This window comes from Aphidius gifuensis, linkage group LG2 (genome assembly GCF_014905175.1).
Source record: "Aphidius gifuensis isolate YNYX2018 linkage group LG2, ASM1490517v1, whole genome shotgun sequence".
Classification (NCBI taxonomy): Eukaryota; Metazoa; Arthropoda; class Insecta; order Hymenoptera; family Braconidae; genus Aphidius; species Aphidius gifuensis.
In genome coordinates this window covers 16983678-17127856 of record NC_057789.1, presented here as the reverse complement: position 1 = coordinate 17127856, position 144179 = coordinate 16983678, and the positions used below count along the sequence as shown (strand labels likewise).

The 144179-nt window shown below is 29.6% G+C and overlaps 1 protein-coding gene, 3 long non-coding RNA genes and 1 pseudogene across 11 annotated transcripts; 3 read left to right on the top strand and 2 right to left on the bottom strand.

Annotated features, from left to right (window-relative positions):
• The first annotated feature begins 2276 nt into the window (after positions 1-2276).
• LOC122849247 lies at positions 2277-3264 on the top strand. Its single transcript, XR_006373542.1, has 3 exons — positions 2277-2673; positions 2751-2943; positions 3017-3264. It is a non-coding gene; the product is annotated as an uncharacterized LOC122849247 (long non-coding RNA).
• A 5876-nt stretch (positions 3265-9140) lies between these two features.
• On the bottom strand, positions 9141-11069 carry LOC122850440 (annotated as a pseudogene).
• Positions 11070-30624: 19555 nt separating this feature from the next.
• LOC122849246 lies at positions 30625-31843 on the bottom strand. Its single transcript, XR_006373541.1, has 3 exons — positions 31545-31843; positions 31314-31463; positions 30625-31232 (listed from the first exon to the last, which is right to left on the bottom strand). It is a non-coding gene; the product is annotated as an uncharacterized LOC122849246 (long non-coding RNA).
• A 4379-nt stretch (positions 31844-36222) lies between these two features.
• LOC122849222 (RNA binding protein fox-1 homolog 2) lies at positions 36223-103681 on the top strand. 7 transcript variants are annotated; one of them, XR_006373540.1, is made up of 13 exons: positions 36254-36917; positions 50935-51234; positions 56803-57066; positions 57383-57436; positions 75105-75197; positions 82411-82465; positions 86602-86622; positions 101303-101459; positions 101815-101878; positions 101996-102180; positions 102321-102401; positions 102557-102620; positions 102707-102752. XR_006373540.1 is itself a non-coding variant. In XM_044147888.1 (12 exons), exons 1-12 carry the CDS (start codon positions 36906-36908, stop codon positions 102749-102751), a joined length of 1314 nt encoding a protein of 437 aa, XP_044003823.1. In that variant the 5' UTR covers positions 36223-36905; the 3' UTR covers positions 102752-103681. The 7 variants fall into 7 exon arrangements, 6 of the variants coding, with proteins under 6 accessions (XP_044003823.1, XP_044003824.1, XP_044003826.1 ...); XM_044147888.1 differs by lacking the exon at positions 102321-102401 and having other exon boundaries at positions 36223-36917; positions 102707-103681; XM_044147889.1 differs by lacking the exons at positions 101303-101459; positions 102321-102401 and adding an exon at positions 98946-99084 and having other exon boundaries at positions 36242-36917; positions 102707-103681.
• Positions 103682-133498: 29817 nt separating this feature from the next.
• LOC122849252 lies at positions 133499-135175 on the top strand. 2 transcript variants are annotated; one of them, XR_006373548.1, is made up of 4 exons: positions 133499-133675; positions 133746-133832; positions 134922-134972; positions 135075-135175. It is a non-coding gene; the product is annotated as an uncharacterized LOC122849252 (long non-coding RNA). The 2 variants fall into 2 exon arrangements; XR_006373547.1 differs by having other exon boundaries at positions 133660-133832.
• The last annotated feature ends 9004 nt before the right edge of the window (positions 135176-144179 follow it).

The following is a 144179-nucleotide window of genomic DNA, read 5'->3' as shown; positions in this document are numbered from 1 at the left end:
CTAATTCGGTTCTGCGGTTCAAAAAATATTGTAAAAAAACAGTTCGTGACACTACATATCGTTGAACAAAAAAAAAAATGAACAACCGAAAAATTTGAAAAAAATATCGTAGAGTCTACAGATGAAGCGTCGTCGATTAAAACATTGCCGGAATTGATCGGTCAATATTTGAAATTGGGCCATGTCCAAAAATGGGCATATTAAATCTAATAAAGCCCCAAAATTGGAAATAAATATGACGATTGCTTTTGGCCAAAAAAAATAAAGAAAATGAGCATCTCACAAGCCAATTCGATTCAGGACTTCACGTTTTATCTCGAAATAACAAAAAGTCACAGAAAAGCGAAAACATAAGTGTCCTACGGAACACTAAAAATGTAGCAATTAATGTTGCCAAAAAAATAATTTCTTTACCACATACTTTTCCTGCCCTGGTGGAAATATTACTTCGGCAGTACTTTGGCATTTCTCCGTTTTTTGCTTATTTCCGGAGAAATTACTCCGGCATGAAATTAATGTCGGAAAAATTAATTTGCTACCAACCTCATGCCGGAGTATTTTCTCCGAAATGGGCTAAAAAAGGAGTAATGCCGGAGGAAGCCTGAGTAATGGCGGAGTAATGGCGGAGAAATTTTCTTAACCTGTTTCAAAACAGGATGGCTACTGCTTTTCCTTGGACATTTTATTTTTTTAAAAATAAAATTACATATATTTTATTCAATAAATAAAAAAAAATTCCAAAGGAAAGCAGTAGCTAAGGAATTAATGTGTCCAGAAAAATTATGTTTCAAGCAACATTAATTCCTCAGCCACATTCTTTTCTAAGCTACTACATTTCGTTAGACATTTTCATTTTTTAAAAATTCAATAACTTGTATTTTATTTATTAAATAAATGAATATATATATAGGACAAGCATTTTTGTTTTAAAAAAAATAAATTTTCTTAGCTGCATTTATACTTCAGCTGTATGCCGTAAAATATTAATTTATTCAGTAATATAATTACAAGCAAGCGTGTTATTTATTACGGCAAATACTCTAATGCTAAGGCTTTCGGGTTTATCAAAATGATTTGCCAGTAATCTACCAGTAGACTACTGCACCCGTATTCACAGGGCATTACAATTTAGGGCTTTTTTCATCCACCGGTGACGCTCGTGGAGCTTTTATATGTAAAATCTATATAAAAAAAAATTTATAAGCGCCATCAGTGGCAAAAAAAAGCTCTAAATTGTATAAAATTTGCCCTGTGAATACGGGTGCTGGTAGTTCCTACCAGTAATTTTCTACTGGAATTCTACTGGTAAATTACTGGTAGTTCTTACCAGTAATTTGTAACTGGAATTTTACTGGTAGATTACTGGTAGTTCCTACCGGTAGTATAACTGGAATTTTACTGGTAGATTACTGGTAGTTCCTACCGGTAGTATCTACCAGTAGAATTCCAGTTATATACTTGTTTGAAATTACTGGTAGGAGCTACCAGTTACCTACCAGTAGTAGTTACTGGTAAGCTAGCAGTAGATTACCGGTAGCATATCGTCCTACCAGTTGTGGTTATCTGGGCTCTAGGGTTAGCTGGAAACTTTTTGTTGATTTTCAGCTTTACCGGCAACCACCACTTTCTCACTTGGTAGCGCTTGGTGATGTTAATGTTTTGTTAAACTGACCTGCACCCGTATTCAGAGGATGTTCTCATTAGGGCGTTTTTTTTTCCGATGGCGGCGTTTGTGAAGCCTTTCTATATGAAATCTATATAAAAAAAATTTTGTCAAGCGCCATCAGCGGAAAAAAAAGCCCTAATGAGAACAATTTTGCCCCGTGAATACGGGTGCTCAAGAAGACTAGAAATACAGGAGGACGAACAAAACCAAAAAAAATATGGTCGCCGCATAATTGAGGGTAGGTTATGGTAACGTGCGCGACTTGTATCGCTTTTTTTTTACACTGCGCACAATACAAACATACTCTAACAAACACTAATAGAGCATTATACACATGATGTTTGTCAGAGTATGTTTGTATTGTGCGCATTGTAAAAAAAAAGCGATACAAGTCGCGCACGTTACCATGGTACTACTAGCGCCCCTCAATTATGCGGCGACCATATAGCGGAACGGTTTTCACTCACATCGGAGACGCAGACACAGCGACTGCGACACCAGCGCAGCAGCGACTTCTTGACGCAAAGCACCCACTTTTGACGTGTCCAGCTTCTTGACGCGCAGCATGAAACTTCATGACGCGCAGCTTGTTTTGGCCGCCATTGTTGTTTACATTCTGTCAAAAAGGTCACATGTTTTAAATTTGACAGAATGTAAACAACAATGGCGGCCAAAACAAGCTGCGCGTCATGAAGTTTCATGCTGCGCGTCAAGAAGCTGGACACTTTGCGTCAAGAAGTTGGGTGCTTTGCGTCAAGAAGTCGGCTGCTTTGCGTCAAGACGCTTGGTGTCGCGCGTCATGAAGCTGTGAGTGAAAACCGACCCTATGGCTGAATGCACCTGTGACATGTATTTTTACGTATATACATATATATGTATATATAAATGCATATGTAACTTACATTACCACCAAAAACTGGCGAAAAAACTGTTGACATGTCTTCAACAAAAAAAAAAAAGAGTTTTCAGTTATCAAAAAAAATGGGAAAAATATGACTGGGCTAAAGGTTAGGAAAAATATTTATAATCATGTTTATTTGATATATGTTCATATTAATAAATTGTATTTATGTATTTTATATAGGATGGATTACATCAATTGTGAATGCTCCAGAAGAATATCATAAATTATACTATACTCATCAAAATGAAGCATGGTGGAAAGCTTAATGCAAAATATCTTTGCGTGCTCATTGCACTGACTTCAGCATGTCGTGTGCATGGAGAAAATATTTTAGCATGAACATTATCAAAGAAAAACACAATTATGAATTTTGGTACGTATAGGATATTTGTTTTTTTTGTTCAGCGAATTTTAGATAATGTAATATAATGTAATTCATTTTTCAGTTGCTCCAACAGTCACTGATGAGATGAAAAAGCTTGACATAAAGTTGTCAGTATTTACAGCTAACCATATGTCAATGTCTGCAATTGATGATCTCAGTGAAATACTTAAATTACATGGTAAAGATACTGTATTTGAAAGTTTAGGTTTACACCATACAAAATGTTCAAGTATAGTTTGATAATTGGTGAGCAATACATAAGCCAAAAATTATTTCAATAAAAATACATTATATATTTTATTTTTAAGCCAGGAAAGACTATTTAATTTTAAAATATTATTATAAAAAATGTAAAGTTAATATGTTGATTATTGAAATAAATACAATTTATTTAATATTTAATATTATAAAATAAAATATAGGTGTGTTTTGTATTATTATTCGTCCAATTTAAATCCAGTCAATTCATTGTGTATACATTAGAGCTGTGAGTCGGTTATTAACCGGTTAATAACAGGCGGTTAAAAATTTTTCGGTTTTTAACTAAAAAAGGGAGGAGCCTGCGCACAAAATGCTGCGCGTACTTCATACTGCGTATGTACTATGTATTATTTATTAAATTTTTTAATTTTCAACAATAAAAATATTAATTTATTATAAATAATATTAACAATAAATATTATTCATTTAATGTCAAAAAAATATGAATAATTAAATTATGTTGACAAAAATTCAATCGTAGTGTCAACTGAAAAATTTGTGAATAAAAAAAGACAGTGAAAAACGTAAACATCATAACAACTTTAATTTTTATTGTTATTAATATTTTTTTAAACATTTTTTTTTAAAAGAAGAACTATCAGTGATAAATTTCGAATAATTATGGGTATAACAATTAATATTATAATTTGCAGTTGATGGGTATGTCATATTCAGCCCAGAGAGACTTGATTATTGTAAAAAGGAAAAGTGAGGTTAAACCCAGAGTTCACAGTCTACATTTTTGTTGTTGATGTGCATTGATATGTCATATATGTAAGTAAAAAAAGTAATTAAATTGAGTTCAAAGAGATTTAATAACAGTTCATATATTTTATAGATACTAATTTTAACAATGGGTCGTTCTGAATCTGAGCTTTGGAAACATTTTAATGTTGTTGCAAATCCTGAATACAAACACAATTGTGTCTTAAGACAAAAAGTTGTAAATATTGTGGAAAAAAATATGTTTCGAATGCTGGTAGAATGATGAAGCATCTTGCTCAAGAATGTCAAAATTGTGATGATGAAATTTAAACAAATTTTGAGGAAATGATTGTGCCAAAAAAATAAACTTGATGTCAGACAATCATCTAAGCAAGTTGTAGCACTAATTACAAAGAACAAAACAACTCAAAACAAAAGCTCAATTGACAAGTTTATTGATACTAAAATGTCCAAAGAAAATCATGATAAATTGAATGCTTCTTTTGCACGAGCAATATATGCCAGAGCTTGAATTAACATTATTGTACTTAAAAAAAGGGGTTAGAAGTATTATTTTTCTAAGTTCAAAGTACACCAAAAACTAATCATTTAAAATTTAAAAACACATCTAGTTTTTAGTTGAGTTTGTCCTTTTTTTTTTTTCTTTTTTTTCTCATAAGAATTTTGCTTATTTTTTTGTTTTTCATTTATATTTTTTTCTTTTTACTTTTTTTTTTGAGAACAAATTGCTAGTGCAAAATCTTGACTAACTAATGTCACAATGAAAATAAAAAGCTTTATTAGTTTTCAACAAGTTCATGGTATAAAAAAATATAAAAAACGTTAACATATGGTATATTTTAAAGTTTGTATTATTAGCTCCTTGTTACAATATTATTGTATAATTTTAAAAATATTATTAGTCTCAATTTTTCTTCTATTCATTGTTACTAATAAATTCAATATATGGAATCTACAGGTCTTGCTAATATTATTATTCCCAATCATTTTTATTTTTTATATTTATTTTTATTTTCAGTATGTATCATTATAATTTTCTTTTTTTAACCCTAATTTTATATAAATAACTAAAATATTATATTTTTTTTGTTTATAACAATTTATTTATTTATAATAATTTATTGTTTTTATTATTAATAATTAATTATATGAAACGTTGAAATAAGTCTCTGATTTTGGACCTATCGTGAAGCTTTAAATTCAGCGCATGCGCGTCGATGCCCCGCCCCCGTTCTGTTTTAAACCGGTTATTAACCGTCAAAAAAATGAATAACCGGCTAATTAACAGCTCTAGAATACATTCAATTTTAACATATAGGGTGCATTCCCTTAATAAAAATTTTTTTTTCGTTTTGCAATTTCGCCCTGTAATACCGGCCAAAATTTTATAGGAAAAAGCTGTTTCTTGTAGTGGCAGTACTGGCACATGACATTATTTTTTTTGGCTTCCAATTATTAGATGAATAACTGTTCAATGTTCATATTAATGCATATCAAACTGAAATAAATAGAAAATTGACTTGTTGTGATTGTTTGTTATTGTCACATAGCTCGTACCACACATTATCGTAAACTGTAAAGCCTGGAATATTGCATAGAGAAATTTATCACTTTTCTCGTTGTTTCTGTTTCTAGTTTTTAGTCGGTAATACAGGGCGAAATTGCAAAACGAAAAAAAATTTTTTATTAAAGGAATGCACCCTTTTACTATGAATTAAATTGGTCATTTTTACGTTTATAAAGTTGGATGAAAAATGGCGATATGTGGCGTTTTGAAGGTAAGGAGATGGCGATACGATGCTCTGAAAAACTGGTAACCCTGGCGCCGAGCGTTGGCTCCAGCGTTGCCACATGAGGCACAAATGTGCCTTTCGAGGCACATTTCTATGAACGGTGGCACAAAAGCACGCCTTTTTTTTTGGAGGCACATTTTTATCATCACTATTATTATATGCTTTTAAAACATTTTAGATCCAAAACATTTTAGAATTTTTTTTTTTCAATGCGATAAGAACTGCCTTCTTGCTTTGAATAACCTCAGAACTCGAATTTATTATTTTATGATGTTTATGTTTTATTTTTATGATGTTTATGTTATAGATATTATGTTTCGGAATGGAAGTATCCTTTTCTCTGTTCCAAGCATTGAGTACAACTTAAGAAACTCTTTCTAAAATATTCATTGTATAATACAATTTTAATTGGTGTTGATTGCCATTGAAATTAATTATTAGGGTTTGCCTATAGGAATCGATGCAGCCAAAGAAATTATGTGGTAAGCAACATTATTCATTAATTTTTTAGCTTCATCTTTTCCTCAGCTGCTGCTTTTCCTTGATATTTTAATTTATTGAAGAAATATAAAATAAATGCAATTTATTTCAATAAATAAAAATACCAAGGAAAAGCAGTAGCTAAGAAAAAGATGAAGCTACAAAATTAATGTAGCCAAAGAAATTAAATGATAAGCTGCATCAATTCCTTAGCTCCATTCTATATAAGATTTTCTGGGCTAGTGGCTTGCACTTTTAATTTATCCCGCAAATTACAACTTTGCTTACGTCACAACTTTTTTTTATTTTAATTTGTTAAAGTAAAATAAAGGCTTTTATGTAATTTTTTCTTATTTTTTTCTTAAAATAAAACGGTAAAGCTGTAACTCAGGGATAAATGTGTTCTTAGGAAAAGGCTAAGTACAATTTTTATAGCAAATATTCACAATGTAAATAAAATTACTTAGAAATTAAATCATTAATTAATTAAGTTATTAAATGAAATAATATTATATCACATCAAATAATGAATAATTATTTATTATTATATCAAATTAAATTACTTAGCAATTAAATTATTAATTAATTTAATTATCAAATGAAATAATATTATATCGCTTTAAATAATAAATAATTATTTATTATTGTATCAGTAAATTAAATAAACTTTTGAATATAAAGAAAATATGGTATCGCCATCTAGTGTTGAATTTTCAAAACTAAGTCGAAGCGCATCTATCTGCCAAGAGGCACATTTCCCCCTGCCTAGGAGGCACCAAGAAGACTAGAGACTAGGTTCCTAGTCTTCTTGGGAGGCACATTCTCTGAGGGTGCGAACACTGAAATATAATAAAACTGGAAGGTGAACTCCTATGCTTAGCCAATGTACGGAATGTCGCTAGAGATAGCAATACATTGGTTGGCATTCTCTCTCACTCACGCATGCGCACATTGAATCTTGTACAGTCAACGTCAAAACAAACTAGTACTACTCAGTATAAAAGTTACATTATATTTCAGTAGTCTCAACGAATTATAGTTGACGTGACTGTACCGACAAGGACAACATCCCAACCATTGAGTTTCTCTCTCGGCGACACGAAGTTCGGCTTCCAGTTTTATTATATTTCAGTGGGTGCGAACTCATGGGACCGCTAAAGTTAGCGGCAATATGGCCGATTTCAATATGGCGGCCAATAAGGCTGCAGCACCCGTATTCAGAGGATGTTCTCATTAGGGCTTTTTTTTCCGATGGCGGCGCTTGTGAACTTTTTATATAGATTTTACATGGAAAAGCTTCACAAGCGCCACCATCGGAAAAAAAACGCCCTAATGAGAACATCCTCTGAATACGGGTGCTGTTTTCAATATGGCGGTGCATCAGAGCATGCGCAGTTTGTAAATTCCGTGATTTGAGCACTTTTTGTCGAATTCCGTGAATCTAATTTTTACTGTTCAACTCAGTTGAACAGTAGAATTAGAGTCACGGAAGTCAACAAAAAATGCTTTATCCACGGAATTTACCATCGCCATATTGAAAACAGCAGCCATATTGGCCGCCATATTGAAATCAGCCATATTGCCGCTAACTTTAGCGGTCTCATGAGTTCGCACCCTCAGGGGTGCGTTCTTAAATAGAGAGTTACGGGGTAGAGTTAGGCAGAGTTAAGTTAACACCAGACTATAACCCCAGTCGTTCTTAAATGAATAAGGTAGAGTCAGTGGGTTAAGACTTAAACACACGTATATACGTCTTAACTCACTGACTCTACCTCGTTTATTTAAGAATGACCGGGGTTATAATCTGGTGTTAACTTAACTTTGCCTAACTCTACCCCGTAACTCGCTATTTAAGAGGTGTGTTCGTTCACTTTCCACACCGAGCGTATGCACGGGGCGTATGCAAAGAAGCGCTAGCGTTTTGCGGTCATTTGAAGAAACTTTAGTAACTAAAATTTACTATTTATTTATTGCTATTCGTTTTTTCCAGTTCTTTCGCTCTCTTTCATTATTATTAATTGGTAATTTGTTCTTGCGTCTGAGAAAAAATTATTAAATTAACAAAATAAACACAATGACTGAAAATAACGAATTTTTTAGTAAATTTTAGTTACTAAAGTTTCTTCAAACCCTGGTGGAAATATTACTCCGGCATTACTCCGGCATTTCTCCGTTTTTGGCCCATTTCCGGAGAAATTACTCCGGCATGAGATTGATGGCGGAAAAATTACTCCGGCATGGAATTGATGGCGGAGAAATTACTCCGGCATGAGATTCGTGCCGGAGAAATTACTCCGGCATGAAATTGATGGCGGAGAAATTATTCCGGCATGAGGTTGATGGCGGAGAAATTATTCCGGCATGAAGTTGATGGCGGAAAAATTACTCCGGCATGGAATTGATGGCGGAGAAATTATTCCGGCATGAGATTCATGTCGTAGAAATTGTTCCGGCATGGGATTAATGCCAGCAAAATTATTCCGGCATGGGATTGATGGCGGAGGAATTATTTCGGCATGGGATTGATGGCGGAGGAATTATCCCGGCATAGGATTCGTGCCGGAGAAATTATTCTGGCATGGGATCAGTGAAGGAGAAATTATTTCGGCATTAGATCAGTGAAGGAGAAATAACTCCGGCATAAAACTAGTGGCGGATTCATTTTTCCGACATTAACTTCATGCCGACAAAATTATTCCGGCATGAGATTGACGGCGGAAAAATTACTCCGCCATGAGATTGATGGCGGAGTAAATACTCCGGCATGAAAGTAATGTCGGAAAAATTAGTCCACCACTAGTTTTATGCCGAAGCATTTTCTTCAGCATTCATCTTATGCCAGAATAATTACTCCGGCATAACATTAATGCCGGAGTAATTAATTCGGCATGAGATTACTAAAAAACAATGTAGAAATGTTATATGTTCATCAATTTTATCAAATATATTTATTTAAACTAACCATCACATTTAATGACTCAGAAAAACTAAAATTATATTTTCGGAATGTGGTACGTTTATAATGAACTGCTTTTCCAAGATCTATAAATTTATCATCAATCATATAATGTACACGCCATGATAAATCAGCAGCACATTGACGTAATTTTGGCATAACACGTTGTTCAACATCTTCTCGTTGTAATAATGTTGCAATATACTAACACATGCATCAACAGCTAATAAACGAACAGAATCTTGTTCATCTCGTGCAAGTATAACAAACATTAGAATTGAATCAGATTTTAAATACTCAATTTCAACAACTTTCGCAAATTCTCCCAATTTTGATGATGCTGAACGTCGCCCCATTAGTGTATCATCTTGACATAAATTATAAAAATGATTTCTTAATTCAGCTATTGTTGCTGTACTTACACGTGGATAAGATACACTTATTAAACCACATGTCGATGTTCTTGACGTACACCAATCACCAGATGCCAAACGTTGTACCAATGGAACAAAATGTATCAACTCACAACGAGTATGTTCAGCACAAAGTGCCAAGGCAATCGTTGAAAGTTTTTTGATTGAATTTAATCGCAGCTATAAAATAAAAATATATTCATTAATTGTAATAAAATAAAATGTTCATCATATTTACATTTTAAACAAATTTTAAATCAACTGATATGATGAAATTAATATAAAAAAAAACAGTTTAGTTATAACCTCATTGTTACAAACACTTGCTGACTAAGATCGAGTTATTTTTTTTTTTTCAAACATAAAAAACTTTGGTAATATTTGAAAAATAATAATTATTGTACTTACTTGTAAATTTTCATTTTATAAGTCATTGATCAGAACTGCAATTGGATAAAGACTGTCGTCCGTTGGTGAGTCGGCTGCTGCCATTTTGCTGAACCACAAATTTATCCAAGCAGAATTCATTTATTCTGAGTGTTTTAATATTAGCCCTGGGCACAATATGGCTTTTTTTATTATTTTATTTGTTTATTGATATGATTTTCCATTGCCTTATATACTAGGGCACAACACTACAACTTTTTTCTTTTAACAAGATAATGAATAAAAACAATCTACGTTGCTTCCACTGCTATGCTACAGTGGCGCACACATGTATATGAGTAGCGATGGTGAGCAGTAGAGGTGGTATTTCTGGCAGCCGTCCGGCGACTCGGCGAGGATTAGATTATAAATGTGTGAGCGAACTTGACAATTTTTTTTTTTTATAAAGCATGTGTATGTGCGGGGTTGGATGTGGTTCTCCATGAACCAAAAGAACACAAAAGAATAGATTGTCATATTATAAAAATGTTCAACCGATGAAAAATACTTCTAGTTTGTCTGCTCAAAAATAGTATTTATTAATAACAATTGTAATATTTTCTCCGCCATCAATCCCATGCCGGAAAAATTTATCCGCCATCATTCTCATGCCGGAGTAATTTCCCCACCATCGATACCATGCCGGAGTAATTTTCCCACCACCAATCTCATGCCGGAGTAATTTCTCCGCCATCAACCTCATGCCGGTATAATTTCTCCGCCATCAATTTCATGCCGGAGTAATTTCTCCGCCACCAACCTCATGCCGGAGTAGTTTCTCCGGAAATGGGCCAAAAACGGAGTAATGCCGGAGAAAGCCGGAAAAAGCCGGAGTAACGGCGGAGAAATATTTCTACCAGGGAATGACCGCAAAACGCTAGCGCTTCCTTGCATACGCTCCGTGCATACGCTCGGTGTGAATAGTGGACGAACACACCTAAGAACGCACCCCAGTTTAGGCTCTGGCAACACTGGTCGGCTCGCTCCGAGCCAGCGTTGCCAACCATACCATAATTATGGTATGTTTACCATATTTTGATCTTCCATACCATATACCATAACGACTTTACCATATGGCATATACCATAATTTAGTTTTTTCACCAAAAAATCAGAAATTTTTTTTTTTTAATTACAAACATTAACATTTTTTTTTCATATTGGTAGACATACTTCCTCCTTGCTATGTACCAATCAAGAAGACTATAGAGAGATCTCTTGATTGGTCCCCAATATTTGCACCCACTTACACAGGAAGTTGATGAAAAATGTTGTAATGTGTGATGCTTTTTGGGTATATGTATAATGAGCATAAAAAATGATGGTGATGAATATTTGTATAAAAACTTATCTGAGTGTGTGTTAAATATTTTAGCACTCCCACACTCAAATGCTGATAGTGAGAGAACTTTCAGTAAAATTAACTTGGCTAAAACAAAAATAAGAAATAAATTAGCTGTACCAACAATGCGTGGAATATTATTAGCTAGTCAACATGTTCTTTCCAATGGAAATTGCATTAAATTTAAGCTATCCAAAGAAATGCTTCACGTATGACTACAAGTACTTTGTATGATAAACCAAATATTAAAGAAAAAGAAAATTATATTGATGATGATGATGATGATGATGATGAGTTAATGGGAGTTTTGTTTGATACAAACTAAAAATTTTAATTTTAAAAAATTAAACAATATACCTATATTGTTTTTTAATTAAAAATATATTTACATTAAAGAGTACTAAAATTCATATGATAAAAATTAGAAAAAATTAATATGAAAAATGTCATTATTAATAAATAAATATATTAATAAAAATAAGTAAATATGACTAAATAAATAAATAATAATAAAAAAAAATTAATTGCATGGTTTCATTTAATTTATTTCAATAAAAAATTTAAAATTTCCTTCTATACCATAATGGTGTCCATTTTACCATATTTTCCCTTACTTCATACCATATTGCTGTTTTCAGAGTTGGCATTGCTGCTCTGAGCGTTATATGGCCGACACACTATTTTTTTTTTCACTACCCTCCGTAAAGAAGTTTCACTTCAATAACAAATATTGTAGTTTGATTTATTCATGGTAGAAATATACAGGTAGGTCCATGCGCATACGTTTTTTTAAGCCAATAAGAAGTGCTGACCACCGGTTGCCATATTGGCTAAAGTGGCACGACTTTATTTAAATCATAAATTAAAATACATATTAAAGATGATCTTAATAAAAGATTAAAATAACAAAAATACATAAACACATGATTATTAATTATATAAAAAATAAAATACATATTAAGCTTTGTTACATATTTTTTTCAACTTATTTTTCTTTTTTTTTTTTTTTTTATCTTCTATAATTTGCTCATTAAGAACTCTGAGTCAAATGTACGTACAAGTATGTACCAAACATTGTATTGCATCCAGTGCAATATTTATATCGTTCTTTTTATCCAAACTTCTAGTTTGTTAACTAAATATGTAAAAATTTCGTTTATTTTTTCAAATTGTTTTTTTGTGATAAAGTAAAAGTTTAATTTCTAATCGTTTTGCAACATCTATAATTACGTAGAATTATCAAATAATATTTTTAAAGTTTTTATTTATTTTATTTTTTTATGAAAAAAACTTGTTTTTTTTTTTTGTTGAGATAGAGTATAGGGGGCCCGATGAAAAATTTCTATAGCCTAGGCAACCCTTTTTTTATTTTCGTAAAATTATTTTTTTGTAAATTTTGTGGCTTGCCAATTAATTTCTTTAGCGAAATTAATTCTTTGAAAATTAATAGGTAAGCCACATCCTTTCCCTATCCATTTTTCCTATGGCTTTTAATTTGTTTAAATAAATGAAAAGCTATCGACGAATGGCTAAGGAAAGAATGTGGCTCACCAATTAATTTCTTCAGCTAAATTAATTCTTCAAAAATTAATTAGTGAGCAACATCCTTTCCTTAGCCATTTTTTCTATAGCTTTTAATTTGTATAAAATATTATAACTTGAAAGCTATAAGAAAAATGCCTGAAGAAAGAATTTTGCTAACCAATTAATTTTTAATGAATTAATTTAGACAAAGAAATTGACTACTGTAAAAAATTTTTTTATCGTTCGTGTAATTGTGATGAATAGTTACTGAATAATTAAAAAAAACGAATAAATAAATAACATATAATTAAAATAAATGAATTGTTATGATTATTAACTTGAAACATAAATTTATGGGTGGAGGGGGTGAAATTTTGGAGTGAGAGGAAAATGTTTTGATTTGGTTTCCTGGAGATATGGTAACCCTACATGGATTTATTTATTTTTTTTAAATATTATAATGAATTGATAAGATAGTAATTTGATATTTACTTAGTTGTTGATTATTTAAGAAATGTTATTGTTTATCATTGTACACATTTTATTAAGCCTCCTCAACATTGCTCGACACCAACATGACATTTGGTCGCCATCAAGCGCTCCTTGAACGAACACCCCTTCTCCTTTTTTTGACTCAGAGAAAATGACTTTTTCAGAGCTGCGTGAACCTGGCACCCCACTTTATCGTAGAGACTTGTAGTATGGCTCATTTTGAAGGTCTTAATTTGTAGTAATTTGTAGTGAAAAGGGTTTAATTTGTAATTCAAAAATTAAGAGTGAAAAAAGGGTTAAAAGGTACTTTCTTCAAAAATTGACTTAGAGCGATGAGAGTAGGGCCAAAACGTTCGTTGGAATTTGTAGTAATTTGTAGTAAAAAGAGTTTAATTTGTAGTTCAAAAATTAGGTGTGAAAAAAGGGTTAAAATGTACTTTCGCGGAAAATTGAAGAAAAATAGTAATGAAGAGGTCAAATAGCTTTCTTAGAATTTGTGGTAATTTGTAGTGAACAAATTTTAATTTTGAGTTGAAAAATATAATGACACAAAAAAAAAATTTTTTTTTTTTGAGCAATAATCATGATAAAATTGCATAACTTCTTTGTTGACAACCAGAAAAAAATTACGAGGAAAATAAATGGAGAAAAAATCGTGAAAAATATAAATATATTTTTACTAAACCAGTTTCCCAAAAAAAAAAAAGTCAAAAAAGTGGAAAAAAAAATTTTTTTTTTACTCCAAAATATTGAATACTAAATAACTTTTTTATTTATTGACCAAAAAACAAACTAAAATATTGGATAGATAGAAAAACATCCTAGCTAATTTGTAGTGAAGAAATTGGAATTTGTAGTTGAATCATTTGTCCGGAAAAATTATTTCTCTCATATAATACCTTAATAAATTATTGCGTAACTTTCTTATTTATTGACCAAAATTCAAACTAAAATATTAAATAGATAGGAAAACATCCTAGCTAATTTGTAGTGAAGAAATTAGAATTTGTAGTTGAACCATTTGTCCGGAAAAATTATTTCTCTCATATAATACCTTAATAAATTATTGCGTAACTTTTTTATTTATCGACCGAAATTCAAACTAAAATATTAAATAGATAGGCAAACATCCTAGCTTATTTGTAGTGAAGAAATTAGAATTTGTAGTTGAACCATTTGTCCGGAAAAATTAATTCTCTGACATATTCCCTTAATAAAATATTGCGTAACTTTTTTATTTATTGACCAAAATTGAAACTAAAATATTGAATAGATAAGGAAACATCCTAGCTAATTTGTAGTGAAGAAATTGGAATTTGTAGTTGAACCCTTTGTCCGGAAAAATTATTTCTCTCATATAATACCTTAATAAATTATTGCGTAACTTTTTTATTTATCGACCGAAATTCAAACTAAAATATTAAATAGATAGGCAAACATCCTAGCTTATTTGTAGTGAAGAAATTAGAATTTGTAGTTGAACCATTTGTCCGGAAAAATTATTTTTCTGACATATTCCCTTAATAAAATATTGCGTAACTTTTTTCTCAAATGGTTCAACTACAAATTCTAATTTCTTCACTACAAATTAGCTAGGATGTTTCCTTATCTATTCAATATTTTAGTTTCAATTTTGGTCAATAAATAAAAAAGTTACGCAATATTTTATTAAGGGAATATGTCAGAGAATTAATTTTTCCGGACAAATGGTTCAACTACAAATTCTAATTTCTTCACTACAAATAAGCTAGGATGTTTGCCTATCTATTTAATATTTTAGTTTGAATTTCGGTCGATAAATAAAAAAGTTACGCAATAATTTATTAAGGTATTATATGAGAGAAATAATTTTTCCGGACAAATGGTTCAACTACAAATTCTAATTTCTTCACTACAAATTAGCTAGGATGTTTTCCTATCTATTTAATATTTTAGTTTGAATTTTGGTCAATAAATAAGAAAGTTACGCAATAATTTATTAAGGTATTATATGAGAGAAATAATTTTTCCGGACAAATGATTCAACTACAAATTCCAATTTCTTCACTACAAATTAGCTAGGATGTTTTTCTATCTATCCAATATTTTAGTTTGTTTTTTGGTCAATAAATAAAAAAGTTATTTAGTATTCAATATTTTGGAGTAAAAAAAAAATTTTTTTTTCCACTTTTTTGACTTTTTTTTTTTTTGGGAAACTGGTTTAGTAAAAATATATTTATATTTTTCTCGATTTTTTCTCCATTTATTTTACTCGTAACTTTTTTCTGGTTGTCAACAAAAAAGTTATGCAATTTTATCATGATTATTGCTCAAAAAAAAAAAATTTTTTTTTTGTGTCATTATTTTTCAACTCAAAATTAAAATTTGTTCACTACAAATTACTACAAATTCTAAGAAAGCTATTTGACCTCTTCATTACTATTTTTCTTCAATTTTCTGCGAAAGTACATTTTAACCCTTTTTTCACACCTAATTTTTGAACTACAAATTAAACTCTTTTTACTACAAATTACTACAAATTTCAACGAACGTTTTGGCCCTACTCTCATCGCTCTAAGTCAATTTTTGAAGAAAGTATCTTTTAACCCTTTTTTCACCCTTAATTTTTGAACTACAAATTAAACCCTTTTCACTACAAATTACTACAAATTAAGACCTTCAAAATGAGCCATACTACAAGTCTCTACGATAAAGTGGGGTGCCAGGTTCACGCAGCTCTTTTTCAGCGTTGTGTATTAACCGTTTAATAACAAACTCGCAGCCCTATCGACGGGTTGAAGCTATACCGCCATTGTTTCGCTCCCGTCTCAACGCATGAAACGACTTTCATCATTTCTTCCAAGGCATGCTCAATTATTCTTAAAATTTCAAGTCATTGCAAATTTTCTATTTAAATTTTTAATATTTTCACATTACAAAAGAGATGATTACCCCTCAGCAAATAACTTTTTTTTGAGCTTGAAATAAAATAATCGCCTTCTGTCTTTATTTTACAAATAGTTGTCTATGCTGGTGAAGGATTCTTGAAATCATTTTCAATCATGCCGGTATACTGTATAATGATAGTTTTAATTTAAGGCAGTATGTCAAAATATTGAAAAAAAATTCCCTCTCACAGATTTTGATCAAAGTAGGCTTATTTTTTAAGTGAAATAAAGATCTATTTTATCAAATTTTTTTTGTAATTTTCTACCACGATTTGACCGAGATAATTAGGGTCAAAATTGACAACAATTTAACACTTTAACACACAAGCATCGGAAGCATCGGCACGTTTTCACTTCTATTGAAAAAACGCTCTCACAGAAAACCTTTATTTTACTACAGCTTATACTTCTTTTAATAACAAAAATAATTTTTAAAAAATCATCGATTTCTACCACGAATTGTAAAAGTTATTAATTATTTAAGACGAAAATTTAGGGTCAAAAACAGTCAAAAAGTACCAGGCGAAGCATTGAAAATCTGCTGAAGTAGTATTAGTGTGTGTAAATACGAGGCGCCCTCACTCATACTTCTAAAGACGCGTCAGTAAAGTATACAAATTTTAGAAATTAGAGGGCACTTATTATTTTTTTAAGCTATGGTTACAAGGGTGCCTCTTTGAACCCAAAGAATTATCCTACCTTGGGATTTACATACTGCCTTAAATACCAGTTCCGATATATAAATTTATCGTCAATAATTCATTACAGTCTAGAATTTTTTTAACAAAAAAGAAAAATTGTACATAAAAAAATCTGTGGCACAGGCAAATATCAAGAGGCACGGTAGTGCCTCGAGTCAAGTATGAGAAAGAAATATATATGTGTTGATGAGAATATGTTTGAGATGAGATTAACTACTACTACCGTGCCTTATTATACATCAAATATTTTGTCCCCTTCCGTCTCAAATCTTTTAGAAATTTAATTAAAATATGATAGAGTTCAATGAGGATGTTGAGGTTTGGTAATGATCCCATAAATCGATGTCAAGCTTTTTTTTAAAAAAAAAATCAGATTTTTTCATTGCGGAAATATATATTTAAAGCATAATTGATATTTACGGTCTTTGCGTTTTTATCAAATCGACTAGATTTCTTCCGTTCAGTTGGTAAAACTTTACAATTACTTCTCTTCTTTTTTTTAGTGTTTATATTTTGATTGCACTGCAGTATGTTATTATTTGTTTGTATGCATGACATAACCTCTAAACTAATTTGACAGCATAAATATCAATTGTTTACTCTACAAAAAGATGTGATATCTCAACAAAAAAAAAAACAAAACAAAAAAAGTGTCAAGTATTCGAAATTGTCACTAACTGTGTGTATATTAATTAAGATGTGATACCAGAATGACAAGAAAGAAATATATTTTTGACGTTGTAATTAAGTCTGAACTATTGAAAAAAAAAAAATTTTTAACTTGACCCCACCTGGTTTTTCCCAAATAAAGTTTCAGTATTTAATAGACATATATTTTACATCGGGTGGGGTCAAGTTTAAAATTTTTTTTTTTTCAATAGTTCAGACTTAATTACAACGTCAAAAATATATTTCTTTCTTGTCTTTCTGGTATCACATCTTAATTAATATACGCACAATTAGTGACAATTTCGAATACTTGACACTTTTTTTGTAAAAAAAACTTGTTTTTTTTTTTTTGTTGAGATAGAATATATACCAACGATATATACTTCACACGAGCCTAAAAGTCTGGTAATAAAAAATGCAATCAAAGATCAATGTTACTTTACAATGAGTAATTGATTCATTCTTATTTGTAAAATATCAGTAGATTATTTTAGAATTATACCTAAATCAAACTGATGAAACTCCAAAATAGAAAATATAGTTATTATATGTATGTTGTGTATATTGTTCTCAATAATTAGTTTCTTTAATGTATAGCTTCAACTTTTTTTAGCACAAATTTTTTACCACTCAAAAAAAAGCTGATGTCTTACACTTTTTTAAAGTTTCGTGTGTATTTACAATATTTTAAGTAAAGAAAAAATTCGGTCATTTTAATAAAATATACATTCATTCTCTTTCGATTTTAATTATTTCGCAGTCTTTAGATTTTCTGTTTTATTGAACTTTTATAGTTACATTGCATGAAATTTTTAATTAATAATCGAAAATTCTTTCGATATTGTATATTTTTGGGATATTCTTATGTACGATACTATCGTGAATTCCTGTCTGCAAACGATGCATAAAGTTCTATTTATTAATCATATACTATAATTAGGTATTTATGGTTGCTTGTTTCTACATGAAAAGTTTCGTATTATGAAAGTAAAATTAAACAATGGTAATACATTTTTTTTACTTCTAATAAGAATCAGTTTAATTTGATTTTTGTAAAAATTTGAGACAATATATATTGTAAGTAGCAGTATTAAATGGGGGAAGGTATATTCTATATCTCATCATTCGCTGGTACATCCATCGATACCATCAACACAATCAAAATTGCTGTTGGCGCACTACTGATATCAAGGCGTTTAACAGTACTTTGCATCTCAATTTATTGCCCTTAATTTTCTCTTTGATTACAATAACCATTATTTCGAATTACCAAAAACTATGTTATCAACGCGTTATAATATTTCAATATACAGGATACATTGATTTATACATTTTGCCATTCATATGCATTCAAATATTTTTAAAATTATATGCTGAAAACTTAAAAATTTTACAAATCTTTGAGCCTTAAGCACAGATAATACATATTTGCATAATTTTCAACATAATAATTCATTATTATTTATATAATTAATTATATATCGAGTTACCTATATTCAATAGAATAAGTTTTATCAAGAAAAAAATTGATTGATTCTCGGTTCAAGTTCCAGAATTTTATTACTTAGGTGAATATTATTCATTTTCGTTTTCGTATATTTTGTTCGATTTACTAAGATCCGTTTTACTGGATTGTAGTTCAAACAGTCTATCGGTGGCACTACTGAGATTCGCGCTACTTATATCCATACACACTTTATCTGGTTTTTTGCGGAATTCCGGCTGTCGCTAATGTTGGGTTCTTCGCTAATACTATCTGGTTATCGGATTGTATAAATATTCATGCAGTGGGGAAAAAGAAGCAGATTTCAATTTGGCTTAATAAATATACAAATGCTTATTTATATTTGCATATCGTCATATTTTAGCAGTAAATCTTCTTTATTGATAAGCAAGAAATGAGCAAATCATAGATATACGGTTTTTCTATAATTTATTAAAGTGTTTTCTTATAACTAATGAAAGTTTTTATACTCACGCGATTGAAAGAGAGCTACAAGAAAATTCAAAGTATGTATGTCTATTATGCTATAAGAAAAAAAAGCGTATCGGCTATTCTCCAATACCCGTGTATTAGCTGTCAATATTTTCGTTTTTTTTTTTACTAACTGTATTAAAACTGTGAAAACTTTTTCTAATTACATATCAGCTTTTGAACTGTGTTGTTAGTCTTTTACAAAATCCATTTATTTTGTCATATATCTGCAGAGTGGTGTTACTAACTGAGTAGTTAGCAGAAAAATATACATTTGGTAATAAAACCGACAGAGTGCTTGCGGCAATTTAAACTCGCTTTTTTCATCACTTGGTTTATAATCGACTCATTATCCACTGCATTATCAGAAACACGGATTTTACATATAGGTATACTATATTTATCAATGCATCATTTCTTTGAATATTTTTTTATCTTCTGTTTCCTTCAAATTAATATAATTCTATTCTATCTAGTCACAATATGGATACGTTAACATAATATGTTATATTCTTTGTTCATAATAATGCAAAATAGTTATATACACTTTTCTACGATATTCTTTAACATTTGAAAGAAAAATGAAGGCTCACGAGGCCATACAAGAAACTTTTATAGTATTTTTTTTCGTTCGTTTGGATTTGATGCGGATTTGACGCCGATTAAAAAAAAATGGTATTACTTCCGTATATATTTTCATGAACCACATGTGCACCCATAGAAAAAGCCAAAAAACCCCTAAGAATGTGGACATGAAAAACAAATAATATCTTCAGCTACGAGGCTTTTTGTCGAGACTTACTTATAATTGTAGTGGTCGAAAGATGTTTCACACGACTTTGATGGGAATAATAAGTTTACAACTTATGTAAACATAATGTGTATTTAACATGCTATGAAAATAAAGTCGATATAATTAAACAAATATTCACTTTTATTATTTACATAAAATTAAAAAAAAACTACAGTGTTTCACCTAATAGATGTATATATTGTTGTTCTGATAAATTATCCACCGTTCGTTTTTCCTTATTTTTGACATTTTATAATTTTGTATAAAATATCTTATATGATAATATTTGTAAAATGCGCTGCGGGGGAAAGTTGGTAGCTAAGTAGCTAAGTAAAAAATTGGGCTGGTAAAATAAGCTAGATATTAATTGTTTGGCTATTATTAAGGCTAAGTAAAATATCTAGCAGCTAGTAAAAAATCTAGCGGCTCAGTAAAAAATTTAGCTGGTAAAATAAGCTAGATGTTGATTGTTTAGCTATTATTAAGGCTAAGTAGAATATTCAGCAGCTAGCAAAATATCTAAATTGGCCTAAAAGTAAAAAATAAAAAATTTTTTTTTATATTTGGCAAAACTAAGTGCCTTTTTTAATTTTTTTTCCTAAGTCCCTTTTTTCAACCGGCTAATCTAGGCAAAAATCGGACAAGAATACAAATGAGGTAAAGCGGCATAATCCGAGGGTCGGTCACGTCTCTCACCGCCGGGGCTACGGCACTGAATTTGGACATTCCTGAAAGTTATTCATTATCCAACATGTGTGCTACAGCTGTATAATGCATATATCAACTCTACATTCAACTTTCCAGCAAACCTATGCTGGTAAATGTTCTATAAATAATAACATTGCACTTGAAACTATGCGCTCTAAAATATTTCAAGCCTTACTGTTTATATTTTTATTCAATAAAAAATATTAATAATCGTATTCATTAGTGATATTTTTCGTTAGATTCAAGCTTTTAGATAAACTTTCAAAGTCTGTTATGTAGTTAAATATACATTGCAAAAAATGTTATGATTAAATTATGCTGTCGTTCTGCGATGCTCAAAACAATCACGTTATTTCCGTTAGGGTAAAATAATTTCCGATTATTTAAAAAAAACACGAAGTTATAGTTTAATAATTTCAATTCTCAATTTAATCATTGATATTTTTAATTTGATCATTAGTTTTCGATGAAATTAAATCTTTTTTTTTTCGGATGTTTATCGAATGATGTTGTGAGATATATTCGAACCGATAAAAACGTAACAGTTCAATATTTTAAGTGAAAATATCATTTGTACACACAGCATAAAAAAATTTGATTATAACTTTCACAAAAAAATGTCAACTGAAAAAAAAAAGATCTTCGATTTTTTTAATTACATGGCCAAATGAAAAACAAATATTGACAAAAAAAATTTTTGATTATTAAGTTTTTCGTTGGCTTAGTAGCTGCTTTCTTTTGTGCACCTATTTTTTTTCACTTTCATGCGCATGATCATGCACATGCGCCTGTCATGCAAACTTGATGAGAGAGCAGTAGCGTCGAACAAATAATTCTTAAAAAATAAGAATTAAAACGAGGCTGATCCAGCCCCTCATGTCCTACGCTGTTGCAAACTGACTTCTTGCTGACTGCGCATTCAATTGCGCATGCGCGAGAATAAACACGAAAAAAATAAATACACAAAAGAAAGCACCTATTGGCAGCGTTCTTTGACTTTTTTTTTTCGTGCATCATGACCACGCATAAGCGCAGTATCTGAAAAATAACGTGCGTTTTTAGGTTGTTTGTTGGTGTGGGGTTTTCACACATATGTAATTCAAAAATTTTACTTGATTCCATTGACTTCTGCCTAATTGCGCGGTCAGAACGCGCTACAAAAAACTGGCCGAAGAACGCTTTCAGCAGTTCAATTTCCAGCACCCGTATTCAGAGGATGTTCTCATTAGGGCTTTTTTTTCCGATGGCGGCGCGTGTGAACTTTTCATATAGATTTTACATAGAAAAGCTTCACAAGCGCCACCATCGGAAAAAAAGCCCTAATGAGAACATCCACTGAATACGGCAGTCCAATTCACAGGGCATTAAAATTTAGGGCTTTTTTCATCCACCGGTGGCGCTTGTCGAGCTTTTATATGTAAAATCTATATAAAAAAAATTTTACAAGCGCTATCACCGGCGAAAAAAAGCCCTAAATTGTAAAAAATTTGCCGTGTGAATTGGGCTGCGGGTGCAGCACCCGTATTCACGGGGCAAAATTGTTCTCATTAGGGCTTTTTTTTCCGCTGATAACGTTTGACAAAATTTTTTTTATATAGACTTCATATAAAAAAGCTTCACAAACGCCACCATCGGAAAAAAAACGCCCTAATGAGAACATCCTTTGAATTTAGGGCTTTTTACCTCCACTGGTAGCGCTTGTGGAGCTTTTGTATGTGAAATCTATATAAAAAAAATTTTACAAGCGACATCACCGGCAAAAAAAAGCCCTAAATTGTGAAAAATTTGACCTGTGAATTGGACTGCTGCACCAGCACCCGTATTCAGAGGATGTTCTCATTAGGGCGTTTTTTCTCCGATGGTGGCGTTTGTGAAGCTTTTCTATGTGAAATCTATATAAAAAAAATTTTGTCAAGCGCCAACAGCGGAAAAAAAAAGCCCTAACGAGAACAATTTTGCCCCGTGAATACGGGTGCCGTATTCACAGGGCAAATTTTATACAATTTAGAGCTTTTTTTTGCTACTGCTGGCGCTTATAAAATTTTTTTTATATAGATTTTACATGTAAAAGCACCACAAGCGCCACCCGTAGATAAAAAAAGCCCTAAATTGTAATGCCCTGTGAATACGGGTGCCGCAGTCCAATTCACAGCACCCGTATTCAGAGGATGTTCTCATTAGGGCCTTTTTTTCCGATGGTGGCGTTTGTGAAGCTTTGCCAGCTCAATAGCAGATTTCTTCGAAAATGAATTAAAATAATAAACAAAATTATATTTATTAATTTTAAATTCAATTGATGACTGAAAAATAGTTAAGGGATTTGGACGATTTTTTTCGGAATATGAGAAAGAAATGAAATTTATACAGTAGATTTTTGAAATACTAATACATTTTATGTGATTTTTTGGTAATTGTTTGGAAGCTCGTTTTTTTTTTATTAATTTTTAAAGTTGACAACTTTTAACATTGGCTCTTATGGAGAATGCGATTTTCGTCAAAAAAAAATCCATTAAAATACCAATATCTCCAATCGACAATATGACATCATGAAAAAAAAACTATCGGGTTATAAAATGAGACAAAAGAAAACGTATAGAAAAAAAATAAAAGAGGTTTGGAGCATGGTTTTTTTACAATTAATAATTAAAGTATGAAAAAATGGATTTTTATGAGGAATTATTGAAAAATCACTAGAGACCTCTTGCGGATGACTTTTAGAAACACAATATTTCTATGAGTGCGAAAAAGACAAAAAACAGAGAAAAAATGTTGTCTCTCTCTTCGTTTTAAAAAATCGTCCAAATCCCTTAATTGTAATTTAATTTATAAAATAAATGAAGAGCTATAGAAAAAATGTCTAAGAAAAGGAGGTGGCCACATGTAAATTTATAAAGAAATAATTTAGCCAAAGAAATTAACACGTAGGCAACATCCTTTTCTTAGCCGATATTTTTCCTATAGCTTTTTATTAATTTAAATAAACAAAAAGCTATGGGAAAAATATTAGCTAAGGAAAGGAAGTTGCCACATGTTAATTTATACAGAATTAATTTAACCAAAGAAATTAACATGTAGGCAACCTCCTTTCCTTAACTACTATTTTTCCCATAGCTCTTTATTAATTTAAATAAACAAAAAGCTATGGGAAAAATACCATGTAAAATACTGTATCTTACACCATTGGTTTCATACATGGATGTACATATATTACATTACGTTCACTGCGCCTTTACTGAAGAAAAGCGGAATTAAAAATGGCCGACTTTTAGGCACTAAACATCTGAACCATCTTTATAGCTTACATGTAGTCTATATATAACAGAAACAGTATATAACCAGGAGAGCTATTCTTGACATAATTATCCGCCTTATTGCAGTTCGTCTTCCTGGGTTCGGTTCAAAAACTCTCATTTTTTCGGATCTTCAAGATGGCGGTGATTCAGCCCAGCACCCGTATTCAGAGGATGTTCTCATTAGGGCCTTTTTTTTCCGATGGCGGCGTTTGTGAAGCCTTTCTATATGAGATCTATATAAAAAAAATTTTGTCAAGCGCCATCAGCGGAAAAAAAAAGCCCTAATAAGAACAATTTTGCCCCGTGAATACGGGTGCAGCAATTTAGGGATCGAACTCACGACAAGCTAAAATTTCCGCTTGTAAACATGGTGGCTAATGGCGGCCAATGGCGGCTGCAAAAATAACCAAATTATAACGAAATTCACTAAATTATCACTAAATTTACTAAATTTACTGCAAATCCATGGTGTCTCTCCGTGACTGCAGAACAAGCTTGACACCGCCAAGCTTGTTCTAAAATCACGGATTCGCAATAAATTTATTTATAGACCGCCATGTTTAAAAGCGGAAATTTTAGCTTGTCGTGAGTTCGAGCCCTTAGATAGGCACTGATGCCCACCATCTTGAAGATCCGAAAAAATGAGAGTTTCTAAACGGACCCCTGGGTGCATTCCGTGCATTCCTTTAATAAAAAATTTTTTTTCGTTTTGCAATTTTGCTCTGTAATACCGACAAATAGCTAGAAACAAATACAACGACAAAAGTGATTAAATTCTCCATGCAATATCCTAGACTTTACTAATGTCTAGTACGACCTATGTGACAATAACAAGCAAGTACAACAAGTCTATTTTCTATTTATTTCAGTTTGATATAACAATTGAACAGTCTTTCAGGCTATTCTTCCAATAATAATAATAATAATAATAATAATAATAATAATAATAATAATAATAATAATAATAATAATAATAATAATAATAATAATAATAATAATAATAATGATATTAATATAAGCTGTGTTCGATGGTCGTCTCGGCTCAGTTCCGTCTCACTTACGGCTCACTTATGGCGCTAGCGACGTACGGTTGTTTGAAGAACTACAAAGGCACAAAATCTCAATACAGGTGCCTATCTATATCATCACTGTAAATAAACAATATTTATTGGGGCATTAATACAGTGATGATATAATAACACACCATGTGGGGCCTTGTATTCTGCTATGAACCAAACCGTACGTCACTCTTTATATGAAATTTCAATGTCAAAATAACTATTCATGTAAAATATATGACAGAACGGAGGTTTTGGAACGTACCCCTGAGGATGTTCTCATTAGGGCTTTTGTTTTCCGATGGCGGCGCTTCAAAAACTTCTTGTCAGAGTTTTGTATGAATCGTATTCTATGACAAGAGAGCTCATTTTTATGCTGTCGAGCTGCATCCGTATTCAGAGGATGTTCTCATTAGGGCGTTTTTTTTCCGATGGTGGCGTTTGTGAAGCCTTTTTATATGAAATCTATATAAAAAAAATTTTGTCAAGCGCCATCAGCGGAAAAAAAGCCTAATAAACAATTTTTTCCCCATGGGCACCCGTATTCTCAGGGCAATTCAATTTAGGGCTTCTTTTTGCCACTGATGGCGCTTATAAAATTTTTTTTATATAGATTTTACATATAAAAGCTCCACAAGCGCCACCGGTGGATGAAACAAGCCCTAAATTGTAATGCCCTGTGAATACGGGTGCGGGTGCTGGGGTTGATCACTGAAATATAATAAAACTGGAAGGTGAACTCCTATGCTTAGCCAATGCACGGAGTGTCGCTAGAGATAGCAATATATTGGATGATGTTCCCTCTCACTCACGCATGCGCACATTAAATCTTGTACAGTCAACGTCAAAACAAACTAGTACTACACGATATAAAAGTTACATTATATTTCAGCAGTCCAATTCACAGGGCATTACAATTTAGGGCTTTTTTCCTCTACTGGCGGCGCTTGTAGAGCTTTTGTATGTGAAATCTATATAAAAAAAATTTGAAAAGCGCCATCACCGGCAAAAAAAGCCCTAAATTGTAAAAAATTTGCCCTGTGAATTGGACTGCAGTACAGTCTCAAACACTTTTAGTTGACGTGACTGTACCGACAAGGACAAAAGCCCATCCATTGAATCTCTCTCTCGGCGACGCTAAGTTCGGCTTCCAGTTTTAATATATTTCAGTGGGGTTCACATCGATGTATATACGACATGTTTTGATGATTTTGAGCACCATAACCCTATTAAGAATGTAAACAAATAAAGCTGTCAAATTTTCAAGTTGATTGTTGTTACTGTTGCAGACAAAAATAGAAACAGAGAAAGACAAAATGAATATTCCAGGGAGATTAAGACGAATTAATATGAGGTTAAACAATAATATTCGCAATATGTCTGATCCTATTGAATATATGAGTGAGCAACAGTTTTTAGAAAAATTTAGGTTTTGAACAAGATATTTTTTTTATTCTAGGTGTTAAAAAAAAATAAACGTGTATTTTTATCGAATTTATTTTTAAAAAAATTTACTTTCTTCTCATCATTGTCCTAAATAGTATATATATACATCGATGTTAACCCTAGCTTAGCAGTGCTCGGCAGCATGAAAATGAGCTCTCTTGTCATAGAATACGATTCATACAGAACTCTGACAAAAAGTTTTTAAAGCGCCGCCATCGAAAAAAAAAGTTCTAATGAGAACATCCTCTGAATAAGGGTGCAGGGCAAATTTTATACAATTGAGGGCTTTTTTTTGCCACTGATGGCGCTTGTCTAATTTTTTTTATATAGATTTCATATACAAAAGCTTCACAAGCGCCGCCAGTGGAAGAAAAGAGCCTTAAATTGTAATGCCCTGTGAATACGGGTGCCGGCCCTGAGGTTTTGGAACTTACCGATGAAGAATAGAGAACAACAGTTAAATTCGCAGGGCAAAATAAATTTTACACCTTGGGGCTTTTTTTACGATGGCGGCGCTTGAAAAACTTTTTGTCAAACCTCTATGCTGAATGTAATTCATGACTAGAGAGCTCATTTTTTTTGTGTTACCAGGAAGACTAGAAATACAGGAGGACGAACTTGCCTCAAAAAACCGTATCGCTATGTGGTCGCCGCATAATTGAGGGGCGCTAGTAGTACCCCGGTAACGTGCGCGACTTGTATCGCTTTTTTTTTACAATGCGCAGAATACAAACATACTCTGACAAACATCATGTGTATAATGCTCTATTTAGTGTTTGTCAGAGTATGTTTGTATCTGCGATAAAAGCGATACAGTCGCGTTCCGGGGTACTCTAGCGCTTAATTATGCGGCGACCTAATGTCTACATTTTCATACTCCAACACGTATTCAGAGGATGTTCTCATTAGGGCGTTTTTTTTTCCGATGGTGGCGTTTGTGAAGCTTTTCTATATAAAATCTATATAAAAAAAATTTTGTTTAGCGCCATCAGCGGAAAAAAAAAGCCCTAATGAGAACAATTTTGCCCCGTGAATACGTGTGCAGGCGAGATAGGGAGTAAGACGTAAGTCCTCCAGCACCCGTATTCAGAGGATGTTCTCATTAGGGCGTTTTTTTTCCGATGGTGGCGCTTGTGAAGCTTTTCTATGTAAAATCTATATAAAAAGTTCACAAGCGCCGCCATCGGAAAAAAAAGCCCTAATGAGAACATCCTCTGAATACGGGTGCAGCAGTCCAATTCACAGGGCATTACAATTTAGGGCTTTTTTTCACCACTCACGGCGCTTGTAAAGCTTTTGTATGTAAAATCTATATAAAAAAAATTTTTACAAGCGCCATTAGCGGCAAAAAAAAGCCCTAAATTGTAAAAAATTTGCCCTGTGAATTGGACTGCTGTATTTCTAGTCTTCTTGTGTGTTACGTTGGAGTTTACATCGATGTATATAATTATGAGTTATGACATATGTATGTCTTTTGTGAATAATTGGAGCGATTAGAGCCATGCTGACTCAAGCTGGAAAATAAAATTTGCAAAAATGATAATATAGTATAAGAGAAAGCAATATTAATATGAACTTCGAAAAAAACTTGTTTCGGTAACCTATCATTATTAATATATTTATTAATTTTTTTTCTTTTGCAGAAAATTTGTTTTATTGTATTGATTTGAAAATTGTAAGTTCCCTAAAATAATTTAAATAAAGTTCTGTCATCTAACGTATCAAATGGAGTGGATACTTTACTAATCTTATTATTTCTTTTCATATTATAAGTACGTAATATTCTATGTTTATTTTCTTCTTCTTGTTCTTCTACATTATTCAAGGGGGCTTCAACAATAGCAAACACATGATAAACCATGTACAATGACAGATTAAGCACACCTTTGTTGTTTATAAATGGTCGTATATGGTGTATATGATCGATGTGAACTAAGGGTGCGAACTCATGGGACCGCTAAAGTTAGCAGCAATATGGCCGATTTCAATATGGCTGCTGTTTCCAATATGGCGGTGGTAAATTCCGTGGTTTAAGCACTTTTTGTTGACTTCCGTGACTCTAATTGTACTGTTCGACTCAGATGAACAATCAAATTTCACATTCGTATTTTAAAAAAATAAATTTACACGTATTTTATTTATAAAATAAATAGAAAATGTCCAAGGAAAAGCAGTAGCTAAGGAAAAGATGTAGCTGAGGAATTAATGTGACTAAGGAATTATTTCCTTGAAACATAATTTTTTGGCAACATTAATTCCTTAGTCAGCTACTGCTTTTTCTTGGACAAAAATGATTGTGTGTATTTTATTTGAATAATCTCAAAAGTTACAATGAAACAATGAGATAATAGACATGATATGTAGGCAAGGAGGGTTTTGACAGGTTCTAAGGAACATCATGAAATGCCAGGATCACTTAGTATCACAAATATATTTTCCCTGTCATTCTTCATGAGAAACGTATTATGTATATTAATCTCGGAGACCTATTTGCCAAGTTGACCTCTTTCATCATATTAGCATACTTGAATTTATTTCAGGCGAACTCATGAGCCAATTTTTTAAAGAAGTCATAATATTAACTGTTAAATTATTTTCTGGTATAATGTTTTAATTCTAATAAAATTTTTTATACACGTTGATGAATTTATTTATTATTTATCGTGTAATAAAAAAAAACAGTTTGACAGCTGTGTACAGTGGTGTGAGTGAGAGCTTAATAAATCATTTAGTTCATTTTATAAAAAAAGAGGGCACTTTCAACTATCATACACTTTATGTAGTATGATACGTATGATTGTATGATACCCCGAAAATCGTCGAATTATTTATTCACTGCATCTCCGTACCCGATGTTTCATTAGGATGGTGGCGCTTGTGAAGCTTTTCTATGTAAAATCTATATAAAAAGTTCACAAGCGCCGCCATCGGAAAAAAAAGCCCTAATGAGAACATCCTCTGAATACGGGTGCTGCGTACGTGTGATAATATATGAAACATATATTTAATACTACTATATTGCGCATCATATAATGACACTATACTACGCATAGCTAGCTATCGCCATAGTGCCCAACGACGCTGGTTCCTCAAACGGTGCAGACAATCTCTCTGTCGCAGTCCTTGGAAGATTTAGGCAATGACAAGAGTGGGGATTCGGCAGAACTAGACTTACATGCATGCGCAATGAATTTGTGTGCGTATTATTTCTGTTTTTAAATATATGATGCATATAATATTACTATTAACATGTTTCTTTATTTTTAAAATATTCTTTTAAAATATTGATAAATAAACGTAATTAATAAAAATGAATTCGGTCAGACTATTGTTTATTTATACACAGCTAATCTCACGTATGAGGAAACCTGTATATGTGTTGTGCCAAGGTCTGTAGATTAATAGACGGCTGGGATAAGGTCGTCGCACAAGCGTCAAACATGGCCGACTTTTAGGCGCGCATTATTTAAACCATCTTTATAGCTTACATCTGGTCTATTACAGAAACAGTATACAACAAGAAGTTAACACTTAATTTTTTTCAATTAATAATTAATTAAATATTCTGAAAAATTGACAAAGTTATCAGACAGTTTAATATAAATAGTTGTAAAAAAGTGAAACAAAATTTACTCGAATAATACAATTTTTTCTTTTTCAATATAAAAATAAAATAGTCGAATACAATTCTTTATCTGACAACAAAATATATTTTTTTGGCTTTAGTAGGCTTTTGCCTGTCGCATACTATAAATAAGTGAATAAAATAACTCAATTAAAAGGTTTTTTAAAAATGGACAATTTTCCGAATACATTAAGAAGCTTGTTAAACTTGTTTTTAATTTTTTCTCGTTGTCTTTCTGACAGTATCCATTTTTCTTATTCAACTCGTAATTCGCAGTCTAAACTAATATTTATTTTTTTTAAGCTTTCTACTTCCTAGTTTAAACTCGAAATTTCGTGGTGATAAAGACAATGTTGATTTTGAAGCATGAAATTAAATTTGATAACTCCTTCATTATATTTTTTTATTATTTCTGCTTGTAATTCATCAGCAAGAATTGATACTATATGATCCTTATCCAAGTTTACTAGTGGCAATTCAATCTGCTGCTCATCACTTGGTAAACATTTATTGGTATTATTAGACTTTGGTAACTTGAATAAACTCTTTTTGTTGTCAGTGGTATATTTATCTATGATTACATCAAGCAATGGTCTGGAAAAAGATTCACCTAAGTTTGTTGTTGACAACTGCTTTAGTGATTCACATGAACTCTAATTAACATCATGTTCTAAAAAAAAAATAACTATTAATATTTTTTTATCAAGACAACTTTAATATAAGTTAAAATTCAATGTTTATTCTTACTCACGTCACTTGTATTTTGGTGAATTTTACTTAAAAAAACTATCAAAACATCACCAAACAAAGTTGGTACTGCATTTGGTTTTAATTTTTTTTGAGCCATCCTGACGATGTTGTTCATATTGAGATTCATTATGTTGGATCTTTATAAATATATCTGTAAATATCAATATTTTTTAACTAGTAAACTAATAATTTTGATCAGGAAAAAGAAAATCATGTGAAGAAATAATCTTACCTCACATAACGTTGAGCTTGGTTTTATTTGGCTCACACCAGCACCAGTAGATCATTTTCGACGATGATCTGAATCTCTGGGGGAAGCAACCGATCGCACAACGTTGACGTACAATATTTATTCAATAAATAAATGATTAAATTTTGATGTTGAAATTTTTTTGACATGCCATACACTGTTTGTTTACATTGTGTGGTGAACATTAGGAGTGGGGAATAGCATCAAACATGGCTGACCGCGCATGCGCACTGAGTCATGCGACGACCTTATCCCAGCCGTCTATTAATCTACAGACCTTGTGTTGTGCTATTCCGAGTTCTGTCGAATCCCCACTCTTGTCATTGCTTAAATCTTCCAAGGACTGCGACAGAGAGATTGTCTGCACCGTTTGAATAGCATTCAGATTCAGAGGATACCATATTTTTCCGATGGTGGCGCTTGTGAAGCTTTCTATGTAAAATCTATATAAAAAGTTCACAAGCGCCGCCATCGGAAAAAAAAAGCCCTAATGAGAACATCCTCTGAATACGGGTGCAGCAAAATCGAGCCCCATGCGCAATATAGTAGTATTAAATATATGATATGAAACGGTATCTTTACATGTGTAGGTGCAATGTTTATGTTTATTTATCATTGTTGTTCATATCAAATGTGAAGTTAATGTTTTTTTTATTAAACAACATATTTGATAACTTTTAATAATTATATTTTAAATTTCAATTACTATCATATACTTGCACGAACAACATATTTTTCTCACTAGATGTTGTAAGATTTCAATTGAACCTATCATTTTAAAAATCTGTGCATTCAATCAATTTGTGTTGTTGACAATTCATTATTTATTTTTTTATTATAAATCCTATTATTTTTATTTATTATTTTGTAAAAAAATAATAAATAATTAAAATGATCACTTTATTTATTAATTAATAATAATAAACATTGATAAACAACAAGGGTGCGTTCCGTGGCTATTCAGTCCGTACGAACTTCAAAATGGCGACAAAATAATGAAAATCATAATAATGTTAAAAGTTACTATGATACATCACTATAGCCAGAGAGAAGGCCAGAGATTTATATAAATTTAAAATATTAAGTATTACTTTTTTTTTCAGGTTTAAGTTGACAAAGTTTCTATTTAGTTATTTCAAATCTGTCAAATAAATTGGCTAATGTCAAATTTGATCAGATTAATTTTAAAGGAAAAAAATCAGGTCTACCACAACAAATGATCAAAAGATTTCCAAACTCTGTCATTTTGAAGTTCGTACGGACTGGGCCACGGAACGCACCCCAACACACACTTAGCAGCTGTCAGTTGAGTGGTCCAAGAGCCCTATCTTGCCATCTTTCTATAGATTTTAAAACTAATTCACCAGTCGATTTTTATACACATTTTTATCTTACGGCAGTCCAATTCACAGGGCATTACAATTTAGGGCTTTTTACCTCCACTGGCAGCGTTTGTGGAGCTTTTGTATGTGAAATCTATATAAAAAAAATTTTACAAGCGACATCACCGGCAAAAAAAAGCCCTAAATTGTAAAAAATTTGCCCTGTGATTTGGACTGCGGAGTTCGTCCTCCTGTTCCCTATAGGTGCGTTCTTTCGTCAATTTTTTGTTGACGCATCATGATCGCGCATTTGCGCAAATACTGAAAAAGCACGTAAGTATTCAATTGTTTTTAAGTGTGACTAACGCACACATAGGGTACCCTCCAAAAATCAAACGGAAGCCCAGAAGCGGCGCAGTAGACGAAAAAATATAGGGATAAAATAAACTGAAAAGTTACTAGAGGTTACGGTAAATATTGTAAGCAACAAAAACAGCCATATTGCATATGTCATTTGCTTTTGTTACTTATTGCAGCTGTAAATAAGTATTTTCATAATTATGATTAATAATCAAACAATAATTTTTTATTGATATTATTGCCTATAAAAATTCATGAAAAAAAAAACATGTTTACCACAACAAAATAACAAAAATTTTCTATGATCGCAATCTTGAACTTCCGGGCTTCTGAGTGAGTTTTTGAACGGACCCATACATACTTTGAAAAATCACAACAAGTGCTTTTTGTCTATTTATTTTTTTCACTTTAATGCACATGATCATCTAATAATGGAAGCCATGCAAATGAGAACAGTGGCGTCGAACAAATAATTCTTAAAAAATAAGCGGTAAAACATGGCAAAATCCAGCACCCGTTATTAAAGATGTTTCATAGGTGCTTTTTTCCGATGGTGGCTTTTTCAGTTTTCTGCGTGAAATCTATATGCAAAATTTTGAAAGAGCATCAGCGGAAAAAAAAGCCTTAATGAGAACAATTTTTGCCCCGTGAACAGGGTGCAGCTTATGTCCTACGCTGTTGCAAACTGACTTTTAGCTGACTGCGCATTTAACTGCGCATGCGCGAAATAAACACAAAAAATAAAAGGTGCTTCTTTTGCGTTTATTTTTTTCCTGTTTATTTTTCACGCATGCGCACTTAAATGCGCAATGCAAAGTCAGATTGCAACAACGTAGGACAGAAGAGCTTTGGACTCAGCCATGTTTTAATTCTTATTTTAAGAATTATTTAGCGGACGCCACTGTTCTCTTCTTATGTCTACAGTAATATGCGCATGCGTACGATCATTCGCATTAAAATGAAAAAAATGAATACACAAAAGAAAGCATATTGGGTGCATTCCTTTTATAAAAATTTTAAATGATTTTTAATTTCCCTCTAATACCACTCAAAACTAGAAACTGAAACAACGACAAAAGTGATAAAATTTCTAAATAATATTCAGGCTTTACAGTTTATAATAATTATATTAGACCTATTAAAACAAACGAATCAAAATGTCAATTTAATATCTATTTCAGTTTGATATAAACATTGCTCAAGTTATCTAATAATCGGAAGCCAAAAATAAAGTCATGTGCCAATACTGCTCTGCTAAATAAACAGCTTTTTCCTATAAAATTTTGGCCGGTATTACAGGGCAAAATCACAAAACGAAAAAAAAATTTTTATTAAAGGAATGCACCCAATAGGTGCTTTTATATTTATTTTTTTACTTCCCAATGCATGATCATGCACATGCGTATTTCCTGCAAAATTGAGAAAACCTGGCGTCAAACAAATAATTTTAAAAAAATATCATTCAAAAACATGGCTTATCCATTTTTATGTTTGACACTATTCAATCACTTTTTTTTCGTTAGTTGATTTATCAATAAATATTAATAAATTCTTGAGATTACATATCATGTTGGATGTTGACATATTGTTTTTGGGCGCCAAATATGTGTACGATGGCGGATAGGCAAAATGGCGTCAGTAAAATAGTTTAAAAAGTGAAATGTAGAGGCGCTCTTAATGTATGATACATGGCGTATGATAATGGAGGGCTGTGTTCGATGGTCGTCTTGGCTCTGCACCCGTATTCAGAGGATGTTCTCATTAGGGCTTTTTTTTTCCGATGACGGCGCTTGTGAACTTTTTATATAGATTTTACATAGAAAATCTTCACAAGCGCCACCATCGGAAAAAAAACGCCCTAATGAGAACATCCTCTGAATACGGGTGCAGTTCCGTCTCACTTACGGCTCACTTATGGCGCTAGCGACGTACGGTTGTTTGAAGAACTACAAAGGCACAAAATCTTAATAGAGGTGCTTATCTATATCATCATTGTATTAATGCCCCAATAACAAGGTCCCTAGATGAGTTACTGGATTTAGACAGGTCATCCGAAGCTAGAATTTGGGACGCCATATTGGGGATCAGTAGTTGTGTGCATGCGTATATGTACACAAGATAGGTACGTATGTATGCGTGGATAGTCGCACACATTCACACATATTTATCAATGTTTATATTTGACATTGTCTGACGTTGAATTGAATTTAATTTGTTAATTATAGATACTTGATATTTAATTATAAATGCAATTTGTGTGATAATATTAGTACTCCTATATTCAAATAGACAAAGTTAAATTAATATACTATCATAATTATATTTTATTTAAAAGAAAAAGAAAAAAAAAATTTCGTTCAGGTTATTTTATTCAATAATATTTTATAAACATTAATATTCTTATTATTATTTTATTTCATATTAATATATTGATCATTTATGATGATTACAGATGCAAAAAAAAAATTTAATCATTTATTTTGTGACTGCAATTCATATAACTTGACGCCGTAGCAGTTTGAATTTTCGCGGCTCCGCCATATTGGGGATATCAACGATTTTACTTCGGATGACCTGTATATTGGGAATCATTCTAGGGACCTTGCCCAATAAATATTGTTTATTTACAGTGATGATATAGATAGGCACCTGTATTGAGATTTTGTGCCTTTGTAGTTCTTCAAACAACCGTACGTCGCTAGCGCCATAAGTGAGCCGTATAAGTGAGACGGAACTGAGCCGAGACGACCATCGAACACAGCTGAGATGTATCACACTGTATGATACAGTGTATGATACTGCTGTATGATACACCGGTATCATACCTACCCAACACTGATCACCAGCACCCGTATTCAGAGGATGTTCTCATTAGGGCGTTTTTTTTTCCGATGGTGGCGTTTGTGAAGCTTTTCTATATGAAATCTATATAAAAAAAATTTTGTTTAGCGCCATCAGCGGAAAAAAAAAGCCCTAATGAGAACAATTTTGCCCCGTGAATACGGGTGCAGCAGTCAGCATATGCGTCTGCCTGTTATTCTCACCAAGGATTGTATTGAATAAGATGGTCTTCTACAACCAGTCATAAAATTAAATAAAAACTTTTTTTTTTTAATCAAGTTAATATACTTTTTGTTTCGTCAATTTTACTGTTAAATTGATGTGATCACTACTATTTTTTTTATCTTTTTTATGTTATGTTACATTTAATATAAGAGATACATTTTTATTTTGTGTAGTCTGAAAACGTTAAAGAATTATTATAATAATACAATACAAAGTGCTGTGTAGGAGTTGGCGCGAGAAGTAAAAAACCAAAATCAATTGTAATTTTTTGTGTGAAAATTTTTCGCACGTGAGTTTTCCGACATAATATATATTACAACTCATATTTTCGTCTGTTAAATATAAAATATACGAACAGAAAAATACATGTTTGTATCAATAATAATTTAATTAATTAGTGTCTCGAGTTAAGTTCAGAGAAAAAGAAGCAGTTTAAAATACACCAAGTGATCCAAATCTGTGATTTACAATAAATTGTATAGCAAAATCAAAAAAAGGAAGCTATTCTCGTTAAATAAATTTTTCTTGCTCAAGGGTGGAGCAAAACGGCCTCAAACTGTGGGGCTCTGGGGCGTTCTTTCTTCCTCCACAAGGGATGTACTATCCTGTAAGTTTTGACTTGAGTTATGCTTTGTTTCTCATCAATAATTTTACTCGTCACATAATTCGGCTAATTGACACGCTGTTAACATTGTTTTAATTATTATTTTTTAAGGCGTTGAAAACCACGCGAAGCTATTTTGGCCCAATCGAATTTTTTAACACCGCCCCTGTTCTGCTATTGTCCTCGTTGCTCTTGTTGTCGTCCATTCGCCCCTTGCCAGGTGCCTTCCTTATGTCAGCTTTTTAGTTAAATCTCTGTTCTTAGAAGCAGACACAATCCAGTGTATTTCGTCGAAAATTAAAAAAAAAAAATTTTTTTCCATTTACAAAATAGAACGCAGAACAAAAAAACTAAATGAAACATACCCTAGACTGGCCTTCGATTTTTTTAACCACTGCTTTGAATAAAGTTTCAATATTACAAGTTATATTATTTCCAAATGCTTTTCTTATTTATTATAGGTATATTTTAGTTGTATTGCGCTTTTCATAATAGCTAAGTATACAAATTTATACCAAGGGTGATTTAAGGTCAAGTTCATATGCTGTCGATTGGGAGTATACGATAATTGAATATGTACGATAATAATATTAAACAGAGATATTATGACAATGCCGACTCGGCGTTCAACACTTTTCTTGTCCGCCTTCGAGCCGCGTCTTATTTTTTTTTCTTGACTCATTTCACTAGCTATTATTTGCTATTTATCACGAGCGCATTCTGACCTTCCTCAATAATAATAAAAATACGGCAAATAGTGCGAATAGCGTCGTTCAATTAAATGTAGAACCTAAACATTGTTTTTATTGTTGAGTTTGATTTTTTAAATATAGTATGTATATATAAGGCTGCACACGCGTTCATTTAAAAGTTATTTGAATGAACGCATACTACATATTCCCATGTGTACCTGCAGTAACTTCATTTGGAACTGAATTTACCGTTTTCCTAAAATACAGGAAGATTATTCTAAAAATCGATTTAACTGTTTTCTTCACTGTATTTGCAGATTAATACGTACGCTGTATACTTTTATTCGCATATATATATATATATATTTATAAATCAGAGTTTATATCATTCAATATATATATTTATATATATAATCGTATGTATTTTTCGTTAGCGATTTTATCATTATATCTTTCTAGCGTTTTCATTCAAACATACATATATAAATCTTTTTTAAGATTAAAATTACTGAAAAAGATACGACTTATTCATAAAAAAACTAAATACATACTAGATACATAAAAAAAACATAATAATTAAAATTAAGTTTTATTTTTTTAAACATTTTTTATGCCTAAAGTTGCCTAAAAACATGAAACTAAATTTAGTCGTTGGAAAGAATTTATATTTTATCCTCGTTTGGGGTTTAATAAAAAATTTCATAATTCATTCAGTTTTCTCATAGAAAAAAAATTAAATCATCTTAACGTTGTTTATAAGACCCAAGGTAGAATGGCTTTTTGGGTTTGTAAAACAACCATTCTCAGTATGCTTTCAAAAAAAATTGAATACTTCTCAACCTAATATTTTAAATAAATCTTTATACTTTATTGACGCGTCTTTATATTAGTAGTATGTATATATGCCGACTTATCTCTACATATGCAAATATTACTAATGCAGTAAAAATTTAGGCTGTGAAACATTGCTAAGTTAGCGTGAGTTCTTGCAATTTACACGAGATAGTGAATATGTTACCAGATCTAGATTTTCAGTGTCCAGATAACTATATAAATTTTTCTTCAGTCAATAAGTCATTCATTTAGTGAATATCTTTTATACGGCGAACATGGAACGAATAATTAAAAAAAAATTAATTTCGTGATTCAAAGAAGTACAAATTTATAAGAAAAAATCAAATAATCATTAATTATCTTGATTTTAACAATGCCAAAAATTATGCAATTAATTTTTAAATAGCTAGTTCTTTTGTTCAGACATTAGTAGAAAAACAAAAAGTAGAAAATTAAATTATTACGAAATCATGAAGAACCTTAACAAGATAAAAATCAGAAATATTAGAAAGCAATACTTATTTGATTACAGAAAAGATTTGAGGGCTAATTCATTCATAGCAAATTAATACAAATAAAAACATGAAATATGTAAATTTGAATAGTCAGTGCATGTGTAGCTTCAAGGTTATGTATTTCTATGTTTAAAGTTTAACAATATATTTTCTGATCGATTCTATTATTATATGGAACACTGAATATATAAAATTGATGTTTTATGTGTGTATTGAAAGTATTATTATGTTATACATACTACAAGTTCTATTAATTTTGTGATATGTAGAGAGAGGAGGATGTTTGAATAAACGTATTTAAGGCTAATGCTCATCATAAATGATGTACATGTGTTAATGCTGTTAATGTATGACTGGCACGTTGTGCCAAACCGGATATACCAATTTTCGAATGCAGAGATCCCTCAAGTGCTTTGTTTGGCATAATAAACATGTGAATTTTTTTGTATTAAGCTTTTTTTTAATACATACTTTTTTGTTTTTGACTGTTTATTAAACCCAGCAGGGTTGCAATAGAAAGTGTTAATAAACTTTGACCTTACTGAAATCGAACATACAGTACTCAAAAAATCTTTTGTCTGCTTTGACGGAAATCATATGAAATCTTTCACGTCCCAAAAGTTAGCAAACCAATATGAGCACAAACGATTATAAATAGCACTGGAATTTTATGCTCTTTTTGTGTTATTTTTGAGTGCAACTCGCGATTTTTTATATATATATTTTTCAATGTTGGCCGACTTGGTCCGACACAACTTCAATCCAACCGATCGACACGGGCATGGCTCCAGGTGTGGCAAGCATGTTTTTATTCTATGTATATATATATATATTTTATAACCTTTTTTAATTAATTTTTTTATTGATTTAATGTTGTGCCAAAGCTTTAACTCAAGTCAGCACAACTTTTTATCAACCGATTGACACGTAATATGGCTCAAAATATGGCTTTTTATGGTTTTTATTCTATGTATATAAATATATATATTTTTAATTCTTTTTAATTAATTTTTTTATTTTTTATGCAATGTTGTGCCAGCTTCAACTCAGTCAACAAACTTTTTAATAATCAACCGATTGACATGTAATATGGCCCAATATGTGCTTTTATGTGTTTTAGTCTACGTATATAAATAATTTTTTTTTACCCTAATTTTTTATTTTTTGTGCAGTGTTGTGCCAGCTTAAATTTAAGTCAGCACAACTTTTTCAATAATCAACCGATTGACATGAAATGACGCTCATGATATATTATTTTATGTGTTTTAGTCTACGTATATAAATAATTTTTTTTTTTTTCATTAACTCTTTTTTAATTAATTTTTCTTATTTTTTATGCAATGTTGTGCCAGCTTTAACTCAAGTCAGCACAACTTTTTTAATAATCAACATTTATGCAAAGTTGTGCTCACTTAAATTTAAGCTGGCACAACACTGCATAAGAAATAAAAAAAATAATTAAAAAAGGGTTAATAAAAAAAAAAATATTTATATACATTAAAAACAAAACACATAATTTTGATAGTATTTACGTTCAATCGGTTGATATTAAAAGAGTTGTTGACATTTCTGACTTAAAATTAATTAAAAAAAAAAAAAATTAAAATTAATAAAACACCGGCAAAACACGCCTTCCATATCATGTCAATCGGTTAATTAATAAAAAAGTTGTGCTGACTTGAGTTAAAGCTGGCACAACACAAAAACTAAAAAAAACAAAAAAGATTGTTAAAAAAAAAAAAAAAAATTATTGATATAGGTAGAATAAAACACATACTTACATATTGAAACCTGTCAATCGGTTGAATTAAGTTAACCCTTTGTTAAAGCTGGCACAACATTGCATAAAAAATAAAAAAATTAATTAAAAAAGGGTTAATAAAAAAAAATATATATATTTATATACATAGAATAAAAACACATAAAAAGCACATAATTTTGAGCCATATTACGTGTCAATCGGTTGATTATTAAAAGAGTTGTGCTGACTTAAATTTAAGCTGGCACAACACTGCATAAAAAATAAAAAAATTAATTAAAAAAGGGTTAATAAAAAAAAAAAAAATTATTTATATACGTAGACTAAAAACACATAAAAAGCACATAATTCTGAGCGTCATTTCATGTCAATCGGTTAATTATTGAAAAAGTTGTGCTGACTTAAATTTAAGCTGGCACAACACTGCATAAAAAATAAAAAAATTAATTAAAAAAGGGTTAATAAAAAAAAAAAAAATTATTTATATACGTAGACTAAAAACACATAAAAAGCACATAATTTTGGTCCATATTACATGTCAATCGGTTAATTATTAAAAAAGTTGTGCTGACTTGAGTTAAAGCTGGCACAACACTGCATAAAAAATAATAAATTTAATTAAAAAAGGGTTGATAAAAAAAAATATATATATTTATATACATAGAATAAAAACACATAAAAAGCACATAATTTTGAGCCATATTACGTGTCGATCGGTTAATTATTGAAAAAGTTGTGCTGACTTAAATTTAAGCTGGCACAACACTGCACAAAAAATAAAAAAATTAATTAAAAAAGGGTTAATAAAAAAAAAAAAAATTATTTATATACGTAGACTAAAAACACATAAAAAGCACATAATTTTGAGCCATATTACGTGTCAATCGGTTGATTATTAAAAGAGTTGTGCTGACTTGAATTTAAGCTGGCACAACACTGCATAAAAAATAAAAAAATTAATTAAAAAAGGGTTAATAAAAAAAAATATATATATTTATATACATAGAATTAAAACACATAAAAAGCACATAATTCTAAGCTTTATTTCATGTCGATCAATTGATTATTAAAAGAGTTGTGCTGACTTGAATTTAAGCTGGCACAACACTGCATAAAAAATAAAAAAAATAATTAAAAAAGGGTTAATAAAAGAAAAAAAAAATTATTGATATAGGTAGAATGAAAACACATAAAAAGCACATAATTTTGGTCCATATTACATGTCAATCGGTTAATTATTAAAAAAGTTGTGCTGACTTGAGTTAAAGCTGGCACAACATTGCATAGAAAATAAAAAAATTAATTAAAAAAGAGTTAATAAAAAAAAATATATATATTTATATGCATAGAATAAAAACACATAAAAAGCACATAATTCTGAGCGTCATTTCATGTCAATCGGTTGATTATTGAAAAAGTTGTGCTGACTTGAATTTAAGCTGGCACAACATTGCATAAAAAATAAAAAAAATTAATTAAAAAAGAGTTAATGAAAAAAAAAAAAATTATTTATATACGTAGACTAAAAACACATAAAAAGCACATAATTCTGAGCGTCATTTCATGTCAATCGGTTGATTATTGAAAAAGTTGTGCTGACTCAAATTTAAGCTGGCACAACACTGCACAAAAAATAAAAAAATTAATTAAAAAAGGGTTAATAAAAATTATTATATACGTGACTAAAACACATAAAAAGCACATAATTTTGGGCCATATTACATGTCAATCGGTTGATTATTAAAAAAGTTGTGCTGACTTGAGTTAAAGCTGGCACAACATTGCATAAAAAATAAAAAAATTAATTAAAAAAGAGTTAATAAAAAAAAATATATATATTTATATGCATAGAATAAAAACACATAAAAAGCACATAATTTTGAGCCATATTACGTGTCGATCGGTTAATTATTAAAAAAGTTGTGCTGACTTGAATTTAAGCTGGCACAACACTGCATAAAAAATATAAGAGCACAAAAATCGCGAGTTGCACTCAAAAATAACACAAAAAGAGCATAAAATTCCAGTGCTATTTATAATCGTTTGTGCTCATATTGGTTTGCTAACTTTTGGGACGTAATCTTTCTCACAAAATAGTGATTGTCGGGGAGCTATCCAGGTTCGAAGTCATTCTATCACTCTCGTGTGCAGTATTTATAGAGTCACATGTAGTTTTTGTAATCGTTCTCGTAGTCAGTGTAGTCACTAAAATTTATCGACTAAAATTCTTGAAGTCATACAGTAGTTATATAAAGTTAATTTTGCACATATCGAAAACAAATCAAGAAAAAAGTCGTGAGTTCATATGCACGGATTAAATGGCAGTACTAAAAATATTTAGTGCAGTATAATTGGTATACATTTATGAAAATAATTTCATTGTGCATCCAATGAGTTCTCATGGTTATATAGATATCATGGAGTTTAATAGACCTCCATAATAGATATAAAATAATATCGCAAAACACTGTCAGCTAACAGCTCTACACGAAGAGAAATTTTAAGTAAAATTTACTAAAGCGTAGTAGTAAAATTTATTGGTGACGACATTTCTTGGACCTATTCCTATATACATAACTAATTTTTCCTCTTCTACATCTTGAATTTTTACTGAAGTCTCCACCATCAATAATATACTGTATCACGTTTTTTTTTCACAATTTATTTTTCTATTCTATGAACAAAATATTTTAGGTCAGAAAATTATTATTCAACTAAAAAATTCGTCTTTTTTTCCTCTACAGACTGATAGTTTTTGAGATTTCTCCGACTTTTAGATTTATATGAAAGTTTAAGTTGAACCCCAAAAAAAAGTAAAATCTCCCTATCTCACCGTGTTTAACCTCGAAAAAAATAGCAACTTTAATAGTTTATTATAAACAAACAAAGTTACCAAGGACAAAAAAAAAGTTATGAATAGATGTATTTCTTTGCATAGAATCGTTTTTTATTAATTACATTGGTCTCTAACTATTTTGATTTTACTCGAGTAACACCTTAATATAATTATTAATAATAAAAACAAGAAATAAATATAAATAAATAAATTGCTATAAACGAAAACAATATAATATTAGAGTAACCCATATAAAACTCGGGTTAAAAAAAAAAAATTTAATAATTCATATCGAAAATAAAAATAAATATAAAAAATAATAATGATTGGAAATAATAATATAGATGATATTAACAAGACATGATATTATATTTATTAGTAACAATGAATAGAATAAAAATTAAGACTAATAATATTTTCAGTATTATACAATAATATTGTAACAAGTCGAATAATATAAATTCTAAAATATAACATATTTCAAAATTTTTTTTAAACAATTTCCCTCGGCCAAGACAGCAGCATAAACAAAAAAAAAAAGTCCACGCGCTTCTCATTTGTATAGTCTATACTCTATTTCGCTAACTATAAGTGGGCACAGAACTGTCGGGCGCTAGTTTCAGCTCCATACGCCTGTGCTAACTTTATATACCTCACATTTTAAAAAAATTTATTCGAGTAACGCCAAAATCTTTTTTAACATGCATTTGTTAAACACAGCACGGTAATTTCTACACCTTCAACATTAAAAAAAGAATCATTTCATCATAATTCTTCATTGTTAATGGTGTTTATTAGAAAAAATAAAAATAATAACAATAATCGGGATAACAATAAGAATATCGACAGGAATAAGGTAACCCCCGGTTTTTTTTTAATTCGCGCTTTCTGTTATAAAAAAATAGAAAATATCCGTGACATGTTTCGGAATTATCATAAATAAATAGCTTTTAGATATACTTAAAAACATTCAGCAATTTTTAAATTACAATAAAATACTCGTCATTCTTATTTTTTAATGAATTCAATTGGAAAAAACTAAACGAAAAAGAAACATTAAAAAATCTTACATTTATTCGTAAATAATTATCATGACGAGTATTTTTTTATAATTCTAAAATTGCTAAATGTTGTTGTGTATCTAAGCTATCTGTTTTTATGATAATTTTGAAACGTGTCACGGATATTTTCTATTTTTTATAACGGGAAGCGCGAGTTAAGAAAAACCGGTGTGTACCTCAATAAAATAATATTTGTTAATTTAATGCCAGGATGCCATTTAAAAAAAAATATTTTCTTTTTTACTTATTACTAGCAATCTAAATAATCGTTCAATAATAATTTTTACGTGTGTCGATGTCTTACGTTATAGCCTATTCGCGCTAACTTTTGTCGGCTAGTTTCAGCTGCATTCAGATGCGGACGCAATTTTAATTATTGATAATTTTTTTTTGGAATGCCTTTTAACTCAAATTCCTTTATCTAAGGTCTCAGTTAGAATTTTTTTTCAATAAATATACTTCAAATGAGGATGCTCACCCTTTTTTGACGCAAATCTAATTATTATTATTTTTTTTTTTTTGTAGACAAACACTACGGTGTCCCTACGGGGTCAAATTATGCCCCTTATTTCATTGAAATCGGTTTATAATATTAGGAAAGTTGTGTTACTCAATTTTAAGCTGAAATAACAATGCATTATGAAAAATCTATAATATAGACCGAAGACCAGCTTGGTGAGAAATTATTGAAATACTGACAGTTTTTTTAGTCTTCAAATCATGCGGCTGAAACCAGCAAATGTAAGTTAGCGCGAACACACTATAGCTCGGCTAACCCTTAAATCAGTATCTCAAGCGTGATAGATGTTTTTTTTTTTTTCGAGTATAAATCGCGCGATTTTCTGTAAATAAAATTTAGAATTAGGTAAAAGATAACGCGATGATATTGTAGAGATTTTTTTTATTAGGTGTCCGGGTAATTAAGTATCGGTAATTAATTTACAAAGACCCAAAAATGCCGTGCGGCGCTCGGAAATCATTTGTTTTTTTTTTTTTTTCAAGTATAAAGCGTTTCCGGGTTTTTGTTAATTAAATACCGATACTCGATTACCCGGACACATATTATTTTTAAGATAGAAAAAAAAATTAAATTGTCTAGAATCCGCGTTTCCACCCCTTTTCACCCCTTAAAACGCTATGTTAAGGGTCGTAATTTTTTTTTTAGCTTTTCATTAGTTGACTTTTAATTTAGAAAATATTTTCATTTTAAATTTATTAAAAAAATTAATTAAAGTTTCCGTCCCCCCTGGCCCCCCCTAAAACGCTATGTTGGGGGTTGGTTTTTTTTTTATAGCTTTCAATTAGTCAATTATCAATTTACATAATATTTTTATGCCCCAATTTTGATTTTAAGATAGAAAAAAAAATTAAATTGTCTAGAATCCGCATTTCCACCCCTTTTCACCCCCTAAAACGCTATGTTAAGGGTCGTTATTTTTTTATTGCTTTTAATTAGTTGACTTTTAGTTTACACAATATTTTCATGCCCCAATTTTCATTTTAAAGTTATCAAAAAAATTAATTAAAGATTCCGTCCCCCCTGGCCTCCCCTAAAACGCTATTTTGGGGGTTGATTTTTTTTTATTGCTTTTAATTAGTTGACTTTCAATTTACGAAATATTTTCATGCCCCAGTTTTCATTTTAAAGTTATTAAAAAAATTAATTAAAGTTTCCGTCCCCCCTGGCCCCCCCTAAAACGCTATGTTGGCGGTTGATTTTTTTTTTATTGCTTTTAATTAGTCAATTATTAATTTACATAATATTTTTATGCCCCAATTTTGATTTTAAGATAGAAAAAAAAATTAAATTGTCTAGAATCCGCGTTTCCACCCCTTTTCACCCTCTAAAACGCTATGTTAAGGGTCGTAATTTTTTTTTTAGGTTTTTATTAGTTGACTCTTAATTTACAAAATATTTTCATGTCCCAATTTTTATTTTAAAGTTAGTAAAAAAATTAATTAAAGTTTCCGTCCCCCCTGGCCCCCCTTAAAACGCTATGTTGGGGGTGATATTTTTTTTATGGCTTTTAATTAGTTGACTTTTAATTTACAAACTATTTTCATGCCCCAATTTTCATTTTAAAGTTATTAAAAAAATTAATTAAAGTTTCCGTCCCCCCTGGCCTCCCCTAAAACGCTATGTTGGCGGTTGATTTTTTCTTCATTGCTTTTAATTAGTTGACTCTTAATTTACAAACTATTTTCATACCCCAATTTTGATTTTAAAGTCAGTAAAAAAAATAATTAAAGTTTTAATCCCTCCTACCACCCCCTAAAACGCTATGTTGGGGGTTGATATTTTTTTTTTAGCTTTTAATTAGTCGACTTTTAATTCAGATAATATTAAACAGGCCCAATTTTGTTGGATAACAAAAAAAAAAAATAAATAAGCGCGGGGCACCCGACACACCATATGTTTTCAGGTCCAATCTACGTTTGGCTGCCAGAGTGGCTGCCAGCTTCAGCGTCATGCATTTTAAATCACGAATATTTTAAGATAAATAATTTTAATCTATTGTGTGCCGTTTTTGAGATATCAAGAGACTCGGTAGAGTCTCAATTCATTTTTTCCCATCGCGATATGACTTACCGAGTAATAGTATAAATAGGTTGCATGGGTATGACGTCACGAATTTTCAATTATCCAATAACTCCTTCGATATCAAATATAAATCAAAACTACAATTACTTTTCTGATTAATATCGATAATTCCTTATCCAATGAGCCTAGTCTCGAATTCTTCCGATGTATAGTAAAATAGATATGATAACCCGTAAAAGCCAGGTACAAGATTTGACCATTAAAATAAATATTTTATCAAAATTGCCCGATTCTGCATTTTTCTCTTTCTTGCGTTCACCGTGTCAATTTACTTTCGCCTTATATTGTACAACATATAAATATGCGTATACATATTCACACATGCATGTATAAACGCGCATGCGTATTAGCTGGGATAGTTCAGCGCGTATATGACAGTGAAGCTAGCGAACGGAGCTAGCGAATGTAGGATAGAATGTACAGCCTGTGACTGTACCTTCCCCACCACTGTCCAAGCGCATTAAAAAGACACAGCGGTGACATAGCATAGAGTAGACTGAACGATGTGTGAGCGAAAGAGATAACAAGAGAGGGACAACTGCTTTCAAAATACATAAAAATAAAATGTCCCCGCGCGCGTTATTTATTTTTTATATTATTTTTTTTTAGGTAAACGCAAAATACAAGACAATTGAAATTTATCGATGGTATTTATGGTATATAAACAAACATAATAGTAGTTTTTTTTTATGAACCAGTCTTTGTTTATTGGAAAAAAATTAATAAATAAACAATTTCGGTATAGGCGATGTTGAGTATGTCTTAATTGTTTATTTATTTAATATTTTATAAACAAACTTTCCGGTTGATACATAAAAATACCCATCATATTCCTTGATAGTTGATCATTGATCAATATTATTATTTCAATATTTTATTTTTATAGAAGCCGGAAAATAAAAAAGAAAAACAAAAAAAAATCCATGCGTGTACGATTGAGTATACCGAGATTATTTATTTATTTAATAATTCATAAACAAACGTTCCAGTTGATAAATAAAAATACCTATCATATTCCTCAATAGTTAATTAATAATTGATGTAAATTTAATAATTTTCCTATTTTGCGTTTTCCCGAAAAAAAATAAAGAAAAACCCGGAAATATATCTAAGTGGGTGGTTAAGCGTATTTTTGATTTAGTTTTTCATTTTTTTTTCTGGGAAAACGCAAAATAGGAAAATTATAAAATTAACATCAATTATTAATTGACTATTGAGGAATATGATAGATATTTTTATTCATCAACCGACGCGTTTGTTTATTAATTATTAAATAAATAAATAATCTCGGTATACTCAATCGTACACGCATGGATTTTTTTTTGTCTTTCTTTTTTATTTTCCGGGAAAACGCAAAATAGGAAATCTATAAAAATTACATTAATTATTAATCAACTATCGAGGAATATGATGGGTATTTTTATTTGTCAACCGAAACGTTTGTTTATAAAATATTAAATAAATAAACAATTAAGACATACTCAACATCGCCTATACCGAAATTGTTTATTTATTTAATATTTTATAAACAAACTTTCCGGTTGATAAATAAAAATACCCATTATATTCTTTGATAATTAATTGATAATTAAGGAAAATTTTACAATTTTCCTATTTTGCGTTTTCCCGGAAAATAAAAAAGAAAAACAAAAAAAAATCCATGCGTGTACGATTGAGTATACCGAGATTATTTATTTATTTAATAATTAATAAACAAACGCGTCGGTTGATGAATAAAAATACCCATAATATTCTTGAATAGATAATTAATAATTATTGTAAATTTTATATTTTTCCTATTTTGCGTTTTCCCGGAAAAAAATGAAGAACAAAAAAAAAAAACAATGCGTCGGTGTTTGACAATACCGAGATTGTTTATTTATTCAATATTTTATTAAATAAACAAACGTTCCGGTTAGCAAATGAAAATATCCATTATATTCCTTGATACTTAACTATCAATTGAGGGAAATTTTATAATTTTTCTATTTTGCGTTTTTCCAGAAAAAATTAAAGAAAACCTAAATCAAAAATACGCTTAACCACCCACTTAGATATATTTCTGGGTTTTTCATTATTTTTTTCCGGGAAAACGCAAAATAGGAAAATTATTAAATTTACATCAATTATTAATTAACTATTGAGAAATATGACAGGTATTTTTATTCATCAACCGGAACGTTTGTTTATGAATTATTAAATAAATAAATAATCTCGGTATACTCAATCGTACACGCATGGATTTTTTTTTGTTTTTCTTTTTTATTTTCCGGGAAAACGCAAAATAGGAAATCTATAAAAATTAGCTTAAATATTAATCAACTATCAAGGAATATGATGGGTATTTTTATGTATCAACCGGAAAGTTTGTTTATAAAATATTAAATAAATAAACAATTAAGACATACTCAACATCGCCTATACCGAAATTGTTTATTTATTAATTTTTTTCCAATAAACAAAGACTGGTTCATAAAAAAAAACTACTATTATGTTTGTTTATATACCATAAATACCATCGATAAATTTCAATTGTCTTGTATTTTGCGTTTACCTAAAAAAAAATAATATAAAAAATAAATAACGCGCGCGGGGGCATTTTATTTTTATGTATTTTGAAAGCAGTTGTCCCTCTCTTGTTATCTCTTTCGCTCACACATCGTTCAGTCTACTCTATGCTATGTCACCGCTGTGTCTTTTTAATGCGCTTGGACAGTGGTGGGGAAGGTACAGTCACAGGCTGTACATTCTATCCTACATTCGCTAGCTCCGTTCGCTAGCTTCACTGTCATCGTAAAGAAATACTTTTACTCACGATTTTCTAACAAGAAATCGTGCGTAAAAGTATCTCCTTACGCACTATATTGGCGCAAAATGGCGTCCATATTACAAACCTCGTGTCAAAAAATATTGTATCGTCGTATTCGTCTTCGGCTCGTTCTCAACTTCTGGTGACTCGTATTGACACCTTCAAAATCGTGCAAGAATCACCTACTTCACGTACTAGTTATATAATATACTATTATAATTTTATTCTTTTAAAAATTGAAAACTTAATATAAGATCTTCCCCAGAATAGTTTTTTTACATATTGCGATTAATTAAACAAAAGAAGTGAAATAACATCAAAATAAAAATTCTTAACTTTTATATACATAAGTAACTTATTTTTTCTCTTTTTAATAAATAAAATATGTGAAATAAAAATATGAATATAAAAAATTAGGTCGTTATTTCAAAATTACAAAATCAAATTTACAAATTATCGTAAGATATAACCACCTAGTTTTTTTATTCATATTTTTATTTTACATATTTTGTTTATTAAAAAGAGAAAAAAAGAGTTACTTTTGTATATGAAAATTAAGAATTTTTGTTTTGATGTTATATGTTTTTTAATGTATAAATACTGTAGTTATTACTTGATTCAGTTGTACAACTCGTCACACAGTTGAGCTAGACAATACCATCTATTTTCTATCTCATTCTCTCTCATGTAACTCCTGTTGCACTTAACATTGAGGTATCTTTGTGCTTATTGGTGTAGACAGGTTAACAAAAACACATGAAACATTTTACTACTAAAGATTTGAGGCACTGGGGGCACCAATTTATTTTTTGTATAACATGACTAGATGCGCGCTGTAATGAAACCCTAAATTAATCCTACCTTGTGATTTACATACAGCCTCAATACCAATATTAATTTTTTAAATTACAGCACGTGGTGCAGGCAAATATGGCTGCGCCTTACGCTGGGGGTGTATTTCCATCTCCAGTGAATGGAGTGACGGGAGTTGTGGGAACAGCTACTGGAACTAGCGAAGTAAAAACTCTACCGCCGGCACCGGTTAAGGAAGACACACCTGGGACACAGCAGTCACCGACAGCTCCCGGTGGGCCTCAATTGCAGAATACACTTAGTATGTCACAAACTGCTGCTGCTGCTGCTGCTGGAGCATCAGCAGCTACAAACTTTAGTCCACCTCCACCGTCAAATGCTGTTGATCAGCAAGCAATTGTGAGTAATTTGAACTTTGTCTTACGGTTATTTCAACCAAATAAAGCTGAACAAAAAGTTGCCGGACTTTGGCGTAAAAGATTTTTATATAATGAACTGGGAAAATGCTTGATCGAAACTTGATCACGTTTTTGATTAAGATTTGATCAAGTATCTCGATCAAAAAATTAAAAAAAATTTTTTTTACAGTCGTTATTTTTTTTTTTTTTTTTTGCGTTTTTTTTACCTCACAGAAGAGAGAGAAAGAGAGAGAGGGAGAGAGAGAGAGAAAGGTGTGGAAGTACGACTTTTTTTGTTTCTTGGACGCGCTCTTAACGGGATTCGAACCGGCGAAGTATAGATTATTAATAAAACCAGGGCGCTTTAGATGACTCGGCCACGGAGGGAAACGATTCTATTGCTGTAATTTTATAAAGTTTATATTTTTATCCTACTGTTGAAACATGAGTAGGGCACGTTCAGCTTTATTTTTATCGACATAAATTATTTACTCTTTTTTTTAAAAAAAAATAAATAAAAATCATGTAAAATATTTTGGGGACAAAATATATTTATTTAGTATCGAAGGTATAAAACAATATTCTTAATATCACTAGTAGAATTATAATTTTTTATCATAGTTAAGAAATTTATATCATAAATAAAAGAAAACATAAATTAAAAATGGGCCATAGCAAAAATTAATGACGGACTCAGAAATGTTAAGTGCCGCCACTTTTTAGTTGACTGCGCAAGCGTGACTTCGTTCATTTTTAAATGGTTGACGTAGAACAAACAAAATCTTATTCTTTCATGCGATGTCGTGGTGCAGCGGATAACGCGTAAGATTTTCATCCGGAAGGGATATGGGGTTCAAATCCTGGCCTGCGTCAGTTTTGTGTAAAAGTATTTGTCTTAGGGAAAAAAAACGAATAAATTATAAATTAACATTTGCGAAAAAAAATTTTTTTAAAATATTGTTTACGAGCTTATATAAACAAAGTAAATTTTGCGTTTGGTTTTAGTAAAAATTGCTATGGTACACAAAAAAAATAGCCACGCCCACACGAAATTTTGTTATGGTAATTTGAAAATATCATAGAACGCATAGATTGCGCAGCTCTGCTATGGACCATTGTAAAATGACTATGTTTTTTAAGTAAAAAAAAAATATAAAATTCTTTCCGTGTATAAAAAGTCATAGTCGAGAATTCAAGTTTTAGAAAATAAAAAAATGAAAAAAACGTTGTCGTTATCCACGCTCTGTAAACATTACACACACAACACATCAGAATCATTAATGATTGAATGAAAAAAAAATTTTGTTTTTTTTAAAATGTATTCGTAGAGAAGAAGAAAGTTTTTTGGATTAGATAATAAAAAATTCCATTGAATAACATAAATTTCTTGCCAAGATCTCAAATGATTGTGTTAACTTTATCGACTTCAAATGTAATCTACAACCCAGGTACACTGAGAGAAATTTTAACTGAAAATTAAAACCCATGTTGAATAGAAATTACTATACTGCTTTGTAATTTTTGTTTTATTTCTGGGATTGGCCGCGAGAGATGATATTCTACAATAAAATTATGTAAAATGTCACACTATGTCAAAAAATTGTTATGTTACTTCAAGTCTCTGTACATCGTTATCTATTGCAGATAGACATGGGGTTGAGTGGAGTTAATTATTGAGAATTCAATTCTAAACAATTTATAAAGAATTACTTTTTTTGATTAATCTCTTAGATAATGAGTTATGAGTTAATTAAAATAAAGAACATACATGTTTTGTGGAAACAATAAAAAATATTATAAGTTCGAATAAAAAATACTGAACAATTTAATAAATATTCTAATATATATAATAAAATTTATCATGTACACATATAAAAGTTAGCATAGACTTAAATATTTTTTACTATATCGCTTTGTAAAAATTCTGGTTGTGGGGCGAAATAACACAAAGATGGCCGACTGATTGAACAAATGATTGAATTGTCATGTAATTTCAAGCATTTCTACAGCCTTATCTGTTAAAGCTAGGTATGGGGTTAAGCGAGGTTTATTGTTGGTAATTTATTTCTAAACAATTTATCAAGAATGAATTTTTTCTATTTATCAATTAGTTTTCGAGTTTTGAGCGTGTAAACAGAAAAGAAAAAATGTTGCCGGGAATTGATTGCCGTTCTCCGTGAATCTAGCACAAACTGCCGAACTTAGCACAAAAAATGTCCAACTTTTAAATAAAATTTATAATAAAATATAGTAAATTCTAAAACCGGTAGTGGGTAAATTCTCAATCTGCTAGAATTTACTTGTGAGTTTCGTGAATTTAGTCATTTTTTTTAAAGAAAAATTACAATAAAATTATGTAATTTTTATGGCTTAGTGTTGTATATAGTCAATGGCCAAATTTTTTACATAACTTTATTGTAAAAATTATTTATCAATATACGAATAATTCTTACAAATAATCGGAGGAACGCAGTTTTTACTATTCGCTTTGTAATTTTTTCTTATACGTTTGTAATTTTTAGTTAAAATTTCTCTCAGTGTAGGAGTTCTCGGGCTTGAACAACTGTGCCAGGCTTGTGCGAGGGTCGTGTATCAAGCCTTGGGAGCACAGGCTTGACACAAGCTTGTGCCCATTGTTTTCCCCGGCCTCACACAAGCCTTGTTAACACAGGCTTGACACAAGACTGTCCCCGTTGTTTTTAACCGGCCTCACACAGGCCTCAATAGTCCAAGCCGGTGTCAATCCTGTTTTTTTTTGTTTTCCCCGGCCTCACACGAGCCTTGTTAACACAGGCTTGACACAAGACTGTCCCCGGTGTTATCAACCGGCCTCACACGAGCCTTGTTAACACAAGCTTGACACAAGACTGTCCCCGGTGTTTTCAACCGGCCTCACACAGGCCTCAATAGTCCAAGACGGTATCAAGTCTGTTTTTTTTGTTTTCCCCGTCCTCACACGACCCTCGTAAACACAGGCTTGACACAAAATTGTCCCCATTGTTTTTCCCCGTCTCACGTATAACTGAGTATTGATCATATTCAAAATATTAATATTGATAATATTATCAATATTATATCGTAATTAATATTATCAATTATTATTTATTCACAATAGCATTGATATTAATAATAATATTTATAATAATAATAATATTCTAAATATAAATACTAATAATTATCAATATTTATATATGAATGTTATTGTCAATAATATTCTATATAATAAAAAGACGTGGCTGGATCCTTGGAAACGCAGTTTTACGCAAACTATTGGCCCGATTGACATGAAATTCAACATAGATATTTAGTTTCAGCTCAGGAGGTTTAAGTCGTCGAAAAAATCACCCAGGTTACTTTTTACGATCACCAGGAAGTCAAAATGATTTTTCCAATTATCTTCAGGGTTTTTCTTATTATTAAATATATTTTTTCAAAAAGAAGAAATTAAAAAATATTGCTTTAGTTTGTAATATTAGTTTCCGGTTCACCAGGATGTAGATATTGAATCTTTTCATTATCTCCTGGGTTTTTTTTTTATCAAAAAATATATTTTATCAAGAAGAAAAGAATAAAAATAAGCATTGGTTCCTAACGGGGCTGAAGTTGGCGGCCACTTCAGCGGCCGAAATCCCAACATGCACGGATCCATAGGGTATTTCCATGGGCCCCGAGTTTCATTATTTCTGTCCTCCTCTCGCACATACGCGGAGTCAGCATGTTTGCTGGTAGAGTGGGGAGGCAAGTGTTGCGCGCGGAAATCCAAGCGCACAATATATATTTATAAATACATATGCAAATTTTTCCTAACTTTATCAAAATATTTTGTAATTATATATTTGTTTATTGTTGGTCATGTTTACGAGCGATGGTCAATTGATAATGAGTAGAAGAAAACTAAGAATTTAAAAAGTTTTTTTTTTTTTTTAAGACTTACACTTGCTACCTCGTTATTTTAGCGTTAATCAATAGATACAATTAAGTAACACTACTGTGAATTTTTCCGAGTAATTCAGAGTGGTCCTTGGGTGTGGAAAGTTTAGAAAACTATTCTTACGAACATCTTAATCTTTTTTTTTCTCGAAAACTTACAGTTGCTACCTCGTTATTAGATCGGGAATCGATAGATACAATTAAAATTCAATACCGTGAATTTTTCCGAATTACTCAGGGTGGTCCTTGGGGGCGGAAAATTCAGAAAACTATAGATTTATGTGTTTTAATTGTATCTATCAATTGACCATTTAATGGTAAAAAAAAAAACCTTGGTTTACATACAATAGTTTTCCGAGTTTTTCACCTACAAGGACCATCCTGGCAGAATCAATAAAATTGTCAAACATGTGTTTTAACTCAAAGTATTATCCAGCAAAAATTTTGTTTCAATAGTATACTATTATGAAAAAATTATAAAATTTTTAGGAACGGGGCCCCAGCACCTTATGTATGCCAAAGTGTCCGCCAACTACAGCCCCGTAGTTCCTAATGTTGTTTTCCGATTGATCAGAATGTAGAAATTAAATTTTTTCTACATATTTCTTTTGTTTTTAATTTTATTAAAAAATAGATATACAACTAAGTTCGGTGAAGCCGAACACGGCCGACTCGTTATTAATATTATTAATATGACTGATATTATTATAAATCGATAATATTATTGTTATTATTATCGATGATATTTTTGAAATTATTGTTATTTTATTTATACTATGGTTATATATATGAATAATATTATTATAAATAACAATAATTCCAATAATATTATGATTAACAATAATATCAATATAATATTAGTAATAATATCAATGGTATCAATTATATCATCGCATTAAAGGATGAAGGGCGTAATTGCCAAAAACGTCAATTTTGAAGGAAAAAGGGCGTAAGTGCAAATTTATAAATTTTCGAGTTTTTCATCTAATTTTAAGACTTAAAAAAATAATAATAAAATTTAATTTAATAAATAATTTCTGATAAAAGATGAAAAGCGTACTTCCAATTTTATTTAAAATTCATTTAATGGCAGGATTTTTTAAATTATTGATTCATTGATTGTTTGATAATTATATACAATTTATAATTAATAAGAAAAAAATAACAATAATTACAAATCTTCATCTTTTATTGAAAATGATTTTGATAATAGAAAAAAGGCGTAAGTCCCTGAACATACGCCCTTTATCCTTTATTAAAGGTGATTACGCGCGCTTTTTTTTTTTATCTTTAAGCTTTAAACTTAGATGAAAAGCCCGAAAATTGCACTTACGCCTTTTTTGTTTTAATAAAAAAAAAAAAATTTCCAAAAATGGCACTTACGCCCTTCTTCCATTAATGCGAAATATAAATACTAATAATTATTATTAACTAATAATATTTATATTCGAATATTATTGTCAGTATTAATATTATTATTATTATTATTATTATTATTATTATTATTATTATTATTATTATTATTATTATTATTATTCAGCGAGATATCCAGCGTGACATGCAGAAGTTTCACTTCCCTCGCGCGTACTCACAACACGCTAATTTTTTTTTTTTTTCTTTTTTTTCGAAATCGGAGCAGTCTGAGGTATTTCAAGCAGCAGTGGCGGCGGCAGCAGCAGCAGCCAATGGTACTTCTCAACAAACAGCAGCAGTATCAGTTAGTGTAAACGAAACAAGTACGGATGGTAGCGTTGAAGGTAATCCACTAGCACCCGTTACATCGGGAACAACGACACCGTCAACAGTGGCACAAGGGACTGATCTCAAAGGTCAACCAAAGCGATTGCACGTCAGTAATATACCGTTTCGCTTTCGAGACCCTGATCTCAGGGCAATGTTCGGGGTAAATTTTTTTTCTCGTCCAATTTTTATATTTGTACATATTGCACTTTGTGAAAATTTCTAGCTGCACCAACAAGGGTTTTGGGCTGCTAAAAGGACAGCCCTTCGAACTAAATAGCCAGGATCGTCAGGTTCACATACATTATCTGTATCGCGTGGTAAATTCTGTATCCTGGTTATCCAGTTTGCTAAATAACTAACCACCTGGTTTGTTCTCTAGCAGGTCAAAACTCTCGTTGCTGCAGCTAGAAATTTTTTTCAGTGCAATCAATAAATTATCTCTTGTTCACAATTGATTTATCTATTGATTCTTCTAGCAATATGGCCCAATCCTTGATGTTGAAATTATCTTTAACGAACGTGGCAGTAAGGTAAGCACAAATTCATTGATACAAATAATTAATCATTAAAAAAGTCTACATACAGTATATTTTTAGTATTTTATATTATAAGGATTAGTGGGTTAGTTATTTGAGTCGTCTATGACACTGATTTTCAATGACGCTGAAGCTAGCTTGGATTCCTACCTTGGGTGGTTCAAGGGCCCCGTGCATTTAATGAATAAATAATAATAAAAGTGAGAAAAAAAAATGAGAGCAATAAGTGTAGAAGAGGAAATTAGGATATGACTAAAAAATAGCTGAACTAAGCATTTCAACTCTCTAGAACATGTTCTAGGGGGTGAAAATAAAGGTCCGCTTTTGAGTATAATACACGGAGAGAAATCCGCAGCAAATAATGCTGTAAGTATCAAACAAATTCTATTGTAGTCTACTGGAAATTGAGAAGTTGCGTAGGGAGGTCACCTGGATCGACTAGAATTTCCTACTACACTACAGTAATTTTAATCAAAACAAAACAAAAAAACAACACAAAAAATTTAATAAAACCTTATTGTTTAAACATCAAATTAAAAATGTAACGTGTTTATTAATTTTTAAAAAATAAACCGTTTTATAATTTTCATGTGTTTCACCGCATTTTTATTTAGATTCATGAATAAAATAAAAGCAATAAATTTTTTTAGAAGAGGTTAGGAACACACTTGATTTCCAATAAATATTCGTGTCATCTGGCGGGAAAACTTGCTGTACACTACAGTAATTTCTGGCATAAAGTATACCATTAACTCAAGACTTCCAAAAATTCCGGTAGACTACAGTAAAAAATTTAGATGAAATATAATAATAATCATTATAATAAGTGGGAATTAGTCGCTTTAATGACGTCAGCTATGATTTTTACGGTACCACTACAGTAATATATGCTGCGGATTTCTCTCCGTGTAAAAAAAATTATTTTCTCTTGAACTACTCGTAGCTACCTCGAAATTTTTTATCCGTATTCATATTTGACGTTTTTTAGAACCCGGCCTAGAGGGTTGAAATTTTCATGGAGGGTTATAAATTCATTGATTATTAATAGCGATAAAAAGTTTCGAGGTAGCTACGTGTAGTTTAAGAGAAAATAATTTTTTTCATTTCTACTAAACAACGTTAATTCATTTTCACCCCCTAGAACATGGTTTATAGGGTTTAAGGTACAACCAGGGCAAAACTTGAGACATCTGGCAGATGTTTGCTAAAAACATTATATATTCATGAGTGCGAAAAGGACGAAAGATTAGAAAGAGAATACTGTTTCTCACTTCCACTCAAGTATTTAGACAAAGACAAAAATTTATTATCCTCTATTAATTAAAATTGAATATTAAAACCTATACTAAATTTGGGTGATTATTTTTCGTCTTTTTTTCCTTTAGTTTTTGGTAAGTATGGCATTATTTTTTCAAGTACTTCGATGGGGTATTATGAAAAGCCGAACATCATATTCCATTAATTAATCAAAAAAACATCTTATAACAAAAAAACTGATTAAAGAAAAAGGTGTATCGTTATTTCAATTATCTACTCTATAAAATTCGTGAAATCGTCATTATTTTTTATTTTCCCTGGTTGTACCTTAAATTTATCAGTTCACTTCAAAGGCGATCGATATTGCATATCAATGCTAAATTCTACTGAAGTTTCAAAAAAAAAAAAAAAAATTTCTAGTTGGGGGCACCGATTCTTCTACGTCCCTGGTTTGGACCCAGCTTCAGCGTCATTGACTTTCAGCGAGTGATACATAAGCATCGATGCTCTAACACACTAACACGGTCCAAGTAATACAATGATATATACACAAGCTCTCGTTTCGGCTGATGCCGCCCTACATAGTCATTATTGGAAACTGTGAAACATCATCTATGATAAATTCAGAAACATTCAAAGATTCACCATAGCGTTTTTTAGTCAAAAACGAGCGTTTGTCGTATATGTTATTAAAGTGCTCCAGTATCCGACTATAACTTCAAATTCTATTGGTAATCTCGTTTTCTTTATTGTATACATATAGTTAAATAAAATTCCATGTGTTTTTTATTCCATTTTTGTTAAGAAATAAAATTTTAAGGTCCTCTTTCATGTTTTTGATTCTAGAAAAGTCTCCAAAAAGTAGATCTTAATATTTATTTCAATAAAGTCGAGTTCAAATGTTTAAAAAAATCAATTTGATTCGTACTTAAAATTTTATATTAAATGTACTTCAATTTTTTATAAAGCTTTGATATCTTGAATAAGCAAGAAAAAAATATAGTTTCGATATCTTCGTACTTATTAATACTGGATACTGGGGCAACAATAACTTTTTTTTTACGTAGAATCGTCCGTGGTCGTGGTTTTACTTTTTGTCATTGCTACTTAATGAAAATTTCATATTTATTGCAATATTGCATTATTAAAGACCATCGATACCACTGACTATTCTTCGTTTAACAAAAAAAAACAAAATATCATTTTTTATTACACGTTGGCAATACTCGCTTCAAAAATTTGATTTAAGAAAAATGAATAAAACTTTTGCCAGACGTTAAATAATAACTTTCACAATGTGAATGTTCATCAATATAAAAATATTTGATTACGGAAGAAAAACGAAAAACAAAACATTGTATGCCTAGCTCATGAAAATATCAATGATTATTTTAAATAATTGAAGGTCACTGATTGATCCATATTTGAGTGCCTTGCTCTACCCTCGTGCGTTTCACGCCTCGCGTGTCACATCTACCATCGCAACTACCAATCAAGTTTGCTGATTGAGTACTTGCCACACTAAGAAAAAAAATTGCTACAGTTTAGCAAATTTTTTCTTAAAACTTTTTTGTCTTAAGTTGAAAAAAAAAATAATTAATTTCAGAAAAAATGTCTTATTTTGAAAAAATATTTTTTTTCAATTTTAGACAAATTATTTTTTTTTTGAAAAAATGTAGAATTAACTTAAGAAAACTTGCGATAAACTTAAGGATATTTTGTCATTTGATTTGAGGAAAAATTTGCTAAAAAAAAATGAGATACCTCAATTTGAAAGACAAGTCATTCGATTTAAGGCAACAAGCGTTCAAGTCTAATTGAAATTAGTTGAATCTATATATCTATGTAGTAAAAAAAGAAAATATATGATTGACTTTGTTAACTTATTTAAATTAGAGTAAGTATTTTATAATAAACTAAATTACATCCCCACTTAACTTTTTTTTGTTATTTGTCAAAAAAAAAATAAATAAAATAAACTTTATTTAAATAAATGTATTATAAGACGTCAAGTTTATTATATATTCAATAAATAATATATGTGAAAGAAGGTCATTCTTAATGAGGATAAAAATTTTCTCGCTTTCAAGTTAACGTGCCATGGCTTAGGGGATAACACACTGGCGTTTGGAATATAGGTTTAGATAGGTTTTTAGGGAGATATAGGTTCGAATCGCGCTCAGAACACAGTGATTTACAAAAAAAAAAAGAACTATGATATAAACAAAAAACGAAATGAAGTTCTCATTGAACGAAAAATAATAATTTTTTTTTTTTTTTAATTGAAAAATGTATTTTTCAACTCTTGATTATTTAATAATTTAAGTTGAGTCAAAAATCATTTAAGTTGAGAAAAAAACATATTTAAGTTGAGTGAATAATGATATAAATAGAGCAAATTTTGATTTCATTTTAGCAAATTTTCTCTCAACTTGAACGCTTGTTGCCTTAAATCGAATGACTTGTCTTTCAAATTAAGGTATATGTCATTTTTTTTTAGCAAATTTTTCCTTAAATCAAAAGACAAAATATCCTTAAGTGAATTTTAAATTTTTTCAAAAAAAAACAATTTGTCTCAAATTAAAAAAAAATATTTTTTCAAAATAAGACATTTTTTCTCGAATTAATTATTTTTTTTTTCAACTTAAGACAAAAAAGTTCTAAGAAAAAATTTGCTAATATGAAGAAAATTTTTTTTCAATAACAGCAATTTTTTTTCTCAGTGCAGGACTTGCAATACAAGAAGTCGAGTACTTAAAAAGAGCACCAGATAGTTGGGGCAGTGTTCGTGAATATAAAGCTGATACGTGGGATTTTTTTTAAGTTTTCGGATGACCGATGTCGGTTTAATAAAACTACTTTACATTTACGCTTATCACCATTTCAATCATTAATATTTTCATATATGAATATGAATGTTTTTCACTATTTTTGTTTTTTTTTTTTCAAGATTTTGTGATTTAGAAATGATGACTTCGATTTACAGCGAGTCCTTGCTCACATCAGTTTATTACGGGTAAAAATTATTTTCGATCGAATTTTAAGACTTATAACTAAATTTTTTATGGCTATTAAAAAAATGCTAAACCTCTGGTCATTATAAATTTTTTTTTTTACCCGAAAAATCCGAATGTTTTTTGTAGTTTTTAAATCATTTTCTATTCGAGTGTTGCCAACGTTAGTTATGTATTTAAGTATACTCTGGTAGAATGAGGACGGATTTTTAAAGTGAAATTGATAGCATTTAGAAAACAAAATTGCAAATTATATATGACAAATGTAATCCCTCCTCGTTCAATCAATAATTCATTTTCAGCTACTCTTCAGACCACTATGACACAATTTTTTTAAACATACATTTTAACACAAACTTACACTCTCATAATTACAACCTCATTCTAACATTATTATAGATTTTTTTTCTCCTACATATATATATACGCCAAGCTACACTTGGCGCGTAGTATCTTGAATTTTGCAAAAGCACTGGGCTTTAATAGTAAAATGATAAAATTTAAAGAGGCTGTTGTTATTATTTCGAGAAAGCTTCATCAATGTATATGGAATGTGGCATCCCTATTATCAAGTGCTGCATTTTTGAATATAAAATGACAAAAAAAAAAAAAAATGAATACCAAGACATGACAGGAACTGTTTTTTTTTTTCTTCTTTTTCTCTCAATTTTTTCATTGACTTACTTTTCTTTCAATCGTTTTTAATAACGAGTCAAATCTACAAAAGTGACTTGTCTATTTTGAACAAAACTACTTTATATTGATGGTTTTATTAACAATATCGAATGTTTGTTTTTTTTTTTTTATTTTTGTGTTTTGAACTTGTTGCACTCTTGAACGAAAATGGTTCCCAATATTTAATTTGGCACAGGCTATTACACATTTTTCATTTTTATTCTCTAATATGTGATTTAAAAAACAACACTTTTGTTGGAATAATTTTATTTTTTTTCTAACGTAATTGTACACTTGATATTATTATTATTCTTAACTTTTAATCATTTATATATATATTCGTTAATTTTTATTATTAGTCACACTCGTTATTATTAATAATCAATGGTGTTAGTAGATAATTAGACAATCTGCATTTTTAGATAGAAACAGCCTTCCACATCCATTTTTATATACAACTTTACATTTGTATAACAATAATTAATTTTGTTTATAATTTGCTAATAAAAAACAAATCCACCTAAACTTTTGTTGCACTGATAAGTTGATACTTCAACAGGTCATTAACACAAATAAAATATTTCTTCTTGCTTTTCAGCCATAGTGGTTTTTGTACAAGCTTGCTTTGTTTATCTTTCAACTTTTCATACAATCCAGGACAATTTTTTTTTTTTATCATTGATTTGTTCTTCTATATTAAAAAAAATTTCCAAAATGTTCGATATACAAATTCAAACGGAAAGGATTCACGATATTTTTCTCGAATCGGATTTCCCGAATGACTTTTTTCCCAAAAATCTATTTCCTCGAATATTATTGTGCCCAAATTAAAAAAAACTATTAAAAAAAAAGAAATAACTATACTAATTTCATTATACAGCTACTGTCATTTATTCTATTTCATTTAATTTTATGTCAAATTTTTAAGTGAAATTTATTTATTTTTATCAAATTTCCAAGTGTCTTTTAAATGATGGATATCAAAATTTTGGGAGAAACAAAAGTAGTTCATAATCTTTTTGTTTATGTGTGGTCCAAATTGTCAATTAAAGTTAAAACTTATTGGAAGTGTCAAAGGTTACGCCGTAAAGAATGCAAAGCAAAGGCGGTTACTGCTTTCAATGTTGCTGAAAATAAATATTATTTCATACGTTAACTAACGTTAAGCGATCATGCTATTGTCCCCAACCAAAAACAGGTTGAAGCTGAGATTTTTAAAAATTCTTCAAACGGAGCGCGACAATTCAAATCAATGTGAAAAATCCGGAGGTACTCATATTTTTTATTTAATTTCACAATATTTATTTATTGATTTTTGTTCTTGAAGAAATTTGGCACCCAATCCAAAAAATATTGCTGACTTGTACTCCTCTTGATCTATATCAGAAAACACTCATGGGTGATAATTTTTTAATTTATGATTCACTTGATAATGATTCCCTGAATGAAGGTAGAGTCATTGTCCTCTCGACTAAGAGAAATTTAGAATTATTGGTTATCAGTTGGTTGAGTCTGGTTCTTAGACGGGATGTCCAAAGACATGTTAATCATATAATTATAATGATCATATATAAGTATAATGATAGTATATAATTATAATGATAATATTATATAATTATATTATACGTCTAGGTCAGTTCAACTCTTTTCACAAAACTTTTTAGATTTCTTGGAACAGTAACAATTATGTTCTGTAATATTTGAATAAATATAAAAAATACATTAGAAAAGAATAGATGAAAAATTTATTCGGGAAAATATAAAAAGGTCATTCGCTAAATCTGATTCGGGAAAAAGGACGGGCACCATTTATTCCCAGAGAAAAAAATGAGCAAAATGCAATAGTTCTGCTTCTAACCGGACTTGAAATCGCGGCGTTTACTAGAAATTTTTCTCCAGCATACATATATACTCTATTTTCGTTCAATTCTTGCTAGGCTTTTTTTTTAGACACTGATTACGCATTATCATCTTTTTTTTCAACAAGAACGTTGTCTACTAAAATTCTGGACAGAATAATGATGAAAAATCACGTTACAAAGCGTTATTTTATGACAAAATAGACCTCAGTAGTTGAATTAATAATAATTCTATATTAACTGCGCCAATGTGTATATATTAGGGTGTTTTTTTTCATACTCTTCTCATCATGCTCAGAATTTGAACGTATTGAAAATATTTAGAGGTGGTTTCGGAGGTCATTTTTCCATGATTAACATATTAATCATTCATTTCACTTTGATCATGAGTTTTCGACCGTTCAAGTTCACGTTGGTCTCATTTGATAGAGTATTAAATTCTATAGCATTTAATATTCATAGTTTTGATCATTTACAATTAAAAAAAATAGTGAAATAATGCTTCAAAAAGGTAGTATTTAAAATTTTTTTGAAAAACAAAATTGTAAATGATCAAAACTATGAATATTATATGCTATAAAATTCAATACTCTATAAAATAAGACCGACGCGAACTTGAACGGTCGAAAATTAAAGCCTCCATGATCAAAATGGTGAATGAAGTGTATTAAACCCATGTTAATCAAATGGAAAAAACAAATGACCCCTGAACCACCTCTAAATATTTTTCAATTGCGTTCAAATTTTTTCTGGGCATGATTTAGAGCTGTATAAACTTGTATGAAGATGGGTGAAGAGAAAAAAAAATATCGAAAAAAAAAAAACACCCTAGTATATATAATCACTTTTTATTTAGAAAGATGAATAAAGTTTACTATAGTATATAATCAGTTCAATAATATTTTATCTGTTTATTCGCTCCTAAAAATTTTATTTCTGATCATGTGATTTTTAATAGAAAATTGATCTATTATTCACTTTATAAATTGTTCATTAATTTAACTTCAAGTTGAAAATAAATATGCATAAAATCTGTTTTTAATTTTTTCTGATTTCAATAAAAATATTTCGAACACTCTAACAGTGTGTTCGTTGTAATGAAATCCTCATCACAATCCTCATCACAATATTTAATATTTGTATCTACTTTTTTCGAACGGTCGTGTGGACGTGTCACGTTTGAACTCACGGATGACCACCGTTTGAAAAATTTCAAAAACAAAAAAAAAGATAATTAATTAAAAAAATAATTAAACAAATGTATCCAATCATTGAATTTTCATGAAAGTTTTAATTTGAGTTTAAATAAGTTGAATTTTCAAAAACCTATCCCTAAAACGGAAAAACAAACCAAAATCAAAACCACACAAAAACAATGAGTGTGAAGCTAGTGAACGTAGATCCCTCATGTACGGATGAGAGTATACGTTCCTCTCTACCATACGTTTCGGTGTACGATAGCCCGTTGAAATGCACGCATGACGTTTGCAATGAGCACAACAGCAACAAGAAAAATACACATATATCTATCATATGTGTACACGTTTGGTTACTCAATGGTACAGTATATAAAAGCATCGGAATAAATTTTTTTAAAATTGAAACAAGTAGCTTATATTGTTCTTAATCCAGTCAACGTTTTTTTGGAAAAAAAAAGTTTAAATCTTATGCATGCTATCGGCTATAGACTATTTTGGTATTGTGTTCGGGATTTAAACAAATTTTCTTCACAATAATTAGTATTTGCATTATTCTTTTCGGAAAATCCCGAGAGGCTATTCATCGCCCGATTAAGGAGGTTATGCACAAATTCATTGCGGGTGTTGCGGGGCGCTTCTGACGTCACAGACAAAACTGAAATCCGACTACACTGTAAAAAAATAAAGTGAAAAGCGCCTGCGCCCCATATACAATATATGGGATTGCGGGTATGTGTGTGTGTTTGAACATGCCATACGTTGCCACATCTAATTTTTGTAAAGTTTATAATTAATTACTCATTAATTGACCGATCAACATATGAAAATTTTTCGCGCAATTAATAAAACTCGGTTTCTAGTATATGTGTGATTTTTTTCAAGACTTTTTCATCATTTTTTCTATCCGAAAAAAATGGTTGAAATCTCCATAAGAGCCAATGTTAAATATTATTTTCAATAATTAATTACAAAAAATTTAACCGATCAACATAAGAAAATAATTATACCGTTGTATTCAGAATGAAAAGATCTACTTGTGTACAAAATTTCAGAACATTCTCATTATATTTTTTAAAAAAAGAGTAATTTGTGCATAACCTCCTTAAGTGGTACCATGACTACGAAATGTAGTGAAAAAAAAACAAGTATTACATCCACTACACTTTATACATAACTACAATGACTACACTGACTGCACTGATCACTACATTTAACTACATTTTTTAAGTGTTTTATTATTATTAATAGTAATATATTATGATTATTTATGAGGGATTATAATAATAAAATTAATCCTTTGGAAAAATTAATTACTACAATTTATATGACAAGTATTTTCTTTATTATTTTTATCAAATAAGTTTTACATTTCTTAGATTTTAGCAAATAGATTATACGGAAACCATACTATAATTGACAAAACTGAAAAAAATGAAATGATTGTTGACAGATAAAAAAATTAAATTTACTTCTGAAAAGAAAGGTTATGTGATGAATGAATATCAAATAAATAAAAAAATTAAGTTATCATTATAATATATTCACACACTGTTCAATTTTAATTGTTTGTATTAATTAACAGTTTCATGATGCGAACACAGTCGAATTTTACACATTAATTAAACACATAAAAAATTTACACATCATAATTAAACACACGTTATTTTACACATTCAATTTTACACATAATAATATTACACATCAAAATATACACGTAATTAATTTACACATTAAATATTTACACGTTGAAGATTTACACATTAATAAATTAACACATCTTAATTAAACACCGTAAATAAATACATTAATTATTTCATATTTTTGAATTACACATGATATTTAATATAAGTTCGCGAATTACACATGAAATATAATACATACGATTGAGTTACACACCGGTAAAGACGGTTTTACCTTGCAGTTTTATCTTGTCGACGCAACTTGGGGAATTTTTTACACGTAAAATGCTTTTAAGAAATACCTCAGGTTCCGTCGACAAGGTAGAAGTGCAAGACAAAACCTTATTTTCCGGTGTGTAACTCAATCATATGTATTATATTTCATGCGTAACTTGCGAGCTAATATTAAGTATCATGTGTAACTTAAATTCTATAATGCGTGTGTTCAATTATTATGTGTTTTTTTATTTATGTGTAAATCTTGAACGTGTAAATATTTAATGTGTGTATATTTCGGTGTGTAATATTTTTATGTGTGAAATAACGTGTGTTTAATTATGATGTATTTATTTATTTATGTGTAATTCTTGAACGTGTAAATATTATTTGTGTTAATTTTTTATGTGTTTAATTGATGTGTAAAATTCGACTGTGTCAAATTCGGATGTGCTTATCTGACGCGATGCCATCGTACTACTATTTTGTTGTACTACAACCACAATTTTTATTGAATATTTCTTTCCGTTTAACTAAGCACAAAATAAGCTTTTTTTTTGCCTAGAAGTTTACTTCTACTGTCGGGACTATTCTTTTTTTATATTTATCTTTGTATTTTCTCAATGTACGATGACATGCTTGAATTTTATATGCATAATTTTTTTATAATATCTACTGGATTGAGTACGATATAAGATACTTGATTTAATTTTTGAACAATTGCTACGAATAGGTTTGCCGACAGTATTAATAAATAACCAAGCGTATGTACATATATACGCATAATTATGTTGTCTGTCTTCGTTTTTACTGACGCGGTAATTGCCAATCAAGGATGCATTCTGACTGGCTATCGTCAACTAGAATATGTTCAGATAGCCCCCAGTGCGCAAGAAGTTATGTCATCGAAGAATGGCCGTCACTTCGAGACTAAACTTGTCTCAATTGGCACTATTAGCAGTAAGTTGGGCTGCCGCGAATATGGCAGACTTTAGGGGTAGTACTTGGGTAAAAGAGGTGTAAATATAAGTTAACTTATGTCATCGCAGTAAGACAGCGAGTATGTCTAAATTATCCATGAAGACCTTCTCAATACTGTGAGCAATGGCTGCCAACTATATGGTCGTATATCCAATTGCTGCACGGACAAAAATTCACAATAAATTCACAGTATATTTGGCAGCCCAACTTAATGCTAATAGTAACCATTAAGACAAGTTTTCTCTCGATGTGCCAGTTTTTCGACAATGACATAACGGGGCCTGGACTATAAGAAGGAATATATAACTTGCTCTCAAGCGAACTACGTTCGCTAGCTCCATTAATTGGCTTCACACTCATCAAAAACATATACACCACTGACAAATCGAATTTTAATTATTCAGTATAGTATCGCAGAGAAATTAAAATGAACATTAAACTATTCGTATGAATTGAGTGTTATTTAATATATAATTACTCTTTGTCTTATCTCAAACAAGTGTGAAAAAGATAGCTTGCCTTCCATTCTTTCTTTTAACTAGCTACATCTTTTCCTTAGCTACACAGAGAAAAATTCAAAGTCATAATTACTGCCATGGTTCGGGTTTAAAGTACACGGAGAAAAAAAAACGACAATAATTGTTGAAAAAACAGGAGAAAAAGTGTTCTGCTGCACAGCAAAGTAGAGGCCAAGTTGCAACTCTACAATATTTGTTCTGCCGATAGTACAGTTTTTGTTCATCTGGTAGAGTAATAATTGCCGTGCTGTTTAACAAAATTTGTTGTGCTCCAAACAAAAATTGTTGAGCATACAACAATTTTTGTATTCAGTTTAGTAATTTTTATTATTCCACATAACAAAAATTCTGAAACCACACGGAGAGAAATCCACAGCAAATATTACTGTAGTGGTATCGTAAAAATCATAGCTGACGTCATTAAAGCGACTAATTCCCACTTATTATAATGATTATTATTATATTTCATCTAAATTTTTTACTGTAGTCTACCGGAATTTTTGGAAGGGTCGAGTTAATGGTATACTTTATGCCAGAAATTACTGTAGTGTACAGCAGGTTTTCCCGCCAGATGACACGAATATTTATTGGAAATCAAGTGTGTTCCTAACCTCTTCTAAAAAAGTTTATTGTTTTTATTTTATTCATGAATTTAAATAAAAATACGGTGAAACACATGAAAATTATAAAATGGTTTATTTTTTTTAAATTAATAAACACGTTACATTTTTATTCTGATGTTTGAATAATAAGGTTTTATTTAATTTTTTGTGACGTTTTTTTGTTTTGTTTTGATTAAGGTGTTACCCCTGCATATCTAGAGGCCTCTTGCGGATGGCATTTAGAAACATAATATTTCTATGAGTGCGAATGAGATGAAAAAGAAAGAGAAAATCTTGTTTCTCACTTCCACTTAAGTATTTAGACAAAGACAAAAATTTATTTTTATTTATTGTAAAATAAAAAGGTCTCAAAGCCCTATTAATTTTTATATCAAAAGTTTCCTTATTGTTTCCTCTATCTATCTTTAGTTTTTGATAAAGCTATCTGCGTTTTCCATAAAATGGCTAACCAGGTTTCTAAAAACTAAACCGGACTTTCCATAAGAACCTATGTATAACCTCCAAAAAAGTAGCCTACTTTAGTAATTAATTACGAAGTAATTAGCTACAAGAAAATTTTCAAAAAATTTGAGCGTATGTATTATTATTTCATTAATCTACTTAAAAAATTTCAAAGCTCTATCTGCGTTTTTGATTGGTGGTGGTAATCCCTTAAAATTACTGTAGTGTAGTAGGAAATTCTAGTCGATCCTGGTGGCCTCCCCACGCAACTTCTCAATTTCCAGTAGACTACAGTAAAATTTGTTTGATACTCTACAGCATTATTTGCTGCGGATTTCTCTCCGTGCATATTAAATTTTTTTCAAAATTACGAAATAAATTTTCATTATGATAATTAAAAAAAAGAAGGAAAATAATTAGGAACAAATTAAACCAAATTACGATGCTTTGATTTATTTTTCATATTTATTACTAAAGATTAAAATAAAAAAAATCTGCATTAAAATGACAAATGCAGGTTATGTTTGTCATTTTCATGAATCATATTTTATTGTTGATGTGATTTGTTAATTATCAAGTTTTGTTATTCATCTAGTTGCTCACAAATATTTTATACACTGAAAGAAATTTTAACTAAGAATTACAAACATAAAAGAAAAAATTACAAAGCGAATAGTAAAAACTGCGTTCCTCCCATTATTTGTAAGAATTATTCGTATATTGATGAATAATTTTTACAATCAAGTTATGTAAAAAATTTGGCCATTGACTATATACAATACTAAGCCATAAAATTTACATAATTTTATTGTAATTTTTCTTTAAAAAAAATGTCTAAATTCACGATACTCACAAGTAAATTTTAGCAGACTGAGAATTTACCCACTACCGGTTTTAGAATTTACTATATTTTATTATAAATTTTATTTAAAAATTGGCTATTTTTTGTGCTAAGTTCGGCAGTTTGTGCTAGATTCACGGAGAATGGCAATCAATTCCCGGCCACCTTTTTTTCTTTTCTGTTTACACGCTCAAAACTCGAAAACTAGTTGATAAATAGAAAAAATTCATTCTTGATAAATTGTTTAGAAATAAATTACCAATAATAAACCTCTCTTAACCCCATACCTAGCTTCAACAGATAAGGCTGCAGAAATGCTTGAAATCACATGACAATTCAATCATTTGTTCAATCAGTCGGCCATCTTTGTGTTATTTCGCCCCACAACCAGAATTTTTACAAAGCGATAAAGTAAAAAATATGCACATATAAAGTAAGTCTATGCTAACTTTTATATGTGTACATGATAAATTTTATTATTTTTTATTAGAATATTTATTAAATTGTGCAGTATTTTTTATTCGAACTTATAATATTTTTTATTGTTTCCACAAAACATGTATGTTCTTTATTTTAATTAACTCATAACTCATTATCTAAGAGATTAATCAAAAAAAGTCATTCTTTATAAATTGTTTAGAATTGAATTCTCAATAATTAACTTCACTCAACCCAATGTCTATCGGCAATAGATAACGATGTACAGAGACTTGAAGTAACATAACAATTTTTTGACATAGTGTGACATTTTACATAATTTTATTGTAGAATATCATCTCTCGCGGCCAATCCCAGAAATAAAACAAAAATTACAAAGCAGTATAGTAATTTCTATTCAACATGGGTTTCAATTTTTAGTTAAAATTTCTCTCAGTGTAGTCTATAATTTGATTATTAAAATGTTATTAAAACCTGGCATTAATTAATTTATTTTTAAAATGTCAATCACACAAAAGCTAATCTTATCTTCGGCAATTCTACACAGTGCCATGTAGATATACTGAGGCACACGACCAAGACCGAGTCTCACCGATAACACCCGAAAAGCCCTACATTGTTGTGCAGCACGGTAAAATGCATGGTAGAAGTACTACAGGTATGGCAGTAGTCCATGTTTTTTTCGTCGCGTTCTGCGCAGCCTTATTTTTTCAACCAATCAAGAACGCGCCATCGAGCTGTTTTGCTTTTCTTTCTAACACGCAATCTCTATTATAAGATCCTCTCTCTCTAACATACTGTTTTGACAACTATTTTTTATATTGTTGTAAATACTAATAAATATATGTGGAGCATGTTTATAAAAAATCAAAAAAATAAAAAAACCAAGACAGTTTAACAAATAAATTATAATATTTTCATTGTTGTTGTTTTTTTTGATGCCACAAACAATAGAGGTTGTGTTGTATTTATTATACTTGGATTCATTTATTTAATATAAATAATTAACTTTTATTATTGATGTATGTGAATCATTATAAAATATACCAAATCTAGTTGAATAAATATGATAACTTTTGAAAAATTTAAAAAAAACTTGAAAATTTTCTTAACAAATTTGTATCGCGCGCGCATAAAGTCTTCCATTTTTGTGGCGAGAAGGCGACCTTTTGATTGGTCGATTCACAGCGGCCAAACCAGGCTGCGCACTGCCATACCTGTAGTATTTCTACCATGGGTAAAATGTGCCTTGAAACTAGACAACATTTATTGAGCAGCCGAACAAATATTATTGAGCAACACAACAAATATTATTGAATGGTGAAAATTGTTGTAAAGCTAAATAACATTTGTTCAACGATACAATAAAATTTGTTGCAGCACAACAAAAAGTGAAAGGTTAGGATTTCGATTTTAGTTTGTCGTGCTGTCACAACAATTCTTGTCGTTTTTTTTTCTCCGTGTACTGAATTGTTTAGTAATATTTAGTAGTTTCGTAACCAGTCATATGAGTTGAAGTACGATGGTAAAAAAATGATATTCGTCAGAAATACTGTTGAATATGTTTTTATGATTTTGGGGATATTCTGATATCCGAGACAGGGCGTTTTTTTGTTGGTTTCTAAAAATGCGCAAAGTGGTTGAAAATGGAGTTAAAATATGGAAAACACGACAATTTTATCGATTATGTATTATTAGAAATTGATCCAAGGATTGACGGCATAACTTCTTTTACTACTACTACTACACTAGTAATTTTTACTAAAAATTTCTCTCCGTGTAGTTACTTTCTCTACACAAGTCGATATCATCACACGAGAAACAATATCTTTCGATACTAGTATTTCTAGTCCTCTTGTTTGATACATTTTGCTCAGAAAGTAACTGGCGTTTCAGATCATTGTCAATGTATAAAGCGCCACATCTGCATATGTGATTTCTGCAAGAGTGAAAAGTAAATAATGCACAAAACATAAGATTAGACGATAGGTGTGCACTTGAGACAGTGACAGCTCGTGGTACTTTTGAGGTGTTAGTATCGTGCAGCATTATGTAATAGAACTTAAATAAATATTTTTTTGTTCCGAAAGCTTTAATCTTTTAAAAGAATTACTCTTTATCAAAAAAACAGTAAAAATCTTGGAGTAATTCTATATAATTTAATAATATTTGCTACTGTTCATTCAGATTTTCTATGAAAGTCTTCAGTAAAATCTTAGCTATGAATAATATCACTAAAATTCAAAGTCTCTAAGAAAATTACAAATTTAACAAGAAGATGCCTTAGTATATATTTCAATTATATCTACTGTGTAAATTTCAAAAAATTCTTAGATTTTGAACGTAGGTATGAATGCGCCTTAGGAACTCAAAAAGTACCTCTGTTTAAAGCACCACATCTCTTAATATTATTAGTAGGGCGCGGATTGTTTTTTTTAATTGTTGCAAAATCTATTCTTGTAAAATAAAACTTTTTTATATCCTCAAATTCTTGTTTTATCTGTGAAGTGATATTTTGCCATATATAGTTATACATAGAGAAAGATGGTGACTCCACTGACAAAACAGAAAAGTTTTTTCTCACCTTAAAGGAAAAAGTACGCATTAGTTAAGTTCAATGTCAATAATGATCATGGCTATCAATGCTATACGTTGTATAATAACCATATAAAAAAAAAAGAATCTCACATAGAATACATATGTATCTTATTGTCAATTCTAAGCCGATGCTCAAATAAAACTAAAAACAAAACAAATAAAAACTAAATTGACTGAAAACTATCATATGCAAAAAGTCATCTTCTTTCTAGATGATTGACGAGGTGATTAGAATTATTATATTAGTTTTATTGACGTCACCATGTGCCATGGCCATATAATCTTTATGAAATCACTCAACTTCGTTTTTTTCCATACTACTTCAAATGATTGGATTTCTAAAAAAGTGATTAATCTATATCTATAGATATCAAAGTTCTACTTCACTTTGTTAAAAATCAATTACAATATTTTAAACTTGAGATATTACACTCTCACTACTAAAATTGAATAAATGAATTTCATATAAATTTTTTTTTTCTTTTCTATATTATTTGAATCAATTTACAATCGTCAGTTACTTTTTATCGACTTTTTAAATCTCATAGGAATCTTATACGCATATCTTTCATAATTAAATAACTTATTACCACAAACAAAAAAGTAATTTAGTTTTGATTCAATCTGAAATAAGTATTTTCTCAAAATTTATTTATCTTGCATCTCTTCTATAAAATCTATAAAGCTATTGTTGGCAATGGTCATATTGAATTTTTTCAATAATCCTATACCATTTTCCATGTCAACTTTCATATATTCATACAAAATTTTCGCTACAGGAATACACACACACACACACACACATGTTCAACAGAATTGAAATTGATTCATACGTAAAATGAAGAGAAAAAAAAACTATCAGGGAGAGTGAGACAAAGCGTATAAAATTTGAACACAAAAATAATAATAATAAAATAATATAATTATTTTTTTTACTATTATTATAGTAATATAAAGAAATGATCTTATTAAAACTGACAAGTAAATTGAAAACCGTAACAATAAATAATAATCTATACTGAATAATATAATTTTAAAGACTTGGCTCCATTAATCATTAATAAATTGACAGTAACAAATCAGTGAAAACATAAACTTACACATTACTTTTTCAAATTGACAACTTTAAAACATGATCATGGGAGACTGATAATTATTCTTATCAACCCTACGATCGCATATTATTTGTAAAAAATAATTAAAAAAACCAAAAATTATATAATTATAATTATATGGAAAATGTTGACGAGACGTGCCCGTCGAGCGTGGCACAGTCTGTAAGCTGAGTTTAATGCATGTTGTTTTGTCTGTCCTTGCATGCAGGGATTCGGTTTTGTAACATTCGCGAATAGTGCCCATGCGGACCAGGCACGTGAGAGGCTACACGGCACCGTGGTTGAGGGCAGAAAGATTGAGGTGTGCATGAAATACTTTCTTATATAAATATACAAATATATATATAATTACATATATATATATATATATATATAATATACAACTGTGCTACGAATTCAGCTAAAATACACAACGCTAAACAGTGTCAATATTTCTCAAATGCGCAACGATTATTAGAAATAATATTTTGCACTATAGTTACGTATTGGAGAAATATCAACACTGTTCAGCGTTACTTATTATGCCTCATTCGTAATACTGTTGCATATAGTAAACTACGTGACTCCGTGGCGCATTGGTGTAGTTTTCTCGTGCCATCTGCGTCGCTCTTAGCTTTTACTCGAGGCTTCTCTCTTGTTTTTGTTTCGAGCGCTGCATATGACAATAGATTGAACTACACAACTCTACGCCACTAGTTACATACAATACTAATATATATATATGTATGTAATAAAATAGCAAAAAAATTATTAATATACGTATATGTACAGACATATATATTTATACATATATGTACACGGAGAGAAAAAAAATTGTTTAACTATGTTTCTGTATGGTGGGACTTTTGGTAAATTTTTGGTATGAAGTAATATTTTATTTGTTTCTATTTTCTATATTCTATATATATATATATATTTTTCACAATATATGAGAAATCGAAAAACGTCCCACTATAATAAAACATAATATTTTTTTCTTCGTGTATATTTCATAAATATTTAAATATATACGTTTATAAAACTAAATTAATAATATATTGTTTGTTTATTATTGATTAAAATTTATTAATTCACCATGTTAGTTGATAATATTTGTTTCTATTTATATTTTTCACTGTCGTTATGTTTCACAGGTTTGAAGCACGGACGCCTGCACGAAAAACACGTGCACGCGTCACTGCTCGTATGTATTTAATTACATGTATGAGTAACACTATATGATAGCTTGATTAGTACTTCGCATATAGTCCTATAAAAACTGTGGCAATGTTATTTTATTAATCAATTGGTTAATTATTTTCTTATGTAGAAGCTTTATTTAATAACATGAAACTTGTGGATTTTTTGGCTTATAAATATAGATAAATCGCCAGTGTTGTATATGGAGGACGAAAATGAAATTTTTTAATATGGAATTTGTTTTTCAATAAAAGAAAAAATTAGGCTTTTTTCTGTTGAACTGATACAATTCAATGATAAATTGTTTTTGATAAAAAAATTTTGTCTAAAAATTTTCCTCCTCCATCAGCAACTTTCACACCAATTTGTGAAAAGCCATTCATATTTGAAATTATGGTGACACAATTTAATTTTAAAATTATATGAGATCACATAAAATCAAATTAATCATATAAGTAGTCACTTTTTTTTTTTTTTTCATAAAATCTTATGATATTATGTGAAATCATAAATTATATATTTAATTATAATTGCTAAATTATTTCAAATGAATAGGATAACTAATTATGACGTGAAATCAAGTTAATCTTGAAACCGTAGCTATAGTGTCACCAAATTTCTTTATGGATCGCCCTTTGCTGATGGAAACCTTGGTGGTGGAAATTGTATTGCACGTGATGCAAAATTCGATAAAAACATAAATTGACCAAGAAACTGCATCCATTGCATTATTCTCCACTGGCTTAAACCGGTCTCCTTGTTGTACTAATATTTAATGTTATAAAGAAAAAAAAAAAAAAAAAAAAAAAACCAAATAAAACTGAAATATAAAAAGTAGAAACTCATAAAATCCCGGGATTAATGGATTATATATCAGTTTTAAACTGCGTGATATCATTTTACAATACTACTACTCACAAATCGACGATATATATAATTAGGTAAAAACTAAGAACAAAATGAAAAAAAAAAAATTTACATGCTTCATGAAAACGAATCTCTTATGTTGTCCCTTGTAGAGCTTCTCGCAAGCCTGTTGATTGGGCAAACGAGATAAACAAAGTGAAAAAAGAGAAAGAACGAGAAATAAAACAACGAATAAAGTGATGTAAAACGTAAGAGAGTGAGCAAGCATACGCTATTGAAACAAAAGTGAAACTAATAGTTGCAAAACGAAAATGAATATGAAACAGTCGTCTCTCGGAAGAGGCTCGTTTTTGAATTGCGAGAGTTAATCAGACACTGCGGAGGATGACGTCCAAAGTGTCATAAAAAAGAGGTAAGATTTTCAAGTAAACGACTAAAAAGAACCAGAAAGAAAAAATTTATATGTATATATTATCTACTGAAAACTTTGGTCGGATAAAAAATATATTATGTATGTATTTAGTTTTATTTACAGACTGTCTATATGTATATCTTATATCTATATATATATATATATATATATAAATGTTAAAATTAAAAACCTTTGAGTCATATGTTCTCAGAAAGTACTCAACCGATCATTATGATTTTTTTTTTAAATCAAAGAGCTTCTTGTGAAGATGGTTTATAACGTTTATTTGATTTTATAACTTAATATAATAAACAATCGAATTATCAATTATTATAAATAATAGCCTGTTACGCGCCAGAGTCGGCAAGCGGTGCTTTGGTAGTGGCTGTTATACCCTCATTCGATCACAGAGTTAGAAAAAGGGAAAGAACACGCTATAGTCTCAGATTTATCTAACTGCATTTTAACGTCATAAAAAAATTAATAATAATATTTGTGAGTCAACTAATTAGATATCATCAGGCAGATAAATGAACATGAATGTAGGTCGAAATAAAGTTACAAACTTAAAAATTTTGGTGAATATTCGGTTTAAATAAAATGTGTTGTCAATAAAAATAAATTGGTTATTATAATAAAAATTTTATTAACATTAAGAATAATAAAATTCAGACAGTGAGTACGTAATAATTTATTAGTCGGATAACCTTCATTTAGATTTTCTATCAATTCTCTCCTTAATGATAATAAAAATGGCAGGGCAAAATAAAAGAAAGAGAACGATCGCTGATGATAGAAAATTTAATAATTAAAAATATAGTCAAGTGCTCCAAGTTGCACCTTAAGTGTTCAGTAGGATTTTTTTAAATTTTTTTTTCTTGCTGTTCGATTAATTTTTTTTTTTATATTTTATATATGAGCGTCATTATTAAATTTGAGTTCTTATTCTAAATCTATGGGATTTATTGGATTCAGTTTTATTATTTTATCGCAGAGCCCAATTGAAAATATTGGAACCGGTTATACCAATTCGATACTACATATCGTTGAATAGGAAAAAAAACCGGAAGACCGAAAAATTTGAAAAAAATATCGTAGAGTCTACAGATGAAGCGTCGTCGATTAAAACATGTCCGGAATTGATCGGTCAATATTTGAAATTGGGCCCTGTTAAAAAATAAAAATATTAAATCTAATAAGGCCCTAAAAGTAGAAAAAAATATCATGATTGTTTTTTGGAAAAAAAATCTAAATTCGTTTTAACATCGACTAATTCGGTTCAGCGGTTCAAAAAATATCGCAAAAAAACAATTTGTGACACTACATATCGTTGAATAAAAAAAAAAAAAAAATAACCGACCGAAAAATTTAAAAAAAATACCGTGAAGTCTACAAATGAAGCGTCATCGAATGAAACATTGCGGGAAGTGATCGGTCAATATTTGAAATTGGGCCCTGTTAAAAAATGAAAATATTAAATCTAATAAGGCCCAAAAAGTAAAAAAAAATATCATGATTGTTTTTTGGAAAAAAAATCTAAATTCGTTTTAACATCGACTAATTCGGTTCAGCGGTTCAAAAAATATCGCAAAAAAACAATTTGTGACACTACATATCGTTGAATAAAAAAAAAAAATAAACGACCGAAAAATTTTAAAAAAATATCGTAGAGTCTACAGATGAAGCGTCGTCGATTGAAACATTGCCGGAATTGATCGGTCAATATTTGAAATTGGGCCCTGTTAAAAAATGGGAATAATAAATTTAATAAGGCCCCAAAATTGAAAATAAATATGACGATTGCTTTTGGGCAAAAAAGTTGAACAAAATAAGCATCTTAAAAGCCAATTCGATTCAGAACTTCACATTTCATCTTGAAATAACAAAAAGTCACAGAAAAGTGAAATTATAAGTGTCCTACGGAACACTAAAAATTGAATATCTATTAAAATCCCAGGAGAAAAAGGATCTATAACGGCTCAAACAATCCGTATTGTAAAGAAGCACAAACTGATAGGTAACTCAGCAAGAATTAATAGAAACTTTTTTATTACAAGCGTAAATATGTGTTCTGTCCCTATTTCTAGGTGTTAAGTTGCCAACTTTGACATCAATTATTTAAAAAAAAAAAAACTAGCATGAAAATTTTGAAATAATTCATCAAAATAGATTATTTTCCTGGCTTTAATTTGCGACCAAAAAATCAAAAATAGAATAACAGGAAATTTGTTTAACTTTCAACCTTAAGTTTGGAATAGGAATATTATATTGGAGCTAGCGAGTTTTTTATTTTTCACAAACAAATGATAACATCTCTAAAATCGTAAAAATAATCCCAAGCGAAGCCGGGTTAATCAGCTAGTTTAATATAAAATAGAATATGCTCAAGTCAATACTTATTGAATTCAAGATGTCGCTCCATTAATACTAACTCCCAAAATCGAGACAGGTTTGTTTGAATTAAAACATAAAATTAATCAATATCATTAATCTGTGACTAGATTCTATCGAAGAAACGAACTTTTAAAATTTGGGTAAATTATTTGACCAAATGAAATATTTTATACAATCATTTTTTCCCGTTCAGGAAAACCTATTGTGCAAAGATACTTGTTATAATTAGAATTCTCACAGGTTTTAATTAATAGAACTTGATGATTTGATCAATAGTTTCATATAGTTATTTTCAATTAAGTGATTATTTAAGATAACAACGACGATAATTGGAAAAGTTATGATTATCTTTCGAAACTATCATCATGCTCTCCCATATTTAAGCAGATGAGGAGAGCCACGATTTAATACGGAATTTCCATAGCAAGTAACAGTAAAAATCGATCAAAAAAATAAACGAATATGTGTTTTAGGAATATAATAAATACTGTTGGTTAATATCGTGAAACTAATTTCTAACATTTTCAACTATACATAATTCAACTATGTATAAGTAACAGAGATTGTAAAAAACAGAGCTTCAGACCATTAAAAAAAATTGATAAAAGTGATAGCTATTTTAGCATGACTACTTTTAAAATTTCAAGATGGTTGTTATAATGCCACGTTGCCGGGTTATTGAATTCAGTTTGAGAAATAATTAATTAAATTTATAATAAACTTTAGAAAATATTCTCGTTATTCAATTGCGTGAATAAGGATATTTAACATAAATTAGCTGAGTTAGCTGAGCAGACTATAGGGTGCGGAACGGCTGGGCGCTAGTTTCAGCTCCACTATTAATTGACCGATGTTTCTTGAATACTGTGGGACCATAGTAAAACTGTGTAAATTTTTTCCGTGTAGTATAATACTTTAGTTGATAGATAAAAATGGTAGATGTAATGGTAATTAGGTTTTAAAATGTAATTATTTTATTGAAATTATTGTGCTATTATTTATGCTCATTTTACGGAGCTTACAGATATACACCAAGTCTAGTTGGAATTTTTGTTACTAGAAATAAGAACTGGTCATAAAAGTTATACAAGCATTATATTTTTTCCGTATTAAACACTATTGATATTCGATGTTGAAATGTGTAAAAAGAAAATTTTGAAACTCAGATAATATTTTTTCGGAAGACCAGATAAGAAAAAAGATTTCTGTGGCGTCAACACTTCAAATTGATTATTCATATAATAATTATATTAGATTTTTTACTGATATGCAGAATTTGTTAAACATTTTTGCAATTTTATGACTTGATAAAACATTATAATTGTAAAATTGACTCTAATTTGAGTAAAAATTACATGTCTATTTGAATACAATAAAAATAGAACCATTCAGTAAACTGATAAATATATAAATAAATTTCTGTCGTGTTAAAGATGAAAAACTGGTCTGAAGCTTTGTTCTTTCAAATAGGTGTATAAGAAAAAGAAAAAGTCGAAATTCAAGTAATCAATTTACACATAGTTTTTTTCAAATTTAGTCATATTATGCTCAAAATTATGTTTATAAAATACTTTAATACATAACTCGGTAAGTCCAATTGAAAATTTAGGCCTAAAATTAAATCAAACTATTGAACTTTGTTTGCAAAAAGCAGAACATGTTATTGTATTATTGCGTGATTTACCTATAATATAAAAAATTCGAAAAATACTATAATAATGAATTATCTGTATTTCGAACAATGGTTTTATATAAAATTTTAAGAAAAATGAATGTAAACAAAAACACTCATCATCGGATTTAAAAATTTATCTGAATTATATTTTTCAGTTTTTTTTATTGATATCTCAGGTAGAAATTGAGCATCCGTTTGACGTCGATTGGAGGTCGAATTTCGAGCTGGGAGCTTGATTCGACGTCCGTAAGTTGTCGGTTGGACGTCGAAACGTGACGCTAAAATAGCTCTGGGGGATGTCGCGAATCGAGTTGGGAACTCGGGAGCCCTGACAAAAGTCTATGAGAAAGATTGAGAGAAAAGGGGTTTTTATTAAGTGAGATTTTTTACTTTACATTCAAAAAATAAAATACATGAAACTCATTTTCATTAATAAAATTACTAAAAACAAGCAGTAGTTAAGAAAAAGATCTGGCTAAGGAACTATTGTAGATTACCACATAATTTCTTAAGCTACGTTAATTCCTTAGTCATTTGCCAAAATAAATCAAAATACTTTTGGCAAATAGCTGAAGAATTAATGTAGCTAAAAAAATTATGTGATAATCTACATTGATTTTTTAGCCACATCTTTTCCTTAGCTACTGCTTGTCCTTAGTATTTTCGGTACTAAGGAATCGAGCGATTTTGGCGTCACGTTTTGACGTCGATCCGAGCTCAATTTCCGACGTCCAATGAATGTTGACTGCTGAAAACCGACTTAGATTTCTACCTGTGATATAATTTTTTTTTAATTTTATCAAATTTCCTATACTGGTTTCTTTAGGAAATCCGATAGTGTGTGCTTTTACACGTATATTTTTTCTAAAAAAAGTTTTCGGTAGTAAGTTGCTCAACCATTGAAAATATTCAACAATGACCAACATTTTTTTGGATGATAAGACGGATCCGTGTTTATTGAATTAATAGTTTTGTTTTCATTAACAGGTTAACAACGCAACAGCAAGAGTTCAGACAAAAAAGCCACCGACAGTTCCAAACGGTAAATATATACTTATAATAATTATAGTTATTATAATTTGAACAGTTTTATTTACAAATAGTAGTCAGCCAAATAGTGGCTAGCCGCCAACTGTAAAAAAGTCCTGTACACTGAGAAAAAAAAATCTCAAAAATTGTTGTGAGAGCACAACAAACTAGAGGCGAAATCCTATCCTGTCGCTTTTTGTTGTGCTGCAACAAAAATTGTTCTATCGTTAAACAAAACTTGTTGTGCTACAACAAATTTTATTGTATCGTTGAACAAATTTTATTTAGCTGCACAACAATTTTTACCATCCAATAATATTTGTTGTGTTGCTTAATAATATTTGTTCGGCTGCTCAATAAATATTGTCCAGTTTCAAGGCAAATATTACCGTGCTGCACAACAATTTGATTTTCGGGTGTTATCGGTAAGACTCGGTCTTGTTCGTGTGCCTCGGTATATCTACATGGCATTGTGTGGAATTTTCTAAGTCAGTCTAAGTTGAGATCAGCTTTGGTGTGACTGACGTTTTAAAAATAAATTAATTAATCCCAAGATGTCAAGTTTTAATAACATTTTAATCATTGAATTATAAACTAAAATATTTGTGAGCAACTAGATAAATAACCAAACTTGATATTTAACAAATCACATCAACAATAAAGTATGAAATTATATGAAAATGACAAACATAACCTGCATCTGTCATTTTAATGCAGAGATTTTTTATTTTAATCTTTAATAATTATAAATATGAAAAATAAATCAAAGCATTAATTTGAATTAATTTGTTCCTTAATTGTTTTCCTTCTTCTTTTTAATTATCATAATGAAAATTTATTTCGTAATTTTGAAAAAAAAAAAATTTAATATGGTTTTAGAATTTTTGTTATGTGGAATAATAAAAATTATTAAACTAAATACAAAAATTGTTGTATGTTCAACAGTTTTTGTTTGGAGCATGACAAATTTTGTTAAACAGCACGGTAATTATTACTCTGCCAGATGAACAAAAACTGTACTACCGGTAGAACAAATATTATAGAGTTTCAACTTCGCCTCTACTTTGTTGTGCGGCACGACAATTTTTGTCCTGTTTTCTCAACAATATTTGTCGTTTTTTTTTCTCCGTGTATATATCTAATACGACGGGTACCCGAGCAATTTTTTTTTCTTTTTTGAAATTGATTCCTAAATCCACAGAGGTGAAAATAGGATGAAATTACAAAAATCCGCTTTTTTATTTTTTTTAACCCCTTCAAAAAAATAAAATAAAAATGCGGATTTCTCGTATTTCCACACTATTTCCACCCCTTTGGACGTCGATTAAAACTTTTACATTTTCAGAATAAGTTTTTATTGGTGGTAGGATAATTGAGGAATTTTTAAAACATGGTAACCTTACTTTTAAAGAGGTTAAAAAAAAAATGAAAACACGGAGTTCTAGTATTTCTACCATTTTCTCACCCTTTTTTCACTTTTCACACGTGACTTTCAAAGTTTTGTATTCCCAGGGTAAGCTATTATCGGTAGTGTAAACACTCAGAATATGGATTGGTGAAGTTAGCGTGCGACTTTAACCTAGAAACTCCGTATAGAGCTTGAAAGAAAGGTCTCCCTGCATTAAATAGACATTTTAATTTTAATTTTGAACAATAAATAAAAAAGTTAATTGCTATTTAATATATAATTTCTTAATAAACAATTGCATAACTTTTTTGTTTACTGTCCAATATTAAAATTGAAAGATTTATTTAGAGCAGGAAGACTTACTGCAATTTATAGTGAAGAAATTAGAATTTGTAGTTCGATATTTTTCCCGGAAAATTAATTTGTTTATAAATACCTAAATAAACAAATTAATTTCCCGTGAAAACTATTGATATGAACTACAAATTCTAATTTTTTCACTACAAATTTTTAGAGACCTGCCTGCATTCAAATTTTATAATAGTTTCATAAAATAGATAGAATATAATATAATAGAATATAATAGAAACATATTTACATTAAGTTTTTATGATAATATTTATTTTATCATAAACATTTCTCTCCGTGTAGTATGGTATATTATCAATGGTAGATTTTCACTAAGTCTTCAGTAGAAATTTAAGATGTGGAAGAGGAAAAATTGGTTATATACACGGAGAAAAATTTACATTTTTTTTTAATATAATACCATAGCAATTTTTGCGTTGTGTTTCAGTAAGCTGGAACCATAAGAGCATCATATTAAATTTTGAGACAGGCCATAGCAATTTTCATTGAAAAACGCCACTTATTGGCCGTACGACCTTTCGCGATGTACCATAGTAATTCTTGCGATGGGCGAACGCAAAATTTATTATGTTTATAAACGCTCGTAAAAAAATATTGTAAAAAAACATTTCAAGCCTAGGATTTGAACGCCATATCATCGGGATACAAATCCTACGAGTTATCCGCTGCGCCACAACAACGTATATGTAAGGGAAATATTATTTGTTTTACATTAACAATTTGAAAATAAGCAAAGTCACGCCTGCGCAGTCGACTAAAAAGTGGGGGCAGTTGACATTTCTGAGTCCTTCATCAATTTTGCTATGGCCCATTGTAATTTTAAATATGTTGCTTTGTATTTGTTAGTGACACCTACAGGAAATCCAAGAAAGTTATTAAAATTACTATGGTACATTGTAAATTTTCAGAGGATCATTTTAATCTTGTCCATAACAACAAAGTAAAAATTAGAAATAAACAAAGCAAAAAAATATTTTTTGCTATGGTGCAATGTAATTTTTAGACTGGATTATTTTAAATTTTAAATTTGGTTTCTGTAAAAATTTCTTTATGCGTTGTAATTTTTTCATCGGGGAATAGCAAAAAAAAAACATGACAAAATCGCTATGGTACATTTTAATTTTTCAAGACTACAATTGTTTTTTTTCGTTGAAATGACAGTAAATTTTTTAATAATCATAATATGGTTTTATGGTAATGTGGCACCATAGTAATATTGAGTGAAAATTTTTCTCCGTGTACATATATATAGGAATAGGTCCAAGAATTGTCGTCACCAATAAATTTTACTACTACGCTTCGGTAATATAGGGAAAGCGGGGCAAAATGGAACACCCAAAAAAATATTTTGACTCATATTTTTTTTCATTTTTTCGTCACTCTTCGAATATCACATTTTATTAAACAACGATAAATAAATTTATAATAACAATTATTTTTTTAAATTGTTAAAAATTATTTATGTTTTTTTTATTAATGAGTGAGAAAAACTAATCGGAAAATACTATTGTCATATATCGATTTATATTTTTTCCTTAAGTGCTCCATTTTGCCCCGCTTTCCCCTATTTACTAAAAATTTCTCTCCGTGTATAAGTATATTGTATGGGTATTTTTTTTTTTTACATGTCTTTGATATAAAGTGCAGTTTATTACATATATGCATCTGAAAAGAATAGCACTAACTTTTGCGCACGTAGATTATTAAGTATCTGAATTTTGCGCACCAGAAACACTAATATATTTTTGAGAGCTAGTTGCTCTCTTGATTCATCTTATACTTTGCGACTTACATTCCGCTTCAAAGAAGTATCACTTACTTAATAACAGACAGTATTAGTTTTTATCTCTATTTATATTTCTTTATCTCAAAATGGTACATAATATTTCCTGAACAATTTTTTGAATTTTGAGTTTTTAAAATTTTAAAGTCGAAGAAAATAAAATAATAGACAAATTTGTCTAGGTATATATTTTATTTTTTTCGAAATCGACTTTTAAACTTTTCGATTTTTTAATTTTTCTGAATGCATCAACAAAATATAGAGAATCACAATAATGCGTGACATCGAAAAAAATTACTCTATGGTTCAATTGCCTCTATAGTATAAAAACCGAAAAAAAAAAAATTATCTAAGTTCACTTTGGGGTCGCCACCGGTCAAAGTACTCGTGTCCGATATTGGCCAAAAAAATAGCGAGTACCGGTATATCGGGGAAAAAAAATAACGAATAGTTTGGTACTCGGTATACCGAGTAGATACTCGTGTCTCCGGTATATCGCTCAATATCGAAGACCACTACTCTATACACGCCGTGACTCGTGGTGTGCATATTCAAATGAATAATTTTCCCTTTTTGTTTCTGATTTCAGTGTGCGTCCAGTGGCCAGAGGGTAGGTTCAGTCATGATATCTTAAAAGAAGCATTTCTTACTTTGTTTCCTGGGTCTCTTGAAGTGCAAGTGCCAATTAAACCAACGATCATACTGAGACGTGCAAGGCATTTTTTATTTTTGAACCACTTTGATCTAATGTTTCTTGATATCCTTTATTTTATTAGTTTATTTATTTTTCTTATGTTTTATTATTGTTGTTATTTTTATGTCTACACTGAGAAAAATTTCTTTCTTTCAAGAAGAATACTTCCAAAAATATGCCACTAGCTTCTTGTTACAAACGGTCGATGGTTTAAAGCAAGATAATTAACTACTTATTTCAAACAACAAATTGTTTGATACAAACGATGAGTTGATTGAATATTTAAATTAAAAATAGACAGTAACCTGATGGCTAAAAAAACTAGACACAACCTAAATGGTCAAATATTTGTTCAGTGGTAGTTCTTGAGTTCCAAAACACGTTGCACCTACTCCCTACCGTCCTGATTGGTAACTATCCACAGGTAAGCCAGGTGAAAATCCGATAATTCAGACAGCTCATAATTACTTAATTTTTTGTTCAATACTTTTAATTTTATTATATTAATTTAATTTTAAAATCCCTACCAAATTCATTGGTAACCGACGGAGATATTAATTTTTGAAAGTTGAAAAAAACACTAGTTATTATTATTATTTTTAACGTGCCTCAAAAAATAATAATAATTCGTATTTTTTTCAACTTTCAAAAATTAATATCTCCGTCGGTTACCAATGAATTTGGTAGGGATTTTAAAATTAAATTAATATAATAAAATTAAAAGTATTAAACAAAAAATTAAGTAATTATGAGCTGTCTGAATTATCGGATTTTCACCTGGCTTACCTGTAGACCAATCAGGTGAGAGGATAGTACGTGTTTTGGAACTCAAGAACTACCACTGAACAAATATTTGACCATTTAGGTTGTGTCTAGTTTTTTTAGCCATCAGCTTACGGACTAAAAAAAAAAAGAAAAAAATTAATATATATCAATTTTGAAGTACATTGATTGGACAAGTTGATGATGACGATTTTTTTTTATTTTTTTTTATGAACTACCGAACCTAACTGCCTCGAGCAGGACTCGAACTAGGGCCTAGCCGGATGGGAATCTAACGCGTTACCGATGCGCCACGGAACCGAACGTGATTCAAGAAGTTTATTTGTTATACATCAAGAACGTTTAGGTACAATCAATAAATTACATACAAAACATACATATAATTATCATTTACTTTTTACTATGACAAAAGCGACCCCGCGCTTTTGGCGGGTAGTTGTATATATTATTGTGTATGTTCGGTATAACCATTCTATTTTCTTACCTTTCTTCTTTTTAATTTTCATAAACAACTATATATATTTCAAATGAATAATCAATATTAATTATCGTAATGAACAGTAATATAAAAAAAAAAAATATTTCGACTTATATCATTTTTAATTTTTTTTCATTTTTTGTAACTCTTCGATTAAAAAAGCCGGCAAAAAATTGATGCACTGAAAAAAAAAATTTTTAGAAAACTTTTAGTATATTCAGTAGGGTTTTTTAGAATTTTTTTTCTTGCCGTTCGATTAATTTTTTTTAAAATATTTTATATATGAGCGTCATTATTAAATTTGAGTTATTATTTTAAATCTATGGGATTTATTGGATTCAATTTTATTATTTTATCGCAGAGCCCAATTGAAGATATTGGAACCGGTTACACCAATTCGATACTACATATCGTTGAATAGAATAAAAAAACGGAGAAAAAATATCGTAGAGTCTACAGATGAAGCGTCGTTGATTAAGGCATGTCCAACGCCGGTTTTAGAGTGTTGTGGAGGGGAGAATGTCCTATCTATTTTATATTACAAGAAATGCACTGCCAACCCCAAAAAAATAATTTTTTTTTTTTTAAATCAATCATAACACGTTATTTTTACCATATTTGACCTTATTTCACAATAAAAAAATGTTTATTATCTTATTTTATTTAAATTTATTTATCCAAAATATCATTTACTATAAATTAAAAATTATGTTGAAATTTAATGTTGGCCAACTTGAATATAGAGTGAGACTGGCAGAAGAGATCACGGCAATTACGTGTCTGTGTGACCACACATGCAAACTTCTTCTGTCAGTTTTACTCTATGTTCAAACTATGCCGACAATAATATGTCAAAATTCCTAATTTTCGCGTCTATTTTTATTTATTAAAAAAAACCCACCGACAAAACTTTTTTCATATACGGCTCAAAATTTTCGTCTTTTTTCATTTTATAATATATCAGTTTTTCGAAATAGTCTCTGTATTTTTTCATATAGTTTCTAACCAGGTTTGTGTGAAGTGTACTCGGCTGGCCATAAGAGCCTATGTATAACCTCCTTCGAAAATGTCAACTTTATTAATTAATTTAAGAAAAACCACCGACAAAAAAATTATAAAAAAATTAGAGATTGTGTATTATTACATAAATAATCTACTGTCGAAATTTCAAAAACTTCTCTGTATTTTCGTTCCGCGTTGGACATGCCTTAAAACATCTCCGGAATTGATCGGTCAATATTTGAAATTGGGCCCTGTTAAAAAATGAAAATATTAAATCTAATAAGGCCCAAAAAGTAAAAAAAAATATGATTGTTTTTGGAAAAAAAAATATCATGATTGTTTTTGGAAAAAAAAAAACCTAAATTTGTTTCAACATCGACTAATTCGGTTCAGCGGTTCAAAAATTATCGTAAAAAAACAATTTGTGACACTACATATCGTTGAATAAAAAAAAATATGAACGACCGAAAAATTTTAAAAAAATACCGTGAAGTCTACAGATGAAGCGTCATCGATTGAAACATTGCCGGAATTGATCGGTCAATATTTACAATTGGGCCCCGTTAAAAAATGGGAATAATAAATCTAATACGGCCCCAAAATTAAAAATAAATATGACGATTGCTTTTGGGCGAAAAAATAAAACAAAATGAGCATCTTAAAAGCCAATTCGATTCAGAACTTCACACTGAAAAAAATTTTTTCTATTTTTAAGACAAAAAGTTCTTAATAATAGAAGTTTTCTTCTTGCAAAAAAATGGATTTGGATTAAGAAAAAGTTGATTTGGATTGAGACAAAGACTTCTTAATCCAAATCATAAAAAACTTCTTGAATCATGAAAAAAACGTCTTGGTTCAAAACAAATTGTTCATGTTTTTAGAAGTATACTTCTTGGATTATGAACAAAAGTGTCTCGGTCCAAGGCAAATTGTTCATGTTTTTAGAAGTATACTTCTTGGATTATGGATAAATGTGTCTTGGATCGAGACGAACTGTTCATGTTTTTAGAAGTATGCTTCTTGGATTATGAACAAAAGTGTCTCGGTTCAAGACATATTGTTCATGTTTTTAGAAGTATTCTTCTTGAATTATGAATCGATATGTCTCGGTTCAAGGCAATATTGTTTTTATTTATGAACATTTATTCTCAATAGGATTGAAAATAAAAAAAATAAAAAAAATTTTTCAATTACAAACTTGTAATTTGTAATTTTTTTTTTCCTGCAATTTTTATTTTATAATTTTTTTTCCTACAATTTTTTTTTTTTTTTACCTAACGCGGGACCCGAACCTATGACCGTAAAACCTATCTAATCTAAACCTGTGCCTTAGCTCGCTTAACCACGGGCGCGATATGGAAACGGGAAGTTATTTGTATTACTTTAGTGACAAGATATTTTTTTTTTTTTAAATTTATTACATGAACAAATGAACTAAAACTACCACGTATCAATTTGTATTACTTTAGTGTACTATTGTATTATTTTATGTTTTCTAAATTTTATTAAACATTTAGATAACATTTTATCAGTATTATTATTTAAGAATATAAACAATTTAAATGCTAGTATTTTGAGTCGATTCAATATTGCCACATTTTGTATTTTAGTAAATTAAATTTAACATTTATTTGATTTAATTTATTTTCAGAATGTACTGATATAAAACTTAAAAAAAAAATAATACATTTTTTTTCAATTTTCGATTATAATTAAGTTTTTCTTTACAGTCAGTAAATCTTAAATTTTTCAATAATTCTAACTATTATATTATTGTTGTTTATATTCTTAAATAATAATAATGATAAAATGTTATTTATATGTTTAACAATTATTTGGAAAACATAAAATGTTTCGATATAACAAAAGAATGATATTATAGTAATTTAATAATTAATTATAAAAAAATATATATATACGTGTAGTTTCAGTTCATTTGTATAATAAATTTTAAAAAAAATATCTTGTCACTAAAGTAATACAAATAACTTCCCGTTTCCATATCGCGCCCGTGGTTAAGCGAGCTAAGGCACAGGTTTAGATTAGATAGGTTTTACGGTCATAGGTTCGGGTCCAAGTAAAAAAATAAAATAACAGGAAAATTATAAAATAAAATTGCAGGAAAAATTACAAATTACAAGTTTGTAATTGAATTTTATTTTTATTTTCAATCTATTGAGAATAAATGTTCATAAATAAAACAATATTGCCTTGACCGAGACATATCGATTCATAATTCAAGAATACTTCTAAAAACATGAACAATATGTGAACGAACACTTTTGTTCATAATCCAGAAGCATACTTCTAACATGAACAGTTTGTCTCGGTCCAAGACACACATCCATCCAATCAAGCATACTTCTAAAAACATGAACAGTTCGTCTCGATCCAAGACACATTTATCCATAATCCAAGAAGTATACTTCTAAAAACATGAACAGTTTGTCTCGGTCGAAGACACATTTATCCATAATCCAAGAAGCATACTTCTAAAAACATGAACAGTTCGTCTCGATCCAAGACACATTTATCCATAATCCAAGAAGTATACTTCTAAAAACATGAACAATTTGCCTTGGACCGAGACACTTTTGTTCATAATCCAAGAAGTATACTTCTAAAAACATGAACAATTTGTTTTGAACCAAGACGTTTTTTTCATGATTCAAGAAGTTTTTTATGATTTGGATTAAGAAGTCTTTGTCTCAATCCAAATCAACTTTTTTAATCCATCACAAGACTTCTATCTGACAGAAGTTTTTTTTTTCAGTGCACATTTCATCTTGAAATAACAAAAAGTCACAGAAAAGCGAAATTATAAGTGTCCTACGGAACACTAAAAAGTATAATTTTTGTGATAAATATAACATTTTATTAAATAACGATAAATAAATTTATAGGTAATTTTTTTTCTAATTTTTAAAAATTATCAAGAGACTCGGTAGAGTCTCGCCTCAATTTTTGAAAAGCGAGACTCTTTACCGGGTATAAGTATTTTAAGTCAGTGGTCCGTGACGTCGTCGTTTTCAATTTATCAAATGTCGTTCTAATTATTTGTTAAAAAAAAAAAAATAAAAACAGTTTCATTATATATATCGATGCCTCTCTTTCCAATGAGCCTACTCTCGATTTTTCCCAACAAATAATAAAAAAGATATAAGAGTCAGTAAAAGCCAGGTATTAAATCTTACTAAAAAATAAATTTTCAAGCTGAAATGTCTAATTTCTTCGGATACGTTGCGCATACCCCGCGCCTATCCCTACTCCTGAATTTTTTTTTACATGCATATATGTGTGTGTATGCAGCCGCATGTATTAGTTATTTATCATTGATGGTATAGCAGAATTTGTTTCTTTTTCCTTTTATATTTAAAGCGTACATATATAGTATACATACACGTTTAAATTTTTATATTCCAGAAAATTAGTATTCGATTATTATTTATTATGGTATTCACGGTCAATTTAAAGTAGACGAATTACAAATATAATTTATTATTAATTTAAACAAAATAAGTGAAATAAAAACAAAACATAAATTTACAATTAATGTCGCCAAAAAGCCTCAATTTTTAAATACCTGTCTATTTATCATACCTTTAATAATCAAAAGACGTGAAATATCCAAAAAAATGTCAAAATTTTGAAGTATAAAGTTGAATAATTTGCTGGATAAAAAAAAAAACTAAAAAAAAAATTAGGCGCTTTTTCGATACATGGTATAATAATAATATAATAATAAAAACTGCAGCGCCTAATTTTTTTTTAAGTTTTTTTTTTTATCCAGCAAATTATTTAACTTTATACTTCAAAATTTTGACATTTTTTTGGATATTTCACGTCTTTTGATTATTAAAGGTATGATAAATAGACAGGTATTTAAAAATTGAGGCTTTTTGGCGACATTAATTGTAAATTTATGTTTTGTTTTTATTTATGTTTTTTTTATTTAGTAGTGAGGAAATCTAATCGGAAAATACTATTGTCATACATCGATTCATATTTTTCCTTAAGGAGGATATACACAAATTACTCTTTTTTTAAAAAATATAATGAGAATGTTCTGAAATTTTGTATACAAGTAGATCTTTTCATTCTGAATACAACGGTATAATTATTTTCTTATGTTGATCGGTTAAATTTTTTGTAATTAATTATTGAAAATAATATTTAACATTGGCTCTTATGGAGATTTCAACCATTTTTTTCGGATAGAAAAAATGATGAAAAAGTCTTGAAAAAAATCACACATATACTAGAAACCGAGTTTTATTAATTGCGCGAAAAATTTTCATATGTTGATCGGTCAATTAATGAGAAATTAATTATAAACTTTACAAAAATTAGATGTGGCAACGTATGGCATGTTCAAACACACACACATGCCCGCAATCCCATATATTGTATACGGGGCGCAGGCGCTTTACACTTTATTATTTTACAGTGTAGCCAAGTTTCACTTGAGACTGTGACGTCAGAAGCTCCCCGCAACACCCGCAATGAATTTGTGTATAACCTCCTTAAGTGTTCTATTTTGCCCCGGTTTCCCCTATGTTATTTTTTATAATCCAAGGTTCGATGAATAAATATTAATTATACTTGAAAAACAGAAGTCTACTATTTAAGTACACTCTTGTATGTAAACTTGACTTGGTGTACAATAAAGGGAACATTAAATTATTTTTATATAGCCATAGGTTTCGCATTCCTGGTAGTTTAATATTTTAGGAAGTCGCAGGTTCGAGTCTTCGATGGATCATCTTAAAAAAAAAAAAAGATTTAGGCAGCTATTTTAAAAAACAGAAACTTGGAAAAAATTAGGAAGTTTCCCCGCCGGGATTCGAACCTGAGTCTTTTGCTTTCCAGGCAAACGTTTTAACCTCTAGACCACAGGGCTTCTTAATTTCTTCCAAGTTTCAACAAGTGAACACTGACGTCCTTCTATTCGTCATTAGAGCCATTTTAAAAAAATCACTTTTTTTTGGTACATGTTGGTGAAACAACAAGACAGTTAAATTTCACTTTAAAAACTAGCAAAATAAAATTCACGACAAAAAAAAGTATATCCTACATTTTTTATAGAAAAACATGCTATGAACAAACAAATTTGTGAAATTTACGATTTATAAAAGTAATTTCGTGTTTTACTTTTCAAAGCTGTAAACTTCACATTTATAAAATATAAAAACACAGCTTCGTGTTTTTAATTAGTAATTTTCACTTTTTCTTGTCTTGCTTCAAATGAATTTAACTTTCACTATTTTTAAAAATAAATTTGATTTTTTATTTTTCTCCGTGTATATAGTGAAGAGCAAGTAGGAACTTTGAAATTCGGCTTTAATTATATTTGCGTTCATTTGAACAATGATGTTCGATGATGTTTTCTTCTACTGTTTTTCTAAATATCATTATAATTTATGGCATGTCACCGCATATACATATATTACATACCGACTTTTTTTGATATTCATTACAATAGTGCGACACGTACAATAGTTGGTGATCGTCTTGTCAACAAAAGTTGTCCCGATACCTTGTTTGAGGTTGTGGTTAAGCAGCTTTAAGAGATTTTTTGAAGAATTTCCCATTAATATTATCCTTTTTTTATACATATTTGCACCACTCATGTTATGATCTTGGCTTGCCTTCATATGAGATCCACCTATAAATGTTCTTTAAATTTAGATATACATCCCATTTTTAAAAGTCTTAGTTTAATTGAGAATTTGTTTCTGAAGGATTTATAGGTTTCTATATAGGGATTCTAATAGATTTTTCAAATCGATTTTTTTTATTAACGTCTACAAATAAGCCTGGAACAATTTCCCACACTGAGAAAAAAACCACAAAAATTGTTGTGAGAGCACAACAGACTAGAGGCGGAATCCTATCCTGTCACTTTTTGTTGTGCTGTAACAAAAATTGTTCTATCGTTAAACAAAATTTGTTGTGCTACAACAAATTTTATTGTATCGTTGAACAAATTTTATTTAGCTGCACAACAATTTTTACCATCCAACAATATTTGTTGTGTTGCTCAATAATATTTGTTCGGCTGCTCAATAAATGTTGTCCCGTTTCAAGGCAAATATTGCCGTGCTGCACAACAATTTGATTTTCGGGTGTTATCGGTAAGACTCGGTATATCTACATGGCATTGTGTGGAATTGTCTAAGTCAGTCTATGTTGAGATCAGCTTTTGTGTGACTGACGTTTTAAAAATAAATTAATTAATCCCAAGTGTCAGGTTGCAATAACATTTTAAGAATTGAATTATAGACTAAAATATTTGTGAGCAACTAGATAAATAACAAAACTTGATATTTAACAAATCACATCAACAATAAAGTATGAAATTATATGAAAATGACAAACATAACCTGCATCTGTCATTTTAATGCAGAGATTTTTTATTTTAATCTTTAATAATTTTAAATATGAAAAATAAATCAAAGCATCGTAATTTGAATTAATTTGTTCCTCAATTACTTTCCTTCTTATTTTTAATTATCATAATGAAAATCTATTCCGTAATTTTGAAAAAAAAAAAATTTAATATGGTTTTAGAATTTTTGTTATGTGGAATAATAAAAATTATTAAACTGAATACAAAAATTGTTGTATGTTCGACAGTTTTTGTTTGGAGCATAACAAATTTTGTTGTATGTCTATTAATTTTTGTTTGGAGCATGACAAATTTTGTTAAACAGCACGGCAATTATTACTCTGCCAGATGAACAAAAACTGTACTACCGGCAGAACAAATATTATAGAGTTTCAACTTCGCCTCTACTTTGTTGTGCGGCACGACAATTTTTGTCCTGTTTTCTCGACAATATTTGTCGTTTATTTTTCTCCGTGCAGAAACTAATTTTTTTCCGAAATAATTCCATTCTTATTAAAAAATTGGAACCTTCATATATAATTAGTTATATGTAAAATTTAAATTCAAAAGTTCGATTTATCCAAAATATTATTTTGATTCTCCTTACACGGCAACTATAGTGCATAATGTCTACATTTATGCACGATCAAAATCATGCGTAAATCTAGATACTTACGCATTCTTTCTACTCATTTAGAAAACGATACCAGCTTTTGCATGCTTTCTACTAAAAAACTGTTGACTCAATCAAAAAAATTATAGAGTAAAAAAAGTTTTACTATTATTTATAGTTTACGAAAAAAAAACTTCGGAAAATTGTTTAACCAAGTTTTCTACCATAATTTGATTACTCATTCAACTTGAACACAAATGACTATCGATTCGTCACTTGAGTCATTTTAAATAGAAAAAATAATTTCATTAGCAACAAGTAAAAAAAAAACTTACAACGTTCATTATATGTATAGATTCCTTTTTTTTTTTTTGACAAACTCCGTATTATTAAAATTCTGCAATCATGATTCGTACCTTGTCGAGGAGCTATACATAATATATGAATATCTTTCCCGGAGGTAAAATGCTCTCTTTTATTACGACTTTCAATTTTTTTTTTATTTTTCATTTTTTGTGCCCTCGAACTATATATGTAAAGTTCAACTATTAAAAGAAGGTCTTCGAAAAGCATACTTGAACTAACTTTGGTAATCTGCACTTTCCCATTGTCAATCGAAAATTATTGATCAGCAAAGTCAAAATTTTATATAATCTATATATACTTACAGATTTGTTGAGAAAATACCTGGAATAAATTAACTAACCTAGAAAACGGTATTTAAATTCATCGACATATCTTGAATCATTTTGATAATTTATATATCTATTTTGCACTATTTAAGTCAAAATATATGTGATTCGTTGAAGAAGAAATACGAGAGGTCCATGAGTGGGTGGCAGCCAGAGCATTTATTGATCGCTTTGGGTAGCCATGCCAACTTTACCCCTCATCTTCTCCTATCTTTGCTGAACGCATCTTTATTTTCCTCGTCATAACCTCCATTTTCTCTCTTTTTATTTCTCGCATCATAGGTTTTAAGTTTCAACTCGTTCTATCAATATGACATATCTATCTATTACATCCACATATAGAGACTACTATTTAGAGTCGTACCCACAAATGATTTACAGCAAAAGTGAAAAAATATGTTCCCCTTTCATTGTTATCCGATACTCTCGAAATAACCATTTGTCAATATACAGAAGTCAATTGGTGAAAGATTGTCACGGATACTTTCTACAACGTGAATCAAAATAAAACACTCAAAAAAAATATTTTCACGTAGTGATCACGCTTGAACGGATTGAAAAACACTCCAGTTTATTTTCACGTGATTAAAACGTGAAATTAAACTATTTTTACCTGAAATCAGTTTAATTTCACATTGAAATCAACGTGAAAATGACTCTTGATTTTTCTTAGTAAAAAAATACACAGAGAGAAATCTGCAGCAAATATTACTGTAGTGGTACAGTAATAATCATGGCTGACGTCATGTTGGCGACTAATTTCCACTTATTATGATAACTACTATATAATATATTATATTTTATCTAAATTTTTTTACTTTTTCCTTATCCGAATCGGATCCGGTATTGCTAAGGTAAACTGGATCCAGTTTTCCTTACTCTATCCTGATCCAAATCGGATCCAGAATGCCGGACTTTAATTGAAGTTTGATTTTTTTTCAATGTTAACCTCCGGATTCGGTCAGGCTTGGCTAAGGTAAGCCGGATCCGGTTTCCCTAATTTGAAACGGATCCAACTTAGAAGTATTGGAAAAAAAAAAAAAAATTAATTTCAGAATGTCATTTTATTTTTTGATATAATATTAAATTTATTATTGTGTTGCCTATATATATTATTAATCATATAAAGTTTTTCTATATTGTAATTTTTGAATAACTTTCTACGCTTGTGAATGACTTTTGATTTCACTAATTCCATGTACGCCGCCGTGGTCGATAGGTTAGTGTCGCCGACTTTGAACGGAAAAGCCCCGAGTTCGATCCCCGTAAATTCCGGAATTTTAGTTTAGTTTAGGTTGAATTTTCTAAGATAGAAATATCGTTAATAATGATTGTAAAAATAATTGAAAAAAGCATATATTTTTTTTTTTTTAAATCAAAATTTGGATCCGGTTTAAGTATAAATTCGGATACAGTTTAAGTATAAATTCGTATCTGGTTTAAGTATAAATTCGGATCTATGCTGGATATGCATTTTGCAATCCGATTTTGCTAAGGGGTCTTTATTATAACCGGATCCGGATTTCCTGATCCGATCCGCATCTTTATTGGCGTTACATTCGGGTCCGAATCGGATCTGGTAAACCGGGTCCGAGTCGGACCTTATATCAGGTAAACCTGATCCGAATCGGACCAAAATTTCCACTCGGGTAGCTTGAGGCTCTACAGCATTGTTCGCTGCGGTTTTCTCTCTGTGTATACTCTCTGTGTATACTCCATAGAGTAAAAAAAAAGTTTTAATATATAAAATGTGGGATAGTCTATAAATTCGACTTTACTTTGATAAAATTCTTTTATTATTCCTTAAAAATTGAAATAAAAAAAATTGTGGTTAATATAAATAATAATCTGCAAAATTAATTATTTCTTCTATCCATATAAAACATTGCCCGTGTCTATCTTCAAATTGCCAATCTAACTATAATTGCTGTCTTTTATATCAAATTTTAACGGAAAATGAAAAAGTAAAACGTAAAATAAAAAAGTCCAATATATGGTTCAATATATACAGGTTGTCGATAGATAATGAAAATGTATGCGCTTCGTTTAGTCGTAATATGAAGTGCGTCTATAGGTCTATATTGGATGAGAATGTGGAAGGTAGAAAAACGAGAAAGATGGATCTGTGGGTCCACGTCCGTAATATTAATCGAAAAAAAAAAGAAATGCATATTTTCGATGTACTATATAAAAAAAAATTGAAACAAAACCAGCTTATTATAGATAATCAAGGGGACATTATCAAAAAATATAAATTAGAAAACAAGGACAATTCTTTTTCAGGCTACAGATTGCCAGCTATGCCTTGGAATTGGCTGGGAGCCGCTACGCCATCGGCAGCTGCGGTAGCTGCAGCTGCAGTGACACCTTCTCCAGCAACTGCGCCCCTCGTCCTTGCTCCGAGGGCTGGGACGAGAAGGAGGTACCAATTTTCCTTCAAAAAAACCTCATTTAAACTCATTTAAACCATCGACAAAAAAAAATTATTTTTTATATTTTTCGAATTATTTTATATATGTGCTTATGCGTGAAAATGAAAAACATATAATCGGTTGTTAATTGTTATCTTCTTCTATATATTAATATGTTTGACAAGTAAATGAAAAACCTACTCATCACTAGATAACGAATTTTATTCTTTAATCATTTTCATGTTTTTTTTTTTTATATTCACTGTAGTGCGTGTTTTCCTACCATTTACTTGAAACCCTTGCACTAATACCGAAGTATCAATACACTTATTCAATCCCCGATGTCTCTACCGATTTCTAGACTCGATTAATTGCTGCTGCACGTTTTTTAATAATAAAGTTAACTGTACTGCATCTCGGTTTAATTGGCATCCAAATAAATACAAAGAAGCACGCTTAACAGTTAAATCAAGGCACGCATACCTTATCAACCTTCTCAATGAATAATCTCTCGATTGGAATGGTTTGACGAGATAGTATCAGATTTTTGTAAATATTTTTTTCATATAACCCAATTGAATGCCGTCTGTTATCTGTTGACAAGTTAGTGATCGATTAATGATTTTTTTTATAATGCAAATTCGTTTTATTAAAAAAAAAAAAAAAAAAAAAAAAATATATAAATATTAAAATTCAAGGTAGGAATGATCAGTATCTTTCTTATTATTGGTTCGATTATATTATTATTATATACTAATGAAGTTTTTCACCAAAGGATGAAAATAAGATGAAGTAAGATGCGTAATTTATCCCCCAATGCATTTAATAATTAGGCAAGACTACAATTACCGTAGTGACAAACGTACAAAAGAACAAAAAAAATATACATTTCATATTTTCATATTCAACGGTAAATTCATATCTCGAGAACTATTTAAGATTTTTCATTTCTATTCAGACCATAATATTCCTCGTGGAAAAAACTGTCTGAATCATTTATAATATTATTCCAAAAAATTAACAAATAACAAAAAAAAGTAAAAATTCATATCTTGTAATCTCGATATCTTAAAAAATATTCGAGATATCAAAATTTCATCTCGTCCATAATTTTTTGCTTAAAAAGATCTTCCTATATTAATTTTAGAATTTCGTTGTCACGGAAATCGTAAATCAATCAATTCGAAATTGCCAATAACTACTAGCAGTAATTAAGCGATAAATTTTGTGGCTAATAATTTTTTTTTTTTATATAAACATTTGTTTATATGACACAATTTGTTACCAATCATCACGTTTCTATTTTCAAAACCACTAAACTATGTAAGTATCGATTCCAAAATATTTTTTTCCTAATAACATGACCATGCAAAACAAGTGAATTCCACTTCCCACGATACGCAAATTGTTGAATTTCACACACTAGGTGGCCAGCGATGCGCAAAGATTTTACTCGTCACTTGCGATAGCCAAAATGTTTGCACTCCGTTTGCCATCTATCACAACCGATAAGTAAACATTTGCGTCTGGACATTGTCATTTTACGGGTTTTACATGCTCTTGTTAGGAAAAATTATATTCAGATACATGGGGCAAAAGCAACTTATATCGAAATATACTGTTGTGAAAAATTTTTTTTTTCTGTCGAAAAGAAACAAGGTGAAAAATTTCAATCCTGGTATTATAGTAAAAACCCAAATGGCCGATGTTATTATAAATCAACACCTTGTAATAAAACAAATATATCTTTCACTCGAAGTAATTGTCATATCAAGGAGAATCTAATTCGTGACTTTATTTTTTTTTTTAATCTTAATCGTCACTTTGCTTTCAATTTTCTTTATGATGAGAAAATATTACATAAAAACCTTGAGATAATTTTAACTTTATATTTTATCAGAAAGTTTTCAATCGCGAAATAATTTCCATTTTGTTTATTCATTTGGATCCGAGTATTCTAATTTAATTTTCATGTGTTCTGAGTAAAGAATTTGAATACTGTTTTTTTTTTCAATTTATGTTCGGTAAATTCTTTACCTGAGATTATTTTACCTTTTATTTTCATAAATGTCTTTCTGCTTAACGTTTGTGCACAAATCCTACTGCTGATGGTGTCATTGCAGCTGTTACTGAATTGCCGATGTCTACGCCTAAACCAGAAAATTTCGAAAAATTAATAAATCTTAGAAGAAATGCTAAGGTAAGTCATTGTGGCATGTTGTGTTTTAGTTGCTGCATTGAGAGGTGTTGCTATTCAACGAGGAAGAGTTGGAGCTGCAGCCAGAGCTACTTTTCCTCCAGGAGCAGCTGCTTTGACTCTTGCTCGTAATCCAGGACCACTTGCAGCAGCCGCTGCTGCGACTGCCCTTCACCCTTTTGCGCCTACGTAAGTACTTAATTTTCTAATTTTTAACTATCGTCAATAACCTTCAATGCCCTATTATATATTGTTACTGATTTTTTTTTTTTTAATCATAACAACAGTCATAGTGTTTTTTTGCAATAAAATAACTGATACATTATTGCACGAAACTGTCACTTACAAATCTAACTGTAAATACTTTGTGTTCTGCTCTGTTCTTATACTGAATTACATACTGGTCTTTTTTGAATTTGCAAGCACTATTAAGATCTAGCTGTCACATATTCATTGAAATCAAAATACCTTAATATTCATATTCTTTTTTTTTTCTACATTTCCATAAATAGTCATATTAATTTTTGTAAATTTATTATTTCAGTGTCTACTATGATCCGTTCTTAGCAGCACATGCAGCGTCACAAGATCCTAATTACAGACTACAGGTGAGATTTTAACTACGCAAGTTACAACTAAAATATTAATAAAATATAGCCATATCATTAATTAATGAATATAACTATTATCTGTGTGAATAAAATATTAAATGATGACTATTACAGGCAGCAGCAGCAGCAGCGGCAGCAGCGGCAGCATCTTCACCACTTCTAAAGACACCACTATCAACTGCCCAACAAGCAAATTATGCAGCAGCAGCTACGTATACAGCAGTTGCAGCAAGAGCTTATGGTGCAGCAGCAGCAGCAGCAGCACAACCACAAGTCGCTGGCTATGCAGCAGTAGCTGGGTAAGCTCATCCAAATTTTTTATTTTTAGTCTAAATAACTTTTTTTTGTTTTCAATCAACTCATTAATCGTTTTTAAATATTTCATTTTGTGTAATAGATATCTTTTTCATTATTTCATAAAATTCTCAATAATTTGCAGAAATAAATTTTTTCATGGTCGTGCAATCCGTAGCCGTAAATATGGTGAATTACTCGATAATCCTGTTTCGAATTGTTAAATGTTTGTATCCATATCATTTCAATATCCTTAGTTGAAAATGATCTGTCGCATACCTATTATTATTTTTATGTTAATTTATTATTTGAAAAACAATATTTAACATTATCTTGTTTTTTTTTTTTTAACCATATAATATAAAAAAAATTATATCTCAGGTATGGTCGTGAGTATGCTGATCCTTACCTTGGACATAGTATTGGACCAATGACAAATTATGGGGTAAATATTATTACCTACTGATAAATATTATGTATATTCTGAACTACAATAAAATATTATAATATAAATAATATTTTATGTTTCAGGCAACTGTGTATAGGGGTAGTTACAACAGGTTCACACCTTATTAAAAACCAATTAAAAATGATTTGGATTCATCGATTATGATAGCAACAACTAAAAGTATAATCTTCATTATTCATGCTATCAAATTTGCTTTAAAAAAATATGCGCCCAAACTGAATAGAAAAACATAATATTAATAATTATATTAAGCGAAGAAAAAAAAACTTACTCAGCAACATTTCATGACACTCAAATAAAGGAACTCTTCAAGCTTCACGTTTGAAGACTATACTTTACGTGAATCGATGAATTTCCAAAGAGAAAAATTAATAAAGAAGTAAAAAAAATAAGTCGTGCCATAGATATAACAAAGCATCACTTTTGAAAATGAAATAAACAAGTTCGCTTGATTAACTTTATTGTAATGTTCAATTGAATGAAAAAAATAGGAACTGGTTTTAAAAATCAATGGCATTTTTAGGTTCAGAAAGATAATCATAATAATGTAAAAATGTACGTTTGTATTGTAAGATTCTGTAGATGCGCAACAAATTGAAAACAAAAAAAAAAGGATATTTACTAGAAATAATAGATATATAGTTGTTTTCACATTGGGATCACCTGACAAATTGTAATATAGTAGTTGTATATCAAGTATAGCAATGATATTCACATTTAAATCGTTGAAAAATGACTTTTTTCTCTACTAAAAGCATATGTGTTTTTATAAAAAATGAGTTATCAATAGGCCCATTGAATTATCATTGAAAAACCTAAAGATCAGTCAAAAAAAGTAAATAAATAATTAAATAACCAATAAAAATATATAGTTCAATGATTCAGGCATTTTGAGAAAGTTTAGTGCGTTTTTATGCCAAATATGTGTAGGTCATTTCCAAACCACACGTCTAGACGACCAATAAACATACTCAGTACACCAATTTTTAACGAAAATTAAAGAAAAAAAAAAAAAAAAAATAATAAAACCTAAAATTGAGCAATACAAATTTGAAAGATAAGACTCTAATGAAATAAATAATTACATTACTTAGATAATAAAACAGGCTCTCTAGCTGGGCCTTTTATACCAGATTATGGTTAACAGGGTCTAGTCACAAGTCACACTCTAATCACAACCAAACAATGTTACAACTCACAAGTTCCTTCAATTCAAATACATACTTATCTATGATTGAGTTTTCTTGTGGTATGTGATTGAGCATGTGGTTTAAAGTTTTTTTTTTTTTGAATATCTCAAAATTCATATAATAAATCCGAATGTAATAAATGATATAAATAATGTAGATATAAATACACATTCAGTTATAGTAATGAGGTTACAACTAATATAGGAAAATTTGAATAAATTGTTCAACTGTAGTTTGGAAAGGTATGAAAAAAAACTAGCCTTAATCTTTGAACGATATTTATTTAAATTTATCGTAGCTCTCGCTTTATCTCTTTTTTTTTTTTTTTTTTGTTTTTTACCATGACATTAATTTTGTAAGTTTAAATATGGCGCTGTTTACATTGGGATTGGTCTTTGCATAGCCACAGAATCTCATTTGAAGAAAAAAATATGTAAATTCTTTGATCGATTATTTTTTAACAAAGGTCAAATTTTTTATGTATCACAATAAAGAAAAAATCAACTAATTGTACAAAAAATTAGCGCGCACACAGAAGACTAGAATTTAATTCGAGTTATGTATTATTCAATTATTATTGAACTATAAATAAACAAAAATGTTATACTACATCGGGATCATAACATTCGAATATATTTTAACACGTTTATGGTTCTATGCCAATTATTTATTTATTAATACTTTTGTTTGCATAACAAGAAATAATAAAATTGATTTAATGGGTATTTTATTAAATTAGTTTAAATGGAAAATTAAAATTGAAGAAAATACAAAAAAGTTTGTAATCAACTCATGTGAAATAGCCAAATATGACATAGATTTTAAGAAATTAATGATAGATACTGAATAACAGTACGTTTGCTCGAAATGAATAGACTATATAATACTAAGTGAGTAGTACTAAGTAGAAGAGAACAAAAGAAGAAAAAAATAATAGAGTTCTTATGAAAATAATGAAATAATGATTGAAAAATAAAAAGTTGTGTTTTTCAAATCTGTAAATAAATCGTAAACAAAGCAGACAAATAATGTAATAAAATCGAATCTAAATTATGATCTGTAGAAAATAAGTAATTTGAACTCATAAAAAGATTTATAATCAATGACAATTGTATACTCAAGAAAACATACTCATTTTTTTAAAAAAAAAGTAAAAATAATAATACAATTGATAAAAGAACCGAAAAAAAAATTAAATAAATAAACACATAAATTTAAAATGTGAACAAAATATTTCTTGTGATAAAACGTATTACGAGATAATTTTATGATAAATAATGATTTGATAATGTTTAAAGCCAAATCTTACTTATTGAAATTCATTCTGTTGAGTAAAATAAAAATAGCTATTTCTATTCTGCACTCTGAGCATTAATGCAAACACAAGGCAACAATATATACCCTTGAGCAGTACATTTATAATCGTTTGCCGTAAAAATTTAATGTTTTTTAATGTTTACAAAAGTTTGATCGAAAATATTTTTTTTTCATGATCATACTAATGATTCGATTGATTCAAAAAATTTTACTTTCCATAAAAATAAAAAAAAAAACAAAAAATCAAATCACGATATCGGAAAAATTAGATTGATGAATGGACGTGAAACGTTTAAAAAAATAAAATAAATAAGAAGTGTACATCTGAAGCAAACTCTGCATATTGTATACTATAATTACAATTTATAATATACACATACTGTTCGTGATTAACTACCTCTATTGCTAGATTAAACTTGAAGAATTAACAAAAAACAAGCAGCAGCTAAATTAAGTCAAGCTCAAATTTGAGGTACTGGAAATTTAATTATAATCGAATGCCTCTATTTACTTTTTTTTTCATCATATACATATATCTAGTAGTTATGAACCGGAATTATGGTTTCATTGGTAAAATTTTGACTGTCTTTAGTTTTTGTGAAAATTACATACCAAACTAAACTTTTTTCTCTTTTCTTTACTTAAGTTCTATCTGTCGAGTGCACAATTAATTTTCTTCATATTTAAACTTGAATGTGATGAAAAAATCAAACTTTTATGACTCATTGAGACTGGCCTACTAGTTTATGGTCAACTAATTTACTTGAAAGTCTCTTAAATATACTCAGATTTTATGATCTAAAATAATTTTTAATTATATATATATATATATTATATAATAGAAAAAAAAAAAAAAAAACAAAAAAAAAGTAAAGAAAATAATTTTTAACATAATTTAAACAAATACCAATAACAATTAGTGACGTTGTAATGACACAACGTTGTATAAGCAACATATCCTAGTAGACGAGTAGGGCACTGCCCGAGAATCTCTTCACGTTTATCATTGTAATTTATATGTAGCTTTAAAAAAAAATAAAAAAAAATATGAAACACAAACCGTTCACAAGTCTCATTACTTCGTACCATATTTAAGGGATTTCGTCGATTTTCTTCCGAATATGAGAATGCTTTGAAATTTTTACAGTAGATTCTTGAAATACTAATACGTTTATGTAATTTTTTGATAATTGTTTGGAAGCTCGTTATTTTTTTATTAATTTTCAAAGTTGACAACTTTTAACATGGGCTCTTATGGAGACTGCGATTTTTGTCAAAAAAAAGTCCATTAGAATACCAATATCTCTAATCGACAATATGACATCGTGAAAAAAAAACGATTGGGTTATAAAATGAGACAAAACAAAACGTATGGAAAAAAAATAAAAGAGGTTTGGAGCTTAGTTTTTTTACAATTAATAATTAAAGTACGAAAAAATTGATTTTTATGAGATTTTTTTTTTTTTTTTTACAAAAAAAATATACAGCCTGGGTACCAGCCCATATGGCCATCTATCGTCTATTTACAATATTAAATAAATGTTTTTTTTTTTTTTTTTTTTCCTTTAATATTTACAAGTTGTCATTACTGTTTTAAAAGTAAATTTTTATGTTGGTCAAAAATTTCCCTAGGGCTTCTGTCATCCTTCTTTCTTTTGTATTGACATAAATTTCAATGTCCTTGATTAATGTTTTCTTCCCTTTGTTTGTAATTGTTGAAATGAATTTTTCTCGTTCTGTATTAAACTGTTCACATTCCCAAATAATGTGTTCCACAGTTTCAGGCATTCTTAACCCTTTGTTAAGGCACCATTTACACCATTCATCCTTGACAATGCCAAAACGTTTCAGGTTTGCTCTTGTTGAAGTGTGTCCACTTCTGATTCTGTTTATCATAACAGTCTGCCTACGATTTAGGTTAAAATCATTGAACCAGGGTTTAGGACTTGGCCTGTAGTACTTGATGAAATATCTAGTACCTTTTTCACCAGCTGTTGTCATACACCATTTATGAAATTCATTTCTCATTTCTTCTCTCCACTTACTTTTAAAATCAGCAAGTGGAAGTAACACTTGAGAATCTTTTCCATACATAATACTAGCCTTGGCCTCTTGATCCACAATTTCATTTTGGACAATCCCACAGTGTGCTGGGATCCAAAAGAATTTTATTATGTATTCTTTGTTCATGAGCTCAACAAGTTTATCTTTTATTTTCCAGATCAATTGATCTGGTGTTGATAATTTGGTGTTGAATTTTATACTTGCTAGTGCACTACTTGAATCTGAGAAAATTGTGTATTGACCTGGTTCCATTTGTTCTATTATATTTAGTGTTTCCATTATAGCCATTGATTCAGCTGTAAATACTGAAGCAAATTTCACTGTTCTAAACTGGTATTTTTTGTTCTCTGCTTCTTGATATGAAGCAAATCCAACAAATGGTCCTCCTTTTGTCTTAGAACCATCAGTAAAGAAACAACATGATTCTGTCAGTTCTTTTCCAAATAATATTTGGAATTCTCCATTTGGCTGACTTGATTTTTGTATTATTCTGCCTTCTTTGTCAGAAACATGTGTACTTGTGAACAGAACTTCATATTGATAATTAAAGCACATTGGTTTATTGCTTTTGTCCAATAAATGGTTGATTGGTTCTTGTTTTTCAAAGCTGTTTATTACCATTGACTTTTTACACTTTTTGATAATAGTATTGTTATTATGGATATTTGATAGTTCTTCTAATATTGGTATTAGTGGGTGTTCTTCATCACATGATACTCTTGATATAAAATTACTTGCTAAATACTGGTATCTTAGTGATATTGGTGGTTCTCTTGCTTCAGCCAAGATGACGTTGGTTGGTGTACTATTTGTGTAACCCAACGCCAACCTTAATGCCCTGTATTGTACCCTATCTAGTTTACTTTTTGCTGTTTTGGTTATATTGTGGTACAAAAAACCTCCATAATCTATTCTTGATCTTATCAAAGAACGATACAGTCTAATTAATACTGTTGGATCAGCTCCCCACCAAGTGTGCCTTAAACAGCTGATAATTTTCATTGGATTAGCACATCTTGCTATTTTTGAATTAATATCTTCACTCCATTTAAGGTCAGATTCAAGTATTACACCCAAGAATTTAACACTATGTTTTTCTTCAATTAAATTGTCACCAATTGTTATTGTTTCTTTAAATTGTGTTGTTCTTCTTTTTTTATGTTCAAAGATTACAAATTGACATTTTTGTGGTGCTAAGGCCAAGCCACTTTCATGTAGTTTTTCTTCTACTTGGTTCACTGAACTCTCTATTCTTTTAATACCCTCTTCAGTACTTCCTTGTTCATTTACTTTGTATACCACAACATCGTCAGCAAATTCAAGCATTTTACAATCATCATGTATAGCTTTGTTTAATTCTTTGGTGTATAGAGCATACAAAATTGGACTCAAGACACTTCCTTGAGGAAGTCCTTTGAATGTCCATTCAACTTCATCAAATTCACCATATTTAGCATGTAATTGTCTTTCAGATACCAAATTAAATATAAATGCTAATAGCTTTGTTGGAAAACCAATATTTTTCAGTCTTTCAATAAGAACATCAGCCAGCACATTGTCATATGCACTTGTTATATCCATAAATAATGTAATTACTGTTTTATTTTGTTCAAATGCTCTTGTTATTTCAGATGTTAATATTGTCAGATTGTCAATACATGATTTGTTTCTTCTAAAACCAAACTGAGTGTTAGATAATATTCTATTGTATTCCAGCCACCATGATATTCTTGTGTTAATCATTTTTTCTAGGATCTTGCATACACAAGAAGCTAGTGAAATTGGTCTGACATTTTTACCATCACTTTTTGGAATAAAAAATATTCCATACTTTTTCCATTCCTCAGGGAATGTTTGTTCTTCAAGTATTTGGTTGTAAATATCCAACAAAATAATTTTAGCTTGTACAGGAAGTGCTTTAATTATGACATAGTTTACTCCATCTAGCCCAGGACTTGCTTTTACTCTCACATTTTCAATAGCATAGTTCAGTTCATCCATATTGTATTCTTGGTCCAAGAAAATATCTTGAGCATGATCATTGATATTAGGCTTGTGAACCACTGTTTGATTTTGTGGACATAGTTTTTTGAATGTTTTTTTGGCAGATTCTACTTTTTCCTGACTATATTCATGGCTTGTATTTGTACCATTATTTTTATTCTTAAATTTTTTAATTGTCTTCCATATATATCCAGGATCTGTGAATTTATTTAAGCCTTCACAAAACTCTATGAATTTTTCTTTTTTCTTTTTTCTAAATATATCTTTGGCTTTACTAGCTGCTATTCTATATTTAATGAAGTTGTCTTGTGAGCTTGGTTTAGATGATTTTCTGATATTCTGTAACATGAATATATATTAATTTCTTCTTCATTATTTATGTATATTTTGATACCACATATTTCTATTTTACCATCAGCATCATGAATATCTTTTAATACAGTATACCTTATCGAGGATTTTATAAATATTGCTACTCCTCCACCTTTACCTTCTTCTCTATCTTTTCTAATTAAATCAAAACCTCTTATTGATACTTTTTTATTTTTTTTTAGCCATGTCTCATTGAGCAAGATTATATCTAAATTGTTGGAATTATTTTGTAGTTCTGGTAATTTATTAATTAAACTTCGACAATTCCATTGTAACAACTTGATGCATTGTTTATTGGTATTAATAATATTCATCATCATTTTCTTGGTTTGAGTGTCCAATAATCATATTCCAAATCTTTTGGATAAGAATTTGACTATCTTCATTTGGCAATGCTGTAACTGTTTCCATGATCTTTGCTGTTGTTTCACGTATCATCTTTTTTTCTTCTGATTCATTTGTTGGTGTATCTTGATTGGTATTTGTGTTTTTAATAACTTGTTGTTGACTTAGGTCAACTGTTGACTTATCTTGACTCATTCTACTTGTTATTTCTATACTTGGTTCATTCTTTTTCATGGGGTTTTTATGTTTTTGATTACTTTGTTTATTTTTAATCACTTCTTTATATTTTTGTTGATCATTATTACCATATTGTTGGTTCCAATATGTCCTTGATTCTTTTGGGTCATCTCTATCAGTATATGTTGCTGTTTTTTTTAACATTGGAAAGGTTTTTTCTGTTATTTCAACTGTTTGAATATTTTTTGGAATTTTTTTTAAGCCACCAAAGTGTTCATTTAGTTTTTTAACCATTGCTTTTGCTTCCATAAAACTTACATTATCAAATGCCATCTTTTTATTGATCATTTGTGCTTCTTGTAATTTAATACACTTGCTTCTATCAGTTACCCAGTGTTTACCTTTACAATTACTACAGTAAGGTTCTTCATTACATTTTTCACCCTCAGGGTGGCGACTTTTACCACATCTAAAACATAGTTCAACTTCGTTACATCCTTTTTTAATGTGTCCCAATTTCCCACATTTATAACATTGTAGCATTCCTGGTACATAAACTTGTATATTGAGTATTGCACCCCAAAATTTCACCTTCTCAGGAAGAACACTATCTCTTATCTTGATTTTAACAGCTTTTGACTCAAGCCATTTACGTTTTTTAATACCATTATCTTCTATTTTTGTTGAGTACTTTAGTCTGTATGCTTCAACGACTTGAATACCTGTGTTATCTTCATTCAGTGCTTCTACTACTTCTGTCATGTTCATTTCATCAGGGATACCCCTGATTACACCATGTCTATAGATCTTGAATTTAGGAATAAACATTTCAAACCCCTTTTGTTTTAGAGCTTCGTTATTGATAAAATCATTTGCATCTTTCATTTGCTTGAATGTGATATCCCATGAGTATCTTGTGTGTTCTTCCACTTGTTGTTGACTTTAAACATTAATAACTATTTTACTAGCAGGGATAGACTTCTAAAATTTTGGCATAAGATAGGTAACTATTTCATAAACCTACTCTAAAAATTTTAAAAAAAGTTAAAGATAATCGAGTGTTGTTCGAACTCCCTTAAACATTCTAAAAATTATTCATGTTATAATTTTGTATGATTTAATTTATCAATTTTATTGATATAAAATATTTTATATTTATTTATTATTTTAAAATATTAAATAATATAATATTATTTGTTTTTATTTTATATGAATTTTGAATAAAATATTTATATACTATTCAATCATTTGGTTTCCATTCTTTTATATTTTACTCAACGAAAAAATATTAGTATAAAAGCGAGACCCGGCGATACTTGCGAGACGAGACCGAGACCGAGACCTGGTGCGAACGAGCGAGACCGATACCGAGACTCGTTGAATCTTGTCTCGTCTTGTACCGCATGAAGCCTTAATTGTGTATAAACTATAAGAAATAATTGAAAATGAGTCAGTTTACGTAGTAAAAATGACTGACAGATCATTAGTCATAAAACTCCTCACATTCAATACAATTATACATTTTTTATAACTTAAAAACTCGTTTTTGATCATACTGGAAAACGTTGATTTTTAATAATATTCGAGTTCCATCAGCTCAATACTGGGTGAATACATACGCAATTACTGAAGCTAAATGACATCAGTGTTTCAATTATTATCATGTAGAAATTCATTTTAATTTATTTTATTGTTACTGCCAATAAATGAATAATATACACATATCTACTTTGTGAAATTTTATAAACTCATTCACCTTAAAGACTTCGATAATGTCGTCAAAGATAGTACTATAATATTCCTTATTATTAATTATTTATAATTAACAATTTGATGATTATTAATTATTATTGAGAGCAATTTACTGAACTTTGACGAGTCATTTTACAATATTTAGGGTTTTAAACATAAAAAAACAATTAAAGGAAAGCACTATAAATTTTAGTTTCAATTTTAATTACCCAGTTGATGCAAAAAAGCTTGGGTACTTTTTGAAAGAGGCATATTTGAAAACACTACTCGGTGACATATCCCGTATAGATTGAGAAAAAACTTTTGTAAAGATAAATTTTATATTTTTCCTTCTATTTTGCTATTCTAGTCAATATTTGAGCTTATTTCCGAAAAAATATAGAATTATATCTTGTCATAATGTGTTATTAACTTTTAGACTTAGTTCAGCTGTTACATGAGTTGTGATTTAATTGAAATATTTGTAATAAAATTATAATTTAATAGTTATTGAACAAATAATGAAAAATAGTATTGACAAATAAAAAAAAAATTCAATAAATTTATACCATCCCATATAATTTAAATTTGAAAAATTAATTTTTTAAATATATATAGTACTAATAGCATTTTTCATATGCAGTATACGAAAAATTCGTATACCGTATATGAAATTCTCGTTTACTGCATGTGAAATTTTCATAACTCAGTATATGAATTTTTCATATACTAGCTTCGAGCTGAAAAATTCGAAGTATATGATTTTTTCATATGCTAGTATATGGAAATTTCATATACTAGCATATGAAATTCTCATATACCAGCAGATTTGGTGCAACTTTCATATACTGTATATGAAAATTTCATATATTTTTCTCTCCGTGTACCGAAATTAATTTGACGGCAAAAAATAAATTGCGTTGATCAAAGAAGGTTTAGTCTTAATCATGAGATGAATAGATTTTTGAAAATTACAAAATCGTTTTAACGTAAAAACATTGGAATTTATCTTAAATTCTAACTTGAGTTTTTTTATGTAAATGTCTTTATTTCATATTCAAGATAATAGTATGTTTTATTATTATTATTAGTGTTCCGTAGGACACTTATGATTTCGCTTTTCTGTGACTTTTTGTTATTTCGAGATAAAATGTGAAGTTCTCAATTGAATTGGCTTTTGAGATGCTCATTTTGTTTTATTTTTTCGCCCAAAAGCAATCGTCATATTTATTTTTAATTTTGGGGCCGTATTAGATTTATTATTCCCATTTTTTAACGGGGCCCAATTGTAAATATTGACCGATCAATTCCGGCAATGTCTTAATCGACGAAGCTTCATCTGTAGACATTACGATATTTTTTTCAAATCGTTTGGTCGTTTATTTTTTTTTTTATTCAACGATATGCAGTATCGAATTTGTGCAACCTGTTCCAATATCTTCAGTTGGGCTCTGCGATAAAATAATAAAACTGAATCTAATAAAGCCCATAGATTCAAAATTATAACTAAAATTTAATAATAACGCTCATATATAAAATATAAAAAAAAAAATTAATCAAACGCCAATAAAAAAAATAAAAAAAAATCCTACGGAACACTTGAAGTGCAACTTAAAGCACTTGACTATATTTTTGAAGGGTAGTAGAAAAAAAAATGTGTGTCGGCCGAGTGATGCTCGGGTGTACGACCGCGCGGGCTGTACAAACGCTCGTACAACCAAGCATTTGTCAGTATAGTATAGTAGAGTGAGTAGGCATTAGTAGGAGGAGCATTAGTGCGTGAGAGAAGAGATGATGTGCTTCATATGCCTAGCTGATCGATATAATATTAATAATAATAATCGTCAGAATAATCATAATATTATTATTATAAACATTATTATTAACATTATTAATATCAATATTATTGTTATCGATCGATAATATCATTGAAATTATTGATATTATCATTATTAATATATATTCCCTGGTAGAAATACTCCGTCGGGTCGACATATGGTTCGACTTATTAAGTCGGCGGTAAAGTCGACCCAATGTCGGCCGTATGTCGGTACAATGTCGAACTTGCCCGTTTGTCGTCGTTAAATCGAGGTTATGGTATTTGAAAAAAAAAAAATTCCTAGCATGGTTTTTATTAAAATGACATTATCGGCAGCGGTATTTTATTTATTATTAGATAAATGAACTACATGTATTTTATTTATTGAATGAATAAGTTGTATGTATTTTATTTATTTAAAAAATGAGATACATCAAAATTATTTTTTGAAAATTTCCAAGAAAAAGCTGCAGCTAAGGAAGAAGATGTAAGGAATTAATGTGACTAAGGAATTCTTTCCTTGAAACATAATTTTGTGGCAACATGAATTATTAGCTACTAACACCTTGGACATTTGTATTTTAAAAAAAAAAATTTACATGTATTTTATTTATAAAATAAATAAAAATGGCTAAGGAAACGCAGTAGCTAAAGAAAAGATGTAGCTAAGGAATTAATGTGACTAAGGAATTATTTCAGCAAACATAATTTTGGCAACATTAATTCACTTAGCCACATTAATTCATTAATACTGCTTTCCTTGGACATTTTTTTATTTTTCTTTATAAATAAAATACATGTAGAACATTTTCAAAAATACAAATGTCCAAGAAGAAAAGCAGTATGAAAGATGTAGCTAAGGAATTAATGTGACTAAGGAATTCTTTCCTTGAAACATAATTTTTTGGCAACATTAATCCCTGAGCCACATTAATTCCTTAGCTACTGCTTTTCCTTGGACATATGTATTTTTAAAAAATAAATTCACATGTTTTTTTATATATAAAATAAATAAACAATGTCCAAGTAAAAGCAGTAGCTAAGGAAAAGAAGAAGCTAAGGAATTAATGTGACTAAGGAATTATTTCCTTAAAACATAATTCTTTGGCAACCTCAATTCCTTAGCTACATCTTTTCCTTAGCTACTGCTTTTCCTTGGACATTTTTTATTTATTTTATAAATAAAATACATGTGAATTTATTTTTTTAAAATACAAATGTCCAAGGAAAAGCAGTAGCTAAAGATAATAATGACTAAGATAATGTGACACTAATTATTTCCTTAAAACATAATTCTTTGGCAACCTCAATTCCTTAGCTACATTTTTTCCTTAGCTACTGCTTTTCCTTGGACATTTGTATTTTCGAAAAATAAATTCAGATGTATTTTATTTATAAAATAAATAAAAAATGTCCAAGGGAAAGCAGTAGCTAAGGAATTAATGTGGCTAAGGGATTAATGTTGCCAAAAAATTATGTTTCAAAGAAATAATTCCTGAGTCACATCAATTCGCTAACTGCTTTTCTGGACATTTTTTATTTATTTTATAAATAAAATACATGTAAATTTGTTTTTTAAAAATACAAATGTCCGAGAAAAAGCAGTAGCTAAGGAATTAATGTTGCCAAAAAATTATGTTTCAAGGAAAGAATTCGTTATAGTCACATTAATTCCTTAGCTACATCTTTTCCTTAGCTACTGCTTTTTCTTGGACATTTCTTATTTATTCTATAAATAAAATGCATCTGAATTTGTTTTTCAAAAATACAAATGTCCAAGGAAAAGCAGTAGCTAAAGAAAAGATGTAGCTAAGGAATTGAGGTTGCCAAAGAATTATGTTTTAAGGAAATAATTCCTTAGTCACATTAATTCCTTAGCTACATCTTCTCCTTACCCGAGTTAAAATTTTTCAGTCTTGCTGAGTCTTTTGCGTCTTGCTCAGTCTTGCTGAGAAGAGAATAATCTTTGTGCGTCTTTAGTTGTCTTTATTTTAAAGATGATCGTCTTTAAATGTCTTTAAAAAATTCCCTTTCTTTCCGTCATTTATTTTTCAGTCAGTATTTTAAAGACAATTGTCTTTAATTGTCTTTAAAAAAAGGCCTTTTTTTTTCATCATTTTTTCGGTCTTTTTTTTAAAGACGATTGTCTTTCGGGTCTTGGAAAAGCTTGTCTTCATATTTTTCAAAGAAAAAAAAAACTTAGAAAAAAATCACTGAACAGGGACTTAGAATAATTTACTCGCGAAAATAAATTTGAATAATTTACTCGCGAATAATTAATTTTAATAATTTCTAAGGAAAAGTTGACTTCCTAAGGAAATAATGTTGCCAAAAAAATAAATTCGCAGTGTAAATTTTTTTTACAGCAATTTGACAAAGTAATTTCTTTCTAATATAAATTAAAGCTGTAAAAATAATCTACACTGCAGATTTATTTATTTGGCAACATTATTTGTAAAAACTATTTCACACGGAGAGAATGTGAAATTTACAGGGAATATATGTACGACAGTTGGAATCGAAATGACATGCCTGGTAATGAGATAATGTCTACAAAAAGAATAGAACTTGATGAATTAATTAGTGATCTGCTACTAATCCTTGGTATTTTACTTTATAAAACAAATAAAAAATATGCAATTCATTTCAATAAATAAAAATGTCCAAGGAAAAGCAGTAGCTAAGGAAAAGATGTAGCTAAGGAATTAATGTGACCAAAGAATTATGTTTCAAGGAAATAATTCCTTAGTCACATTAATTCCTTAGCTACATCTTTTCCTTAGCTACTGCTTTTTCTTGGACATTGGTTTTTTTTAAAAAATAAATTTACATGTATTTTATTTATAAAAAAAATTAAAAAGGTCCAAGGAAAAGCAGTAGCTAAGGATAAAATGTAGCTAAGGAATTAATGTGACTAAGGAATTATTTCCTTGAAACATAATTTTTTGGCAACCTCAATTCCTTAGCTACATCTTTCCCTTAGCTACTGCTTTTCCTTGGACATTTTTTATTTATTTCATAAATAAAATACATGTAAATTTATTTTTTAAAAATACTAATGTCCAAGGAAAAGCAGTAGCTAAGGAAAAGATGTAGCTAAGGATTTAATGTGACTAAGGAATTATTTCTTTGAAACATAATTCTTTGGCAACCTCAATTCCTTAGCTACATCTTTTCCTTAGCTACTGCTTTTCCTTGGACATTTGTATTTTTAAAAAATAAATTTACGCATGTATTTTATTTATAAAATAAATAAAAATGTCAAGGAAAACTTATTGCTTGGGAAAAGATGTGGCTAAGGAATTAATGTGACTGAGGAATTATTCCCTTGAAACAGAATTTTTTGGCAACATTATTTCCTTAGCCACATTAATTCATAGCTACTAACAGCTGGACATTTTGTATTTTTCAAAAATAAATTTACATGTATTTTATTTTTAAACTAGATAAAAATGTCCAAGGAAAGAAGCAGTAAGCTAAGAAAAAAAAAGATGTTAACTAAAAAAAGAATTGATGTTTGCCGAAATATCAATTTCGAAGCATTCTTGCACAATAATTTACTCCAACTATACTACTTTTCCTAGACATTTTATTTATTTATAAATAAATACATGTAAATTTTAAAATACAAAATAATAGGAAAAGCTAAACGTTGACTAAATGACTTCAATTAATGTTGCCAAAAATTTATGTTTCAAGAAAATTCCATATCACATTGTTCCTAATATCTTTTCTTTCATACTTTTCTTAAATGCCATTTTTATTTATTTTATAAAATAATACATGTAAATTTTTTAAAATACAAATATTGGAAAACAGTAGCTAAGAATTAATTTGCCAAAAAATAAAAAATTCAAGGAAAGAATTCCAGTCACATTAATTGCATCTTTCGCTGCAGCTTTTCAAATTTTCATTTTCAAAAATAATTTTGATGTATCTCATTTTTTAAATAATAAATACATACAACTTATTCATTCAATAAATAAAATACATTTAGTTCATTTATCTAAATAAATAATACTTGATAATGTCATTTTAATAAAAACCATGCTAAATTTTTCAAATACCATAACCTCGATTTAACGACGACAAACGGGCAAGTTCGACATTGTACCGACATACGGCCGACATTGGGTCGACTTTGAATTCGACTTAACTATGTCGAACGCTAAAAAATATTTCTACCAGGGTTAATAGTATGAATAATAATGATTTCAATAATATCAATGGTACACGGGGAGAATTTCCGATAGATAATCAGAATGTGAATTTTTATAAAATCTCAGTGTAACCCCGAATCGGCGGAATTTGTTGCCACCACTTAGGTTCTCTACTGGTCCAATGACATAATCTCGGGGTAACCCCTTAGGATAGTTCGACTCCGTTGAGTCTTGTAAACAATGACATTTTGGCAGTGGCGCACCGAAAAAATCTCGGGGTTACCATTAAAGAAAACAAAAAAAAATTCTTATAAGAATTTAACAAATATATCTATATTTTTTTTTTTTTTTTTGTATCTCGATGTCCTGACCTTGATTCGAACCTACGTCTACCTAACTCTACATAAACCTATATTCTAAATGTCAGTGACTTATCCCCTAAGCCATCGCGCGCTAACGTGACAGTAGGAAAAATTTTGTCTTTATTAAGAATGACGTTCAATTGATGCGAAATAGAAGATGTTTTTAATAATAAGTAGGATAGTTGAGAATAAATATAAGTAGTGGAGCAAGGCGGATCCTGGGACAGTTTGATATCAAACCCCACTCCGGCCCAATTAAACCCCCACCAGGCTCCGATTAAATTCCCCCTCTATGTTAGTATGTCAGCCATTTTGTATATCGGTAACGTGGGGAGTTGGTATATCTATATATTTGAATTTGATTCTATATGTCAGCCATTTTGTTTATCAATAATGTGGTAAGTTACTATATCTACATGTTTGAAATATCGGCCATTTTGAATATGATTTAAATTGAAAAACTCAATTATTATTTTAATTCAAACTGGTTAAATAGACTTGAAATTTTGTTTTTTCTCACAGTAGAGATTCTGTCGTTCAGGCAAGATGACTGTAGATGTTTTCGGTCCTCAACTGCCAAAAAGTATAGTTAAAAGTAATACAATAAATAGTGTTGGTGTTCAAGGTCCGACGGGTGAGGGCTTTAAGCTAACAAAGGATAAACAATATGATATAAACCATAAACGTTTGTGTAATGTCGGAGATCCCCTAAATGCAAACGATGCTGCGTCAGTTAAAATTGTTCGCGAAATGATTCAAGAAGAAATTCGAGTGATATATCATCAGACTGCATCATTGAAAGATAGTTGTGAAAATAATAGCATTATGATTGGCGGACTCGAATCAGCTTTTCAGGATCATAAAAATGAACATTCTATAAATGTTGATGCAGATTCAATTTATCAGAGCTAAAATTTTTTTCAACTCATAGAATCTAGAGTTAGCACACTGGAAACTATGTACAAACGAATTTCCGATGTAGTCGAAAAATTAGATAATAAGAAAATTTTATAGAAGGGGAAGGTTGATTTTGAAAATTGTAGTGGGGGAGCTAGCATCAGGCAACACTCAGAACCATATATATTTTGCCAGTTGTAAAAAACGAACTCGACAGTCAAGATCGCAGTTGAAAAAATTAAAATGGCCATTTTTGTTGATTTTCAAGGATTCAATGATTCAATTTTTATTATCAAAGAACTTGCAATTAGTAATGCAAACTCGAAGCTAGCAAGTGAAACTATCATTTTTGCTGCACCATGTGGAAAAGAAAATTTAACGAATGAGTATTGGAAGACTATTGAAAAAACTGTGACTATTGAAAGTGGGGGATCGATTTTCCTTCAAAAGCCCAGAGCTGTAGAGCCACAGATCTCATCGAACCTTCTGAGCTAGCATCTCCAAGACAGTAAAAATAAAATTGGTAAATATTTTATACATATATTATATTATTCATACGATTAAACATTTTATTCATGTAACCTCTCATTTCTGTAGTTATGCATTGTCGTATTATTAGTCTTGCAATGATTCTAATTTTGTTTCATTTCCAACAGGCAACATGGACAAATTATATGCAGAAATAAACACTATTGGAGTAACACCATATCCTGCTACTATCCCAATCAAAAAGATTGAATTTGATTACTTATATTGTGTGACAAATGTAAGACAAATTCGAACACCATATGGAGATTCTATCATATTGGAATTGGAGCGCAAATATTCAGTATTTCTACCAAAAAGACTTAGCAATTTCATCACACAGAATTCAACAATTTTACCAGAGTTACTTAAAGATGCTCTCTCTGGAGAACTTAGATTCGTCAGACATGGATCAAACCATTTCGGATTCGTGAAACAAAAACAAAACAACATTGAAATGCTTAATTAAGGAGTAAATGTATAAATAATGTTAATAAATATATATATATCAAATACAACAAATTGTGTCTCATTTTTTATTTATTTTTTTATTCAATTATAGTTTTACATCAATTTTTTTTTTTTTTGAAGTGAAACTTCTTTAGAATGGGCAGTAAAAAAAAAAAACAAAAGATGGATGCAACGAAAGTAACGGTATGAAGGTAAGTAATTTTAAATTATTTTTGATCTTGTTTTATTTATTTATTCCCTTGACAACGATACAAAAAAATTTGTTTAAAATTTTAGTTTCATGAAAGATTCAAGAGACAAAGGTGAATATTAAGGTTAAAACTTTTATTATATACAATATATAATTTATTATGTTATTTTTGATCAAATAATGAGTATTTAAAATTAATCTGTTAAATAAACAAATAATACACAAGATAATAGTTATTCAAGTGCTTGACATAATACGACAGCAACATCATAGTCACAATACCAAACAACAATAAATAATATGTGGATGAAATGTGGTACCACGTGAACGTAAAGATAGTAAAGATGGTATTTTAGATTGTATAGGATTTCAAGAAACAATTAATGACATTGAAATATTAGCAGAAAAATGTGACAAATGTACTGGTAATCCTAAATGAAAATTTTACAAGTTATAAAAACGGCGCAATAAATAACTCGACGCAAAACTCATAGTAGAGACTTCGTATTAGGCTCAATTTATGTGTCTCAAACAACTCTATCGCCTGCTTTGCAAAATTTTTTTCCATTTATAATAGTTTTTGAGAAAAAAAGAAAATAACTATAAAATTAAAAAAAAAAAATTCTGATATTTATTTTTTTTTCTCGAAAACCGTTATTGAGAGAGAAAAAACCCCCAATGCCGTCACTAGATTTTTTTTAAGGCACATAATTTGAGCCTAATACGAACTCCCTATCTTGATTGTAACAAAAGTTATGGCTCGCCGAAAAAAAAATTAAAAAAACGGACCAAACATGTCATCATAGAGTTGAAATAAAATGTTTATAAGGCTCCAAAAAAAGCTTTAAAAAACTCTATTGCCTTTCTTTTAAATATGAATAATGTTTCCGTTAATTAACGGTTAAAATATGTCTAAGCAATAAAAATAACAATGGCCCTAGCCGGAGTATTGAAAATTTTTAATTTTCAACGGGTAACGCTGGCCACATGCCCCAACAAATGTTACCATGTCTTTTTTTTTATTCAAATATTGAAGAGATAGCTACTAAATTAAAATCAAATTTATTTCCATTATAATTTGTATTAATTTTATTTATATTTTTCAGGCTGTAACATGTAAGATTACGAGGCTGAAATTGACTTAATATTCAATAATATTGAAAGCTTAAGTCATCTAAAGTTGATATATCGGGAAAATATTGAAAGATATCATCCCGACAAAAATCCTGAAGATAAAAGCAACTGAAAAAACTCAGTATTTCATGAATATATACATAAAATAAAAAGTATACATAAAATAGTAATAGAAGTGTTCGGCTGACTAGTTGTTCAATAAATAAATATTTATATAAAATTATATTCTGTGTTAAGTTTTTTAATTAGAATTTCATTTTATACCTTAATATTATAACTAATCAATAAATTTAAAAATTTCTATCATAATTGTTAATGACTGAATGAACATAATAGTTCACTCGGAATAAGAGCGAAAAAGACAACCAGTCAAAAATATATTAATGCAATGAGAGATCTTTCAATTACTATTTATTAGAATTACTAAAGAAGTTTCACTTCCCTGTGCGTACAATAACACACATTTTTTTTCCTTTATATTATGTTAATTTCTGAATACTTGCACTGATAGGCTTATACTCTATAATACGATCATGTAGAATCAAACAATAAGCACTTGTTGCTGGAGGAAAGTTTTCCTTGGATTCAAATTCCAGTCGAACATCAACTGGTCCATATTTTATCATTTCATTTTGTCTGCTGCAATCGATGACAATTAATGGTGATTTTTTCAAAAATAATTTTTTTGATATTGGATAATTTATTTCTTTTTCATAAAATGTTTCACCAAAGTCCTTAAACATTTCATATAAAATTGAAAATTGATTTTTCCCAATATCAAGGTTCAAATTAGCATATGGATATGACACTGAATTGAGAAAAAGCTTGACATCTCGAATATTGCAATGCTCAAAATAAGCAGAGTTCTCATTCCATTTATTCTTTTTATTGCACTGAAAAGCTAGAATAATAAATCTAGGCTTTTCTAGCTGCGTACTTGTTTGTATTGACCATACATGCTTATTAGTTGGAGGTAAAATTGGCCATTCAAAAAGACACCATGCTCGAAAACACATCGAAATTGGTGGATCTCGTTGAATAAATTTCATCATATCAATTTTTTTCTTATGAGATAATTTAACATATGGCACTAGCCATTCAATCTTGCTTATTTGAAATTTCAAATCTTTTTCTTCTGCCCCACCAATTCCAATACATGCATTCATATCACTTCTTGAGCGAATTAATATCAATTCATGCTTAGCATTGACAATAATCTTTCTATAGTCTTCAGCAAAGCCAAGAAACATTTGTAATGGTATACAAACATCAAAGTATCCATCAGTGTTAGTTAATGATATATCATCGCCAGTACCAAGCCAACCAGCATTCTCTAAATTTGATTCTGGATTTACTGACAGATAATTTTTCAAAGTGCTAGTCATGCCAGTATTTTTACTCCTATCAATCTCAACACCATTCATTTCATATCTTATTTCATCGAAAAGATGAAGTATACCATTATTAACAATTTTAGTAGTCAAAGCCGCTGCCACACGAAATGTGTAATGAACTTTTGCATGGCAAAATAAAAATATCCTGATTTTGTATGTTGATTCTAATCTCATCACTGTTTCCAAATGTTGTTGAACCATAGGGCTGATGTGCATGGATCTCATAGTGAGATATAGATGAATCAAATTCAATTGGTGTGTTAATACTCAGCATAGCCTCCACCATTTTGGACAGCACACACAATTCAAACAAGATACTTTTACCCAGACCCAACTCCAATAGCTTTCTTTTTTTTCACCACTTGAAGGCCGAGACTTTTCAGAAACTGTAATTCTGTGGTGTTAATGTTTTTAATGCTCGATGACAACTGATTGGTGGTGGATTGCATTGAATCCTTTTATATGATGAGCCAACTTTTTGATTATAGACGATGCCCATTAACGTGATTTAATGTGTAATCTTACAGTAATTGTCTCACCACGGAAGTCAACCAGATCACCGTCTTGATCAACAATTTTTATTTGCACGTGATCAATTGTTCTTACTGATACTGGCAAATAGATAATATTTGATGGAACTTCAATAATTTTATAGCCTGGTGGCACAGTTGGAAAAAACTCGTGGATTGTATGAACTTTTTTATTATTAATGAAAGCACCAGTGGTAATATTGCACTCAATTCTTATTGAATTCACTTTTATAATGTTTATTGGCAAATCGGATTTGTGCACAATATTTGACTCCAAGATACGTGGAGTAAATCCCAACAGTTTTGCAATTGTATCAGATGATCGAAAATCAATGTCTTTTGCACTTTGTATATGACTGTGTAATGTATTTGTATTGCCCCAAAGCTGAATAGAGTATCGTTTCAAAAATTCAGCAAGAGCATCAATCTCATAACTTCCTTCAGGTATCTCAATCCAATCATCAGACGTTGAAAAATATATTTTGTTATTTTCTGATATAATATTTGGTATCGTGTTAAATGTCAAAAAAGTCGCTAAGCCAAGCGAGTAATTTTTTTGTGGTGATAATTCAATCCTTGGAAAATATGAAGCTTCTAGAACTGATGAGCCAGATAAAGTAAGTGTGAATGCGTCATGCATGCTCACTGTTACTATAAAGACTGATTATAATTAATGAAAATTATGCCTTTTATAGGCAGTCTGCTAAGAACTGAAGACACAAATGACCACAATTCCATGTATTCCAATTTGGAAAGCGTTTATAGTTATATTTGATGCTGCCAACATTTAAATATTCAACGAGCTCTGTCGGGGGCTGGAGATTTCCAAAGCCGTCAAAATAAATCGCAAGATTTTTATTAACTTTTTTATATGCAGTCCAATGTGTACCAGGATTTTTATCATCATCGAGATTTATTATACCAGTTTCTCGATGCAAAGATTTTGTTGGTAGATTATTTCTCATAAAAACCCCACGAAAATTTTTTATTTTCAATTGCTCTGCAAATTTCACCAGATCCCAATCAGTCAACGCTCGACGTGGCAGCATCTCTACAAGTTTTTTAGAGACAAAAAAAATCCTGCCCCATTTTTATATGGTCTCAATAGACCTTTACCGAGTGCTATTGATTCAATAGCTTTATTATGTCTTTTGCTTTTTTCCAATTGTTTTTTTGCGGAATTTGCATCATTTATTGTTTTTACAACGCCGGAAGCGCCGCCAACTATTCCACCGATGGCGCTGAGTGCTGTCAAAATTGGAATCAATAATGGTAGAGCGCCATCTATCTTACTTGGTATTGGTATAATTCGTGGTACTTGTATATTTGATTTTCCCCCAGACTTCTTCATCTCAACTTTTGCTGCTTGTAATGCTGATTTAATATTCATCTGATTATCATTTACATAATGCATTGCATTTTTGGCTGCTAGAATAATTTTTTTCAATGACAATTTTTTTTTTCTTCCATTTTTCTTTTTTTTTTCTTTTTTTTTAATACTGGCTTTCAGAGTTTTTGAATTTTCCATGCCCATACCAAGTTTAGAATTTATTTTCATGGTGCCAGCCACGAGAGCAGCTGCTGCACGTTCCCCAATACTTGAATCTTTCGCAAAAACTCTTGATGATGCTTTTTTAGCAAGTATTTTGTCTGCCATATTCCTTGCATGCATATCATTAGGACTTGCTGCGTACGCAATATCATGATCTTTACAAAATTTATCGAGAGGATTGATGCCTTGATCACCACGAGCCAGACGTTTTTCCAATTTTGTCCCAGGTCCAGCGAATGAATATCCAGGAATATGAAGTTCAACTAGCAATTTATTTATAATTTTATTCAATAATCCATCACCAGCTGTATGGTTTTTCTTTTTGTTCTTAGGATTTTTTTTTATTTTTATTTTTTTATTTTTAAACTCAAAGTTGCCAGTTTTTTTGGCGTTTTTTGATGTGCATTTAGCCATGGCTCAAATGATACTGAACGACGGCAGATATAAATGGTTCTCTACAGTTTGATTTCGTTTAGTATGAGCCATGATGGAGTTCAAGACACAAGCAAAAAAATTGCCAATCATAAATTTCGATATAATTACATCAAAAAGTGGTGCTGGGGTGAATACTATAAAACGTCATGGTGATTTATTGCCAAATACAATAAGATCAATTATTTGCGGACCATCAAATACAGGAAAAACTAATTGTCTCCTGAGTTTGTTGATCGATGAAAATGGTTTGCGCTTTGAAAACATATATATTTACTCAAAGTCATTAAATCAACCTAAATATCAACATCTCGAAAAACTCATGGAAACATTGGATGTGATTAATTACTATCCATTTTCTGACAATGAGCAAGTTGTACCAGTTGATGAGGCGAAGCCAAATTCCATATTTATTTTTGATGACGTTGCAATGGAAAAACAAAATAATATTCGAGCATATTTTTGTCAAGGAAGGCATAAAAATGTTGACAGTTTTTATATAAACCAGTCATACGCTCGTATACCAAAACATTTGATTCGTGATAATGTAAATTTCCTCATTTTATTTAAACAAGATGAGATGAACTTGAGGCATATATATAATGATCATGTAAACACAGACATGGCATTCGAAAAATTTAAAACCATGTGCTTGAAATGCTGGAAAGATAATTATGGGTTTATTGTTATTGATAAAGATAGTGAAATAAATGCCGGACGATACAGAAAAAATTTTGATACATTTATTAGCATTAATGCATAAAACAAATAATGTATCATACTTATGAGGGCAAAATAGTGAGCAGATCAGTTCACGACACCAAGAGTGCAAGATGCCTCTGACTAGAGAAAACCTTGTGGAAGAATCTAATATTTTAAGTGAATTAGAAAAAGTTCGAAAAGTGATACAACAAAAACATAAATTATTAAAACATAATCAAGATACTTTAGAGCAGTCATCGATTAATTATTTTAAGCCACTGCTGACACCACTCAAACAGATTAGTGATAAAGTTTCAAATTCAAAAAACATTAAGGCATCAAAAGATTTCAATTTTGATGAGGAAAATGAAGATAACAAAATTGATGAAAATAGCAAAATTTTCGATGATACTTTAATAAATGTGGAAGAAGAAGAAAATAGTGCAAAAAAAGTCATAGAAAAAAATAATATTACAAGTATCAATGATGATGATAGCTTGGTGAATCATTATCTTAACACCATCGATACAATAGCATGGGATAAAGATTTTGGAGTGAGAAAATTCAGGTCCTACTATAAAATTGGTTCTGCTGAAGTTTCTTTTAAAGACATATAAATGGGATATTGTTAAAGAGCTTCATGCGCCTGCGCGAAAAAATTTTTCAAGAAGACATGTTGACATTCGTGACATTGATGAGACCTGGCAAGCTGATCTTGTGGAAATGATTCCATATGCTGCTGAAAATAATGGCTATAAATACATATTGACTGTAGCTGTGAAAAATAAAAGTGCAATCGAAGTTACAAAAGCATTTGAAAGCATCTTAAAACTTGGCCGCATTCCAAAAAATTAGCATGTAGATGATGGAAAAGAATTTAAAAATTCAAAATTCAATGAATTGTTGAAAAAATATAAAATACACATGTATTCTACATTCACACACTTGAAAGCATCCATTTGTGAGCGTTTTAATAGCACATTAAAACATATAATGTGGATGAAATTTAGTTTTCAAGGCACATACAAGTGGGAAAAAATACTACCATCTCTTCTAGAGGAATATAACAAGAGAAAACATCAAACAATTGGCATGAAGCCTGCTGACGTGACTCCAAATCATGCTGGCAAGTTAAAACAACGTTATGATAGTTTATATGCCGACTACCAACATATTGCAAAATTTAAAATAAATGATTTTGTTCGAATATCAAAATATAAGCATGTTTTTGAAAAAGGATATATACCAAATTATACTAATGAAATATTTAAAATTGTAAAAATCAACAATACCAATCCAGTAACATACATGTTAAAAGATTATCAAAAAAACCCTATACAAGGATGTTTTTATGAGGAAGAATTACATGCAGTCAAACATCCAAATATTTATTTGATTGAAAAAGTAATAAAAAAACGTGGTAATAAATTATATGTAAAATTCTTGGGTTTCGATAATACTCATAATCAATGGATAAATAAAGCAGACTTATAAAATAAAAAACAATGCATTCAAAATTATTCACTTTATTTATCTACACATTTTTTGAAACATAATACATTTTACAGGCTGTGGTAATAATATTATTTTTGAATTGTAGTATTATACATAGCAGACATTTACATTAATATTTATTGAAATTATTATGATTTCTACATTTTTATATTTATTTATTTATTCATTTTAGTTTATTTATTGTTTTATTGGATTATTTATTTATTTAATTATTTATTTATACAGTTAAAACATATTACCATTAAAGCAGTGTTTACACTATTGCATGCAAGTGTATTTACAAGTTACCAGATAAACTCTAGATAATACTAGCTTAAATTTTTATTCATTCGCGTATTTGTTTATTTAATTTTTACTTAATTGTTTATTTATTTCTCAACATGATATCCATCTATGGAACTTTTTTGTATTTTTATGCACAACAAACATTTGTCATTTTATTTAAAAAAAAAAAAAAAATACAGTATAATACCCTAGTAACATACCCCTGTAATATAAGTACATACTTACATTATAGCGACTTTTACTCTTGCTTGAGTATGAGGTTTTATTTATGCTACTCAAGCACCCTCTTTTGCTAAATTTAAATAACATAAATGTAAACATTTTTATTCAATTTCCATTGGCTCATCAACAAATACTTCTTTGTAACCCTACGGTAGAGTATCAGTTGAGCCTTCAATAAGTTGTCGCTTATCATCACCAGCACTTAAAGCTAATTTTCGCATTTCTATGGTTTTAACTTCATGTTTTTTTGATTGTATTGTCCGTTGAATACGATCAATATTGACATTATTTAAAAGACAATTTTTATAATCATCAAAAGTTATTGTTCGTAGAGCAGAACCTTTTACACCTTTTGCGCGTGAGCCATATGACTTTTTATCTCGCTGAACTCGATATGCATACATTTTAGCTCGCAAACCAATAAATTCTAATAAAATATCCCCATTTGTTTCATCTTTCATCAAGCCAACTACTTTTTTATTATGCTGCCCAATGCCCCAAGGGTTTGCAGGAGAATACTCAGATGTATCGAATTTTTCCCAATCTCTTTTTATATATTCATAAATATTATAACGTCTTACACCTAAAATAAAACTATCTGTATCCATATAATATAAAGTGACAAAATTAGAAAAATTTTTGCGTAAATAATTATAATAAAAATCATACATGTATGTTTTTGAAATATCTAATATACTAAAGCCTAAATATATTGGTTTATTTAATATAATTTTCAGTTTACGCATTTCAATTATTGCTAAATCGCCAATTATGTAAGATGCTGAAAAATTTGGTTTCGCAATTAATGCTTCTGCACCATAGCGACCTTTCAATTTTGTCACGATTCGTACATCGCGATGCTTTCTAGCATCTTTCATTAATTTACCAAATACACTATTATTTAAAAATTTATAGAAATTCTTTGAAAATTCATTTGTTGCTTTTTTACGCAATTCTGTATTTAAATCAATATATTTTTTGAGCCAGTCTTTTTGGCGGAATTTTAATACTCTATACAAATTCGTAATTTTTAATCCTAGACTGGTGTATAATTGCAAATTTCTATAGTGAATAATATATTTTTTTTTTGGTGACAATGTTGTTAGTAATTTTTTACATTTTAAAGTTGGCAATGGTGGCTTATCATGTATTGGAGCTAATGGCAGATCTTTATGCTCATCATGCAATTCGATTGGATAGTCCATATCAACTTCTAAAATATAACCCCATTCTGATGTTTCACTAATTTCATTTAAAATATTTAAATCAAAATTTTCAACCCAACTAAAATCTTTATATGGTAAATATGACATCACTGAAGCCCCATATAGATTATTAACAATAGATACATTAAATAATTATCTTCTAAATTTGGATCATAGTCAGATTTCATATATTTATTATTTGCCTTACCCCAACGATTTGAACATTGTGCCAAGCCACCCTGAATACCGCTTTCAATAAACAACATTTTATCAACATCAGTCAGCAACTCTAATTCAATTTCAGTAATTTTTAGCATTGCCTGCATTGCCAATGATGGACATGTAATAAAATGGAGTGGGTCAAGCTTATAGGTTTCCATACAATTATCTCTAAAATTTTCAAATATATCACTTAATAATAAAATATCAGTTTTTAAATATAAATCTTAGTACTCTCCAAATGTTTTTATATCAAAAGTATGCCAAACATTGCAAGCGTGAGCATAATCGGCATCACTAATATGTTCATCATAGAGTTTTGAAAAAAACTGATCCTTCGTTGGTAAAGTAGGAAGGTTCAATTTCTCAAAACAATCAACAAAATCATATGGAAAAATTCCTTTTTTATTCACGAGACTGAATTTATTTTTATCAGTGTAATATTTTTGAGTTATATATTTTTCATCATTTGTTAAATATGAGGCTAATTTTTCAATACTCGAAGGCATAAATCTAAATGAATTAATAAAACGAAGCTGCACGCGTGTACCTTCGACATACTTTGTAAATGAGATATATTTTTTTTTATTTACCGGTAATAATGTCATACGACCTGGAAACTGAGTTGCTAATCGTTTTAAAATAAAATGAGAATCATAACCTGACATATTATGTGACACTATATTTATAATACACGACTCTTGATAATTTATATTACAGCTGTTGTGTGCCGGACCCCTGTAGCGATTTAAGAAATGTTGATGATCTTTAACTTTAGGGTCTTTTTCCGTGAATTTTTTATTACAAATATAACAAAACTGTGCTCTATCAAACTCAGTTTGTTCTTGTGGAGAAATAATCATTGGATTATTTACACTGAGTATAGCATCAACATTTTTTGATATTTCATATAGCTCATTAATGAACCACTCAATACAATCATTAGCACGATATATTTTATGTTTTGATAAAGAGTCATCATAGTCACACTTTAAATAATAGCCTATACTGAATGGCATATGACTTTGCACATCAACACTTTTTCTTTGCACATTATCTTCATTCTCTTCCACTTTTTTAAGCAAACACTCAATGTCCATGTAAACAACAAACGGCACTCTTAACTGATATTTATAATTTTTAAATTTTAAAATATTATTTTGTTTTGTAGGCAATTCAATACGCGACTTATTGACATTAAAACATGCAAGTTTATGATTCAAATAAGATGATTCAACTTGAAAACTGCACAAGCAACGATCACAAAAAAATTTTTTACTTTTGTGTTTTGACAATTGTGATGACAGCAACATTGACATATTATGAATCCAAGTATAATGATATTCATCTGGAATGTATTCATCATCATTATTATCTTCATCATTTTCTTCTTCTTCTTCTTCTATTTCGTCATTTTTTCGTTGCATTAAAAGATGAATTGTTTTTTTTACATAAACTTTATTGAAATTCAAATTTTTTGTTGGCTCGATTGGTGTATATTCACTCAAGTGATATGGCACAATTATTTTTTGTTTTTTACCATTTTTTTCTATTATTTTATTATTTTCATTTTTATTATATTCGATGCCATATACTGATATTGATAAATCGTTTACTTTTTCAAATTTTTTGATATCCTGTAATGACATTGGAAAATCAAATTGTTGATATAATAAAATATTTTTAAATGGATCTTTACCATTGTTAGGTGGCTTGTACTTGCTCATACGCTCAGGGTGATCTTTAAAATTATACATGGCTGCTAAAATTGACCACAGAAAACAGTATTCATCATCATTTTTTACATTTATTATTGCATGTTTCACTTTGAGCCATTTCGGTAATTCTACAAACGAATTACCACCCTTAAGTGGTTTGTATACATTGATTTGAATTTCCATGTTATTTATTCCATGAAGCGTCCAACCTGAGTCTTGCATTTCCATATCATCTTTTCGCGCGTTTAATTCATTGAATTTTGCTGTAAACAATTCATCCATATCTGTTGATGGTAATATTATCATGTTTCCGGTATGAAGATATTTTGTATCAATTGTCTCATTGTCTTGTTTGGGAATTTTAAATTTGCATGATAAAGCACAATCAACTTTATAAGAATTGGTACTTTCCATTGCCAAATTTAATTTTGCTATGAGCAATGTTTTAACATCATTACAAAAAGCCTGGACATCAACATGTTGCAAATTGATTACTGCGCATGTGCGCATATTTAAATCGAATAAACTTAAAACTTCTTGCCATCTTACTCTAGCACTAATATTTTCACTTTCACTATCATTATTATTAACATTCTCATAGTCACTATCATCGTTTAAACCGGAACCAACTTTAATTAGTAATTTTTCAATTTTTAACAATGCCCGCTTTGCATATATTAGAGAAGTTGAAAATTTTTTCCGCTCGTTATACTCCAAATTTTCATTTTTCATAATATCATTATATTCAACAATTCGACACGATAAATCATCGATTGATTCACAAATTGTATCTCTGTTGACACTATTCTGCGATAGGTTAATAAACATATTATCGTAAAAAGCACGCTGCTCTTTATAACTTTTCATTGGCATATTTGCGAATATTATCATTGATTCAGCCATATTTTTAAAGTATAAAAATACTGTATTAAGGAGCAGAAAATAAAAAAAATATAAACTCCGGCTGTGAGGTTCAGAAGATACTGATATATTTAATTGTTTTGAGAGTCCTTATATACGTACGATGGGAGTGAAATTAGTTCATTTTCAAAAGGTGTGTCACATTTTTCATAGAATTTTTGTCTTGAAAATATTTATCGGAAAATAAATAAAACATTTTTGCTTCCCTTCAAGATGTATTTTTGTGAATAATAGTCAATATTATTTACAACTTTTATCATTTTACATTGCCTTGATTATTCACGGTGATAGAATTGAAAAAAAAAAATAAAAGCTATTGGAAAATTTCATCCGTTGTTTACTTGACAGTTTTTATGTGCGGCAGTGGTGAGTAATTCTAAACAAGTTTCATCTTGTAAATTTGACCTTCAATTATTCAAGCATAACGAGATAAAAATATTGAGAAAATTTTAACATTGTTTATTTACAACACTTTTTATTATTAAAAAATGAGCTTGCGTCTTCTGCCTTTCACTACCTTCTCCCTTAACCACGCTCACTAGCTTCTCCCTCAACGTGTGTCGTGCATCATTGTGTGTGTGTGTGTGTGTGTGTGTGTGTGTGTGTGTGTGTGTGTGTGTGTGTGTAGATGCACAATTTTACATGAAACATTACATGACAACATAGGAAATATATATTTTCTATGTTGGCTAGTGACACATAATTCCAACAAGCTCCTCCAGGTATAATGAGAATAGATCATTGCCAACGTTTTATCTCTTGTTTACGTCAACAAACCTCGCATAGTAAACAGTTTTACATATCTAATTTTCAGAATTATAAGTCATTTTGTGACTATGCACAGCTTTTGAAAAATGCTTTCCATGAAAAACAAACTTCCTATTTCCATCATCATCCTAATGATCCCCACCTAAGCCCTTATTTTGGGATATATGTATAAGCCAAGTACAACTGCGAAAATATCAAATCAGTTTGAGACTTGCTGAAAACTGTGAACCAGGAGCTGCAGAAAAACGTGGACAAGATGATTCACGAATTTTATAACAATGAGGTGAGTGATATATCAACATTTCAAATTATTTATTAGTATTTATAAATTTATCATTCTATGTGTTTAATTTATTTATTAATGTATTTTCAATTTGTTAATTTATTAATTTTCTTGATTTTTAGTTGGATCGACTTCCACCCAAATTGCACCACTGATTGTTATTGAGGGAGAGTATCGAGAGGATGAGCGTTCTGGAGTTTCATATGATTTACACATGCGAGAGGATAATTTAAAAATGGTAATATTTGATTTTTTATGCATAATTATATTTAATCATTATATTTGTTTTAATAAATATCGTTCCTCAGATTGAATATAATCTTTTATCAATACATAGTTTAATGTATTCATCAAGACTAATGATTGTAAGTACTTTTTTATATTTAAATTCAAAGATTTTTTCTAAATCATTAAACATGTCTATAATAATAATAATAAACTGCATAAATTTTTATCCACGGGTGGTTTCAATATTCATACAAAATGTATAGGAAATAATAGAACTCCAATCTCAACTATTTTGCCAGGTATAATTCGAATGTTCATAATTTTTTATTTGGTTTTTATAAAATATAATTTTTATTCATTGTATTACAGATTACTGGAATAATGACTCCAGTTTCCCAGAAGAAGACGATTCACCAGTGGCACTTGATGAGTTGCACTATGATGTGACTCTAGATGGTAATATATATATATATATATATACACTAGACCGTTTCAAAAAAAAAAAAAAAATTCTTTTTTTTTCTCTCCCACCCCCTAAAATCTTAGTATTTAACAAGACAAACCATCTACTATTTTCAATTTTTTATTTTTTTTTTTTTTCAATGTCGCTCATCGACTTTGAATATTTTCCATTTAAAATACATGTAAGCAGAATGTTGATTTTATACTTTTGTTTATAACTTTATCAATTTTTGAGCTAGAGACTTGGTAATACGACTATTCGAAAGTTCAAAAAAAAAGCTTTGAAATACATATTGAAAAAAAATTTTTGATCAACTGTTTCGTGGCTAGAGAACTTTATAAACGTTTATTTCTAAAAAAACGATAATTTATTTATTCGAAGACCTCTGGGCATTCATATAAAATTAAAAATTCGGCATATAAAATATAGTGTCTAAAGCTTTTTGATTAAGCTTTTTAAATAATCATCTTGAATTGAAATTTATTGATTATTATAAAAGTTATGATTTTTTGAAACACTGAAAAAAAAACAATGTTATTTGTGCAATTTTTTTATAAACGAATGAATGCTGTTTTTGGTTAGGTGTTTCAAAAAATCATAACTTTCGAAATAATCAATATATTTCAATACAAGATGATTATTTAAAAAGCTTAATTAAAAAGCTTTAGACACTATATCTTATATGCCGAATTTTCAATTTTATATGAATGCTCAGAGGTCTTCGAATAAATAAATTATCGTTTGTTTAGAAATAAACGTTTACGTAGTTTTCTAGCCGCGAAACAGATGATTAAAATTTTTTCTTTTTCAAAAGCTTTTGCTTTCGAATGAATGGTCGTATTCCAAGTCTCTAGATAAAGGATATAACAAAAGTATATAAAACACTTTGCTCATGTATTTTAAATGGAAAATATTCAAAATGTCGATAGCGATAAAAAAAAATTGAAAATAGTAGATTGTTTGTCTTGTTGAATACTAAGATTTTAGAGGTGAGAAAGAAAATTGAAATCTCTACACACACACATAATTATTTTCTTTATATTAATTACTCGATTTAATAATGTTAATTCTTATGTTTTCAGGATACTATGAAATTTTTGATTCATTATGAAGAATGCCAATTATTAATTTTTGTAAGTATATTTAAACTGTTCATATAAATAATAAATATATCCCATTAAAATAATAATAATAATAATAATAATATTTACTTATTCGTTTATCTAACAATATAGCTCTCAGACCATCAGAAAGGGATGAAGAAGCATTGGAGCAAGAGAGAAACATCATCAGAGAACAACAAGAAAAACTGGAGAGAGCTGCCATAGAATTCGACAATATATATAACAGTCAAATGGCGATTGCAAATTGTTTAAAAAAGGATGATGATGATGTTGTATTTATAGAAAAAATAATTTCTGTTAATGATGATGATAATAATAATAATAATAATAATAACTGGCATAATGATTGTACAATACTCGAATGAATCATGCAAAATTGAATAAATATTTGATAATAAATTCATAATTTTTCAGTCATTGTTTTTTTTATTATTAATAAATATATCCATCATAAATTTATATTTTTAGTCATTGTTTCAATTATTATTAATAAATATATCCATAATAAATAAATATCATCCAATCACAGTGTATATATATATTAGACCTATTCAAAAAAAAAAAATATTTTTTTTTTTGGCCTCCAATGCATGAAAATTTTTGTTCTCAATAAAAATGACAAAATAGATTAAAAAATTTTTTTTTCCGATTTTTATTGAAACGTCACAATGGCATAATTGATTTTTATTGGAATAAATCTAGAGATGCACACGAGATGAGACCAGTCTCGGCACTTTCTCGTCTCGTCTCGCGAACTCGAGACGAGACCGAGACGAGACTGACAATTTTTGAGGCGAGACGAGACCGAGACGATACTAGCAATAGTCCGAGACTTCTCGCGAGAGTCTCGCCGTGTCATCAATAATATCAAATTTGGTTTTCTTAATTTTTTTTTTTTTGTGGTGCCTTTTTTAGTATTAAGTTCTTATACATATTGCATCTATATAATAACTATAAACAAACAAAAAAATATATAAAATAAATAAAAATTAAATTGAAATCCAGCTTAATTTAAAAAAATAATGGTAAATTATATTTTGATTTAGACGTACGAAATAAATAAAGAACATCTTCATTATATATGTTAAATCAAAGTATAAATAAGCATTTTTTTTTTTAATTTAAACTTGATTTATTTATTATTAATTTATATTCATTTTATATATTTTTTTTTTGTTTGTTGTTCAGTACAATAGATACGTAATTTTTGAGTTAAAATAAATGCAATATTCATTCTTAATTAATAATTGAAAAAAAACTAATAAAGTACTCATACGTTATAAAAGAATAAAAAAGAAAAAAAATAGTATATTTCGTTACAAGTGCCCACTCAGAGTGTACTCTCAACGAATTTGGAGGGCAAGCACAGGCAGCGAGTGATTCCCCTCGAAAGAGGTTGAAACGAGCTCTCTGATTGGGCACATGCTGGCTCCTATGTTACTAGGGACAGTGTGACAATGTGTGAATTTCCAAAAGCGCACTACCCCTGCGCTGGAAATTCACACATATTCCTGCTTGCCAACTTTATAAAATATGGTTCGTTATGTGCCCAATCAGAGAGCCCGCTCTAATAACCATTTGGAGAAACACTCGCCAAGACTCGTGCTCTAGTGAGCACCTGGCTGAGCACTGTAACAAAAATAACTACTATGCTGCTTATGTTACTAAGACAGTAGGTAATAATGTGTGAATTTCCAAAAAGCGCACTACCCCTCTTACGCTTTGGAAATTCACACATTATTCCCACTGCCCTTGTAACATAAAATATTTTATATGCATATATTATAAGAATGTATATATTTAAAACGTTGTATTGGTATAATAAAAAAAAAAAAGTTTACTTTTGTTCACTTTATATTTATACAGCCGAGACTAGACGAGACTCCAATTTTTTTTACTCGAGACGAGACCGAGACGAGACTCTGATTTTTTCAGCCGAGACGATACCGAGACGAGACTGTTGTTTTAGTCATTTTTCGAGACCGAGACGAGACTCGATCAAATCTCGTCTCGTCTCGTCTCGTGTGCATCTCTAAATAAATCACGACCAAAGCGCGGTGTCAACTGAAAACAGTCATAACTTGGCCAAATTTGAAGATATAGACGTCATATTGTGCTTGTTTTAAAGGTTATAAAAAACTCTACAACTAATTTTTAATGATTTTTTATGCTACTATTTCCGTTTCATTCGAAAAACAGACAATTGTCGTTACCAAATGCTACTTTTTGAATTAATTGGTAATTACATTGCATATTAGTATTTTGTTTATAACGATAATCTTTAAAAAAAAATTGCATTTTCAAGGTCTTTAAAGGAGGAACATATTACATCCTATTACTTTTTTTGTCAGATTAATATTTAATTATAAATAAACCGTAAGTCGATCAATATAAAATTTTTCACTTACTGAAAATTAAAAAGAAAATTGATAAGCTGGCATATTTTTTTCATTTATTATGTAATCCTGATTGACTGAGGCCTAGAGTTACGAGCTATTTATGTGCTAATTATGTGTATAAATAAAAAAATTTATTTATAATAAATGTTTTTTATCAATAATTATGCTAGCTTTGAACGAAAGCTAGCTCAGCTTTTTTATTTAATATTCGACAGAAATCAAGGAAGGCCCTAAATTATGAGCTATTTACGAGCTCAGTATGTGTGTAAACAAAAAAATTCATTTATAATTATTTTTTTTTTCTTTTAAATTTTAAGCCTTACTTGATCAGAATTACATGACTCATAAAAAAGTTATGCTAGCTTACGATAAAAGCTAGCATAATTGTTAATAAAAAAAAAAATTATTTTAAATAAGTTTTTTTTTACACCTATAAGTAGCTCGTAAGTAGCTCATAATTAAGGGCCTTACTTGATTTGTGTCGAATAATAAATCAAAAAGTTGTGCGAGCTTTCGTTAAAAGGTAGCATAATTATTGATAAAAAAAAAATTTATTATAAATAATGGCGCTGAAATTGGCGTCTAAGCTAGCGTCCAGAAATTTGAAGTACAGAGAACATAGGGGTTTTCTTGGGCCCGGCCCTTATCTTTTATAATCAATTATTAAAATAGAGCTATCCTCGTAATTTTTTTTTTATTGAATTGTTTAGAGTGTAAGCTAGTTTAGGAAAAAAAATGGGAATTTTCTAAATGATCAAAAGAGGGGAGGGGGTGGATTTCAATTGTTTTTTGATTGCGATAATTACAAACTTGAATTTCTTTTGTCTCTGTCATTTGCCGCAGAGGGCGTTAGCTTCTGATATTAAGAAAAATAAAAACAATTGAAATCTACCCCCTCTCCTTTTTGACCATTTCAAAAATTCCCATTTTTTTCCTAAATTAGCTTTGATCTTAAACAATTTAGTAAAAAAAAAATTACGAGGATGGCTCAACTTCATCACAGACAAAAAAATTATTTAGCCAACAACCCTTGAATTTGTTCTCTTTAAATACGATGTTACTTATTCCAGAAGGATGTTTGTTCATATTTGTGACTTCTTTGGGGTATATTAATACGTAATTAATAATTTCTAATAAATTATATTAAATTTCATATTATTTTTAATTATTTATTAATGTTGGGACCTTGGAACCCGAATCATCCCTGGATCAGGAGATTCGAGACGCTATCTTAGACGCCAATTTCAGCGCCATTTATAAATAAGTTTTTTCTTTACACACATAATTAGTACATAAATAGCTCGTAACTCTAAGCCTTAGTCAATCAGGATTACATAATAAATGAAAAAAATATGGCAGCTTATCAATTTTTTTTTTAGGGAATTTTAATTTCCTATTGTTTTCGCTTTTCAGCTGGACCCCCCCCCAACCATGGTAGACACCCCCCCCCTCCCCGAAAATATTCTAAGTCCCTTAATTAATCTAAATACGATAAATTTGGTAAATATAAAGAAAAATCACTGAATATAAAAGAAAATACCATAAAAATGGGAAAATATCAGTAAATATAAAGGAAAATACAGAAAAATATATGAAAATATCGAGAAAAACCACCGAATATAAAGAAAAATACGATAAATATGAGAAATTTTAAAGGGAAAATCACTGAGTATAAAGAAAAACACGATAAATATGGGAACATATAAATTATTTATGAGAAATTTTAAAGAAAAAATCATTGAATATAAAGAAAAATACGATAAAAATGGGAAAATATCTAGTAAATACCAGTAAATATAAAGGAAAATACAGAAAAATACGATAAATATTAGAAAATATCACATAAATATCAGTAAATATAAAGGAAAATATACGAAAATTTCATGGGAAGATCACTAAATATAAAGAAAAATACGATAAATATGAAAAATTTAAAGGAAAAATCACTGAATATAAAGAAAAACACGATAAATATGGGAACATATAAATTACTACCCCCCCCCTTTCCCTCCCCACTCTCCTCCTACCCCTTCACCCTCCCTTCCCTGAAAATATTTATTTAAAAAAAAAAAAGAATGAAAGATGACCAAAATCCAAAACAAAAATCTTCAATTTTTTTTTATTTATAAAATGTCAAATTGATATCAGAGATGTCAACATAATGATCACCTAAAATATAGTAATGTTGATCCATTTCAGTTACAATTCAGTTACAATTCATTTACAACATACAGTAACCACAATTTCTGACATAAAAATAAAAAACAAAAACGATAGAACAACTTCACATTAATGAATCAATAAAAAAAAAAAAAGAAAACATCGATCATTTTTAACCAATTTGTAAACAGATCAAAGGGAATTTTTCAAAATCAACAGCCAATATAATCAAAGTGGGTAAAAGAAAACAAGAAGGGGATAATCCAAAACATGACGAAAAAAGAATTAAACTAAATGAAAAAAACACAACAAAAGATACAACGATGAAAAGAAAAATTACAAAAATAAACACAATATGGTAAATAAAAAAAAAGAAATAAATATAATAAGCATAAGATAAAAACTAAATTAAAAATTCAAATACAGTGATATAGTTCGAGCACAAATTATACATAAAAGTGAGATAAAAGAATGGAAAAACGAACGAGGAACAGGCAAAAAATTTACGATCGACATAAGTGATGAAAGCGATAAATAAGGTGTATTTTTTTTGGAGAAGCTGCAAATAAATATCATGGATTAATTGAAGTACAGTTATCAATGAAATTTATCAAACAAAAAATGTTTTAAAATGAATGATTATTGAAATAATCAATTATTCTATGTTACAGATAAACAAAATATATACAATCACTGGAGGATTAGTGAGAAAAGTTAATGAAATATACCCATCGATAAATAATAAAGAAATAATGATACCGGTAGAGTCTAGTATAAACTTGGAAGACGAAGAGGGGAATGAAAATATTCCAAAAATTAATTCCGAGTTTAGAAAAATAAAAGAAATCGTACATTTACCGAATAATTCATTTACAGGTTAAATTATTTTTAAATAAAAAAAAAACAATATTATTAATACTGGTACTGATTTTTTATAGATATAATCGCAATCATAATAGCACTGAAGGAAGTAGAATTTATATATTCAATGACGGGACGGTTATTAAGAAAAAGAACAATATCATTAGCAGACGGCAGTGATTACGAAGTAAAATCAAATTTAGATGAAAAAAAAACTAACTAAAGATACTAAATTTACTAAAAAATATATATTTCAGATTGAATTAAATATGTGGAATGAAGAGGCAGAAAGTTTTGAGGGAAAAAAGGGTGACGTGATAGCATTGAAAGAATTGAAAAAAAATAAATATAAAAAGATTAAAAACTTAACAACGACTTCGACAACGACAAAAACACTAAATCCTGATTCAACAAAGGGGAAAAAGTAAAGTAAAAGAAATAAAATATAATATGGAAATTTATAAATAGATTTTAAACATTCACAGAGTAAAATCATGGTACAACAAAATAAATAAAAACAAGGAATTTAAAAAGGTAGAAGAAAGCGATTCCGGAAATGAAGATGACCCATTAGAAGGAACAAGCGAAATGAACGAAAATTAAATAAACTTTACGCATTATAACAATAAAAAATAAATATTTCTATTCACGAATCATTTTTATTCATTACCTCAATTTTCAATAGACTGAAAATTGAAATTAAAATTCCCCCCGAAGGGAAGGCACAGTTGCTTCAGCAACTGTAATATTGATTGTTTTAATTTTCAGTAAGTGAAAAAGTTTATATTGATTTACTTACGGTTTATTTATAATTAAATATTAATCTGACAAAAAAAATAATAAGATGTAATATGTTCCTCCTTTAAAGACCTTGAAAATGCAATTTTTTTTTAAAGATTATCGTTATAAACAAAATACTTATATGCAATGTAATTACCAATTAATTCAAAAAGTAGCATTTGGTAACGACAATTGTCTGTTTTTCGAATGAAACGGAAATAGTAGCATAAAAAATCATTAAAAATTAGTTGTAGAGTTTTTTATAACCTTTAAAACAAGCACAATATGACGTCTATATCTTCAAATTTGGCCAAGTTATGACTGTTTTCAGTTGATACCGCGCTTTGGTCGTGATTTATTCCAATAAAAATCAATTATGCCGTTGTGACGTTTCAATAAAAATCGGAAAAAAAAATTTTTTTTTTATATATATATAGATAATAGTAATCACTGAATTACCAACATTCAAAATGGCCGACTTTTGAATATACAGATATACCAACTCCCTACGTTACCGATATACAAAATGGTCGACCTCAAAATGGCTGACATAGAGGGGGAATTTAATCGGAGCCTGGTGGCGGTTTAATTGGGCCGGAGTGAGGGTTTGATATCAAACTGTCCCAGGATCCGCCTTGCTCCACTACTAATATATAAGTAAAAAAAGAAAAAGAAAAAAGATGTGTGTTATTGTACGCACAGGGAAGTATAACTTCTTTAGTAATTCTAATAAATAGTAATTGAAAAATCTCTTGTTGCATTAATATATTTTTGACTAGTTGTCTGTTCGCTCTTCTTCCGAGTGAACTATTATGTTCATTCAGTCATTAACAATTATGATAGAAATTTTTTAATTTATTGATTAGTTATAATATTATGGTTCTATGTGAATGAAATTCTAATTTAAAAACGTAACACAGAATATAATTTTATATAAATATTTATTTATTAAACAACTAGTCAGCCAAACACTTCTATTACTATTTTATGTATACTTTTTATTTTATGTATATATACCTATATATATTCATGAAATACTGAGTTTTTTCAGTTGCTCTTTTATCTTCAGGATTTTTGTCGGGATGATATCTTTTAATATTTTCCCGATATATCAACTTTAGATGACTTAAGCTTTCAATATTATTGAATATTGAGTCAATTTCAGCCTCGTAATCTTACATATTACAGCCTGAAAAATATAAATAAAATTAATACAAATTATAATGGAAATAAATTTGATTTTAATTTAGTAGCTATCTTCTCAATATTTGTATAAAAAAAAAAAAAAAACAAAACGAACTATTTGATGTTAAAAAAATTTAATGTCAAATATTGATCGATTTTTTCAACATCTTTTTTATGAGCGAATTAACCACAAACACATGATGGTGCATCATCGCCGCCACCACCACCACCATGTATTTGTTCTATTATGATTGCTGTTGTTTATATATGATCAATATTGTTGTTGTTATTTTGATTTCCACTCGGTACATCATTTATTAAATTATTATTTACTCCTGTTGTTGTTGTTTCATTGAATGATTCAATATTTAATCATCTGTTCCATTTTTTTGTCCTTAACGAATTCATTCAAGATCTTGAATTTATTTCGATCATGACAAGCACGATCATAACAAGCACAAGCACTTGAATAGCCACTATCTCGTGTATTATTTGATTATTGGACGGATTCATTTCAAATACTCATTATTTGATCTAAAATGTTATTACAACTACCAGTACAAGTCTCATGAAAATTACCAGACATTGGTATAGCACCTGGTCCTATTCTAAATTTTACTGATTTAGGATTACCAGTACATTTATCAGATGTTTTTGATAATATTTCAGTGTCATTAATTGTCTCTTGAAATCCTATACAATCTAAATTATCATCTGTGCTATCTTTATGTTCACGTGGTACCATGGTAAATAAATTTATTTTTCAACAATAAAAATATCCAAGGAAAAGCAGTAGCTAAGGATCAGATGTAGCTAAGGAATTAAGGTTGCCAAAGAATTATGTTTCAAGGAAATAATTTCTTGGCAATTCTAGCTATCACCACTTGCCTCTGAACATTTATTGTTGAAAAATAAATTTTTTTGTATTTTATTTATAAAATAAATAAAATGTCCAAGGAAAAGCAGTAGCTAAGGAAAAGATGGCGCTAAGGAATTAAGGTTGCCAAAGAATTATGTTTCAAGGAAATAATTTCTTGGCAACCTTAATTCCTTAGCTACTGCTTTTCCTTGGACATTTTTATTATTGGAAAATAAATTTACACGTATTTTATTTATAAAATAAATAAAATGTCCAAGGAAAAGCAGTACCCTGGTGGAAATATTACTCCGGCATTACTCCGGCATTTCTCCGTTTTTGGCCCATTTCCGGAGAAATTACTCCGGCATGAGGTTGATGGCGGAAAAATTACTCCAGCATGGAATTGATGGCGGAGAAATTTCTCCGGCATGAGATTCGTGCCGGAGAAATTATTCCGGCATGAAGTTGATGGCGGAAAAATTACTCCGGCATGAAACTGATGGCGGAGAAATCATTCCGGCATGAGGTTGATGGCGGAGAAATTATTCCGGCATGAAGTTGATGGCGGAAAAATTACTCCGGAAAAGATGTGGCTATGCAATTAATGTTGTTTCAAACATAATTTTTTTTGCTACATTTATTCCTCAGCTACATTTTTTCCTTACCTGCTGCTTTTCCTTGGGCTTTTTATTGATTTAATAAAAAACATACATGCAATTTTATCTTTTAAGAATATTTCTAAAAAATACTCGATCAAGAGGCACGGTAGTGCCTCGCGTCAAGTATGAGAAAAAAAAAAAAAGTGGGAGAAACGAGATTTAACTACCGTGCCTATATATTATCGACACAAAGCTAACCCTAACCCTCCAATTCCTCGGGAAATTATTTTAAAATATGATTGATCAGATAAATATATTATGTCTTCTGATCATTTTATTAAATCAATATCACACTTTTTTATAAAAAAAAAAA

What these genes read in the sequence shown, in the direction of transcription:
- LOC122849222 (XM_044147888.1), top strand. An exon ending in CTGTTGATCAGCAAGCAATT is followed by an intron (nt 51,235 to 56,802) that starts GTGAGTAATTTG and finishes AAATCGGAGCAG; the next exon opens with TCTGAGGTATTTCAAGCAGC. An exon ending in ATCTCAGGGCAATGTTCGGG is followed by an intron (nt 57,067 to 57,382) that starts GTAAATTTTTTT and finishes TGATTCTTCTAG; the next exon opens with CAATATGGCCCAATCCTTGA.